The sequence below is a fragment of the Chlamydotis macqueenii genome, chromosome 1 (assembly GCF_036417535.1).
Source record: "Chlamydotis macqueenii isolate bChlMac1 chromosome 1, bChlMac1.mat, whole genome shotgun sequence".
Lineage (NCBI taxonomy): Eukaryota > Metazoa > Chordata > Aves > Otidiformes > Otididae > Chlamydotis > Chlamydotis macqueenii.
Genome location: NC_141556.1, coordinates 78,944,340 through 79,088,518, shown reverse-complemented (window position 1 = coordinate 79,088,518; position 144,179 = coordinate 78,944,340). Strand labels below are relative to the sequence as shown.

Here is a 144,179-nt window from a genome sequence, read left to right as displayed (position 1 = left end):
CAAAAGGAAATAAGGATCAGATGGCTACATGAGTTACATCTGTTTTTGAAAGGGCAACCCTATATGAAGTGGAGAAGGATTATGAGTGTTTCAGGTCTTTTGATACAGAAATCCCAAGTGTATGCCTAATTTAGCACTCTAGCTTTCCTATGATTAAGTTAGATTGATATCAATGAAGATAAATACTTTTTTTTCCCTAGTAATAAGCTAATAGATATAAGAAATATGATGTCTAATGGAAACAATGTGTAAGGGCCACAACTGATATGTCAAATATTGATACTTTTATTTTTTTTTTACTAACAAGATGCGGCCAGTCAGCTATCACATTAGTCAGCTTACCTCTATATTGCATCCTTCCATAATATGACTTAAGTAAGTGGATTTAAGTTTCCCAGTACCTCTGAAAAGCAGGAAAATCAAATGATAGATTAGGCCCAAGTGGCCTATCAATTTATGCTTGAACACATGGCCGCACCAAAACCAGAGAATCATGGTAGCAAGAGTCATCAGCAACCTGTCACGGATTAATTTTGTAGGAGAGGAGATATGTGATCAAAGGCTGCAGAATTGATCCCCCTCAGCCCCCCACCTCCAGGGATCCAGCACAGCTGGGTCAGACCGCATCCCTCCAGGAAACTGGGGGGGTCAGGAGCTGGGAAAAGGAGGCAAATCTGTGCATATTGAATGGGAAAACCTAAAAAAGAATGGCCTGTACAAAACTGTGTTTAAATAAGTAGGAAAGGAAAGACAAGACAGATGGCTTATGAGATGGATGATATTTTAACTTTAGGCTCGTCTTTCAAATTCAGCCTGTGCTGTTGAAACTTGTTACCAGGGTTTATCTTTTATATTTAGGCTACTTCCTAATAACTAGGTGGCCACTTTAGAGGATCATTACTGCCTTTCATCAGTACTACAGTCTCAAAATGGGAATAGTGGCAGGTATTTTCAGAAGATACTAGCCTGATTGAGATACTCTAATTACATTGAATAGCCCAGAAGCTCCCACTAAGTTCAAAAGTAACGCTTCATGCCAGGGGAAGAATTTGGCCCTTGCTGTTCTTGATAAACAGGCTGAGTAATTCACAGTTTCAATCTCATTCATAACCAGTACAGATGGTTTATCTGGAAGGAAGGGTGAAAATGCCGTCTTCCATTGACTGCAAGTAACACAAATGGACACATCTAATTGGCATGTTATTGCTCTACAGTCCTTTCTAGATCTGGTGTAAGCACTTTCATATCTTATGACAGTTTGGGGCTGATGCTTCATGTTCTTCTAAAATGTCAAGTTATATTAGATCAGTAATCTCATGTAATACGGTACAAGACACTGTTACTAATGAATATGGTATAGAAATATTTTCAGTTGTTCTTTTTCCCTGGAAACATGCCTGGCTCTTAGCTTTCTAAAAAATAATCTGTGCTGAGACATTGTGAGGTGGAAGGGAGAATAAGAACAACAATTATCCAAAAAGGTTAAGAAACTTCAATGACTTGCAAAAACATATCTTTAGGGATTTGCAGCCTACTCAGGAAATTTTGCATGTTGAATTACCACACTACTCCAAGTATGTATTTTAATTGCTGGGTGAAGTGCATACATGTAAGCCAAACTGTTGAAAGAGCAGCTGCAGTAGTGTTACCACAATGATATGCAAACCACAAATCCTGTTGTTGAAATAGATTATTCATAAACTGCTTCTATGACATCCTCTGTCTGTGAAGTTACTTGGGCTTTGGGGAAAAAAAAAAAAAAAAAAAAAAGAGCATCTGATGTTCTGTTTTACCTTTTCAGCATTAACTCACTGACATTAAACTGCGATATTTATTACACTTGTGGTTTTAACATTTTAAATCTGTACATATTTCCTATCCATTTATAGCCATGGTGTAGGGATGATGCTGTACAAAAGCCGTCACCTCACTGATATTGTCATGAGCCGAGCATGCAATCGCCTTTCAGGAGGAGCCTCAGTGAACCACAGAGGATCTGACCCTGTTTCACAAAATAATTTAGGTTGGAAGAGACCTCAGTCCAACCTCCTGCTCAGTGCAGGGATAACTATGAAGTCAGACCAGGTTGCTCAGCGCTTCACTCAACTGAGTCTTGAAAGCCTCCGAGCGTGGAGGCTGCACTGCCTCTCTATCCAGCCTCTTCCATTGCTTGACTTGAAAAAGTGGGGAGTTTTTTTTGTATCCAGCATGAACACCTCTTCATAAGTTCATAAGTTTCAACTTATGTCCTTCATCTCTCATCTTCCTACCATCCACCACTGTGAACAGCCTGACTCCATCTTCTTAATAACTTCCTTGTGGGTAGTATAGGGCCCTCAGTTCCCCCTGAAGCCATCTCTTCTCCAGGCTGAACAAGTCTGGTTCCCTGAGGGTCTCCTCATCAGACAAGTGCTCTAGCCCAGGCCATCCTGGTGGTCCTCCACTGAACTCGCTTCCTTTTATTGATGCCTTTCTTATACCGGGAGGGCTGGGTAAAACTCTATTTTAAGTGCAGTCTAACAAATGCTGAGTAAAGGAAGATGGTAACTTCCCTCAGCCTATTGACTGTGCTCCTGTTGATACAGCCAAGGATGCTGTTAGCCGTCGTCACTGCCAGGGCACAGTGCTGGTTCATGCTTAGCTTGCCATTTGCCAAGACCCCCAGGGCCATTCTTGCAGAGCTGCTCCCCAGCCCCCAGCCTGTATCACTGCAGGGGGAGTCTTCCCTCCCAAGTGCAGGATGTCGCATTTGTTCCTCAACATTCCTCCAGCCTGTCTAGGTCGCTCTGAATGGCAGCACTGTCCTCAGATGTATCAGTTGCTCCCTCCAGTTTGGTGTCATCTGCAAACTTCATAAACACGCACGTCACCACCTCCCCCAGGTCATTGCTGAACAGGATTGGTCCCAGGAGAGACCCCTGTGCTGCTCCGCTTGTTGCTGACCTCCTGCTACAGTCTGACCCGTTATTCACTACCCTCTGAGCCTGACCACCCAAACATTTTTAATGCATCTATTTGCCCACTCATGTAGACCATAAAGTCGTAACTTGGGTATGACAATGTTGTGGAGGACAATGCTGAAACACCTTGCCAAAGTGACATCCAGCCCTTCTCCACAAATCCAGTGATTTTGTCTTGGAAGTCAAGGTCAGTCAGGTATGATTTATCTGCTTGGTACTGTCTCTTCTCTGCACTTTTCAAAAAGAAAGGCAATTCAGCATGCTTACTATCAAGAACTTCATACCTTCTCACAAAGCTGTAATTTTACCATCACAGAATTTAAAATACGCAATGATTTGTAAGTAAAATACACCTCACAGCTCCAGAGAGGGCCACCAGCAGAGAAGCAATGACTAATGCCTATAACTAAGATCATGGCCTCAGCATGCTTAAGAACCAAGCACCGTGGAAATCAGTAGCTACGTACAGACTAATAAATTCAGTGCCTGAGCTGTTCGTGTGCCCTGGGACAGAACTGACAGTGCTGCTAGCACGTTCACTGGCACTGCTTGGTGTAGGCCAACTGAAACTCTTCCAAATAATTCCTGGCCACAATTTGACAGCTGAAACATCCCAAGGACTGCTCCCAATAGGCAATTTGCAAGCGAACATCCTGTTTTAGGGACCAGGAGTTTACTAATGTAAATGCCGGCTGTTCCAGGCCAGCTGGCCCCTGAGCCTGGGACATTCCCTGAACATGTTTAATCAACTGTTATATGCTGAGCCACTGCAAGTTTTTGTCCCAGTTCAACTGGTTCACATGTGACTGTCCTGATTAATGTGTGCCTCTTTCACATGTGAAGATTTAAGAACTAAGAATCAGTTGCATAATATATCACTTTTTTTTGAAGGCTCATGCTAATACAACCAAACCATTTATTCTCCCATGTGCATTTATGAAGGTGAAAAATACTCCACAAATAATTCTCCAAGTAAGCTTGTACAGCAGCTGGTGTGACACTGTTTTATCACAAGCATGAATAAGCACCATCATGTAGCATTTCTTTCCTTATCTGAACAGCATCACTAAACTGATAACAGCCACGTCCATTCAGAGAGTGAAATTCCTCCCTCATATATGAATGTGATGCTCCCACAATGCAGTGAAATAATATGTCAGAGAACTGGCTGCTAAGACAGAGAAAAGTGACTTTCACCAGTCAGAGCAGGGTAATTTTTCAGAGGCACAAGCGACACCCAGCTCCCATTAAGCATCAATGCAATTAGCCATCCATCCCCACGCAATGCCCTGCAAGCTCTAGAAAGGGGGATTCTGCATTCCTGCTAAGATAAAACTCTCCCACTAACTCCCATCTGGCTCACTCACTAACTCTCAGGTGGACGTGTCTAATGCAGGGCTTAGCATATTGTCCACCTCCAGGGGCGTTCTTGTTTACGTATTCACTGGCTCCTGCAGCTGACCGGCACACAGTCATACACCGACATCCCAAGTATCTTCAGCAGATGAGTACTCCTCCCCAGGAGATAGAAGAGCAGGGAAAAGCTTGGAGCTGAAACCTACCTTTAGGAATAATGGAAGCGTAATATCCAAGACGGTGAGAGAAAGCCACAATGAGATCAGGGTTTTTGTATTGCATTAGTTTTGTTGATAGCTAAACAGCTCCGCAGATGTGCTGAACCATGAAACACATAAACATGCAAGAGGAAAGACGTATATTGTCAGTAAACTTTATGTAAATGTAGCACAAATATGAAAACATCAGTAATGGGATATGGCTTAAATGAAAACATAGTCGGTTTTCTGCGGACAGATGGTTTGCTGTAACACAAGACTTTTGTATTAAATTAGTAGTTTTTAATTACACCAATGAAACTTCTCTTTTGACAGGACTGGTGAAATCTTTTCTGTATCAAGACAGGAGGAAGAGGAGAGAACTACTGGCTTTCAGTCATAACTTTGTGTGCCACTAGGAGCTCTGCGGTGAAATCATAGTGTGCAGAGATCTTCACACCACCCCTGCACAGGAGAGGACCATCATGGGCAGCAGCAGAACCCAGCTGTGCCCACAGAGACACCGCATCCTGCGGGAATGAGCCAGTTTGTTGTGCGTGGTTATCTTCTCACCATTCACTTTCTCTGCCAGTTCAGCCTACCGAAGCAATCAGGATCACAATTAAAAAAGGTCATAGCACTTTGTTCCAGTGTAGATATGCCGTAGGCCTACAAATTGGACTAGGCTGTTATCAGTCAAACACAGATCTCCTAAGTACATAACACTTACCTCTGTCTGTATTCAATAAGTCCTCCAAATCTATCTGCCTGGTTGTCAGCTTACAATGATGACTCACTGATTACGTTAAGGAAACATGAGAGGCCTCCATCGGTTCATGAACAACTAGAAAACAGCAACTGACTACGAAGATGTTTTCCATCTTTCTCTTTTTTTTTGCAATGTATCAGTCAGGTTTGCATTATGGTGCCTGCTTCCATGACAGAAAGCTCAGACTGGGAAGTGTCTGTCTTCTAGGTTTTTAATCAGTCTCCTTGTAATCCCAGATGTGCCAGCACAGTTTTTGCAGCCTTCATGATGGACAAAACCGCATGTGTTGAAGGAGGGCTGAGGCTTCTCTTGAGTTTAGCCTTGTCAGAAAAGCTTTTGGGGCTAGGGAGGATACTGATGTTATATTAAGATAAATGGTTTTGTACAAAGATAGCAGTGGTTGCATCTATTCTCAGGAAACTAAGCACTTTCTGGGGTCTGTGACTCCCAGGTTGCAGCTACCCTTCAGAGGGAGAGTGCAGGATGAAGCGCAAGGGGAAAGTTGATCATCTGGACACAGGACAAAAAATAATCTCTCTCTGCATTAACTATGGTGCAGCTTTTAGGCCAGTAATGCAAAAGCCCAGAAGAGGAATAGAATAATGAACACCTAATTAACATGGCCAAAATGAAACTTCAACTCAGTTATCTGTAGATGTTCCCACATCCTTAACATAAAAGCTGTTTGAAAACAGGACATCCATTCACACATACATATATATCCAAGAAAGATGTCACCTATCCTGAATTTTATTTGTATTTATATCCGCTGTACATATTTTGCTGGAGTTACAATAGATTCATTCTTCTGGCTGCTCAAACTATACTGACTTTACTTTGCATTGGCAAAGCACAGGCTAAAAAACAAGCCTAGGAGAAAGCATCAAATTCTATTCCTTAAGTTTTGTCATGATATCATTTAAAATAACCTTTGTGAGTTTTTAAATTTAATTTAATTTGTATGTTTGTATATATATTTATTTGCAAATGCTTACAGAAAAACAGGGAGCAGAAGTATATTTGTCCTTTTATCATCTACAAAGAGAGTTTAGATCGTGAGATCATCTGTCAACATCTATCCCATAAATGTTTAAATATGGACAGATGAGAGTGGCATTGATTATCTGGTTCCTTTATTCTGTAGGTTGGAAACTAGATGAATAGTGGTTTACCAGAAGCATGAACCCAGGCAGTAAGCTGACAGTTGCATCCAGTCAATGGAGAGCTGGAAAACTGTCTTTGTGCTTAGTCAGCAGGTAGCGGGGACATTAGGCAATGGTTTTGCTGGATGCAGTATCCTTCCCTTTCTATCCTGAACAGTTGCATTGTCATCCTTGTATAAACTGTGCAAATTTTTTGTGTGCTTTCAGTTCTCTGAATTTTTAAAACTGTTGTATAAATGGCAATTAATAAAAAAATAAAGGAGCACAAAAACAGGACGGCATCATCCACATATAAACCTAGAAACCAAGATGTGCAAGTAAAAGTATTCAGACTTTGTCTATGAAGGCAACAACTTAAACCGTCTTGCTCATTCTCTGTTTGCCCATCTGGAATAAAATGTTTGAGGACAAAGAAATTGGAAATTTCATCTGTAGAGACATTTTAAGTACAGAACCTCTAATAATCCAGAAAATAATCCAGTTTTCCCTTTATAAAAATATGCTTTCACATATGCTCCACCTTCTTGAGCTCCATCTATATAATAGTTTTTACCACATCAGAAAATAATTTTTAAATGCTTATTAAAAAAAGAGTAGTTTTAACTAATACATTTGTTCTGGCCGCCACAGAAAGAGCAATTTTTCTGTTAGTACTTCCCCTGCATTCCCCCCTCCACCCCCAAAACCCGCAGTGAGATCATTGTATGTTTAAGTGTGGTGTAGCCTATAAAGCACAGACACAGAACAAGCAAAGGCAAAGAAAAAAGGGAGCAAGGAACTGTTTGAAGAGAGGGAGATCATAAAATCATTGGCTCTGCAGCTTAAAGATGTAGCAACAGGTTTTGCTGTAGCAACCCAAAGCTCCAGGGAGACGTGGAGTACCTGAAGGTATGTGTGGACCGATGGTGATTACTAGTCACTTTTATGTTCCTGAAAAGGACATAGCACAGGAGCACTACCACAAAGCTGATGTGGTTGGAAAAGGTATCATGATTTTGTATAAATATGCTAAATAAGTATTTATTAAATAACTACTTATGGTATTCATTATATTTATTATTATTAAAGTATTTTCAGTCCTAAGTGCTTACAAAAATCACAGGCTTTTCTAGAAGGAAAGATTATATTAGTAACTTTGAGATTATTTAAAAAATAGGAGAGAGAGTTTTGGGATCTTCTTTACTGTCTTTTTCAGATGCTAGATTTCACATACCCAACTTTCTTCTGTCATCAACAATAGTTAAGTGATGAAAGCTGCAATTCTGCTTTCAGAAAAGGTTTCTTTCACAGGAGATGCAGAAAATCATGAAGTGTAAGACCATCAGGATCAACGACACTGAGTATTTTTGGTTGCTTTTTTCAAGTGTTCTTTTTAGGGTTTTCATTTTTTTATTGTTTTTTATTTTAGCCAGCTGTAATGTCTCTCCTCTAAAATGTTCCCCAAATGCATGTCATTGTTTCTGCCTTTCTATATTCTTAACCAGACAACTGATCTGGCTCTCATTGGGTTTTGCCAAGCAGGGGGAAGTGCCTCTGACTACCAGTCTCTCTAGAAGCCAGTTTGCACTAGGTAACTTCTAAATTCAGGGGACAGTTGACTTGAAGAGAGTTATGTGGGAATTGTATGATTACATACAAATAATATGAGGGGAAGAAAGCCCACAAATCTGCTTCTCTGCAGTCATAATTTTGTTGAAAGTCAACCAAGGGCACAATTCTGAATTGCCATCTGTCTTCGTTACTGCCTCTGCACCAGAAGCAGATAAAGTACTGCCTGCTGCAGAGAATATACAGTGAAAGGTTTAATTCTACTAATACTACTACTAATAATAAATAATTTATGCTACTGTCATGCAAACCAAAAGAGGCTAAAACCAGAGCAGCATGTGGCAATCATGCTACTTGAAGTTTGGCTTGTTCATGCAGTCACAAAGGCTAAAAACCAGAGGCTGAGCTGTGTCATGGCCCACATGTCAGTGGACCACCCCAGCCACCAAATCTACTGCAGAGCATCTTCACCTACTGCTGCTTTTAGCTGTTAACATATCCCCAGAAGGGTGCAATAGGTGAGATAATTTTACCTGCTCAGAATAAACAATATTTTGGTGTGCATGAAGTTACACACTCATTGGCAGAAGCTTGCAATAAGTCTTGGGTAATGAACTAAATGATAATTGCTATGTATAAAGGATTTTTTTTTTTAAATAAAACCTGCATTTCAAAAAGTAAATGTAATACTAGGTGCTTAAAGTTAAGCATCCTTTAAGAAGGAAGTAATCATGGCTTCAGTTTTCCTGCTCGTAAAATGGGGGTAATGTTACATAGCCATTTTCTAAATTACTACAGGATGTTTAGATGGGAGTCTCTACATTAGGGCATGATAGTGCTATTTTCAATCTCTCTCCGCACAATATTAAGTGCAATGCTTCCAAAAACACACCCTGTCTACACTGCCGCATAGTCAAGTCTGATTTTAAAAAAAAATAAAGGAGAGTGAGTGATCAAGCACACATTACAGCTGTGCCACTGGGTCAGTAAGTGAGAAGTTAAAATAAGAAGTTCATTCAATAAAATATTGATTCTGGAAACAGATTACAGGAAATCATACCGTACCACTAACTTAATTTATGAGTATTTATATTGCAGGAATTATACCAATATATCAAACACAATGCCTTCAACCTTAGTTCAAAAGAGAATTTTATCTCTAAGCTTTAACAACAGGGCTGAAAATAATTCAGATTATATGGGCAGCATTTTAGCAGCCCATTTTCATCTTCTTTAAAAGCAACACTCTAATGCATGATGGTTAAGGATCAAGTTGGGATTATGTGGAGAATGTTAAACATATACCAAATAATACATCTGTTTTGAATAAAAGATGTTGCATAGAGTTCCAGTTTATTTTTTTCAACTCTTTGCTGTACGTGTTGTAGCTGCTAAGTGAAACCACGCATCAGATAAATACATCACTTCAGCAACAGATTGCTAATCAATTGTCTGACATGTTCTGAAATATTGGGGTTAAAAATACTTAGAGGCAAAGGCTTTTCTAGTCTGAAAAAAAATGTTTCATATGTTCTTGTGGTTTGTTGTTCCAGCTCTGATCTTCTAGGAGTCCTACCATTGTCTCTAGGCTGGTGCTTGATCATTTCCTCCATGGTGGGAAAGCAGCAGATCTTATCCCATGTCCTCTGCCCGTTTACACAAGCTAGTTTGACTCCAGTCATATTTGCTGACCTGTCAGTCTCTCACCAGCAAACAGGTTGCTCCCAATAAGAGAACCACTAATATACTCTGTTTGATTGCTGTATCTTACGACTTGAGTATTGTTTTGAAGCAACCAACTTTTCAGAAAATTCACAGAGAAATTCTGATAGTCAGATTATTATTTATTTTTAAATCTTCAATTGGAATAGGAAACTGAAGACTTTCCGTAACATACAATTTTTCAAAATTACTGTGCTTGACTCACTAATAATTTCATTTCAATAATGTCAAAACATTACACTGTAACATATTGATGTTAAATACCTACATTATCAAATCTGTATGATAACAATATCAATAACTAGCATGACTAGTTCCTAATATTCAAACAAAAATACTTTCAATACTTTAATGCTTCCATTGAAACAAACATTTAGCACTGTCCCTGGCCTTGACAGAGGGCAACCAAAGAAGCCCCCATGTAGCAGCAGAGGGCTGCTCGCCATGGGAGACCATCTCCTCCTCTGCTCTCTTTCCTCCATCAGCTGACCTTTGTGACCTGCTACCTGCCTCCCTCGGCACATCCATGAGGAAGTGCAGACCTTCATCTGAGGAACAAATTTGACAAATATGCATCACAGCCCAGTGCATGCTTCTTTTGCAGGAAGAGAGGCCCTCTCTATAACATCTGAGAAGGCTGCCACTGGGCCAGTGGCCAAGACCTTCCCGAGGACAGGGTGGGCTACTGATAGAGCTCTGACACCACTCACACCGTCTCACACCCTCAGTGAGATCCTAGCAGCAATGGTCTGTGGGCTGGTGGTGCTGCGTTTGGTGGGACTGAGTGGATCCCATGCTGCTTGCCCAGCACACTGCATGAGCAGCAACTACGTCTCCCACAATCTTCTCTCTCAGATGACTCCTGTGCAAGAGTAGCCCAGTGCAGACCCTGAAGAGCTCCTCTGTCTCATGAGCCTCCCTGGCCACTTCCCACCCAGCACCATTGTAAGCCCTCGTGATGCCTGTCCAGTGTACCTCCACTCTGTGCCCCCAAGACAGTTGTACAAGCTCATACGCTTCTCACTCCCTTTCCCAGCAAACAGATCACAAAGTAGCTGCCCCTCTCTCTATCGCAAGAGGCTACCCCTCTTACCATCACATGACTGGTGAGGAGTCCCGGTTGGCCAGCTTGTACTCCAGGCTACAAGCAACTTGGTTCACTAGGGACATAAGTTGGAGATTTCTTCATGGAGCAGTAAAGATGGGCATACTCATGGGGTTACCAGACCTACATCACTTCCCAGTATGAGGGAAAATGGATATGTGTGAACACTGCATGTGCTAGGCTGCAGCCACTCTTTTGTTTCCTCCAGAACCTCTTATTGAATTTCTGGCAGCATTCCTCCTCTTTTCTTATTCTTGACACCTGTTTGCAGCCTCACCTCCTTGTCTTCACAGGAGCTCTCTGTTAGCCTCCTCATGGGGCAGAGGAGGAGAGCATTTAGTTTGTTTCCTAATGAGGAAAAAAAACCAGTAGAAACAGCTGCCCTAGAAAGGCATAGAGTCTAAAGTCCCTGATACTTACCCTGAGTACTCATCCAGCCTCTAACTGACTCCACTCAGGAATTAGAGATATTTTCTATGTATTGAGTATTTTAAACTCTATTTGCTGCCCTCTGCTTCTCATATTGCAGGAAAGCGTGAACAATCAATCCCTCTTCAGCTTCTTCACTCCACGCACTCCTATTGTGTTCAGTGACCTCTTTTCCATGCTGAAGTGCTTCGAACCATTGATTTTGGTCAAAGAGCATCGCAGCCACGTTTCTCTGTCTGCCACTACTGCAACCCATCCAAGCCTTCTCACATTCATCTCAGGAAGAAAGAGTAACCAAACAAGTCAACATACACTAAAGGGTCCTGGAGCTGCCGGCTCACAGGAACTCAATCGTTCCTACATCAACAGGTATCAGAGACAGAAAGCTTAGTAAAAACAGAATCATCACCTGTCACCCAGACTGATCCTGGGCTGACCTTCAAATTTTTCCTGACTGGTGTAATTCTCTGTGGTTTTATGATAACCTAAGGCAGATGCATGTGATGACAGAAGGAATACTTTGAACCTGATATACTGCTGGGTTATGGTTTTGTGCAGGCCTTTTGCTGTGACTGTGAAGCAGGCAGGGAGAGTTCTTACTCACTGTAGTATCTGCTAAGCACCAGGGCTGTTTACAGTCCCACTGGGATCCAGCTGAAGACCCAGCTCCTTTCTACTATGTGGTGCAATCCTCCTAGGACATAAAAAAGCTGCCAGTGCAAGGGCATAAATGCTCAGTGTTTCTGAGGAAAAAAAAAACAACCCTAGTCACATCAGCAGATGTTTCTGCAGCCAGTGAAAAATAGCACACACAAGAAATGTAACTTCCAGGGGAAAAATTGTTGGCTTATGGAGCGGGAAGTTTTCAAAAGGAGCTCTTGCTCTTGCAGTCTGAAGGGCACCTACTACCAGCCCTGCCAATGGCTTTTGCTGTGTTCTCAGCATGCTGTTCTCAATATCTTTATCTCCTCTTTGTTCTCATGCAAAGTACATCTCAACTACTGACCTAAGTAAGCTTCAGACTAGGATCTGTCTACAGTCACTGTCACTGTGACTGTTAAATCAGTGCAGCCACGACAGATTTCTGTTTTATTCAGACCCTGACTAACGTCATCGTGTGAGCAAAACTTTCTAAGGTAGGCCTGGTCCTAAAAGGAGCATCTCCAACACCGATCTAAAAAGCTCAGTTACCTCTGCATGTATCAATAAGCTTGCTTACTACAAAAAAAAAGAATTTATGTCCTCCAAAAAAAGGAGGTGGGAAGACTGATGATGCTGATGGGTCACAGGAAGAGGCAGAACTGCTTCACTGCTTTTTCTATAGTAGCAGCCTTTGATTGATGCGCTGACAAGGTAACTGGTGAAGCTTCTTACTGCCGGTACATGGAAGATGTGGAATCATGCTGCACATTAGATAAGAATCAGCTTCAGCTTTGAAAAGCAGAGAAAAAATACCCACTTTTTTCAGAACATGTAGGACCACTGCCATGCAAAGCCATTTTTAAAAATGTGTTTAGTTAATTTGTTTAATTGCTGGGCTTACAGATGTCCTACTTTCAATTCTAGTACAGGGATGGGAAAGTTATACAAAATTAATATGCATTTAGAAATGAATCAACACATTGAATATTAATGCCAGATTATCTGTTTACTTGTTGATATTTAGTATCTTTTTGCTATAGGACCACATGCACCTTGCCAGGAAAAGAGAAAAAAAAAAACCTCTTTGTATGAAGCTCCTTGGAAAGATGACATAACTGGAGATATTACACTGTTTAATAAACAGCTCTGAGTAGGAAACAAAGTGACATGAAATAGTTTTTCTTCATGTGCCTCTTGGTAGAAGTGACAGCTTGTTCTTCTCATAGCTGCAGGTGGGTTACTTCAGTATTTCATTCTGAAAATCCACAGTATATCCAGCATACCTCACTACAGAGAGTCAGGTAGAAAGATTAGTCAACAAAAAAGACAAAAAGAATAAGCAAGTAATGTGTCATTCCCATGTTCATGTCAGGCTCATACTACTTCACCCACCTCTGTTTTGCACTGCTGTCACCAAGTGCATCTTCCACTATCCTCAAACACCTTACAGATATTTCTTTCTGATTCACTTAATTTAAAAACAAAGCAATCTCCACTGAGAGAAATGCTGTAGCTTGTGTGACAGATACCTTGAACGAGGACCAGTCAGACATCTTAAGTCATGTGCCAAATAAGTAAATAGTGCCAATACAATATTAATACTGGTCATTTTATAAATTAGGAAAATGAAAAAGATCTTGAAACATTAAATGAGACTCTTAATATTAAGACAGTGTATTACATGTCTTTGATTACTAAATATGCGCATTAACCTAATGATTGTTATTTTAAGTGAAAAATCATTAAATGTACAGGATATATAGAGTATAGTTTAAAAAGTCACATCCCTGTAAAAGCCTATATTTTGCATTTCCTGACTTAAAAAAAAACAGTTGAAAACTCAATACCTTCATAAAATCTGCAATACGGTTCTTTCATAATAACTCAGTGTTATGTAAAGTTAAAACTTGCTGCCAAGCATTAAGGTTGACAAGTTAATGCTGACTTGCAGATAACCATTATCATATTAGAGATTTTTTTTTTTCTGGATAATAACTTATTCACTGAAAATGCAGTTTTCACAAATCAAAGCAATCTTTAATGTCAAATCTGGCAAGCGCATCTGAACATTTTTTTTCAGTGATGAAAATCCTTTGGCTCTGTTAATTCAGTAGATGAAGGGCGTTCAAGAGCATGACCCCAAAGGGCAAAGGTTAAGGCATTTGCCTCTGAGTTGGGATATCTGTTTTGCAGTTTCTGTTCCAAATTCACTAAAGAGATTTGACCACTTTGTCTTTTAGTTCTCCAGGTATCTACTCATGGGCTACTAGTAAAAGGAGATGGGAAAGGAGGAATAACGAAAATTACCATCTGCTCCTATTTACCCACATATCTCTCTCTCTCTTTACTTTCATTAAAAGTGGCCAGAAAAACTTTGTATAAGAAAGACAGCTATGTTAATATGCCATTACTAAAATGTTTGGGTTTGGCTCTACCTGAACCAATGTTTAAAACCTCAGCATGGCTGCTGAAACCAAAACATCATTTATTCACCTGGTTTTGTAAATCAGTACCTTTAGTAATGCATTTTCCAGGTCTCTCTTCCATTAGAAAAACCTCTCTTGCAGAACTCTGCCACATCCAGAGAAACAGAAAGTGATAAAACACAGCCAAGATGCAAAAATCCCATTGTATGCACATGCAGGGACGGGAAGCAGCAACAATATTAACGATCAATAACTAAGAGAATTAATGGAATCTAGCTTTTACCATGAAGCACAGGCTGCAGGCACTGTAGCCAACGTATTCATTGCATAGAAAAGCAGATTTTTATCTGTTAGGATGCTTCATTTCTGTATGTAATACCAAAAAAAAAAACCAAACCAACAATACAGTCAGCATCTGAACTGCCTGAGCTGGGTACACGGTGATCGATGGGATTCTGACCACCCGCCATTGCTGACATCAGCCTCTCTGAGCGCTCCTTCCTCGGCTGCATTTAGAATTAATCCCAGATGATCCAGATTAGGGGGAGCTGAAACTCAGATTAGATACTACTCCCATTTAAATTATAAACCCAAGAAAATTATCTTAGTATATTTTAGAGGCTTCTAAAACAGGCCAAGTCCATTTAACCGACTAAAGAAAAGTAAAGGAATCACAAGTAACAAAGAAGGGACCAAGCTTGGAATCTGTTTTTCTGGCGTTTGTGGACACCTTAGTCATTTCACTATTTTCTTTTGTTTTACAAATTTTCTGGTTTAGACCTTTTAAGAAAAAGCTGTCTTTAGGATGTAAAGAAAAAAAAATCTTCTCAAGAATCAGTAATATTCTCCAGGGGTTGTTTTAGGCAATTCTAATTTTACAGTTTCCTCTTCACATTGGATAAGGGTCTTGGATAGTGTCAGAGATTTGGTATGTGCACAAGATCTTGGCCCTGGAACAGTAAGTTGTCATAGCTACTTTGGATGGTTTCTAAACATGACCAAATCCTCCCCAGGATGCTTCCCAAGTTTAAAGGGCTCTTCTGCAAAAGCTAGTTCCCCGTATTTCAAAGCAATTATCACTGTTTTTCCTGTATGTGTCTGTGTAGCTGATGTAAAGAAAAGCAGTCACTAAATCAATGACAAGGCAAGTTTAAAAAGAAATAACTAAATAACTAAATAAAAGAAGTCTGAGATTGCTTAAGAGCAGGGTTCCTCATATTTAAACATCACATTTTCATGATCTGCAGGGGACTTCTCTTTAAAAAACAAGAGTTTGCAAGGCTTTGTGTGTAACAGTTTTTCAGGTAGGGAGTTTGTCGTTCTTTTAAAAATATACTTTTTAAAAAAAATTGTAAAATAGGAAAAGCGTGGGAGAGAGAGACTACAAACCAACTAAGAGAAAGCTCATCTTTTGAAAATAGGAGGAAATGGTCCAATTCTTTGATGTAGACTGTAAAATAAATCCTGGGTTGGTCACAGCAGTATAAAACAGGAATAAATTCATCAACACCAGAGGAGCTGAGCTGGAAATATACCAAAACAGCTGAGAGCAAAGCTAGGCCTTTTAAGTTTACATTATGTTCAGCTCTCCTGTAACTTAAGTAGAATCATAAATCAGCAGCTCATCGTCTCTGGAAGTATACAGAAAACTAAGTCATTTTCTTCTGGGCTGAAAGATGGAAGAATGGTTTAATTACCTCTAGCTTCAAAGTAATAATCTTGATTTAAATATATGGTTATACTTTAGAATATAATATTATAAACCCTCTGACGCAGGAGAAAGCAACATTTTCCAAATTGCATTTTACCCTGTATCTTCAGGTGAGTCTCCATTCTTCTCCATTTTCCATACAAGAGGTGAGAACAGAATAAATTGTGAACTTGAACTGTAAAAAGAAGAACAGGTATTGCTGATTTCAAAGGTAACTACAGTGTAGATTCATAGCAGAGAAGAAACAAAGGGAAATCTAGTAAGTGGAAGTTGGTTTGGAACAAACTCTTCTTCAAGAACTATTGCCATAAAATACTACTATTGAAATAAAAAAAAAAAAAAAAAAACCAACCCCCCAAAAAAACCAACCAGACACACAAAAAAGAAGAGAAAGTCAACCAAAAACCAGCTTAGTAGGTCAGGTCTGCTTTGAGTAGGAGGTTGGACCAGATGACCTCCAAGTCCCTTCCAACCTAAATCTTTCCATGAGTCTAAACAAACTGAAATTTTTCTTGTGAAAAAATATGTTCAAGAGATTAAAAGATATTTAGAAATTTATCTTGATCGGATAGGTAGTTACTACTATAGCAAAACTTACAAATAGTCACTTATAAATAGCAAAAATATTACTTCCTCAATAATACAAAAAATAATGACTGTATGGTTTGATCATTCAAGTAAAGTCTGGTCAGAGAAAAATATAATGTATGACTCTTTTAACATTTTCCCTAAGCTTTCCCACGGATGAAACACAACTTTTTGGTTGTGTATATCACTGCTTCTCTCTCAATTGTAGTCCTCTTGCTGCGTTCCAAAAGACCCAAGGAAGCACTGTTGTTGAAAACAAAATTTTATGAATGTTATACAGTAAAGGCCTCTTGGAAAATGTTACAGTGTATAACTTCTAGGAAATTTAGTCTTAATGTGGGATATGCATCACTCATGAACAGGGCACTTAATTTTTATTGCCTTGTTGGTTAAGTTAATTATGTTATAACTGCTAGCAATTTTTCATCAAAACAGGAGGCTGTTTTACCGTGGTTTTTTCCTTTTGCTCCACTGGAAAGTATCACAAATGTGGACAGGGAAGCATTGTTAAATGGTGGTATTTGTGCTCATAAATTCGACCTAAAATAAAGTTGCTGTAAAACAACAATAAAATGCAATATAATGCTGACATTAAGGTAAAGGAGTGGAAATTGCCACAGTGAAGTAATGAAAAGAGGGATATCTTAGCAGCTTTAGCTTCAGATGTATATTAGGTGAAAAACAAGTAATATGTAAAGGTTTTTGTACTGATTTGCCTGTTGCGCTTGTGTTGCTTGACAGCGCTTCAGGGCTCCAGTTGCAGATACGAATGTGGTTAGGTGAGGTACGAAATAAAAGCAACAACAAAAGAGTCACGGAGACTCTGCTGATGCCAGTGCATGTGTACAGGCCCAGTCTTGCATTGCTTCCCTACCCGAAAACCACATTGAGATTCCTACTTCCATCCTGCTCAATCCAATGTCTACAGAGAGAATCTCTTTTTCTTTCAAGGAAAATATTAAGAGTCAAAATAGACTACCTCACACTAATTTGAACAATAAATACAATATTTCTTCCTAATGCAGTTGGAGCATGCCCAAAAAGTTCTGTTGGTAAAAACCTGGTCTTTTTTGTGCTTGCATTTATGTGCAGTTCTATAATCCTATGAGCTACTTTGGTATTCATCATACCCATCTCTGCCATTGACTTAAAGAGGTTTGAGCTTCTGCTGATAGTTACCCTTGAACAGCTAGGACCACTTTTGACCCATAACACGTGAACCAGTGATCTATACAGTACGTCTACGGTCCTAAGAGCTATCTGGTTAAGATATTCTTCAAGATCAGGCCCAAAGCACAAGGACAGGTTACTCAACTGCTATTAAATGTACAAGAACCATTAAAGAAGTATTATCTGTTTCCTCTGCTTTCATCATGGCTTTGCAGGTACTATTTCTTTTTTCCTCTGTAAAAGGCCAGAGTTTAAACCCTCTGACAGAAAAATCTCTTTCCTTCATACGGTTTTATAGCTTGAAATTTTTTGGTTTTAGTTTCCCTTGTAGTACACCTTTAAACATTTCTAGGACATACAGTTCTTACAAGGAACAGATGATATTTCCTGAGGCAATGAAAGCGCAGAGACAATGAAAGTCTCCTCCCTCACCAAGATGTATACTGCCCTCTCTCTCTTTTCTTCTTTGGGTTTTTGGGGGAGGGTTTTTGGATATTTTTCCCCCCTTTCTCTGCCTTTGCTAATCATCATCTACTTGGAAATACAGATTTTGAAAGAGTGGCCTGTCTTCCTTCAGATGAGGGCAGCTTATCACCAATATTTGTAATCCTGGGCCACTACACGAGATGCTGTGAAGACACCAACGATACAGGTAGTTCCTCTCCTGAAGAGCTTACAATTGAGTGTCTGCAACAGACCAAAACTGGACACAACACGTGCACACACACAAAAATAAAAAAAAAAAAAAAAAGAAAGAAAGAAAAGAGACACCTGTAGTGGTATTTGGCAAGAGATCAAGTGAATTGTCACTTGGACAGTACTCCTCTGTTAAAAGACTTGAACGACCACATGGACGCTGTTCAGTTGTGCTTACCCAGCCAAACTAATCCCAGGGGAAAACAAACAAACAAACAACTAATTCATGGAAATTGTGTTTCCCTCAAAGTGTCCCTGGGTGAGCAGACAGGGTGCTGGACAGGAGAGCACAACAACTTGGGAGCAGAGAGATTCCGTTTTGAACCCTGAAGCCCCTGTATATAGAATCATAGAAATGTTAGGGTTGGAAGGGACATCTAAAGGCCATCTAGTCCAACCCCCCTGCAAGGAGCAGGGACATCTCAACCAGATCAGGTTGCTCAGAGCTCGGTCCAGCCTGGCCTTGAATGTTTCCAGGGATGGGGCATCAAAGAAACCTCCTTGACCTTCCCAGAATATGGTATTTTGAGGGCTTTTTGTGCCAGTGTTCTTTCACTTAAACCTTTTTAAAGCCACCGCCAAGGAGGGAAGACGATTCAAAGAGGAGAACTTGGTGTCCTCTGATGTCCCACAGGTGGAAGACTTAGCATGGCTGGAGAAGGTTGCTTTCCACTTCCACGTCCCTCCTCCCTCTTCTTACCCCTGCCTTGCCGCGTAGTGCTGCTATACTCCTGAAATAGCTGGATCTGAGACGAACTGTGACCAAACTCTATGCTACACTCCGGTAAAGCTAAGCTAAAAGGCCTGATGAGGAAATGCTGCTGGGAAACATCTGTGCTTTGTTTTATGCAACAGAAGAGTTAAAATTATTTTCATAAATACCATAATGTATAAAAGCTGTGAACACCCAACTGTAGTGTCAGACTTTCAAATTATATAAATCTATTTGTCTCTCATATTAGTAAACGTTATTTGAACAGAAATAGCACATTGTAACAGCCTAACAAGAAGCAGTCTTTCTGATGACATTTGAAACTTCTTTGCTCCACTGTATGGAAATATTTAAGACTTAAAAGATTTATATTACAACATAGCATTTAATATGGCTCAGTCCTGTTCCCAGTAAAGTCAAAGAGGATTTTTACCGTCAGCCTCAGTGGAAAAGGCATAAGGGCCAAGAGGCATTTTAATATTATTTTTTCTTTCCTATTTTGTTCTAGGAGTCAATAAGTTTCCCCAAAGCGCCTTCAAAAAAAAAAAAACCAAACAAATAAACAAAAAAAAAACCCAACAACTTCCGAGCTAGTTATCAAGCATCAGTCACTGTCATGGCCAGACATTAACGTCCATGAAGTGTTACCTCTGCACAGGTAACAGTGAGTGGGCTCTGAATAGCAGAGTCCCACTACGCACAGCACATTGGGCACAGAGAAACACAGTGTATTTCTGAGGTTATTATTGGAAAGCTTCCCTTGCCTTTTAGAATCCTTTCTCACAATATCCAACACACTGCTTTATTTGCTCTGAGACAAAAATTCTCACCTTACACACACACTTCAGAAATAAAACTCAGCATGAACAAATCATGTAATCAAATCAGATCCTTTGAAGGGATTTGAGTTTGAGTAAACTCAGCAGCTTTTGATCCATTTTTTTGATTGACAGATGCCAAATTAAATGAAATAAATGAAGAAATAGTCCCATAATTTTTTTTAATCCATGTTTTAATTTAAATATTGCAAGGACAAACATAATTTCTCTTCAACAGAGTTTTTCCAGCAGCCTCCAGAATTAAAATGTTATTCTTTGTTGGTTTTTATGGTTTATGCTGGGTTTTTAAAATAATTTTTTAAATCATGCATTTTGCATTTCTATTGAGCCTTAAGTGATATATGAAGAGCAAAAGAATATTTAGCTTATTGAAAAAAGTTTACAGGAATCTTGGGAATGACACATCCTAATATTTAGTTTATTCTTTCTTCTGCTGCTTTTTTTTTTTATTTGAGGGCGTTGTTTTGCCTCTCCTCTCTTTTAGATATTCCTCTGCTACAGTGTCCTAAGTATTAATGCAATAGCAGAAGGTTTTCTCTAAAGTATCCTCCACTGTATTTCTTAGTGGTGTAGTTTCCAAAAAGCTTGTTTGACATCCCTTAAAATATCAACTGCCTCAGGACACCAGTCCTCGCAAAGTGAACAATTGTAACTGCCTATCTGCCCCTCTTTTTAACTGCATCCACTAGATTTATCTGACCACAGACATTTATCTCGAACAACTGGTTTTCACATCTAAAAGCTGAAATAAATTTTTAAAAAATCCACAAGAACTAAAAATAATTACATTTCTCAGTAAGCTGTATAGTTTCATATATTTAAAGACAACTAAAGAAAAACTAAACTTGCGATGAAGCCACTGAGCTGAGACAAAAGTGATTTTTATTTTAGTTGCTGGTTTGATCAAAGATTTTTGTAGAAACTTACACATTGGCTAGTATTAGATGAATCTTCTTCTAAATATCAGATGGGAATAATAATAATAATAACAACAAAAATATTCCTTTTTGTTCTGATCATTTATTTTTAATTATAAGCTCTGTTGGAAACTACCTACTGTGCATATGTCCAGAGCCCACATTGATGGATTCTTGATCTAGTTTGGTATTGCTAAATGTAGCACAATTATATTGGTCATGAAAAAAAACATGTTTATGTGCTTCCTAGCAGTTATGTAAAAAAAAAAAAGTCCAAGCATTTTTTAATGTGGTAGTATGCATCGTATTAGAATGGGAGTTACTCGGTATCAACATTCAGGCCTGTGTCTTATTTTCTCTTTAATATCTAAGTAATGAGTAGTTTCTGAAAGACTTGCCATCGTAGTTTTCAGCTGAGCACATTTCCATGAGTAAGAGGAAGGTGTACAGGATAAGCAGCTAAATTGCTTCCTAAATATTCAAGCGAGAATGCATTATTGAGGGGTCAGCTGCTCATCAGAATCTGGAGTATGATATTTGGAAACAGACTGCTATAATAAATAATTAAAGTAATAATAAAGATTTGCCCACCTGCTTTTTGTTATAAATTCTATTCAGTACTTTTAAAATATATCTACATATATACACACATACATACCATGTATGAGTAAAAGAAGTTACACTGAAAAAAACCCTTCCAGATTGCCTTCCTGACTTTTTTTTTTTTCAGCGAATAATCAACCTACACTGCCAGGAAAACTGTGTCTCGGTGGGTGAGCAACAACACTTATACATGTGGTTAAGCACCAGAAATGCTCATGGTGAAGTTTAGGGTTTATAATCCCCTGTTACTGGTGAAGTCTTCTATCATTTCCCGAAGTATTTGCTGTTTGGGCCGAGGTTACTTATTCTCGCACTACTCTTCGAACTGTGGCAAACTCCTCTAGTGTGATCCTTCCCTCCCAGCGGTGTAAAAGCAGGGAGGTACTCAGCACAGGACACACTGCAACCGTGAAGGTTCTGCATAGGCCGGCCTCTGTGTTTGAAAAGTAAAGAGGTAAGAACAGCAGCAGACGCAGCCGTGAAGGCACAGAAACACATCAGGCACAAATACGATGTACTTGCAACGTGCCCCTGTGATGATTGCCATGGGAAACCTGACTCCAAATTTCCTTATGCCTCAGTTTAAAAAAAAAAAATTTTGACCGTGTGGCATTAATATGCACCCTTTGGGCACAAAGCTAAACACTACAGGTGTCAAAGCGAAATGATTTCCAGTGTTTTGCTCGCTTCTTTTCCGCTGGTGTCGTGCTTCGGCGTTGTTCTGTTTGAGGAGCCCTGAGTGACCCTTTAAGCTTAAACACAGCCAGACAAACTTTTATCCCAGACAATTATGAGGGAAAACACGGTAATGTCACGCAAACGTGATCCAGTGACTTAATTAGAACCAAGTTAGCAGAGACGGAGAGAAGCCGTAAATCTCCTGAGACTTCTAAGGGCGGGGGGGTGCTGAAGCCCTTGCAGTGCTGGGAAAGGGCAATACAAGGGCGGCAAAAAAAAAAAAAAAAAAGGGGGGGGGGGGGGAGAAAATAACATAAAAAGCCGTGCATTTTAGAGGGGAAAAAAAGTTAGAATAATGCTGTACATTTTTAAAGGAAAAGGTTAAAAAAGGCACTAGGGAGAGAGCCCAAAGAGTTAATTTCCAGCAGCTCCGGAAAGCAGCAGCCCGCAGCCTGGAAAGGCTCCCGGCGCCCTCTGGTGCGAGGCGGCAGCAGCAGTGGAAATTTCCTCTGGAAACCAGCTTTGTCTCAAAGTTCAAGGCAGATTAAAATGACCCTTAAACGTGCCGACGGGACGAGGGGTGATTTCCCCCGAGCGACGAAGCGGGACAAGGAGAGCGGCTTAGTTTGGGGGTGATGGGGAAGGGAAGGGGAAAGGTTGCTTTATTTTTATTATTGTTGTTATTATTATTATTATTATTATTATTATTATTATTATTATTATTTTGTCTTGATTTTTTTCTTTTCCTTATTTCTGCTCCGGAGTCTCAAGTTGAGCCGGCTGCGATATGAAGAAAGGAGCCTTGAAAACCGGGCGGTGAATGAAAACATCGCAGGCTGCTCGCAATAATGGTTGCAGCGTGACAAACATCTTAAAAAAAACAAAAAAACCAAAAAAAAAACAGAACAACAAACCAAACCATGCTCCTGTTTCCCTCCGGTCTGCAGTTTCCAAGGGAAGGCTAGCCTAAACGAGCATGGAGGAGAAATGTCTTCTTCCTACATGACTTTAATACTAAGCGGGAAGAGTCTCTAAAAAAAAATTAAAAAAAAAAATGGCAGTCTTGATTTCAAGCAGTTTTTCCTTAAATCTGAACATACTGCACTCGACATCCTTGTTTTAATTGCTAGGACACCGAGGAGTCCTTTCTGCTGTCAGGCTGCGAATCCAGATTTTTTTTTTTACGTCCTTATAATAAATAACAACAAGTAATGTGTAGCCACTTTTGATAAACAAAACGCACAAACACACACACACATAAACGAAAAGGGGCTGACAGCTCAAAACGGGAGAGCAAACAGCAGAGTTATTGCTTTAGGTACCTGCTGGGGAAATACGCTCTGGGTTTAACCCCTAAAAAAAAAAAGGGGAGGAGAGGAATTGGGGTGGGGGGAGGGGAATGCAGCTTCCCAGCTCATCTTTACCAGCTGTTTCGCCTTCATTCCTGACACCTCCCAAACTCCAAACTGGCCCGTCTTCCAGCAAGTGCATCCTCCATCACTCCAGGAGACCTGGCAAAAAGCAGGTACCACTTTTTAGCGGGGGCGTGGACCTGCAGCCAGGCCACCCCTACCCGCGAAGATGCGTGGGCGATGGTCCACGCCAACACCTGTTTACAGCGATGATGTTAACAGGGTTTTTTTTTAGCTCGTCTTTGCCCGCATCTTTTCTTCTCGGCATCCTTTCGACGGGGGCAGCAGGCGCTGGGGTTTCTCCCTCTCAGCTAAGGATAAATTTACCTTAAAAAAAAAATCCTTAAGGAGTCTTTTACAAAAAAAAAAAAAAAAAAGGGGGGGGGGGATTTGGGGTTTGTTTGTTTGTTTGTTTGTTTAAAAGGAGGGGGTTTAAATAAGTGCTTTCACCTCCCTCCCTGGCAACGCTTGAGAAAGTTTGGGGAAAGAAGCGGCAGGTCCCTGACGGCCGCTCTGCTTTGTGCATACCGACCGAAACACATTTCCTTGGGGGCGGGGAAATTATAAAACTAAGCACAATTTATTTAATAAAAATCAGCAGATTTCTGTTGTCACGGTGCGGGAGAGGTTCCCCGAACCTGTTTTGTAGACACACAGACGCATGCGACTCCTCCACCCCGAACTCCCCATCGAAGCGCTTTGAAAGGGAAAAAAAGAGGGGTTCTTTTTTTTTTTTAATTAAAATTTTGCAGCCAGCCGTAAGTCCAAGCAAACTGTTGCCGAATATATGTAGGAAGGGTCATGTGCAGGCGGATTTGTCCTATTAATAGGACACAGGAAGAGCCGGGGGAGCAAACGCCTGAAGACAACGTGGGTTGTTATTACGGGTAACAGATTAAGGACAGAAGCTGGAAATCAGTGCTTCGTGGATGCTCAAACGCGTCGTTATTTCCCCTCAAAATAATATTTTAGAAGAAGCTCTCCCGGCTTTTCTGCTGCAAGGACCCTGGATTATTTGGAAGCAGTAGTAAAATGGGGGGCGGAAAAAAAAATGAATACAGACGACAGCTCCCTATTGGGAAGATAATCAACTTTATAGATTGTAAACCTTCAGCTATGAAGGGCTGCTTTGCCGTGATTAGTCTGAAATAATAAATATATAAATTCAGGAACTGATTATAAGACCACATCGGAGCTTATCTGGGAAGGACTGGAAAGTAACAGAGCATTCCCGAAAACTGTCAGTACCTTCCAGGGAAGCCTGTTGATGCTGAAGAATTGACAGTTGGCGGGAAAAAAAAAAAAAAAATAAGTAAGGCGGGGGGAGAAACCGCCGTCCTCGTGCTTAGAAGGCAACACGCGACACGATTCTAAAAACCCCGATCTCCTAATTGTTATTTTTGTTGTTAAAATATTGGCTGAAACCGTGGATGTTAAAGATCTCTTAGTAACACCACTTACGGACGTAGGGAACATTTAAAATACGACCTTGACAATTTAAGAAGTTAGCATTTTAGGTAAGAAGACTACTATAGCTATTCATTTTCCCTATTGAAAAATAATTGATTTTTAAAATTAATTATTTTCACAATAGGGAATTCACAAAACAAGATTTCAGTATTTTTGCTTGTAGGTTTTTTTTTTACGGGGCTTTTATTGGTTTTGGTTTTGTTGGTTTTTTTTATTATTATTATCCACTTTGTGTCCATGTTTATTACCAGAATTTCCAGAAGGGGAAAAAAAAAAAAAAAGGTGACGAGGACGGCCTGGCTATAATTATCTAAAGCAGCGAAAGACAACACGTCTATTGACTTCCGTGGGAACAGAGTGGGGCCCGACAAGAATCACCGCCGGGTGTCCCCTGTGCGGGAGCCAGGTTTCTTTTCCTTTCTCCCTTCAGCCTCGCCAGAAGAGCCGGACCCCCGCCTCAGGACGTGTTATCCCGTTCTCCCACGCGTGTGCAGTGGCGGCAGGGCTGGAAGCCGCCCGCCCCTTCCCAGGGAAGAGCTATGAATTTGGGCAGGAGGGGCAGCGCTGCTCGTTGCCCCGTTCCGAAAGCTCCCCGGCGTCTCTCCCCCACCCCTGCCCTGCGGGAGAGGGAAGCGGACACGCGTGCAGCTGCCCGCTGTCGGCGGGTACTGCCTCAGCTTGCGGGGAGCCGGAGCAGGACCTGCGGACAGCGAGACCGACGGACAGAGGTGTTCGTGGGCTCCCACCGGCGTGCTGGCTCAAGCCAGCTTTCTCAAGAAGCGAATATTCCCCACGCAGCAAAAAACAAACCAGGGGCTTTTCGAATATTCCTTCCACGGAGCAGCGAAGGGGGCTTGAACCGAATTATCAACTACTCTGAAACATTCTGCTTGCATTCACGTTTCAAATAAATTATTTGATTGGTGTCCCATTAACTATCTTACTGGCCCATGTTATTTAAGCACCGATGCTCCATGACAACTATTATGTATTTGAAACTTCATTGCAACTTCCAGTCACTCTCCGTGTACCGTGGGTACAACGTGCACTAACAGAAGAAAGCCAGAGGGCTCTCAAATAGAAAATCACATCTCGCAAGCCCCACATCTCGCAAGACGAACACTGCACTTCGGCTCCTGCTTCCATTTTCAAGACAAACACAAGTATTTTCCCACTCGCTAGGCACTCCCTATTCCTCTGTTGGTCTCCCTGGAAGGCGCCCGGGTGCTGAAGCTGTAGGAGAAAACAGGCCCGCTACCAATAAAGGCCTAACGGTGGGTTTGAACAGCCGAATTTTCAGCACCGGCATCAGGCTTCATTGCAACCCCCGGTTCACGGCTACCACGCTCCAAAGATTACGCAGACAGATGGGAGCCCTGTACAAATAGCCTGCGAAAGTGAAAGCCAAAAAAAAAAACCAAAAAAAACCCCAAAACAAAACCCACAACTTCAACAACAAAAAAAAAACCAGAAAACAAAAAACCCAAACCAAAACAACAAACACACACACACAAAAAAAAACCACGCCAAAACCCCCAAACCTCGAAACCAAGACTATCGTAAACGAAAAATGATTTTAGGGGATGTTAGCACAGTGGCAGCCACATTTCAGAGCACGACCGGTGTTTTCCCTCTGGAAACATGGCCAGTCCATCCCGACTGCCGTCCTCCTAATAACACGGGCGGTGTTCGGCTCGTCTCTAAATCCCCGTAGCACCGGCACCGACCCTTGCAGCCCAAGGACCACCGGTTGATAACCCTGTAGCAAAACCTTCGCGGAAGGAGAACCGAGCGATGCCGCCCGACACTCATGATTTCTTTTTGTCCGGTTCTGGCCTTTGCCACCGATCAGATTTTTCCCTTGAGGCGGGGGCATAAAAAAAAAAAAACAAAAACAAACAACCCCTCAGTCCCCTAAAATGTAACGGTGCTGTGTCGGAACCCCTGGCTGTCAGGCTCCAGAGCCGGCGGGACGGACGGAGCCCACGGCGGAGCGGGGAAGCCAGGGCAGGAGCAGGGTGACACGGGCAGGGCTGCAGGATCGGGCCCGCGGGCTTCGCTCCCCGGCCGTTAAATTAAGCAACAGAAACGGTTAAAAGAATTACCGCAGACCTAAAAAATCAAAACATTGGTGAGATCTCAGCAAAGCAGAGAAAAAAAATTTAAAAACCACAAACAAAACCCCCCAAAATAAAGGGTGAGGGCGGGCGGCCAGTAGCACGGCACGCCGTGTTCCCAGTGACCGAACTGTTGCTCGGATTTTTCCTCCACGACGCTCCCACCGCGGAGGGAATGAACCTTTTTTTTTTTTTTTTCACTGCAACGTCCCTTATATTTTTTTTCACGAGGCAGCAGTCCCGTATCTCGGCGCTAGGCCTTGTCCTAAAACAGCTCGGTGTTCAATAAAGGGTATGCCCGAAATTGAGGTATCCCGATGGACATTTATTTTATAAAATAATAATAACAAAAAAAAAAAAAAAAAGCCCCGCATCTTTAAATAGAATGGGAACAAATTAGACCCGAGGTAACGCAAAGTCAGTAACAGAAGCAGCTCTTCTGGCCAGGGGTTCATTGTCTTTATGTCTGGTTTATACAGCGCTCGGTAAAATGGATTAAACAGAACGATGCCCCGGTGCGATAAACCACCGTGACAAAACGCCGCCGTACCATTCTCCACTCGATACCTCCCGATCACGTCACAGTGGTACATCCCCCGGTTATTACCTCCGCTCATGGCTAACGGCGGCGGGGGCTGGCTGCCGGAATTAACATGCACAACCTGAGCCGGGGAAAGTTTTACATCCCGGGACTGACCTTCCTCTTCACGAACAGCGAAAAATGCGGAGTTCGGGAGGCGCACCGATGAACCGTGTTATTATTATTTTTTTTTCAAATAACCGGTGTGATTATTTTTAAAGAATTGGTACGATTTCAGCAACCTCGCCTTTAAAATGACACTTCCAGGGGCCTGCATATCACGTGTTTAATTGCTCGGGAGGCAAAGGGCAGACAGGGACACGCTGGATGTCCCCGTTTGGGTATGTTCATAGAATGAAGGCAGCAGGAAACGGGAGGAGACCAGGAGCGGGGAGAGACGGTCGCCCCTCACAAGCCGCACGCAGACATCCTCGCCATTTTAGTGGGTCTCCGCCAAGGCCCCGGTTCCTGCGCGTTCGGCAGGACGGCGGAGGAGAGGGTTACACCGAACAGAAATCACAGCATCGATTTGGGGACCGCGAAGAAGCCGAGCCCGGGGGCCGAGGCGATCTCCCCGCGCTGCCCCCCGCCCGGCTGGGGAGCGGAGCGGGGGCACAGCCCTGCCCCGGGAGGCCGAAAAGTTGGTTTTGTTTTTTTTTAAAAAAGTAATAATAAGGGAGGAGAACTGCAAGCCCTTCGAGTCTTTATTTCCAGGCAGGGCCCTGCAAAAAAATACGCCTGTCACCCAGCCCCGGCGGAGGCGGGGGGACACGAAAATAAAGATGTCTGCGTGCTGCCGCTGCGTCCTCCCCCCTGCTATGGCGGCAGGGGGGGCTGGGGGGGGCTCCGCCTGGCGAGCCCGGGGTACGCGGCCGGCACCCGGCGGGCCCGGCCGCCCTCCTGCAGCACCCCCGGGCCGTGACAGCCCGCACGCTCCCTTCGCCGGCCCGGAGGGGAAGGGCGGGCTCGGGGCGGCCGCCTTCTGCCACTGCGTGCGTGCGGCCGGGGGAGGCGGGGGGGAAGACAAGGACAGCGGCCTCCGGGCGGCCCCGCTCCCCGGCACGCACAGCGCGGGGGCGGGGGCCAGGGACAGCGAGGGAAGCCCAGAGCGGCAAAGGGCGGAGAGAGAAAATGGAGGACGGGGAAGGCGGGATCCGGGCCGGCTGCCACCGGGGCCGGGCCGAGGCGAGGCGGCTGCGTCAGCGCTCCGCAGCTGCACGGCGGCAGGCGGGGGGCCGGAGGAGGGGGGGGCTCGCAGCGGGGAGCCGAGCGAGAGGAGCGGCGCGGCGATTCTTCTCCGCTTCCAAAGGCGGCCCGTGGGCCGGGCGGGCGGCGGAGCCACCCGAGCTTCTCGCCACGCAGTGCCGGGGGCGGGGAGGGGGGTTGGGAGTGTCGGGGTAACGGCAGGACACGAGTGGGTGGCCCCCCCCCCCCGGCGTGGCGCCGCACCGCGGCGACTCTCCGCAACCGATGCTCAGTCAGAACCCGCTGGGGACGGGGTGACACGCCCCAGCCGTACCGAGGGCGAGCCGCCCGCTCCAGCTCGGCCCCTCACGGAGGGTCCCGGGCCGGCGGGGGGAAGGACGAAACCGGTTCCTTTCCAGAAGGTTCTCCCCGCGCGCTGACTGATGGGCCGGCACTGCCTGCGGCGAGCGGAGGGCGCCCTCTGCTGGCCGCCCAGGGAGCACGCCGCCCTCCCGCCGCCGGGGTCGCCTGACGGGGTGGGGGGACCCCGAGCTCCGGGCCGGGATCGGCCCTCGGGGCCACCGGGCAAGCAGAGGGAGGCGGTTGCAGTTAAATGTGGAAAATTTAGGGGAAAATTAGTAATTTAAGGGGAAATAAAATAAGCTGGTTTGGCATCCCGCAATATGTACTCCCCCCCCCACCTGCTGTTTGTATAATTTCTGTCTGGATTTTGTCACATTTCTTTTATTTACAACCTGAGTGTTTTAAGGCAAAGTGCTGAGTTGCCGAGTAAAACGAAAAAGTTGAGCTGAACGCAGCTGATGAGCACAACGTAGATTTTTTTTTTCATTCATTTTTTTTTAAGAGCACGTGCCCATTTTATCCCCAGTTTGTGGCATTAAATGGCTCTGAATATCAGATGGCAAATACCAAGAATGTAAATCCAGCTTGTCTAATCCAGAGTTTAAAATATTCTTGTGATGTCACAAAACGATGGCTTATGAAATCTTTTCATTTAATTAGGAAGCACTAAGAGGATTTCTGCCAGGAAAAAAAAAAAAAGTGATGAAGCTCAGTTTGAATTATTTATGTGCTGTGAACTATCATGATTGCTGCTGAAGCTTTTCAGGCACAAAAACGTAGGCTTTGCTCGCTTTTCATTTTTAGGCCCTAATTCTTTAATTATTCAGGCATGCAAATTCCTGTAAGCGAAGATTAATTATGCAGGTAATCAAGGCTTTATTCTAAGTTTACTTTTAAGAACTAAAGATTAGCTGATGCTACGTGCAGCGTTGCTTGTCACCATGTTCATGCACTGAAATTGAGGTACGATAATGGTCTGGGATGTTGTAGAAGGGAAGAGGGGTGTGGATGAATTCGTGCCTCCTGTAAGCTGAGGAACGCAATCCATGGCAGCGCCACTGTGGTCAGCTGGCACGATGCACTGTCCTGCAAGAGAGAAGGATGTCCTCCATCAGGATCGAGTGCTCGTTGTCCCCTTCCTTTTGCAGCGGTGCGTACAAAAAGATGTACCACAGTGAGGGCCCCAGAGACTGTTCTGGATTGGGAAGAGTGAGCTCGGAGCGAGAGGCAGGAGGAAGAACCTTAATTCCACCATTTTGTAAAGCTGAGCTGTCTTCCGTCAGGATCTGTCTCCTCTGGAAAGGCGCTGCATTCATTATGCAGTGTCACGGCGCTTTGTTTTGCTGCCCCCTTCCCACTTGCTTCGCCAGTGCTCAGACACTGACATGGCGCTGAGTATCTTGGTTTGGGTGCCAATGTGCACAAATCTAGCGGTGGCAGACTGTCACGCAGAGACGCTCAACTTCTATACATAAACATTGCTCTCTGTCACTTCATAAATGATGCTGTCAGAAGTGCCACAAAATAACACAAAGAGTGAGCACTGTTTGCATCTCAAAAAATGTTTGCAGCTGTGATCATACTTCGATACTTCAATTAGTAATCCCTTATGTAAAGTGGACAGTTGTATAGTTTCCGTATACAGAAGTGTCATGGTGCCTTTAGTATGATTTATTCCAGTAGAACTATAATTCATTATGAATGACCTTCTCCTGGCCCTTCGGACTGATATATTTTAATGCAGAGCTTGGCTTAAGTCCCTGAAAATGGCAAGGCTTGGGGTCGGGAGCAGTGGAGCCCTGGCAGGCTGCCACCTTCCTGTGCCGGATCGCCCAAAGGGCCATCTTGTGTCAGGCGGCGGGGAGGTGGCCGGCACCTGTTTTGGGGGTTGCTTGCAAGCTGTCGATCACTTTGGTGCTTCTGGCTTTAAGGTATGATGAGTTATAAAGTCAAGATGTCTGGATTGTACAGCTTAAACATGGGTCCCTTCAATCAGTTAAAGAAATAAAGCCATATCCCACAAAATGCCTTGCTGGAATTGGAGAAAGGGAGTCATTGTATGCCTCTCTCAGAAGAGCTGGATCTGAAGAGTTAAGGAGTAACGTTGCTTTATTCTAAGGAGAAGAAAATTAGGTTTATTTTAAATGCTAGTAGATTATTTTTAAAAACATTAGGACAAGAGCTAGAGGTCTGTGGAACGGGCAACCAGAGTCCTTTGGAGGCCTTGTGGGGCTTTCGTCTTCCTCCCCTCCAGAATTCCCTCTCCACTCCAATTGTTTGAGGCACCCTCTGGGCAGCAGGGAGGGGTCCACACCATTAAACAGCGATTTTATTTCAGGCGGACAGAAATATGCTACAGCGTCTGTTTCACGCACACACAGCAACTAGCAAAACCTTTTACCTTCTTCCTACCAAAGTAGTTTCCTCGAGCCTCCCTCAACAGCTATTCCTTAAAGCAGGAAAAGGAAAACCCAAACCCAAGCCACCTTTCCCCCACCAACTCATCTGCTGGTGCATATCCAAAAGGAGAAACAAACCTCTTACTTTCATAGAAGTTTGTTTTTTTTTTCAAAACTCACTGATGGGACTGGTGATTAAGCAGCATTTATAGTGTGGCCGTTCTGACAATGTTGGAAGGAAAAGACAGCACAGGGGATACCGGTACAGCAGGGAAAAAGTCTACACATTTTATAAGTGGTCACATTCAGTTAGATGAACATCGTAATGCAATTAATTATATAGAAAATAGAATCACAGAATAATTAGGGTTGGAAAGGACCTTTAAAGGCCATGTAGTCCAACCCTCCTGCAAGGAGCAGGGACATCTTCAACTAGATCAGGTTGCTCAGAGCCCCGTCCAACCTGGCCTTGAAGTATTGAAAGGCCAAAAAATAGATTAAATGATTAAAAGAAATAATTACTAGAGAATCTGCACACTTGCACCTTCTGGTGACATTTAATTGAGAGTAATGGAATTATGGCATTTTATTTACTTCACTGTAACAGTAAGGTATCATATATTGCCCTGCTTTTAGGACAGCTTACAGGTAGTTTACAGGATGCTCACACTCAGGAATCGCAAGCCATAGGGCTGCACGCTGTGCTGTAGTTCCGTCAACATCACAGTGCAAATCCCTTTGTAGATACTGTAATATTGGTGTGACTTCTGAAGAAACTTCCTGCCTAGGGACAAAAGAGGGTGGGGGGATCAGACATCTCCTCCCTGATGTCGCATTCAGTTTCTCAAAGCATTGTTTCTCCTGCCCAAGGGGTGGAAGCCACATCCAGCTTGGGGTGGCTGGAAGAAGAAAGGCCAAGGAGCGAATCTTCAATTGTATGGAGTGAACAGCAACAGATGGAGAAGTAGGAGACAAATGAATTTTTCCTTCCCTTCCCTTTCTGGATCTGTCTCTGGATTTAATTATCCAGTGATTTTGTAGCTGTCGACTGATGGATGTGCAGTCTACCAGTGCCTGCTGGCTAATCCACTTTGGGGCTGTATTAGATTGGTTGAAGAATGATTGAATTAGAATAATATTCTGCTGTAACATAAAACAATGCTGGGAGAATGAGGAAGTCTATGGAAACAGCATTATTGGTATCAACAGAAGAAACTGAGCTTCAGTTTCTAGGGGGTAAATCTGAGTTTCAGTTACATTAATGCAGAAAGAGTTGGGCTTGTTCTTATGAGATTGAGAATTACATGAAAGAAAAAATGAAAGACAGAAAAAATTAGCAAAAAATCATAGAATATATGGTCTTGTGGTTTGGTAGGAAACCAAATAGAAGATAGTAAATTTGGTTTGTGTGGTCAGTAGCATGTTGTAAACCCTGATGCAGAACATAGAGAGTGGTAAAACAATAACAACTGGAGGAAGAGAAATGGAAAGTTGTAGACCTATCAAAAGAAATACAAGTGAGCTCCATTAAATGGGGACTTGAGGTTTAGATAGCTGGAGATGTGTCTTATGCCATGAGAATTCTCTCTGTATGTGAAGTTTTTATTCTATTACTTAAATGAAAAAAAAAAAACAAAGAAAAAACCATCATCAATACCCAGAATGGCACATAAACCGGAGTGTGCTTTGACACTGTATATCCGTTCTCACGCTCTTACCTCTGAGTCATGGTTTACTTTTAGAGCAGTGATTTGGAGTTGAGCCCTGAGTAAAATGAGGGATACTCTGTATATCTTAAGGCCGAAGGAAACTTGTTTAGGATATTTTTTATTAATATTTTGTGCTTAGTGTAACAAACACATGGTGTGAAAATTGTTTCTGCAACAACGGTATGCCTTTATCATCCTGAATTTTTTCCTCTTAGACATAGCTATGTACCAGTATGGCCATTATTTTGGTTGAATTGAATCTGACTCTTCCAATTTCTCTATGTGGAGAAAAGAAATATTTTTTTTCATATAGACTGTTTGCATACTGAGAAATAGAACAAGAACAGGTACAGGTACAGGAACAGAATGAATAGAATAGAATAGAATAGAACAGAACAGAACAGAACAGAATATTTCAGTTGGAAGGGTCCTACAATCATCTAGTCCAACTACCTGACTGCTTCAGATCTGACCAAAAGTTAAAGCTTATTATTAAGGGCGTTGTCCAAATGCCTCTTAAACACTGACAGGCGTGGGGCATCGACCACCTCTCTAGGAAGACTGTTGGAAACTTCAGTGCTCTTAGGAAAGATAGGTAAGTCATTATTTTAATATTCAGTGTTTCTGAAGGGAGTACAAGTGGCCACTGAAAGCACAGGTCTTGTACTTCCACAAGATTCCCTGAACAAGCCAAGAGTGATTCAGGACATATCAGTATATCTCACAAGATAACAGATGGTGTCTTCGACAAGATAAGCCTGATCTTCTTGCTTGTTTCTGTCCCTGGGAGGAAATGGTAGTTTTTCCCTGTTTCATCCATATCAGTAGTCAAAGAGAGAAAGAAAGGAGGGGCTCTTAGGTGAGAACACCACCAGCAATATTGCCTATAAAGGAGCAACAACAGATGCTGTCACTAGGATCTACAGATGATTTCTTCAGAAGTGTCTTCATTACAAATTGTGCAAGAGTGGCCAATACCCTACCCTTTATGTACAAAACTGTTAACAATCTTGTCAGTAATAACGTCAAAACATCCCTGTTGCTTTTTGCAAGTCGTGAAGACAAATGTCTGGCTCATGTTTTTGGCATTTCCCATTCAGCAAGCCTGGCTTGAACATCCACAGAAGGTGGTATATTTATATCCTTTGCCTTTGTTTTTACTTACTTTGTATCAGCGAAATCTTCTGTGATCCATTTAGCTTTTGCATCGCTAATAACAGCACCGCTGTCTTTTGTAGCACTATGAGCAGTGAACAAAGCACGAAGAGAAGGAATTAGCGTGAATGTCCCCATCTCCTTGCTGAGGCAGGAGGTGCAGTGATGGAAATGAGTCACACAAAGTCATTCAGAAGACCAGTGACTCAGCGAAGACTAGCGCTAGGCATGTCAAATTCAGTGTACCCAAATTTCCTTAATGTTCTGACAAACTAGATGAACAATGACTAGCTGAAGGAACCTGTGACAAAGAATTAAAAGGCAGAAGGGGTGAACTTGCCAACTGTTCAATTTCCATGGGTAAGGTTTGCATTATTTCACTATGTTATGAGCAGGATGCCTTGGCAGACAAACAATGTAACACACTTAAAATAACTGGAACTGAGTTGATCTGTCAGCATCTACAAGGAAGACCATCAGAAAAGCCACATCACTTTGAAGGAGAGGTAACAGATTCTAATTTCAAAGAGCTATAGCCATGGAAATCGTTAGCAGAAATAGGGTCTTGTGGATTCCATAACTACTACATATGCTGTGGGATTACACTTTTGAACCCACCTCTCATTTTTATTTTCAAAATGTAATTGTTGCGGTACACACAAATTCTTAGAAATACAAAAAAAAAAAAAAAAGAAGCTGTATTTCCTATATATTTTTAATACAATGGTTCATTTTACCAAAGTGCTTCTCTCTCATATGGTTCCAAAATCTTTCCTTCCCTCCTATTCCAGTTAACACATCTCTTCTCTTTTCGCTGTCAGTTGACTCTCTTCTGCATACCAGTATAATCTTATATCATTGTTCTTTCCCTTACATTTTCTGTTCTCTTACAGTCTTTTTTTTTGTCAATGTGTATATATGTATAATAGCCACCCTTAACGGCCTTTGAATACTTATTGTCTTATATCCAGTTCTTCCGGAGCATATACTTATGCTACATATAGAGAACAGATTGCTCTGCATTATGACACCAAAAAGTAAGATTTATTAATAGGACAACCTCTAGAAGAGCTGACACAATACAGTTCTAAGAAGTGACAGGCAATTAAGATTTGTTTTCCACATTACAAAGGAAAAGTGCCCATACAACTACAGGAAAGTTGCTCTAGAAAATTGCATTTTTAGATTTTTTTTAATTGCCAAAAGTAAATAGACACCTACAGCTGTCAGCCAAAAGAGGGGGTTTCACCCTTACCTTCTTGCTTCATTGATTGTGAGAGACATTGTCTGTGGACAAAATGGGACAGTGCTTTTAGAATCAAAACAAGTTATGACTTTGAAGTCAGAGAAGAAGTCCAAGAAGGAAAAAGAGAGGGGAAAAAATCAAGTAAGGAGATTTAGCCAAGAGACTGTGTTTGGTAAAAGCAATAAATACATTATCAGTTTACAATTCATAGAGACTCAGTAGACAATAGCGTAACAATCAACTGTTTTATGAAAGATCCTTGTTATACCAATCAAAGAGCAAAAGGCAAAAGACTGTATTAGCTCCAGCATGCACACAAACAAGCCCATAATGATTCTGTGAATAAAGCTTTATGTCTCTTTAGAGGGAATAATTTACTCGGCATAAAACTCTTCTGCATCCAGACACCCTGCAGACAAAATGTGAAGTGGTGAGGAATGTCCCACAGAGTGGGACTAGATTTCAGGGCTCTACTCTGAAATTGGAAGGATGTTGGGGACTAATCATGCAAGGCTGGTAATCAGCAAATCTGTGCTGTGGTGCCAGCTTGGGGAGGAGGAAGATGTCTAATAGATTAATGGAGGAAACAAGAGGCAGTCTAGCAGTGAGGATTCCTAGATTCTTGACAGCATCTGCTCTCTAACTAGACCAGACAATAGACAGCCATTACAAATAGGAAGAATTATCATTGGCTTATATGCGTTGTCATATATACAGACCATATCAAGACCTTTCCTGGTGTGAATTACTTTACATTTATATTAATGCTTTTTCTTTGCTTAGGACCCTACAAGTGAACATAGGTACTCTACAGATACACTTTTTTTTTAATATAAAAAATTTCCATGGACAGGTGATATTGCTCCACTGTTTCCTATTAGCACAGATAGCATTAATTCTTAATGTTTACATAATAATATCACGTAAAGGTCACAAAGTTAGTCTCCAGTTTGCTAACCCTTGTATGAAGACGTAGAAAAAAGGCATTATCTGCACCCAAAGGAGACTGGAAGAATTTCATTTATACCCTGATGTGAAACCTGACCATCCTGCAGGAACTGTCTATACTTTCTCCAAAGATGTCCCAATTCTTCACTTTCCCGGAGGCACAGGTACAGGTGCACAGGTACAAGCACGGTGGTACCTATACGTATTTCCCCCCTTCTTTTAGAAAAGCAGAAAGATAAATTGATTCTAGAAACCACAGAGAATCGAAGTCTTTAAATAACTGATTTCTGCTCTATGCTTTCCCTGTTTTGCCATCATGGATGGTGTCACAGGAGCCCAGCATCTGCCAGGCCAGTGTCCTGCAAGATTTGTTTTGCATGCTTCCTTAGGTAACCTGTCCTCACACTTTGCAGCTTTCAGGGAGAACTTCGTATGGGGTGGTGGTGGTGGGGAGACAGGGACTATGGTGGCCACACAATAATGTTAGATAATGCAGGAGTGCAGGTGTCACGCCAGGAAGGCATAATGGGGAAGCTACTGCCCTTTTGGACCCTTGCTCAGTAAGTCTGTGCTTAGTTTGGAAATAATTTTTTTTAACATCTTTTATAATGCGTATAAGGTATGGTAGGGCTGCATCCAAAAAAAATGCTGAGAACCTTCAGGTCCAATGAAGGTGACGAAAGAGTAGAGGCAGTCAACACCACCTAAGACTTAGACTCTGCTCTCTACAGAAATCTTGTACTGAGATTAATCAGGCACTGGATTCAAGCAAAGAGTTAAATCTGAAAACTAAAGTATGCACTTTTAAACATCTCATAAATTGCTTATAACTGCACAAAATACCGCAGGGTGCATGTGAGCACCCCCACATGAAGCTGAATTGCAGCCAGATAAAATATCCTGCAGCTTTTGCTAATAATCCTGATGAAAGAGAGGCTTATTGTAATAGAAAGAAAATGTAGGAAAGATTTGTAGATAAGTGATCGTTATAATTCAGTGACCTGGGGGAGGACATGACACAAGCAATATTATTTGATGAATTGTTGAAAACTATAAAGGGAAGAGTGGCAAACCTTTCTAGCTTGTTTCCAAAGTCTGGCCATTTCTGTAAAACTAAGTTAATACATCCAGTACAATTACACCGTAGAACTGCAGCGTGACAACACAGCTAGGTTAGTTAAAACCCAATACACAGAGGCAAAGATTGAAGTATCAGTGTAAAAGGGACAAACTGCTGCAAAACAGACACAAGGGTGAGCATAGTGAACTTAGCCGGGCACAGCTTTATTAAAATACTCACTAGATGTCATCCTCACCTGAAAACTTCTTTAGTGGGGCAGTTTTTTTTTTAGATTTCAGACACTAGCAATAGATTGAACTCTTCAGAAGTAGGCCAATGACTGGGCATCTATCTCAGCACTGTCATTACTGTAGTTTTATATCAAATGCAGTCTCTCCTAGGCAAGAGCAGTAGATGGTCCTTGATGATGGCTGGGTGGAAGAGACAGGAAGCTAAACAAACCAGTGATCTCATGTTTAGGTTGGCAACATTAGCATTATCAATTCTGTGCTTTCAAAACTAATGCCTGGACTCTTCCTTCCCTCACTCCCACTATTAGATTTACTTTAAAAGTCAGGATAATTTTTGAAATAGCAATTTTAGAACCTTTTCTTCGAAGGCCACAGTTTCTAGGAGGAGGTGGGGAAAAAGTCTATTTAGGAGTTTTTCTTGGCATCTCACAGGTATGGGGAAAAAAATCCAGAGGTTCTCATGTCATCTGTTGTTTGAAAACATCAAGCATTGGAAGGCATGTGAATAACTTTTGAAATCTGGCAACGATGTACTGTCAGGTATATATGAATATGGATCATCAGAGTCATTTTTAAAAACAACATACACAAAATTGAGAGATCATACTTTTATTCCAAATAGGAGAGCACCCATTAATACAGATTTATCCCCAAAATGTAAGCAGTGTACAATAAAACAAATTAATAATTTCACTATGAATACGGCCTATAACATCCTGTATTTTTATGCAGAGATGGTTATCAAGCCTTTTAATGACTTAGGAAAAAATAAGTTTAAAAGCTCAATTACAAGTTATAAAATACGACCCAAACATACGGCTGCTGTTATGAAATTTCTTACTGATTGTCGATATCTGTTTAATATTTTCTTAATATGAGAGGAAAATAGGATGCTATTATATTGTTTTCTGCACTTACTGTTCGCCTTTCAGGGTGTTTCCCTAGCAGGAGCCTGCACCAGATAGCTGGAGCTGTTACAGAAAGAGACAGATGTGCACTTTAAATCTAGACTGAGATTTCTGGGATATGCACTTTAGAAATCAGAAAGAAAAGAAGGCAGGTTTTTATATGGTTATTTGTAATTAGTGAAATGACAAGGTTTTTGTTTCTTAAATGCAGTGATGATTTACTGGTCTGGTGGCAATCCCACAGAGGCATGTGTTTCTTCTGATGACAAAAATGCATTTAACGGTTTATCTGAGAGATTATGAGTAATACCTTTGAAAGCAACAAGATGAACCACTAAAGAGGATTCACATGATTCAGTTGTACCACCAGTGATACATTGATAAATGAAAAAAAGAGGTAAGCTCATCTATGTTGTAGTCAAGCTGATGTGAAGTGAGTAATCTCCACACTGCTCAAATTAGGAATGAGTAAATTCTCTATCACTCTCTAACAATGAGGCAGGGGCATGGGTGGATGGAGATGAGACAGAGAAGGTGGAAACCTCACTATACCTTAGAGCTCCAAATGTTGATGTCTGACTCAGCTGGAGGAGAGTGGTACACCATTGTACCATTTTATTTATCACTAATGCTTTTTCTCCCCTGTATTTCTCCTGGTTCTTTTTTTTTTTTAATGAGTATTCCTACTATATACCTTTGATGATTCTTACCAAGATGCCTCAGCTTCTTACAATGAAAAGTACCTCTGCAGAGGGTTACCTGAAGAAGCAATCAAAAGGACCTGCAACTCTAGACTCACAATCTAGTCACACGTAATAGGGATGAAGCTAACATCAAATGACGGGACAGCGGCAGTGGCGGAAAGGCTATAGTAGGGCCTGGTAGAGTCTTCTGTTTGGTAATTAAAGGGTAAGAATGTTTCTCTCGTATTTCTGCAAGGAAGCAATCTCCTCTTAGCTTTGGTAGAAGAGTGCCACGCTCCCTGTCTACAACCTCATCTCATAATTTGGCACTGTGGCTGTGGCTCCTCTACTGGCTTTACCTACACTGGGATGCTGCTCCAGTGACAAGCACCCTGTGTGTCTCCCTCTGTCTGAACCAAGGTAAAGATGCTGTTTGCCTTAGCAAGATTTCAAGGTTTGATCCTGGGATGCAAATAATAATTTCTAAGTTGTATTTGAACTCTACAATTATGCCATTTCACTGGGACAAAACATTAGGCCAAATACACAGACTAGGTATGGCTTCAGTCTTCCCAGGCTGAGTATCAATGCTTACTGGTTTGCAACTCAAAGAAACCAAAAATCATTTTGCATAAGATGGCGTAAAGTTACAAGAGAAGATCAGCTAGGAAAAAAGACTCTCTCCTATAGAGTCCTTAACAACGTGTAACTTCCCCTTTAATATTATAAATGAACTATAGGCAGGAAGAAAAGCTGAAGATATCATTCAGATATCATAAAATTATTCAGCCACCTAGCTGTAGAAAATATGATTTTAAGATGTAAGAGTAATCTAAAATCACGGTAGTATCTTTTGTACCCATTATTTGAAAAAGCAGATAACTAAAAAGATGGTTTTTGAAAAAAGAACCCGGGCAGTTCCGAGAATATGATTAGAAAACATGACTGGAGCATATAAATCACAACAAAAATTACTTCTGCGTCCTGATTTTCCTTTGTTGCATTTTAGGTAGTTTTTGACTTAGAGGCCTGTAATGTCTCCTAGAAAAAGAGAAGAGAAGGGATTCCTCTTTAAATAACACAAAAACCACAGTAGAAGATCGTACTGATTACAGATTAAATTACAGGACTAAAATTATTTTATCGTGATTCCAGTATAAACCTTGCTGAACTCAGTATTTGGTTTGCATTCCTTTGGGCTGCCTTTGTAAGGCTACCTTAGGCAAAGAGCAGACTTGGGTTCAATGAGTTTGTCTGACTAATACATTACCTGAAGCAGGGAATGAAAGTTGTTCACAGAGTTTCAAAACCTAAAGTTTGAAACCTTAAGTCTCTGAATTGCTGACCTAATGAGAAATGTGTAAAGACTCCTTTTATTAGGGGTTGGGTTTTTTTTTTTTTTTGTGAGGACCAGTAAGAGCAATTGTTACTGCAGGATTAGGATGAAGTAGTTTACTTCATGAAATACTCCCTAGAGACAACAGCTTTGGGTGTTCCTCTCAACTCCTGGATACAACCTACATCTCCTTTGGTCCGGTTAGATGCTTTCTGAAACTCTTTCAAAGTAAGTTGGGAAAGTTTATTTTATATCTCACCAGGATTTATGAAGGAGAATAGAATTTTTGCAGCACAGTGCCTTAAAGCAGAGTCACAGAATCATAAGCATCATGGCTAAAAGGGACCTTGGTGCTTGTAGCCTGTCGTAGGGTCCTGTACTACCTGTACTACTAAACAATCTCTGTAGATGTTTACCTAACCTGATCTCAAATCTCAGGAAGATTTTTCTTAATTCTTAAACTAATTTTGTCTAAATACTGCTCAGATCCTTTTATCTCCTCTGTCTGTGGACAACAGTTTCTTACTTTGCCATCTTTGCAATGTGTTTTCACACACTTGAAGACTGTTATCCTCTCTCTGCTCGGTCCATATTTCTGTAAAATAAACAAACACAGCTGATTCAATTTTTCTTCATGGATCAGGTCTTCTACACATCTTCCTGTTGTTTACTTCTGGGTCACCTCCAGTTGATCTATATCCTTCCTGAAGTGTGCTGTGCTGCCCAGAAGACACAGTTCATCCTTCAGTCCAGGCTTTCTACTGCTGCAAAGAGTAAAAGGATTAGTTCACATACAACATGTACATACCACATGCCATTTTATTCAGAGTATTTAACTTTTTTTTTCAATTATATGATACTGCTGACATGTTCCATTTTATCTGCTGAACCTTCTTCTGCAGAGAATCTTTCAAACTAACTTTGTCAATGGAGTAAGAAGCCAGTTCATGAAGAATAGAAGAAAGGATCTAAAATTATATTAATTCCAGTGCAACAAAGCCAATAAATATCCATTTAGAAAGAGAGGAGTTAATGAGAAAGTCTGTTAGTTCCACTTCATGCTTCTCCCTAGACACGTGTGATGTATCTAATTATACATTTCTGCTGTTTGAACGCCTCTCAGCTTTGATAAAACAAAAAGTAAACAAATATTTTCAAACTAGGATTAACCTGAAAATGTGAAACACATGAAGCAACTGACATGGACACCTGTGTTAATTATTAATCTAATTTGGTGTCTGTTAAACTGAAGAAACATTAGCAGGCTTAGGAATTACAGGAAGACAGGTACCCTGAGAGGCAGATCATATTCCAGATAATGAGACATAAAAGAGAAGAAAGAAAAAGAGGGAGAGAACAAGGAATGGAAAACAGGGAAGGAACTGAGTTGAAAGCCCGTAGTAACCAAAGGTATGGACAAATCCAAGTGAGAGAACAACTAAAAGTAGCAATGGGAAGTTTAGTTACTGTGTAAGACCAGGTTCAAACCTTGACCTTGGTGCAAACTTTTTAATGCCATTAATTGGTGCTGTGCTGGACACCTCACCAGATATATGTTCCAAGAGCATAATCACTTATCAGATGAGTTCCATGCCCTTCTGCTGAATCAAAGCTCAAAGACCAGATGACCGAGAACAGGACTCGGCATCAAAAGCTCACTGAATGACATCCTGAGCCTTAAAAAAGGCTCTAGAGGCAGATGGTGGGTATGGTAGTCTCTCAGGAAGAATGGACATCTTAGACCTAGGAAGCAGTTGAGTAAATGAAGGAGAGCAATTTAAGAAAAGACTTAATGTGCAGAGGCCTGGTAACATACAGACAAAATATTAAAGACGAGTAGTAAGTGCATATACTTAAAACATACCTTTGTTAAGAACATGTAAATTGTACATAAGATCCTGGTCAGATAACTCTCAGATAAAGATAACTCTCTTTATATGCTTTTTATTTTCATTTTTCTCTTTTTAGTTCTTTTCCTCTCTTTCTTTTTCAACCACATATATTCTGTATATACAATTTTCCCTGAGAAACATTTCCGTGCTTTTATTTTCTTGGTGTTAGATTGGGGGGGGGGGCTTCATCTACAAGTGCGTGGAGCAACAGTGCCAGACAGTGGCTGGCTGGGATAAATGCAGCTGGATTGTCCCTGTAGTTAAGCCTTCGGGAGCTGTAACAATCAAACCAGTTACCTGTGATTGATCTGAGCGGTATAGAAAGGAGAGAAAGGCATGTAAAGAAGCCTGCCACAGAGGAATTATCCCTGTTGTCTGCATTCCCCAGAAATTTCACGGGATTTGTTCTGATTTTGAACACTGTGCTTGGAAATAAGCTCTAGGGAAGATAGTGCAAGATGTGACTGACAGTTTAAAATTCCTTTTGCCTTCTGCGCTGCTCATGCTTCCATTTCCAGAGCCTTACAAGTGCGCTGATTAGAGCTCCAGAGGGCTTTTCCCTCCTCATACTGTGAGGATTGCTCCTCCTGCTGGGACAGAGTTCCCTGTCTGTAGGGCCCTACCAGCAGTAGCAGCTCAGGTCAGACTAACAGCACTGTGTCCCTTGTGGCACAGCACGGGTGATGTGCAGTCCGGAATAAAATGACACCCATGCCTCAGCCAGTGAATCTCATTCCTGTCATCTCCCTTTTTTTAAGCTATTGATACCCAAGTTACCAAAGTCACCCTTGAGTACCCCTTACCTATGTTGACTAAGCTGTCAGATAAATTCACAGCCTTGCTGGTGACTTCTGAAGGTCACTTGCGTTCTCCTCCTGAGGTGCAGGAAAAGCCTCTTCAGTTGAAAGAGTGGAGGTAAAATGCATTTGTGATGGATTGTGAAAGCCGAAGTCCAACGGGCCTTTGAACTCTTTTACCACAGGAGCCATTTTATCAAAAGGCTGTGGGAAGGTATGGGGGCCAGGCAGCAGTAGGTTATAGATGATCTTTCCTTCTGCAGGTTTAGAGGAGTGAATGTCAAATTTTGTCAGCAGAAGGTCAATAGGTATAAAAATTAATTACTGAATTTTTAATCAACTAGATCACCTGCCACGCCTATTATTTTGGATGAGCAATAAATAATGACTGTGCACTAGAAGAGCATTCAGCAAATGGTTTCAATCCACATATACCAATGCTTTTATTTATTAATATTACCTTACTTTTTGGAAGTCTTTTAGCATTACTAAGGTGGTATTTCTTTAATGTAGTCCAATGAGCTTTACATATTTTGCCTATAAAGTAACTATGTGAATTTCTGAATGCTAATGTGAGAATCAATTAGCTGAAGATAACAGTGGAGTAAGGGTCAAAAACACAAAAAGATTTTGCCCTGAAAATGATGCTATCTCCAAGCTAGTTTAGACACAATCGAGTTTAGTGTCTTTTGCTGAAACTTCTTGGCTTTGCATAGAAAAAGGCTTACTAGTTCAAAGCAGCAAGCAGGACATACTGGCCTGAAGTCATTGAGGAGATGGAGTCAAGCTGAACAGTAGTCCTACTTCCATGGGTTTTCTGAGGAAAAAGACAAACAAACCTGCATAAGCAATCTTTAAAGAAATAATGTTGCTGAGCCCCTCGCTCTTTCTTAATCTCCCTGACCCAACAAAAGTCTAATTCCTGCACGCGAACCAGCACAGCCCCACAGCAAGAGGGAGCATGCCACTCGACTCTGGTTTGAGACCCACACCCGGGTCTGTGGACGGGTGGGGTGGGGGTTTTGTGCGGAGGAAAGGAAGCCCGCAGCCCACACCCGAGTTTTGCGCTCTTAAAGGCAGCGGCCGCGGCGGGGTTGGCCTGCTCGGCCTGGGGCGGAGGGCAGAGGCCGAGAGTCGGGAAGGGTGCCTTGTGAGCCCAGCATGGCCCAGCTGGAACGGGCAGACCCCGCCCCCGCCACCTCCGTCCCGGGCCCTCCTCGCCTCGGCACAGCCCGGTCGGCGCCGCGGCCTGCGGCCCCTGGGTGGCGGTGTTACCCCGCGGGACGCGGCCGCGCCCGGGCCGGCCCTGCTCTCCGCGCCAGGCCGCCGCGCCGGCCTTGGCGGGGCCGGGGGCAAGGGCTCCCTGCCGCTGCCGCCGCCGCCGCCTCCTCGGCCTGCCGCTCTCCCCGGGCCCAGCTCGGCCGCCGCGGCTCCTTCCGCCCGGGCCGGAGGGGAAGGGCGGCCTCTGCTACTCCCGCCCCGGCCGCCGGCAGCGGCCGCTCTGCGCCCCGCGGGAGTCCGGGACTTTCGGAGGGGAGGATATGGCCTTCAAAGAGCTTAAAAAAACAGAAAAAAAAAAAAAGAGAGGAGGGGGCTGCATCCTGAGCTCCCTCTGGGTGTCGGTTAAAGAGTTTGGAGGGCAGCTGTGGGTAAAGCTACGAGGCTCTTGGAGAAATGGTTTTGCAAACGGGAAACATGGCCTCGTCTTACCTAAAGATCCTTGGAAAAAAAAAACCCCAAACGGTGGGGATGCAGAAGAAAAGTGGTGCTGGGTCAGGGGAAGGAAAGACTAAAGGATATTTAAATACAAGGGGGAAAGCGTGAAAGGAAACCTTGGCGTTTTAAACGGAGAAATCTCTCGTCGTCAAGAGTTAGGAAGAAGGTGGCAGAGGCGGTCTGGAGAAGGGGCGGCTGCCCTGCGAGAGCCGGAGCGCTGATTATTAAAGAATAAACCCCCGTGAGGAATGCGGGGAGGAAAGGCCGGGCGGTGGGGTGGGCAGGCGGGGCCGCCTCCCTCCGCCCCACGGCAGAGTCCGGCTCCCCCCTTGCTGGGGACCGGCCTGGGGTCCCTGCGCGACGGACGACCCTGCCTGCGGGGGCTGGGCGGGTGGGGAGGCAAGGTGCGGGCAGGCGCTGGCCGTGGGAGCCGTCGGAAAGCGCCCTGCCATTTCGCGCTGCATCTCTTCAACCACCCCGGCTGGGCTTTAACACAATCCTTTGTTTTCGCCGGCGGGTGGGCGCTTTACGGCGAAATTTCTGCGTTCAGCCGCTTTGGCTCGCCTGTCACTGCCTGCTTCCCTTTCAGCCCTTACTGGTGCGTGTTTAGCCGGTTCCCTTTGAGAGACGCCTAGAGCTATCGGTGCTTACTGCTACTACGCGTATATAAACGTGTGTGCATCAGTGGGCATAGGTGCGCGGATTCACCCCTGTCTGCAAAATTCACCACAGCCCTGTAAACTCCTGTGTGAGTCCTGCCGAAGCGTGCATGTGCATGCAGCTATACGCCTCCAGACAGGCACACGTTGGGTCCTAGACCGGAATGGACAATCCCACAGAACGCGGGAATAAACCGAGCAGCTCAGCAATCAGTGAGGAAAAAAAAAAAAGGAAAGGAAAAGCAGAGAGAAAAGACGGGCAGAGAGAAAGAGAGAAAAAACAGACAAGAAAGAAAAGACAAAAAGAAAAAGGAAGCCTTGCTTGACTGTTAAGTGTCCGAACACAAAGTGAGTTTTTGTCTAAGCGATTAATCTCCCAAGGAGCAGAAAACTGAGTATCCTAAACTCCTAAAAGCTGAGTGTATCTGCTTCTTAAAGGAGGAATAACGTTTTCTTACTGTGGAAATAAAATTAAATGTGGTGAAAGGCGTTTGTGAACAGCAGGGTCTGATGGACAAATAGTCTGGACACGCAAACATGCACACACATCACCTTTTAGGATACAGAGCCGTAAGCAAACGAGGGTGAACTTCTGCCTTTATTTGATTAGAAAGGAAAAAAAAAAAAAAGAGAAGAAAAAAAAGTTTTAACAGTCTCTTTTGCGAAGTCCACGCATTACAAATCCAGCCGTGTTAGAGGAAATGAAAAAATGCTTTGGTTTGAGAGGACGAGTCCTCTGTTTCCCTTATTGGGTACGTTTCATGTGTTTTTCCCCAACACGCCGGCTTAAGGACGTGCCTTCTGCGACACTAACACGCACAGCTCGCACACGCACGCAGACAGATAAGATGTGTGTTAGATCCTGACATATACGGGGTGGGGGGAAGAGCAGGAGAGGGAGAGAGAGAGAGGAGAGGAGAGAGAGAGAGAGATCCTCCTACCTGGAGCCACAGATTGCAAGATACGTGGTGTTACCTGGGGAAGTCAGAACAAGTAAAAACACATTGAACTTCGGGGCTCTATGAGGCAGTTGATCAAGATCAGTGCTGCTTGCTCATTTTCTCCCTCAGACTGTCTGTCCTGGGTTTTTGTTTTACCGTTTCGAGCAGCTCTTTTTATTTTTTCCTCCCTCTTTAGCTTTAATATCGGAGCCAGTTTCGGTCACCATGGCTCTGGGAAGAGCCGCTTATCTGCGCGGTGTTGATTTTTTGCAGTTCGGCCGGCTCCGCTCCCGGGTAGCTTCAGCAATGCTTTTGACTGGGATTTAATCGACAAGATCAGTTCGACTTTTTGTGCAATTTTTTATGGCTCAGTCCATTCTCTAGATCATGCACAGAAACTTTCGGAAGTGGATTTTCTACGTGTTTCTATGCTTTGGAGTCATCTATGTCAAATTAGGGTAAGTCCTCGTGCACGACAAATCTCCTCGGCTTTGGGTCACGTTTTTACAGAGTGGTGAACAAAATTTTGCAAAGGAAAAGGGAGGGGGGGGGAAGAGAAAAATCCATTATTTCTCGCTCCCCGGGTGTCACAACGATGGCAGCCCCCAGAAGCCCGCCGGTGCCCTCTCCCCGGTGCCGGGGCAGCGCGGAGGGCGATGACCGGTTGCGGGGCCGCCCGGTCACTGGGCGCTGCCCGGAGGCAACCGGCCGCGGGTGGCGACGGATCCTTCTATTTTGTACTGCTTAAGCAAACTTAAATATTATCTCTGGCGTACAGTACCTTCAGGGAAAAAAAAGAAAAAAAAAAGAAAAAAAAAAAAAGGCAGCCTGACGGAGTTGGCTCAGCCGCTGCTGCTAGGACAATAGAGCGGAGCTTAAGTATTAAACAGGCGAAAGGGGCGGGAGGAGGGGAATCCCTGCTCTGAACCTGCGCTCAGGGATTTGTTTTATGCAGGCCTAGACACAAATTCGCGTTTCTATCCATCACACGGACGTGTTGAAATCGACTTGACAACCGGTCGGGCTGCCTCCGCTCCCAGGCGCCCGGGAAGCCCGGGCGAGCTCCGCCGACGGGACCGGCTCGGGGGCCGGCGGGACCGGCTGGCAGTGGGGGCTCCCGGGGAGCCCCCCGGTTCGCTCCGCCGTGTTTGGTCACCGCCAGCGGGGCCGCTCTGTTGTTTCAGTTGCCGAATTTCGCCCCCTCTTCCCCTCCAGACCTGTGTGCCCTTATTAATATTGCTCGTCGCAGTAGGCTGACTTGAGTTGAATTTCCACATTCCTGAGCCCCAGCCGAGTCCTTACCTGTCGAGCTACAAACTCTTTAAAGATCCTGTCTTTGCATAGCTGCGGGATTTTTTTTTTTAATGATCAAGAATGCATAAGGTGAGTTGCGATCCAAAAAAACGCTTGGTTCCCACCTTGAAATCAATACGAGGAAGAGCTGGGAGCAGAGGGGGGGGAAGGTAAAGGGCAGCCCTCAAAGGCAGGAGAGCGGGGTAATTCTCCGGAGGAATGGGGAGGCCGGCCGGTAGCACGGCGCAGCACCCCGTCCCGTCCCGCAGTGGGGCAGCGACAAGCGGGCCGGGGCTGTCCCCGCCGCGGAGGAGGGGGCTGGAAGGGAGGAGGAAGGGAATCGGCAAGAGGGGAGCACGCCGGGGCCGAGGATTAAGGTTACGCCGGGGGCCGGGAGGAGGATTACATCGGGCTCCTCCGGGGTGAGAAGGCAAGCGGCGGTGCCCGAGCAGGGTGGGTGCCCCCACACCGGGAGCTCCCCCTGCCCGCCCCCTCCCGCAGCTGCGGACAACAAGGGCAGAGCCCCGGCGAAACCTGGGAGTCCCCAGCAGGTTGCTGGGCTGGCACCAGCATCCCAGCGTGCGTTTGCTTATTTGTTTGCTTTTGGCAGGGCTCTCGGCCCGCCCCCGCCCCAGCCGCAGGTGCCACAGGGCTGCCCCGCAGGCGACCCGCGGAGGATGCGCAGGGGCGGAGAGGGCGCGGGGGACCCCCTCCGCCCTTACCCCCTGCTCCGCCCCGCCGAGGAGCCCGCGTCCGGCCCTGCCCCGGCCGGCCCCCATGTCCCAGGGGGTAGCCCCAAATCCGTCCGGCAGGAGATGGGAAGCTGTTTTGGGTGCTCTGCTCTAAATACCTGCGCCGCCCTCTGTGGTAGCTGTGGTGTCCTCCAGGCTCAGATTGACAGGGGTTTAGGTGAGAAATGAGGCATTTGGTGAGGCTGTGTATCCAAAAATGAAGCAATGACGCCCCACCAGCCACCCCCCAACTGCTTCCCTAGCTAGAGGACTTCGCGCAGCAGATCCTGCTCAGAGAGGCAAGGGAGCTCAGAGAAAACGCTTTGCAAAATAAGGGTAAGGATCCTGCTACTCGCTTTCACTGCGGTTTTATTTTTAAAGGGAACAGAAGGTTGGGCACATGTTACAGTTTGGAAGGCAGATCTCTTTTCGAAATCGGTTGTGGCTGTTTTAGAAGAGGATTCAGAGCAAAAAATAGCAAGAATGCTGTTGGGCTGAGCCTGGAAGCAAAACTGAGTGGACAGCAGGAACAGCAAAAGCCCTTACAGAAACCCCATCAGATCCATCACCATGGCTCTAAGGCGATGAGGATACTTCACTTTCTCTGAACAATGGGAGAGAAATTTACTCTGAGATCCAGGGCTACTTCTAGGCTAGGCATGTGGGGTGCAATTATTTCCTCTTTCATCAGCCACTGGAAGTACCATTTTGTTGAAACCATATCCTTTGAGTGTAATGATACCTTTTCTAGTGAGCTCTTTGCGTAGAAAAAAAAAAGGGGGAGAGATGAAGTGAGATAAAACGTAGTTTGTCTCCCAGTGCCTTAGGTTTATTTTGCAGCGTGAAGGAGAGAGCCATTGTGCCAGCGACAGCAAAGAGGTTATACTCGACAGGCTTTTATTTATTTTTTTTTCCTTTGCTGCGGAGCACGTGTTCATGTCGTAATAAAACGTGCTAAAAGCTCCGCTTTGAGCGGCAAACGTGAGACCGAATGGAGAGAAAATAACGCGATGCCTAAGTGTTGACCCAGCTGTTGGATGGGGCGGTGGGGGTTCCCTAAAGAAGCCTCTATGTCCAGGCAGGAGGAGAAAGTAAGATCCCGCTCAGGTAGTTTGCCCTCTCAGGAAATTCCTGTTGTTCCCATTTCTATTTCCTACCCCCGAGTTTGCCCGAGAGAGAGGCGTGAGGTGAAGCATCCCTTGATATTTCTGTCGATGACGTTTCCGTCCAGGCAGCGAAGCGTAAAGCATCTTGCAACCCTGCTGACTCCACGTATCCCCTGGCGAAAATAGATCGCATCAAATATTGACCCCGGCTAGCAGCAGGGTTGAAGCAGAAATGTTTCCTGCGAAGATCGCAGAGCACCTGGCTCCGGTTTAATTAAGAAATACGTCGGAAGTTAAAAATCACAGCTGTACCACAGATGCAATTCACAGCGGATGCTCTGGGGATGAGCGATGTGACTTTCGGAATAAGGGAGCCGCGGGCAGTGGCTTTAGGGGCAAAACCCACCCTTTATCTTTCCTGGAGGGAAAGAAGGGGGGCAGCACCAAAGGCAGCGGATAGGACCCCCCGCAAGCCCCCCGCGGAGAGGAGGTCAAGGTGCGGTTCGAGGGATGTAAGCGGCGGGAGCTGGGAGCCCAAGGGGGCAGCGAAAGGCGCCGGTACCTTTCGGGGCGGGGGGGAGGGGGAAGGGAAGGCGGCGGGGACCCTTCCTCCGTGCCCCTGCGGGCAAAGCCGAGCGGAGCTGGGGGCGCCGGGGACCCCGGCCCACTCTGGGGAGGCCGGAGCCCCCTCGGGACTCCCGGGGATGCTGCGGAGAGGAACAGGGCAGTCAATTTCGCTCCTTGTCCCTACGGCGGAGCTCGCCCTGGCTTTGTGGCGTTTGTAGCAAACGCCAACGAAATCCCGCTCCCCTCGCCCATCGCCGGGGCTGGCCGGCGGCGGGGAGCCCGGGGACCTGGCCCGGCACCCCCGGCCCCGGGGACAGGGCAGCGGCTGGGGCGCAGCCTCGACGGCTCTTGCACCGGACACTCAGCAGGTTTGGCGAAAGAAGGAAAATGCAGCTGGGAACAAACAGATAAAAGAAAAAAAAAAAAGAGGAAATACTTTATTCGTGCCTACTCTGCTTCACCTGTCCGAGTGTGGTGTCGACAACCGTTTCAATGCCATTCTGCCTCCGTTTTGTCCAAAATCCACGTGTTTGTGGAAGAAAGAACCACAGATGCTGAAATGCCCATATTAGGTGTTCCCGACAATACCGTCTCCTCCGGTGCCACGTCATTTTATTGAACGAAGGGCATATATTTGGCTTCAATCAACAAAACAAGTGCGCTTCTCGCTACTCCCGCTGACATACGTATAGAAACCACTTGGATGGAATTTAACAGGTTATTCTTATCATCATCATCATTAATTTTTCGACGTAATGATCGGCCCGTGGTTTTAGAATAAAATGTAACTTCCCGAAAAGAAACGGCGCGATTTGCTTTCTTTTCTTCAAATTTCCTTCCCCTACACAGCTAAGCTGTGGATAAAACCAGCTTGGATCCGAAAATTGTGGAGTTGGTAAAACTGCTTCATTTCAGCTGGACTGGGTCAAATTCTGCCAGCACCAGTTCGAAGTTTTCCAGCGCCAGCCTTTACTTTTCATTTTTACAATTCACTTGTTTGTTTGGTTGGTTTTGTTTTGTTTCCCCCCTTTCTTTCCTCCAGGCACATATTTAAAAGCAGACGCACATTTAACAAAATGTATATGTATATCCAAAGACGAACAAATGCTAGAAATAAAACGTCAAAAGTCGCTGCCCCGTCTCCTAGTTCAGGTTCAGCACAGCTGCCCCAGCCACAGCCTGTGTGTCTGAGGAGAGTGGGCATCACAGGAGATCTATACATCTATATGTACATCTATATGTACATATATACATACACACACATGTCTATATATATACACGTCTCTCTGGATATATATACACATATGCATACGCAGACACACACTTACAGAAGTACAAATACGACGATTTTAGAATCTTAAAGAATTTTAAATAAGACCGTTCTGGGACGTAAATAATCGTTGAAAGGCTTGAGCTTCTGCCCCTGGTTAATCGAGATTAGCCTTTCCCGAAAGGAGGTTGACTGTCTCAGCGTCTGCACCGGACTTGTAGGTGAAAGGGGTTGAATGAGACCAAACCCTGAGAAGATTTGCATCGCGTATTGGGCTGCAGCCGACGTTTGGACACCGATGCTGCAATTCCCGTTCCGTCTGCAGGAATATTTCGTTGTGTCACGGAGGTGGCCGCACCCCTGTGCGGGGACTGGTGAACCGGAGGATGGGTGCGCCCAGGCTATGCGGGAGAGCTCTTGGCCAGGAAAGCTCCTGCGGTCGTTAGGCAATGAACCCGAGAGGAGCGGTTACGAACCCCAGGGACCGAGGAGGCTTCGGAGCCCGCTTCTTGCACGTATCGGCTGCGGTTGTGCTGAATTATCTGCGGTGCACGTTTCTCTTTCGGGGTTTGTTTTCAAGCCCAAACGCCGGTAGCCGCAGCGCTCATCTTTCCACAATCTCTCCCACCACTAAAACTAATTTTATTTATTTATTTATTTTCCCCTCCGAAAAACAAGGACAAACGCCCGACGAAGCCAAGAGGGAGACTGACTGTCTGCTGCCCGGTTGGGGCTACGCGGGACGAAGGGCTCCCGCCCGCCGGAGCGGGGAAGGGTCGAGCATCCATCCCCTCGCCCCAGGGCGCGGAGGTGCCGAGGGCGGGCAGGAGCCGCCCGGTTGGGGGGGAAGGCAAGGGAGAGGCAACTAACCTGTCGGAAAGGTCTCTTCGGGCTGGTATCCTCTCGGGAAGGAGAGAGGGCGAGGGAAGAGGGGAGATGCCGGCTCTTCCTGTGGGACCAGCAAGGTAGGGGTGCGGGACCCCCGGCGCTCGCCCCCCGGCACCGGCTGTTTCACACCGGCCCTTTCCTTCCCCTTCCCTCCCGCGAAACCCGACCTCACCAGGAAGCTGCGAGCGTGCGTGTCTTTATTTCTCACTCAGGCGGACTACGGCAACATATACCTCCCTTCCTCTCTATTTTTTTTTTTTTTGAAAGATCCCCCTGAAACCCGAGCTGAATTTCCAATGCCGGGGACAACGAGAGCCAAACCTACGCCGAGGCTGGGGGGAGTGGGGAGGTGGCGGAACCCTTTGGGGGAACCAGGGCGGCCGCCCCTGAGAAAGGAATTAAACCCAGAGCGGAGCTGGGAGCTGCCAGCTCCTTGGGGATCACTCCCGGGTCGAGCTGAAAGGGTGCAGAGGCAGGGAGAGCTTTAAAAATGCCTCCAGCGAAGCGAGAGGGCTCGGCCGGGGAGCGCGGATTCATTGCAGCCCGGGCTAGATCAGTGTCTCTCCCATTGTCATCCTCCCCTTTAAAAAAAAAAAAAAAAAAAAAAAAAAAGAGAGAGAGAGAGAGAAAGGGAGAGAAAAAAGTAGGCGGATTGCAGGGACTGACTGCCCAATGGCAGCCCCGAGTCTCAGGAGAGTTACAGAGAGAGGGAGAGAGAGAGAGAGAGGCACTTTCTGCCATCCAAATCCCTTAAACCATCCTCATTCCAACACGAGAACCCACTGTAACAACTTCCAACCACTGAGACATGACAGGCAGGAGCCCAGAGGCAGCAGCAGCAGCGAGAGCAGCAGCAGCAGCACACACTCTGCACAGGGAGCAGCATTAGCACCAGGGGAATACTAGACCCAACAATACAAACAAACAAACAAACAAACAGACAAAGCCCCCCCAAGCCCAAGGGACTGGATTCCAACTCAGATTCAAGCCACAGCTGACACCAAAAAGGGTGGGGAATTACGACCAGGGGGGGCCAGAAAGGAATAACCAAGGAAGCGAACTCCACGAGTGTAAACGGGATTCAGCCATGATCCTTTTTTCATCTCGCAGTGTGTTACTCTCAGTGTATTACCCTCAGATTTTCCTCATCCTTACCAGTGGGAGTTACCTGTAAGTGATCCAGATTTTTTTTTTTTTTTCCTCCTCCTTCCTCTCTCTCTCAAAATACTGTTTGAAATGACCCCGCTAGCGGCTACCTAGGGGCAATGCGCAAAGCGAGCAGAGGGGAGCCGGGAGAAGCCAGCGCGGGCGGCAGCTCCCTGCAAGTGCGCGGTGGCGGTGAGGATGATGATGGTGAGGATGGTGACGGTGGCGGTGAGGATGGTGACGGTGGCGGTGAGGATGGTGACGGTGGCGGTAGCGGCGGAGGTGCCGGCGCTGCTGCTCGGAGCCCGCCGCGGGAAGCTCCGCACCGCCAGGTAAAACTCCGGGGGCTGCCCCGCCGGCGGGGCCCGGGGTCCGGACCCGGGGGTGCCCGCAGAGGGGTCGGCCCACCTCGGAGAACGGGGGCGCGGAGAGGAGAGGCCAGCATCTCCCCTGGGGTCCCCGGCTCCTCCTCCTGCCAAACCGGAGACGGGCATCCCTTCGCGCTCGCCGGGGGATGCGCGTTTCTGCGCGGAGATGCCGAGGAACGGGGCGGCGGGGAATGGAGGTTGGGAGGGGGGGCTGCGGCAGCCCAGGGAGAGCCCCCCCGGCCGCGGAGGCCCTTGCTGGCCGGCTGCTTCGGCTCCGGAGGGATCTCCAGTCCCGCAGTTAGAGCCGGCTCCAGGACCTTTTCCTTGTGAGGAAGGGGGTGGAGGTAGGGGTGGGGGAAATGAGAGTCGGTGGGTGGGACTGCAAGGAGTTTCGGTCTCTCTCTCTTTCTCTTTTTTTTTTTTTTTTTTAATATCTATATCTGTATCGAACGTTGCGGTGGATGGGGAGCGGCTGGGCTCAGTTCGGGTGGGCTGCGCCGTGGCCCCGTCCGTCCCTCTCGCAGGTCTCTGTCCCCGCCGGGCGCCGTTTTCGGGGGTCGGGGGCGGCGGGGCGGGGTCCCGGCGCCGGACTGCCACCGTGTCGAGGGGAGCCGGGCTCGGCCGGGGCCGCCGGGGAGCTGTCAAGGGCTCCCGCTCTTCCCGGCGAGACCCGACCACGCTTTGGGGAGGCCGTGGGGAGAGGAGGGGACTGGAGGGCGGCAGGTCCCCCGGCCGGTGGACCCGGGTTAAAATCGGGAGCCTTCTCTTTCCCTTGAGCATCCTCCACGCGCCGGTGTGCGGCGTGCCCCTCCGAGCCGAGAATCGGGCCCGGGGGAGCTCCGGGAGGAGCAGCGGGCGGTTCGGGTCCGGCCCGGGGCTCCCTTCGGTTCGGGGCGGGGGAGGGGAGGTGTCTCTGGTGGGTGATGGGGGAAACCCACTTCGGCATCCCCAGCCTTGCCTTCGGGGTCCGAGTGGATTCCCCTCCTCTCCCACCCCCGTGCCGAGCTCAGACCTTCTTGCGCCCCAGTGGGTGCAAAATTTGAGCCCCTACCCCTGAACTGTATGTAGAGTTATATATCTGTACATCCTTCTTTTTTTTTTTTTTTTTTTTTCTTCCCTCTCTATGCATGCACGGCAGCACATGCACACGATCAAACACCTGTGCGTGTGTTCCTCTGCGTGCGCGCGTGTTTTCTGTGGGCTGTGGAAAAAAAAAACCAGAACCCACCGCTCTGGAAGGGAAAGTAGGAATAAACACACCCGTAAAAAGAAACTAAACGCCTAATTCTGCGCTCTCAGTTCTTAACGAAATGCACATGCCTTGGCTACCGATTTTTAAAGGCGCTTCATCTACGGAAGCGCGTTAGGTTTAATTCGCTTGGATGCTATCGATTAAACCAAATAGCCAGAGCTGCCTCTTTCTGTTCACAGGCGGGACGTGTCTGCTGGTAGGTGATCAATAGCTCGTAAAAAAAAAAAAATGCAGTGCTGTCATTTTTTTTTTTAAAGAAAAGGAGGAAGGAGTTGTAATAAATAAATAAAGACACCCTTTTAATATAAGCGTAGCCATATTTTTCTCAAACCCGTAGGAAATTACTATCCTACAAACTTTTCCTTCTATAAATAGTTCAAATCTTGAAACAAAAGTTTTAAACCGCACACCAGATGCTGGGATGCTAGCGGTTTCCCTTGCTGTGTGACATAATTATAAGGTCCGAAAGCAAAAGCTATAGAAGTATAATAATAATACTAAGGCGACTGCTGAGGGGAAATACAAGGGAAGCAATGCCTGCTTTATTTAGAGCCAGCTGCTCGGGGATCTTTTGAGCGCTGCCCCGCGATGAGGAGCAGTCGGTGCGGACGCACAAGGCTCCCTCGCCTGTTCCCCCGGGGCCGGCCTCGATTTGTCCCCCGGGGCCGGCCCCAGTTCGTCACCCGGGCGGCGGGTCACCGGGAGCCGGACCCGCGGGGGCTATTGCAGTCCAGCAAAGCAGAAGGGAAAGGGATCAGGAGGTGAAACCCGACAAAGCGCGGCCCCCAAACCGACGGGCAGCTCCCTCCCTCCCTCCATCCATCACTCCAGAGGGATGCAGCCGGCTGCCTCCCTGGGGAGATGCTCCCGCCCTCACCCCCGTAACCCCCGCTTTTGCAGTGTCGTGTCCCCCCCTCCAGCCTCCTCGCCCCCCGTACGCGGGGAGAGCCGATCGCGCTGCGGTGCTTTGCCTCCCTCCCGTCCGAAAGCTAAAAAGCAAGCGGAGTTTCTTTCCGTGCCTAATGGAGAGTAGCCCAGCGAAGTTGTGGTGTTTATCTTGTGGGGAACTATCCTTCTCTGGCTTACTAATGGTAGCTTTTGAAGATTAAAGCACAGTAGAGCCTGTTCGAGCATTATCTTCTGGTGCCTGGTTCTGCTCTCTGGAGGGGAGGATGCTTCCCAAGCTGCTATTTTAGCGTGCTCTCATGCACCATCAGTGCTTACGCTAATTTTGCCCGGGATCTCTATAGTCTTTCGGCTGTGGGAACAACTCCTGGGCCTCAGAGCTGCTGGTCCTTCGGGGATAAAGATGAACCTACCAGGGGCAAACTGAGTGCAGGGTGTTCGTGCTCTGTCTCTCTGCGTGAGTTGGGGCGGGAAGACCCGGTGCAGCTCGTTTTGTTTTGCTAGAAAAGCCGTAAAGCAAAAATCCCACCACAATGAAATGGAATTTTTAGGATGCAAAAGGCAACGAGGAAATGAAATTTTATTTCCAGAATGAAAAAGGCACCAGGGCCTCCGTGTTTTGTCTGTGCTAGCCAGGAGGAAAGCTAAGTTAGAGTTTAAAGAATTTGAAGAACCATCTCCTTTATAAAATTGATTTCTGTATTGTGAGTATGCTATCTGATAAAGTAATCTTCTTCGGTGTGCTTCCCTACTAACTTTTGGCCCTCTGAGACACCATAAACATTTTTACAACCAGAAGCAATTAGTGTCTGACTTTTCGAAAAAAAAAACTGACTGCAGCCAGAGCAGCTGATAGTAGGATGATTGATGCATTTTAATGCTCAGGACATATTTTGATAATCCAATTACATATTTAAAGTATAAAACTGACATTTAATAATATCAATGTAATTAGTATAAATGTCTACAAAACAGGATTATATATAATACTGTCTGGCACCGTTTCTTGCAGTGCATGTCTGAGTGCGCATGTGTCTGTACACATATACATATTTAGCTTCTTCTAAAGAAGATACTGCTAGTCTAAATTTCCATTTGCATACTCCTTTCACTGTTCATCTTCTTTAGAGTTGGATGCATTCACCAGCAACATGAGAGTGGGCCCTTAAGAAGCTTATTTCAGGGATTATCTGCTGGTACATAGACAGAGTTAATTCAGTTATTTGCTATAAAGTGATTGGGAATAATTCGTAAAAGAGAGTGTGTGTATGTAGTATCAGCAGCATGAATCTTCAGAGTGGCTATGTATTCTAACACCATAATACAGCAAACAATTCATATTAGTTGGTAGATATTACTGTCTGGCTAGGAAATGTAGAGAGAGAAAAATCCTTTGCATGTTTTGCATCTGTTCTGCTGATGCTCCGACGTCCTTACAATTCCGCATCCTTTACAATAGGGCTTCTCCGCACTCAGGGGAGGCAGATTAGGAGGAACGCATATTTGTAATATGCTGACAGGAAAGTCTTCACGCCTAAGCCCTAAAGACGAGGACTGCTGGAGACAGCCTGTGAAGCTTGTCTCTTAGCCTGTGTGGTGTGGGAGGGAGCTACGCAAGCAGAACAGCCACCCTACTCTCTGGTGCAAACCCTTTAAGCGGACGGCGGGCACGGCTTCCCCATTAATATCAACCAGCGTGACTGATGCTCCCATATTAGCTGATACCGTCAGGGCTGCACAATCTGGCCCACTCTTCCCATCTCAGTTAGATCAGGGCTGTATTGACCTCTGTGATAAAACTGGCTGTTATGAGAACAGGATTGTCCCTGGCACCACTGGACAGTGGTGTAAATCTGTAATTTCTTTGCTTTTGCACCTTGTGCATCTTATAATTGAGACCATGCACTCTTTAGGGCAAGCTCGCTCTCTTGACTTCTATTTGTGCAGGGTCTTGTGCCTGAGGAGAGCTCTGTTGAGATCCTTAGATACTCCTTCTACTGTAATAATAGTCATCTACAGGAGGATTTGGAAAAGGACTTCAACTTTACCATCCCCTAGAGAGGTGTTGGCTTAGAGACAGAGCAGGGGAACCTTCAAAGGGTATGGACTATTTTCAGGACCACCTAAAGCTAATGCTTTTGCTCCGCAGAAACAAGAAAGATAAAGAATATTTGCATGCTGGGCTACCGAAATCATAATGAGCTTGACTTGCCTGCCTGATACAGGCTATTTCCATATACTGAAGCTGCCACACAAAGATGTGGACTGATTGTGATATGACCTGTTGGTAGCTCTAGAAGATAAAGTCCATAATTTCTCTGAGAGACACAGACTAAAATTCCCTGTCTAAAACAGCAGAGCTCTGGTAAATCTGTGACTGGCCGCCCCTCTCCCTGCCATGGTCTAGGCCAAGCACCTGAGTTCTGAATATCCTTGAATCCAAATGCATTTAGATGTAGGCACCTGTCTCAATCCTTTGTGGCAAGCAAGTTTTGAGAATTAGATGACTAGCACGCCTTAAAATTGAAAAAAAGTAATGACTGAAGTAATTATAAGGAAAGGTGGCAACATCTGGAATTTGGAGGATGACAGCGTGGAGTTATTACACGTGCCTCATTACTAACATAATATAATGAGCACATATAAAGCAACATGAAATATTCAGATGAGTAGGTAAGATTAAATGCAGATATGCTTGCATATTAACCAAAGAACAAGGCTAATCCCTCAGAAGACAATCTTTCAAAGGAGGTGTTAAAAAGCTAAACAAAGCGAGCTGCAATTAGAGAAAAACAAAGCGAGCTGCAGTTAGACTGACAGACACATTTTATGCAATGGAAAAAATGCACCATGTGTACCTGGCAATATGGCATGCTAAAGGTAGAACGGTGCCAAGTGTTTTCTCAGTGCATGGGACCGCATAATTTGGACTGAAATACTGTCAGAGAGATTCCTAACCCCCAAAATACAGTTTAACCCTCTACTCCTCCCAAGTTACCACAAGCAACTGAAAGCTGGGACCAGCTATAGATCAAAGGAGTTCTGCAGACATGCTGACACCACGCGTTACAGAACTGGTTGATGTTGCAAGCCCGATTTCTTCAGCCCATGCATAGCCTTTGCACATCATTTTACCCTTGATGGACTCTCACCGGTGTATTTCATGCGTGCTGGCAAAGCACCTCTACCTGCTAACTACCTGACAGATGGCTTTTTGCAACTCCAGGTTCACCTGTCTGCTTGATTCTTCTCATTAGTTTTGCTCTTTCCTCCTTGATGCTGCTCCTGTGCAGCACTACCCCAACCTGCCCCAGGAATATAACTTATAATGCATTACAGTAACGCTCTACGTGGAAGAGTTGTATGGGAACCAGCAAGGCCTCTAGTCATGAGAGCCATGACGAAAATATCTCTGCACAAAAGCAAAATCTCCATGACTTCTGGGTTCTGGGATTGTGCCGTGGACATGTGAATACCCTGGCAATGAGCTAAACAAACTTGTTACCAAAAGCATCAGGTTTACAAGCCCAGAATTACTCAGGAGGCTAAGAAAGACCACGAGCTCAGGCACAGGAGTGCTCTGGAAGAAAAGCCAAGGAAGGCAGGTTCCTGGAGAATGTCTTTCAGTCCTTTAGGGGTTGTTAGCACTCTCTCCTTCTCTTTTACTCTCCCTTCAATCGTCCCCAAAAGGTAAAAGGATGCATTTTCCCTTCATTGAGGAGAGCTGCATAGGACTTGCTAGCTACTTCTTGTCAAGGCAACTCCTAGGTATTTGCTTTTGCTGTAACACATACACGAGGAGCACTGCAAATACTTCAGCTAGATCAAATGTGAAGAAATTCTAGATAGAGAGACTTAAAGTATTTTGGCAGTAGGTTTTTCTGTCCATATGCAATCTATTTCTATGACTTCTCTCTTCTATTACTGCCTAAGCGTTGTTAGGACAAACCTTCAGATAAAGCACTGAGTTGTCTTTTCCACGCTTTCCTCTCAGGTTTTCTTTCTAAACAGCAGTTTTCCTGACAGTGCGATGGAGCTGAAAGTTAGCTGCCTTCTTCTGTTCTAATGGAGCATAGGCAGCTTTTCTGAAGTTAAGACAGTTAAGGCCAAATAGTTGCTCTTTCTTCCACTAGGATCTGACAGCCAGATGATTATCACCTATTAATTATTTTACAGCAAATCATACCTTCTTTAGAAAATCTGAAGACAAGCTAAATTACAGAGTTATTGTATCTTTTTCTGGAAATAATTTTAATAGTGCATACAGTTTGTACCCACGTTGTAGTTACAGTTTTGAACATTTATTTTCTTTTCAGCCTATGCTTGTGGATCAGATTTCCCTCGTGGCAGGAACCCACAAAGGATAAAATTCACGTTTATGCAAAAATCCCACTTAATCATCATGGTGACATAGTCTTTGTTCCAGCTCTTTGTCCAAGGTCAAATTTCACCCTGAGTTCCTAAGTAATAAGAAAAAAAGGACATCCAGTGGTATAGCAAGTGTGCAAATGAAGGCAAAAGCTAGCCTCAGATGTTTAACACGTGGCAGAAGAATTTTCCCCTGTAAAGTGGTACCAAGTCCACTGATCACCATCCACTGGGACACTGTGTCTCCCAAATTTTTTATTTGAAGTAGAGCCACTCTGTTGCTAATCAGTAGCACCACTTTCAAAACTGCTTGAACTCCAGGGACTTTACTGGCAGATTTGTAGTGCAAAGATAGTGCTGATGAGTTGTACCTTCCACCTGCACGTACCTGGACTGCACAACGAAGTCATTAAAAAATATTTTCTTCTGAGTGGCCATCACTATAGATCTCTGCGGCATTTTGGGAAGCTCTTATATCTTGTCTTTCCAACCCTTGTCTTTTCAACCTTTGTCTTTACAACCCAAGGTTTCTCTCCCCTGGGGTTACATCCACAGCTCAGCAAGTTAGTAAAGCAGGAGCAACTCTGCCACAGTCAACGGAGTGACTCCGGTGCAAGCGAGAGGAGAACCAAACAAAAAGTCAGCACAAGCCTTGTTCTTCCAGTATCCATTTGAGTATAGCCTTGGCACCAGCTGCCATATTACGCAATTTAAAGGGAATGTGGCTGTATTTCCCAAGAACATACAGCAAGAGCAATATTAATAGGAGGCCATGTCAGACAAAACCCAAAATCAGTTCTATGTGCTATTGAAAGAATCATTATGGCCTCTGGTGCCAGTAAGAGCTGACACAAAAACAAAACATTATTTATTTTTTGAGGGGAGAAGCACTTCAAAAGCGCTGCGGCATTGGCTCGTCATGTGCAAGGCATTGTGGGGCAGCCCAGCTTTCAAAGCTGGAAGTAAGCATAAGCCATAAAGATACAAACCACTGTCTGCCTGCAAGTAGGGCCTGGAGAACAATTTGAGGTGTATTTAATTTAAAATTGTTTAAGTGCTGCAGTACTGGGGCTGGATATTGTATCCACCCTCCTAGTCTGGCTGAAGTGAGACATAATTATGAAATGTGACTACTATTTAATAATAGTTTCTTTCATTCAAGGATTGTAAGTGAATTAATCCTCCCAGTATTCAAGTGAACTGGGCAAGGATCATTTCACTCACTGCTGGGGTGGAATGCAGCAGCTGCTACATAGTGCCCAGCAGAGCTGTTTGGACATGCAGGACCAGCACTGGTCCCAACATCCCCAGCAGCAAGGCAAGAAAGCATCTGAAAAAGCCCAAGTGCATCTCTAATTGATCTGGACACTTGCCAGGGCAGCGAGACAGCCCCTCTAAAGAGGGGCTCACCATGCTTTCCCATGGTGAGTTTTGCTCTGCGGTTAAGATGGCAAGGTCCGAGACTGGACCGATGCCTGAGATGCTGAATAGCAGTATCCTGACTTCTGCCTGCCTCAGTTTCCCACAGCTTTAATAGGACAATAACAACTCTGGCACAGCTTGAAGGTAGGGGAGGGGCAGGAGAGCGAAAGCTGCCACAGCACTTTGAAAATGGAAAATGTGGCCTAAGTGCCCCATCGTTACTTTCAGTGACTCTTTTCCCATCACAAGCAGTGCAGGTGGTATGACTGCTTCTCATCTGAAACATGCCGTCACTATCATCTTACTTCACCACCATGTCCAGTGCAGCCTCGGGAAGAGAGCAGAGGGGAAGCACCATTTACCAAAGTCGCGAGCATCGTTTCTGACAATGCCGCCTCCTTCCATGGAAGCCAGCCAGCCACCCATGGGCACAGCCGAGCAAGGCTTGGCTGAGGAGAGCTGCTGGCCTTGTGGTGCGAGGTGGCTGGAGGAAGGCTGGGTAGCAGGCAGGACATGGTTAAAGGAGTGCTGAGGAGAATGGCAGCATCTCTCATGACTCCTTTGGCTGCTCGCCAGGGAACCATGTGACTCCTTGGTTAAAAGAGTCCTCTCAACCATGAGACACTTTTTTTTCCCTTCTGGTTGTACCTTTTCTTTTCTGAACTTAAAAGAAAACAAAACGTACCCACAAAACTTTCCACATTAAAGTTGTATTGTAGTCCGATGACTCAGGGTGAGAAATTCAAGGGGAATGAAGAGGAAGGGGAACATTTCTGAATCAGACCTGTTGTGCTGAGCCTTAAAGAAGAGGATTTTGCTGGATGGAGAACAGCACTGCTGTACAGGACAATGAGCAAGGAGCAAAGGACGAGGCTTAAGTCTGTTCCTACTGCTGTGGGCTACAGCTAAGTCTGTTAGGGTAGCCTCAAACCCAGTGGACTTCGATGCTATCAAAAGGGCCAAGGGTGGGAGTGCAAAATAACCATGGCTTCATCTGATTCATAGTAAATTCCTTTTTCTCCACTCCCATGGCCTTAAGGGTACACCATCTAGCTTTACAGTTCAGGGTTGTTTTCTTTTATTGGCAACTCTCATCGCAGTATCTGAGCACTGCCCATGACAATTAGATTGGCATGTCCCTAGTAGACTTCCTGGAGTCTTTTGCTCTTTGCCCTTCTCCACCTTTGGGGAGATCTGCCCAGGGTAGGTGCTCCTGAGGGGAGGGATGGGGTCAGGTTATTGTTGTTAACGTCACTCTGGTTATATTGTAAAAGGTATATCAAAGAGGAAGTTCTTGCACTATGACCTAAAGGTCATCAGACTCTGGATTAGTCTAATCTCTGAAAGTTTGTTCCCCAGACAGATCCTTTCGACCGAGAGTAACTTACCTCTGGGCTCAGAGCTTTGTCTTGTGTTTTACGATCTTCACCCTTCCAGAGGAGCTCAACGGGCCTGGCAGAGGCAGAGGTTTGGTCTGTCTTCTCTTGCTGGGCCATGATCCACTAATTCCTGTGTGCAGGTTAGGCTTTGCACCTTGAATTGGGAATGAAAGAGAATACGAGAGGTGAGAAGGACTTTGCATGCAGAAGCAGTACGCACAGTGTAACCTCACCTGGACACACGCTATCTACTTTTAAGTTAGCATGCTCTTTCCATGGTCAGAGCACTTTGAAAGTCACAGAGCCTGTGTCTCACTTTGGCTTCTTTCTCTTTTGAGACAAAAGGGCAAAAACTTTTCAAAATCGCCAACAGGGCAATTTTTTCAGGCTCATCCATCTCTTTGGGTCTCTTGTAGGCTGTGCTGAGTGGTTGGAAAAGCTGTGGCTGCAGAGAAGTAAATTTAGGGATGTCCATTAACACAATGCAAGTGTGCTGAGGGTGTGAGGGGTGCAGGAGAGGATTTAGAAAAAACAGCTTGTTCTGTTGTAACTGCCAAATGCAGACGTGCTTCTGAGCAGAACCAAGGCATCATCTCGGTGTAAATACTCAATTTTAAGGAATGCACTTCAGACAAGCACGAATGCCTGCCCCCGTATGCTCCTCTCCTCTCCCCACCCCAACTATGCAGTATGCCAAAGCCAGCTCCTCAGCAACAAGACTTGGCAGGTGGCACCTGATGAGATAATCGTGCCCCTGGGACATTCGGAAGCATAAGGTGCAGCCAGGTGCTCCTAATCTGTCCATGGGTGTGATTTTCTGTGGTAACCACACCCTCAAGTGTTGTCTTACTGCAATTAGGAAATTTGTTCAGTTTAGGTGAAGTACTTCTATTAGGGTGCTCTTCACATCTAACATGTGTTGGCATGGCAGGAGCATGTGGACGTCCAGGGTCAGGCAATGCACTGTGCTGAGTGGTGTTCCTGCAGCTGACAGGGAAGAGATCCTACTTCTCACCACTTTGCTCTCTGTTTATTTCTGAACCTGGACCTTCCCTTTGCAAAGAGCCACTAATCTGAACATTAATTCTAGCGCAAATAAAACCAAATGGAAATGGCTCCCTGGGACAAGACACTCCATTTCATATGTGTCACAGACAAGGACTGTAGGTATGGAAGCTAGGTGTTAAATCAGTCTGCTAGTGAAAAATACCAGTCAGATACTCATGCTGGTTCTTACCTTCTTATTAAAAACTTGGTGTGATAAGGTCCAACAGACAATGAGGTGCTCTGGCTCTGTGATACAGAGGTGATCAGGAAAGGAGGGCCTCCAGCTGCTTGCAGAATTCGTTCCTCTTGTCTTTATTTGGGCAGAGCTGTCATTGCTTGCCATGTCTCCTGCAACACTCTTAAGAGGTATAAAATGAAAGAACATGGAAGTGGAAAGTGATGCCAAGGTCTTGGTGTGACTTTGGGGAAGCCTTTCCTGCCTGCATGTTGTGGCTCCTCTTCCAGCCTTTGCCTGCTTGGGCTGCAAGCGGGGGAAGATCTTTCTGTGCCTTTACACAGGGAAGCATGTGCAAAACTTGTGCTATTTGCCCATCACTCAGCCAGCCTAGGTGCTGCCTGGTTTAAAGTTTAAGTTTAAATTTTGGCACCATCCAAACATTGCCTGAATAACTGCAGGACTTAGCTCACAGTATTTTGTTAGGACATTGCTGTTTGTTGGAAAGAAATGGTAAAATCCGTCAACTAACTAAGGAAGATCTTCTACGTCAGGTAAAGATAAATCAGAGAGACCGGTGTATTTTTCTTCTCCAAAAATGAAAAACACTTTCAGTGCTAAAAGAAGTCCTGCTTTTTTTTCATATTGCACAGATACATTTTTTTTAAGGTGTATCAGATCTTTGCTTACATGATGGTTGCCATTGTATACCTCATTAGAAATCAGCTTTAGCTTTCTGACAATAGCTGGCACGGGTTATACTCACTCTAAGACATCTTGTGAGATAATTAAAGCGATGACTGACAACATAGCACAGCAAAAGGAATGTTTCTCAAAAGTAGAGCCGCTTTACAGGTTGCTTGTATGCAACATTTTGTAGAACTACTCTGACTTTGAGGAATTCCTCAGAAATGAACCTGGCACCGTATTTTTTGAGAGCAAATCCTGAAATTCTCTCCATTTCTCACTCCTTTTAAAATTCATGTTTAAATGCATGTACATGAATATACTGCTTATGAAGGGTGCCTGAATCACAGCCCTGGAAAATGAATTCCTCTCCTTACCCACAAAACCAGTACAGCACAAGCAGAGGGTGTGTGAGCTTCCCCACTCCACCCCATCCTTGTGTCTCATCCATGACCTAGAGGGGCAACCTCTAGCTAGGCATAAGCGGGTGGCTCACTCTCTGTACTTATTTAATCCTTGGCCAACCTGCTAAGGCTGCCAATAAGGGTGCCAATTGTGGTGGTGGTTTCTGTGATGTGGACAGTCATCCACTGGGAACTGGATTAAGACCATCAACTCATTTCAAATACTCTAGGCCACAAAGCATCTGCCAAACGGTAACCATTTTTTTTGGTCACTACTGACTTGGGTCATGTTTGGATCAGCGATGAAAGGCTCCATATCCCAATACCAGTCCCCTGAGCCATACAGTTTCCCGGAATATTTTTTTTAAAGAAGGAAAACATTATTTATTGTCCTAGATTCTACTTTGATCTGCTGATTTTTAGTGCACGCATTGGCCCTTCAAGGTGCATACTTTTCCCTCCACTTGATTGTAGAGGGTTCAGATGTTGGCAAAGATTTTGGAAGATGGCAGGTGGCAGAACCATGCGGTGTGATACAAAATGAGCTCTCAGAGATAGCGGTTACACACTCTGGCACTTCAGTTGGCATTATATTTGGATCTAAAACTGATCTTACATCTCGAAACTTATCACACAGTCCCTCAGCAGGGAAACTGCCATTAGATTGAAGAAGACCACAATGCTTCCTTTGCTCTTGTTCTTTCAGAGATACCTAGATATCCGTGTGAGATCTGTGTCATCAAGTAGCTTTGCTGGTAGCTCTTCCAGTAGCTAATTATATTGTCAGTGGTCCTTTCTGAACCCACCACAAACTTCCGTGTATGCCCACCAGCACCCCACGTTGTTGGGGTGTTGCCTTATTTCCCAGATGCCACAGAACTGTGGGAGGCAGACACTCAGTCGTTTGGCTCAAATCACGCAGCCCAGCAGGGCAGGGAACTGGAGTGGAGTTTTCCTAATCTCTCTCCAAATCTTTAGTGGTCCTTCTCTTCAGGACACCTGAGAGCAGAGTGAGGGCCAGCTGAAATTCTTAGTTTGGCTGGCAATGAATAATATTGCTTTCTGTGGCTGTGTCTCTTGCCCAGAAAAGACCCAGTCTCAGGGAATGCCTAGGATGAGAAGCAAGTTGGCAGCATGCTGAAGGAATGTCTTTCTGACCTTTCTTGGATAACATAAAGCTGTGCAATATTGCCACCAGCTCTCCCTTGAGCTGAAGCAAATCCTAAGAGGTGACTGGGTTTTTCTTTCCTGGGGCTAATTTACATTTACGCTACCACGAAGACACTGCTTTGCTTGCATTGGTTCCTAAGAATAGTGAGTCACCTACCTTCTTCTTCTCTATTACATGTGGAAGCACGCTGTGATATCAGAGGAGTGACTGTTAAGGTGATAGAAAGTTCTGAGCAGATTCTTTACAGATATGGATGTTAAGAAGCAACAGATAGAGGAGAAAATTATGGTATTGAGTTGATGATTTTGTGAGGCTGTGGAAGAATCTGCTTTCTATCACACATGAAAAGTGTCAGGAACATCTTACCAGTAGGTATTTCACAGTGGTTTATTTGCATTAGACTGTGAAACATATATTTTGGATTTCCTTTTATTTTGTTTAAAATAATAAACAAAAAATTATTTTATTCAATATATCCTTCCACTGTGAAAAATTGTTTCTGTTAAGAGAAATAGAGGAAGATGGAAAAAGGAGGGAAAAAATAATGTTTGAAAGATTATATGCAGTCATATAGATATGTATAGAAATCACAATTCTTTAATTGTTAAAAAAATAAATGTGTCACTACAACACTCTCTTTCTTTTTTCAAGTTTTGCTGCATAATAGGAGCCCTATTATGTATAGTTTCTCTTTCTAGAATAGAAGCTTCCCTTTCAATATCAGCTGAGGCTTAAATTTAAGAAAACAAGTGGAGAAATGTAAGCATACTGGCTTAAAAGAGCTTGTAGTTACACACATATACGTAAGCAGACCATGTCCCATATGTAGAAAACACAGGACATATACAGTGCCTAGCACCCTTGTATGTTCCCTGAGCACAAGGGGATGCCAACACATGCTTAACTCTTTCCTAAACCAAGTTCTAAATTCAGGTGACAGTTTTAGTTTTTCACCAGCAAATCTGGGAAAAGTGAGCTGAAAACATACAGTGTCAGAGTGTCACTGAAATCTCAGCTTGGGACTTTGAGTCTACATAAGTCCGATTTTTTCCTTTCAGTCTGCTGGCTGTGCACGAGGACCAAACTTACTGTCTCAGGAGTTTTGAGATGAAGGGTGATGAGGAGTGATGGGTAGCAAGGGAGGGACAGCCAGGGCAGGGCTTGCATGTTCCTCAGAGAGAAGGGAATGGAGAAATGTGGGGTGGAAAACCCAACGAGAAGAGGAGTGAGCGAACTAGGAAGAGAAAAGGGGAAAGGAGCCCAGTAGTTGGAAGGAAGAACTTGAGAAGTCAGGGAGGTGTGGAAAACAGAAAAGATGGAACTGGAGAATGAAACAGGCTTAAGGATGATTGCCAGAGAGGGATGCAGTTCTTGGGATGTTCAGCGTTAAGCCGAATCATTGTTCAACTCGTCTTGTTGGTCCAAGTCATAGCCCCATCAGCTGGTCAGAAATTTAATGACCTGAGAGCAGCTTTTTTTTAGCAACTCAGCATGAGGACCACAGCCTGGAGAGGAGCACAGCCTGGGACCAGGAGGCAAGTGCAGAGTTAGGAAGTATGATCAGAAAGCGTGCGTGGAACAGTTCAGGAAACCGGCCTCAGCCCAGAGACACCCGCCGTGCTGCTGAGGCTTGTTTGTCCCTGGAAAGGATGTGACTGACCGTCACTGGCCAGGAAGAGATACAACAAAGGATAGAGCACAAGTCCTAGCTGGCTGATTTCAGCTAGCAGAGGATAGTCCTCTCTTTGAGGAGGGGGCAAGGGGAGAGGTGCAGGAGAAAGAATGTAAAAGAGGTAGGAGACAAAGAACAATTTGTGTCAATAAGAGAATTTGGCTTTGGAAGAAGATTTTCTGCATGGCTGCTTGACATAAATTGTGCTTAGCTCTACAGTTGCAGGATTTTGGAGTCTGATGAGGCTCTTGAACTCCTAAGGACAGTTTTACTATTTAGCATCCCAATGCACTACCATCCACGAAACCTAAAGCCTTATGCAGGTGCACTTTTAAGTTTAGAGATTCAGAAATGCGGTATTTCTAATGGTTAAAAAGGACATGGATGAAAGGTTCTCTTTACAAGACTTCATTTGTGAGTACTGGGGTACTGAGAGTCCACAACTGGAATGGGTAATGGCAATACATAATATTACAGTTCTTCAGTCACAGCAAATGCTGCGAAATACTGGTGTGCAAGGCTGAACTGCAACAGTCACTGCTGAGGGAGATGCTCAGCTTTTCCTTCCTCTAGAGCATGAATTTGTTTCAAATGCCAGGCTTTCAGGGGGTATAGCATTGTCTGTGTGCAGCCAAACCATGAAGAATTTTCTTCTCAAATTAAATTCAGCTCTTTTCTTCCCATCTCTAGAGCTAGCTCTTTTCAATGTTTCAGCTGACTGAGATCCAGTTTTGAAAATATATATAGGAGATACTACTTGGCACAGAGTACAGACCCGGCCTTTTATAGCATTCATGCACTACCAGGGTCTAGTTTACTACTTTGTAAAGTATTTTTGGAATATATCTTTGTTTATATAAAACTAAGTCTGGTACCACGCATATGTCACATCTCTCTATGTTTTTCTGTTGTTTTCTTCATGGATACAAATATATATAAAGGCTTTATAAGACATAGAAAGACTCTGGAGAAAGTCCTTTATGACTGACTATGAGTGGTTTTGCAATCTTCTTTTTAGCTTTATTTAGAGTTCTCTTTCCAAAGTTCCACACAGTTTTAGCTAAAAATACTGCCTCATACACACATATATGATATCAATCTATGTCTCACAAGCCTGATTCTCAAAGTTTCACTCAGCAGTTTTCACTAAGGACATATCTGTGTAGACCTAAGACAAGACAAATGTTAATGTAAACTGGCTGTTGTATCTCATCCTTCTGAGGAGCTCAAATTAAACTCCTTGAGATGAACAGAGCAAGATTGTCATCTGAAGTAAACTATCTTATCAGAACTAACCTCAGTCTCGCTATGAAGGTTTCCGTTTTGTCATATAACCATAGAGCTGTATTTTTCTTTTTCTCCCTCTCCTCTATTCCCTCCATTTTTTTTTTCCTAAAAGGAAATGATTAAGGAAGGAGATAACTGATAGAGAAACACATGAAATGGAAAAGAGGCTCAGAAGCCACCTATAATCCCCATCGGTGGATTCTGCTCTTTGGAATAAACCTCAAGTCACACACTTTCCCTGAGATGTGAACCCAAAAATATGCTTCCCAGGGACCAGGAAGCACCTGGCAAATACCTGGAGAGAGACTCGCTCACACGTTCAGCATCACACGCTGGCATACACATCCAGTCACCCAGGCAGAAGAGTAAATGCTAGCTCCAGTGCTTCCAAGTTGAGAACACATATCTGGGCAAACATAGGTTATTATAACTCTGGACAGCAAACCACAAAGGCATTCAAAGAATCACCACCACAACATTTTACAGAATATTATTACAACTGTCACCAGCAGTTCTGTCAGAAATCTGAAAATTGCAAAGGACAAAATTTAACTACTGAGGAGCAGGGAATTATCAAAAATTGTCTGGCAGTATGCTGGTACGTTTCAGACCAGATAGAAAAATGCTCGACTTTGCTGCTAACCATTCTGTAGAGCACAGAGGGAAAAACTAATACCAGAACAATACTCAGCTGCACCTCTTCCTTTAAGATCCTACATGCATTCTCATTAGTATTTTCATGTCTGCTTGCTCTCCTCCTCCGTATTGAACCACCTCTGGAGCTGGACTAGCTCCAAGGACTAACTCAAACACTGTTTTTCATCAAGATCTCCAGTCTCGCTAGAGCTGTGAATTTGGAAACAAGTTTGAATTTTACAAGAGAGAAAATAAATGGAGCTGTGCTCTTCTGGCCTTTACCTGCACCAGCAAAATGTGTCACAGTAACATTGCAGTTAAATTATACCTCTGAAGTCACGTAAGACATCTGGTTGGGCATGACACTTTGTCCTGTTAAAATACTTATTTTGTGCATTTATATATTCTCATATAAAATACATGGCATTTTGTGTTGCTCCAGATTTTAATTATGCAGTATTAATCCTTTCCCCATACGTCCTTAATGCAAGAGGTTGTCAGAGGAGAAGTAGAGATTTGGACACAAGGATCTGTGAGTTTTTGCTTCTGGAGCTTTGGAAGCTTCCACAGGAAGGGCTCTTGGTGGCTTGAACCCTTGAGATATCTTCTAGACTGGAGGTGAAGCAGGGCTGTTATGCAAAGGTGAGGAGCTTAAATTACTTCTTTAAGTCCCACAGCCAACAATGGCTCTGAGGAACCTTCTCCATGCTACATGCCTTTTAGCTGCTGCTTTAACCAGAACTGATCCACACATTGCCTAAAAGCTTTTGGTTCCATTATTAGGACTGAAATGGTTAAGCACACTACTTGCTGTTTTCACCAGATTTCGGGAAAAGCAGATTTGTAGCATGAACTGTGCAGCTCACATTTCTCTCAGAGCTATTGTTTAAGGTTCCTTACAGACTGTGGGGAGCAGCAAGATTACAGTAGTTTGTATGCTGAAAGGCTAATGAACTTGTTAAGAAAATACTCAGGATCAGAATGGTGGTGCAGCTTCCAAATAGCGAGCGGGGACATGTTAATGCAATTTGCCCCAATTACCGGCTGTGCGAAAGCCTGACAGTATATGTGCAAAGTGTTGCTGGGTGTGTGTAAACTTCTGCCAGCAAAGCCTCATTGCCTGTGTCATCATGTATTCAGGAGATGGTTTTCCTGAAGCCCTACACATGGCACAAGCAGGCCCTGTGGGTGCTCCTCCGTGCTGGGATGTGATTGCAGCCAGAGAGCGCCCAGAGTGATGCCTGGCAGTGCCCGTCTTCTATGTTCTTGTGTGATGCCCTGTAGAGAAAGGAGATTTATCCTAGAAATACCTGAGAGAGTTATAAAACATATTATTTTTACCACTGGTCATGCCCGTCTCTCTCTAAAGCCAGCCCCTAAGAGTTCAGGGACTTGTCTGTAATACAGCACCAGCATCGTGGAGTTGTGGAAGTGTCCAGTTGTGCAAAATCCCTTCAGCTGGCACTGCCCTAACGACTTGGCATTGGTGTACGTCTGGAAACCAAAGTTCAGCATCATGTCCTCTCACTTTGGTCCCGATGATGGATGGGATATTTTGTTATCTAGTGTAGTTACTTGCAACCAGGAGAAAACACAATTGTATTTTTTTTTAAGTGTAAAAATCCTCCTACTTTACAGGCCACAGGGTGAATAAGAACATGTCATAACAGGAGTGCTTTTTAGGCAACCTGAGGCCACTATCTACATAAAAGCACGGATTGCCCCAGTCCATAAGTATGATTGTAAAAGGCCTAGAAACGGACAGAAGACAATTCCTAGCTCCTCAGTGGTATAGCACACTCCTTTCCAGCGGTAATGACTTGTAAGTTATTACACATGAAGCCTGTCGATCATCCAAGGCTGACTGTTGCACCTCTGACGTAGGAAATACCGATTCTGGAGGAAATATGTTTGTTTATGTGCTAGTGGTTTTATAACTGCTGCTTAGGTTTGGAGCTTCAGAAGTGGCTCCATCCAGCCTGGGTTAATGGACTGCGAGTACGAGAGGTGCAGGATAAGTAATGTAGGAGGCATTTCCGCAGCTTACCAGCCGATATCACCACAGTGTAAGTGATATCAATGTATGTGCTGAACAAAGCAATCTGTTGTATTGGGTTCCAGCCTCGCTCAGTTCAGCAAGAGGCTGACGTTTTGTGGCCTAATTTCACCAAAGTACTTAAGCCTGGGAGTATCCCACTGGCTCTGCTTCGAACTCAGTGGGAACATATGCGTGTTTAAAACTTTCCACACTCTTTTAAGAGCATGTCTAAAGCCCATGCCCTGTGTGCTCCATGGGATGAACACCGAAAGGCTGAGTGTCATCAGCAGCCACTGATGACGTGTGTGCTTTGGTCACAGCACGCTCCCTTGGGTGGGCAGTTGCTTCACCAAACTGTTTTCAGTTACATTTTTTTCCCTGACCAGGATTGTTTAGTTTGTCCCTTTGCTCACAGACCTTTGCTTGGACAGTTTGCGCCACTTTTTAAGAGCTGCCTTTAACACTGGACTTCCGACAGACCTCTTTGGGAAATCTGCCTGCAATCATCTAAATCGAAAGGGACAAATCTGCATATGGAGCATGCTGAATGTGTAACGTCATGTTAGACGCCTAAAGGAGATATGAGCTCTTTAGGAAATCAGACTGCTCCTGTGCTGGAAATTTAGCTTTCAACTCCTTGGAAAATATGGGTGCTGGACAGATTTCCTTTAATTATCTGTCTCTGCTGTCATCTCTAGCACTGTTAAAAGCTTACTGAAGGTAATCACCTTCCCTGAAAGCCTGGAGTACATTCATTCACTCACACATGTGTGTTATTGTCTGTACATCTAGCGTTTTCTGGCTATACATACAGCACTGGCTCCCTTCCCCCATGCCTCTGCACCCCCAGCTGCCCCACCACCCCATAAACAGAGATGTGGCACAACCCTTTGTTTTTGGTCTTCTCCAACTCTGCTCTAGGGACAGTTACTCCTCCCCTAGCATGGTCTTTCCTGTTTGTTACCATTCTAATGTGCACTATTTATTTGTTTTTAATTTGGATCTCTGCTCTACAGTTGCCTGTAGAAAGTAGTTTCTAGCAGAGCCAATCACCAGCACCAGTGGAGTTCATCATCTACCCCTTGTCCCCTTGTCTAGCAGGGAAGGAAAGGGAAAACGTGTCCACAGGCAAGGTCCTGCGCAGGACAGGAATAATGAGCGCTGATACTGAGCCTAGTTTCCTATATACATATTGATAGTGAGGAGAATAATTTTTTTGGAGTCCCCAGAGACTCTTGTAGACTTAAGTGGACTTTGGCTCAGGCCACCTTAGTTTGATATAATTATTTGCTTTAATGGAGTGAGTCAAGTTACTCCAGTTCCCTCCCAGTTTGAGATGCAGCTGATTGAAGGGGAGGGTGTGGAGGTTGCAGTGGGAGGGAGAAAGAGGGAATAGCCTCCTTTGAAAGCAAATAAATGCTACCACTTCTACTATTTGCATGAAAGTCAAAAGCTAAGCCATAAGTGGCAGTGCAAGTCTGAGATTGCTCGACAGCCCTGTTATTCAAATGTAGAATGCTGTATGAAGCAGATATAGAAGAGCTTAGTGTAAGAAAAGGCTCTTATCTTCACTTGTTAAACCGCTCATGTGTTATGACAAGTCATCCCCAGCCTCACAAACGAAGATTAGTGCACCACCAGCAGCGTTAAAAAGTGTAGATACCAGAAACTGTAACAGTGGACCCAAATGGCCCCTGATCTTTGGAGAACTGACACCTCAATCCAGTCGTAACTCAGACCCCTTTCTCACGAAACATCCGAAACCAACCTGTCACGTACCGATGAACATGCAAAGTACTCTTTTTGAGACGAGAACTGACTTCCCAGTCCAATTAATCTAGAGAAAAGACTCCTGCTGTTTTCAATAAGCTTTGGATCAAGCCTAGGAGTGGTTGATAACGCACCTCGAGCATTAACGTGTGTCCCAGAAGGATGGCAGATATCATAGCTTCTGCTCATATTTGGTAGCTCCTGTTAAAGTCAAGGCATACCAGACTGGCTCCTCAGAGATGACTCGTTGCGGAGTGGCAGAAAATTGGCCTTGGTGTTAATATCCAGAGCTGTTTTCAAAGTCAACTGGAATACATATTTGTGTGTAGGATTTTTCCTTTGAAAAATTAAATATGCGGAAACCGCAATTGCTCCATGATAAGATGTAAACAAAGAGAAGAACAAAAGGATCTGCGAAAGGCAGTGGCGTGTTGCAATCCATTTGAATGTTTATCTGCAGCAACATGCCGAGGTGGATTCATACAACCCAATTTAGGCAATGAGGAGAGGCTCTCAAGTTAGGAGTCTGGTCTCCCTGGGTGCCTCCTGTAGTTAATGGAGAAACAGGCAGGTCCATGGGGTAATTCAATTTCCATTCTGAATCATCCTGGGAGGTGGCTGCCTCTTTCCTTGATGGCAGAGGGAACATGGGGCGCCTGATTGCCTAACTCAGGCACCTCTGACAGCACTGTGAGTGGCACAGAAAACGGGGCGCAGTGAAGAAGACCACCAAACATCTTTGTCTAATTCCCGTTAAAATGAATTAGAGCTAGCCTGGCTGCCTGGATGATTAGATGCAAGAGAGTTAGAAGGGAGCAAATGGGATGGATGCTAAAGAGGCAGAGGACCAAACTCTGCTCTGTGCCCATGATTCCATGATACCCATGGGTCACAAGTAGTGTAAGGAAAAATGCAGCACTGGCAGTCCTTGTGCTGCATGGATTTTTGAATTGATGAATTCTGTAAAAGCTGTAAAAGCCTCCCTTAGGCTGCTGGACAGAGTAGAGTGATGGCACTGATAGACAGCAACATTTCTTGGAAGGTGGGATAGTGAAGACCCACTTACACCAACACACAACCGTTCCTGAAGAAAAGCAACTTCTCAGCCTTTGTTACGGGTTATCAGCAGCACGGTCAATGTATGATTGAGGAGGAGTCAGAGCAAACTTGTTTTCTAGTTCAGGTAAGGGGTTCAGCAGCAGTTTGAGGAGAGGTAACACAATCTCTAGAGCTGCCAAAGTGTGCCTGGGACTTCCAGGCAGCAAGAGTGAGTCACAGGGAGGGACGGAAAGAGAGGGAAAGAGAAGCGAGCTCAAATCTGGGAAGGTGGAGAGTGTGGGTGGAAGGCAAGTATCATGAAAGAGCAGAGGGCTCCTGTGTGAGGCAATTGAATCCTACAGATACTAACAGTTATCATAAATACCGAAGAGGTTTCAGCAACCACAAACTCTCAGAAAGTAGTAAATGAAAACTGTTTCTTGTGGTTAGAAGGACCAGAGGAGATGATGTGAGTGGGGAAAAAAGAGATAACAGGACTGTGAACGCAAGGGAAGGCATATTGCAGAGTATGACATAATGGAATATGGATTAGCAGTAATTGTGGGGCATGAACAACAAGATGAGATGATTAGCTTTTCCAGAAAGATACTGTGCTGCTTTTCCCAGTAATCTCTTATTAAAAGGGTGCTACAATGCCTGAACAATACAAGAAAAACCCTTCTTATTCTAGTGGCTTTTCTTTCCATAACTCCATAAGTTTTGCACAAAAACCATTGCAAAATACTTTTTTTTTTTAAAGTGGTGCTTCATTTCAGTTTTATGAGTCTTGCTTGCTTTGGTTTTCAGTTTTCAGATGGCACTGAATGCACTGGAGGGTGAAGGAAACGATGTGTTACAACAACCTTCCTACATAGCTTTTTGATTTTAATAACAAAAAGGCATTATGAAAAAAAATGATAGCAATGTATCTTTGAAGTTAAGGCAGCAGTACAATGCCTAGAAAAACACAGTTTTCTTTGACTCTTTTAGAGTGTTTTAAAACAAAGCCTAAATTTGAACATTCCCAACATGCAGAAGTGATTTTTTTTTTTTCCTTTTCATTTTCTAGAGGACAGATTGCAGTGAATTTCAAATAGAATTTTCCATGCTGGACTCTAAGCTTTCTCAGGTTCCCATCTACATGCTAAGTGGAGCACTATTCAGAATGGATGTCAGAGTGAGAAACTAGGCCACAGCTAACTTAGGACTATACGTACAACCCAAGGCAGGGAAGGAGAATTTTTGTCTGAAACTGTAGAAGGGATAGTTAGGCATTTAATTTGGTGTTGAAACTTTTCCTGTTCTGTGACTGCCTCAGTAATTTCAGACAAGATAATTCTGAAGACTCCTAGAAAGAGGCTGCAGAAAAGGATACTGCCCTGACCTTCATGACTGTTTCTCTCATGAACTCTAGAATGCTTTTGAATGGGAATTTGCAATTAGTATCAGAGTTGTGTCCATATTTGGCATTTGAAAGCTCTGATTTCAGGTTAAAATTTCAGTTTAGTGTTATTTCTTTTTTTTTTTCCTGAGAACTGCCAATGGATCCTGAGTGTGACTGCTGCCTAAGTGTGCATTAATATGTGGTCTTTAATTCACAGTCACATTTTTCTACAGGATCCCTGCCTCTGGAGTGCACACCCTGGGGCATTTACTTAGAGTGACTTTGGGTTTGTATGCTTTCCTCCATGGGCTATGATAGAGCACTGACTGTCCAGGCAAGGAGGAGTGGGAGGATCCTATATGTCAAGCATTTGAGTGTTGCTGTCGAGATCTACGTCTTGTGCCTTCTCCTGGCCTGGCTGCCTGTGTATTGCTAGCTGAATAATTTAAACTTTTTCTTTTTTTTTTAAAAAAAAAGTTAGTAGTAGCTGTTCCCTATATTTGATTGCTTGATTAAGGTTCCCAGGATGTGATTTGCTGAAGTGGGGAGCAATCCCAGCTGCAGCAGAAGTCAGAAGGATCACTTTCAGTCAAAAAAAATATTTTGAAGGTTGATGGTCTGAGAATTGTCAGACTGAACTCCTTGGATGGGTGAATACTTCATAGCTAAATCTTGCTAAATTTCTAAGGTGGGAGGAATCATGTCTTCTCTCCTCAAAGGGGTATTATGAAATGATTTTTCGTAATTCTCTCACACATTGTATTGATCACACTATACAAAAGCCAAGGTCAAACTCAGAATTCATCAATAAAATGGAGTTTGCAGTGCTAGTAAATCCTGGGGTGTACACAGTGAACAAGGAGAAAGCAAGACAGAGCAATTCCTCATCAAGGGAGTGCATCCACCCTGAGCCCTAAGTGGAGGAGAGGATCCTGTGGAAAAAAAAGGTTGTGTTGCTGTTGAACTGGAGGCTTTATCACTGTGCACACACAGAAGACACATGAATTAAAGTTCCACTGTCGGTCCTCGTTATTGCATTTCCTAACTTGCAAGTGCTTGCCCTCATAACCTTAAAATGTTAGTGTAGAGTTTCTTTCTATCAGTTATGTATGTTTATAGTGGTTTACATGGGAAGACTGATAGAATGAACTAGGACATGAAACTCTGATGTAAATTGTCTTTTTTCTTTTTTTTTTTTTTCTTTCATTTTAGGCAACAGTTCCCTCTGTACTTGATTTTGTGAGGCTTCCTCTATGACATATCATAATATATTGGCTCACTCACTTTTACATTAACAAGTTAATTGAAGCCTGTTAAATCCTAGAATGTAACAGTTTGAGATTTTAGAGGCATTCCCCAATTTCATCCCTCATATTATTCTGACGACTTTGGTATTTGGCTTATTGCACCCCTTTCATTTTGGAAGGTTAATCCTGCTAGCCTCACTTACAATGAAGAGATACATCGACTTGGCCTATTACACTGGACTCCTTTGTGTCAACAACTCAGTAAACGAAGAGACATATTTGGATGCCTTTGCAGGGCAAAAAAAAGGAACTACTTTGTGTCTTGCCAAAGGAACAGAAGCATTCCCAGGGCAAATTAAAACTTTGCCACATAGCTGATGGAAAAACGCTAAGTGATACTTTCACATGGCAGTTTGCTGGAGACTGCACCCTGCTTATAAGCTCTTGGTTAAATCCATCCTGGCTCTTAAACTGTAGGTTTTATTAAAACAAGGTGTATTTCTAGATAAAGACCTTAGAACACACTGTAATTTCTATGGCTGATTAAACTTCGCAAAGGAAGGAAAGCAAGGTGAATGGCTGGGTGTGTGTGAGCATAGGTGTGTGTGTACGTGTGTGCGGGTATCTGTAGCAAAGGTGGAGTTAACTATTATTTGAAAGAGAAGATCAACCCTAGCAACTTCTGCATTTGCTTTGGGTTTTTTTAAAGAAAAATACCTGTAAAAAGTGTAGCCTGTAAACCAGCTTGGCTGCGTTAGGCCAGGATAAATAAAGAAGTGTGGTAGTAGAAGCAGGATATTGTGGAATACATCAGAACAGAAGAGTGGTCGCCTGAGGCTGACTGAAGCTCATGGAACAGAGATCTCCCAGCTTCATGGTGATCAGCCCAAATTCCGTCTAGAGCAGCCCAGTTGGAAGATATTATCACACCATGGCAACTGAGTTGAGGAGAAAATGGATGTTGTGGCTTGACAGCAGCTCCCCCGTGGTTCCCACCAGGCCACTTCTGTAACTAGCACCTCTATTCCCATTGTTAGCTCCAAGGCCAAGAGGCAGGCATGGAAAGGTGAGAGTTCTCCCTCTGAGAGGCCCCTAGGTTCTGGCTAAACTTGTGGAGTGAGCACTGTAGTGCCCTCCGGCCTTTGAACACCCAAAGAGAGTGGGCAGCTGTGAAGAGCTTAAGCAATGGGAAGCGATAAGTTATATTTACTGTCTCACCATTTGACTACCCAGAGGAAGAGCAGCAAGACTGGATAATGAAGAAAGAGAAAGCAACTATATCTTATGATGCTACGGTCAGCATCATAGGGCAGAACTAAATTTCATACTGCAGAGATTTCAGTTTTCCTTTTGGCTGTCATTTGCTCTCATGTGACAAATGTTAGTGTCCGAATCAATGACTGGAAGACGAAAACAGAATCATTCAGATTTTTATGACAGTAAATGTTACAGCAGGAGTCACTAGAGCAAACAGCTAAGAAGAGTGATGGACTGTTCACCTTGGGAATCACTCACATAAAGTTTGGATCCTTTCTGTGATTCAGCTCTGAGTTTCTCAGATGAGTAATTCCTGTGACCTCTCTAGAGATCAAAAGAGGATTTGGGTGACACTAAAAGTTTTAGATGGCAGCAGGCAACCAGTTGGTTCCTCCAAGGTGGAGGAGTGAGAGGCAGTGCAGGTATGGGCACGCCGTGGTTGCACTAGCCAAAGCACAGCACAGTAACTTCAGTTTGCTGGTAGGAGCTCAGCTCCTTCAGACCAAGGGGGATGTGTAGCAAGCAAGGAGGTAAAGGACAGTGAGGCAGAGAAGAGGTATGTTATTGCTAAGTGAGGAGTCAACATAGTCAGTGTTTATAAATTCACCAAACTTCTACTGTATTTATACTTGGGCTGCATCTATGATAAGAATTTGAGATATAATATATTCAATATATCCTCCTTGTCTTTAGTAGGAGATTACTGATACACAAACTAATATTAACATCTTAGGCATGTAACTAACATGTTAGCTAATGTTAGTCTGTTTAACATAGCTGCAATTGAAAATGGTCCTTGAGATGGTGTTGATGAGCCACCTGAAGGAGACATTTAAGTTTTTCTGTACCTACACTCATGTACCTTCTCTGGAGCTGGGAAACATTGACATATGTTTGGCAAGAGTGAAGAGGATGGTTTATTTTAGAATTACTACTTTGGCAACAACATCTGCTCAGCTACGAAAAAAAACCTATGGACAACTAGGAAGACAAAACAAAATCCCAAACCAACATCTTTCTTCCATGCAAATGAGTAACAGCAATGACAGTAAAAATGATCAGGATCATTTGAAAGAGTTTGAAAAGGATAGTTTGGATGGCAGAGGGAAGCACTAAAAATGATGGTACTTTCTAATTTTTTAGTGCCTCCCTTCTTTGCTGTCAGCTTGTTTGTTACTGGTAGTACCTATGTGAAAATCAGCTGCTATATACCTTCTAATTAGTTTTTCAACTAAATTAATACCTAGCACTGGGTCCTTACCGTGGAAGAGGTTACAAGAATGGGCAAGTCACCATCCTGGCCCACATATTATCTAGGAAGTTAAAACAGATGAATGCAAGGAAACAAGAAAGAAGCACGAGGCAATGAAGTGGCTTGTCCAAAGATACACAGCATATCAGAGCCAAGACTCAGACCAGATCTTGTTATTTTGATCCAGTGTCCAAGCCACCAAAGAAGTGGCTCTCCATCTCTCATCTGTGGACCTCCTGGAAGAATGGGTAAGCCAGGAGAGCAAGTGTAGGCTGGCTTTTCAGGTTCAGGAGACTCTTGATATCCTGCACTTATCTGATGCATCCCTCACGCAACCTGACTCAGGCTGTGAACATGGGAAGAGAGCAGGTGTGAACAGAGCAGTGTGAGACCTGAGTTAGGTTGCCCGATTTTCTGTGAGGCTGTGACTCCAGAGGACAAGCTCTCAGATTTCCATTTAAAATCCTGAACATATGGGATGATCTGACCTATCATCTCCCCGATTTGAAATTATAGTGCTAAGATCTCTCATTCAGAAAGTCAATAGGAAGGTAAATGTGGTAAAATACTGCACTAAGTATGTGCCCCGGAGGGAAGCTTCCCATGCCATTTAGAAGCTGTAAGCCTCTAAAATGTGGATGATATTGAAGCAGACAACTAAAACGAGCAAACTTAATCGACTGTCCAGGAACTGCTTGGTTTTGATCCTATCTAAAAGTGTGCATCTATTGGAAACCATAGCTAACAATTTTCTACAGACTCCCCTGTGGGGTTTTAATTTTCTTTTTACATTGTACTGTAATATTTGGAATAATTCAACCTCAAAAGGGAAGGGGTGACTCTGCAAGTTTCAATAAGCCCTGAGGAGTTGAGTAAGAATTTGCTTGGCAAAGATACTGCATGTGAAAATTTTTACTAAGTTAAGATGGTAGGGAGCCATATTCTTCTCTAGCTTTTCCATTAAAGTTAATTAAAAGGTTTGTGAAGAAAAAGATGTTTTGGATTAATTGTCACATTCAAATTCAAAGCAAACAGGCTTTTTGCATAGTTCTGTGCCTCAGTATTCACATTTCTAACAGTACCACTTCTCATCTACTGCTATTGCTAGGAATTGTCAATCCCTGATTTTTTAAGACCCTAGGCTTTTCTTTATTTCACACAGGGCATGTTTGAGTGCTGGATTGCACTGACAGCTGATGCCAATTAAGAAAAAATAATGGAAACTAGCGCATTGTAGCAAGGATAAGTGTAGAGTTGCTGCAGCAGCACTTAATTCCTTGATAAAGTTGCTGTACAGAAATCATGGAGGTCCAACTTCAATTCCTGGCTGCAATAATGCACAAGATCTTCGCAGAGATCTACTTCTTCATGTTTTCTTTTTAGTTGTCTATACCAGTGTCAGATTACAATTTGGCTGCTTTCTACACGACTTTCTTTATGACTTAACACAGGCCAGGACAGCTGTAAGCTGGCAAGTCAAGAACTTGCAATCAAACCCAAGGATCTCAGCCACTAGGAAGACAGTCTGTCAATAAGAAAAAAATAAAAGCCACCCAACAGTTTACTATGCTTCAGAGTAAGGGATATTTAATTCTATCCCCTCTAGCTTGAAGTAACAACAGTTTGAAAATACTAGCTTACCCTGCTTAGCTTGGGTACCACTAGCAGCGCAGCGTGATGCTTGGCGTGGACTAGCAACCCTACCAAGCATAGCTTCTTCAGATCAGACTGTGGTCCCTTCTGCCTTCTTCACATTACTTGGTCTTTTGCATAGAACTTTCCATGCTGCTGTCACAGCTCTGACCACATTATGGACATAAGTGACACTAACAATGGAGGGTGGCAGGTTTGGTCTATGAGGTCTATGAGGTCTTTTTCTCCCAAGATTTCAATTTTTTTTTTTCTTGTCTTTGCTATCTCATTCCTGAAAGTTATTAGCATTTCAGTCAGGTCTTGCTGGAGACTTCAGTCAGTAAAAGTGACTTTAGTGAGTCAGTATTTTAGGAACTTATACCACAAACTATTTTATTTCTTTTTTTTGGTTTACATTTTCCTTCTGAGTCACTATTTTTTTTTTTCCATGGGAAACATTTCTTATTCTTGATGAACTGTTATCCATGTTAGAGTTTTATGCAGTGATATTATATAGAGATGGAAGGTACGCTGGGCTGAAAATTTGGCAGAACTGAGAATAATCCCTTCACTGAGAAACTGACTCAATGTTTATGACTTTCACTGAAGTAGCACAAGGGTGTTTTAAGCTAAATAACCAGACTGGCTAGAGGACTGATCATGACATTTATGGTTCAAAAAGCTATAGTATAAAAATGATTATAATGTCAAGCTTCCTGTTTGAAGTTTCCAGTTCCATGTGAATCATGTTTTCCTCTATGACCAAAACAAAAAAGGAGATCATTCTCATTTGTGCAGTGTGGATTCATTCATTGCTGTTTCTAGAAAGCCCTGAGATCCTCAAAGTAAACAATTTAAGTTCAAAAGTAGCAAGACAAAAATAGTAAGACTATTACTAGTAGTAATACCGTAAACCAGCTCTTTTGCCACCTACAATTCCTCCGCTGTAGCTTATGGCCAAAATCCATCCTGGAATCTCTTCAATTCTCCAGTCAGAGAGCATCCTAACAAGCACACAAAACTGTACACATTTTCTTTCTGAGGTAGAGATCTATACTTTGTATGCATTGTATATAACTTAGTCATGAATACAGGATATTTCTATCACTTCTGTAGGAGTCCCAAAACAGTTGAACGCCTCTGACATGTGTGCTTGATTCTACATTCACAGCATTGTCCTACTGGGCCATAGAGTTAAATACCAAACCATGCCTAAATTCCTAGCTTGAATCACTCAATTCGGAACTGGAAAATATCGCCCATTCAGCAGGAAACGGTATCACGTTTACTCAGCAGTAATCAGCAGTTTTCTTGCTCCCAGATTTACCAGAAAAAAGCTAGGATGGTTTTTGTGCCAATCAAATGCAGAAAAACTGTTTAAGCAGAAAGAGAAGAATACAATGTATAGTTAATACTTACAGGAATTTTACATAGGCAAGTATTATCTGATTTTCCATCAGTTCTCTAACTCCAAAAAATGCTAGAGGATTTTTAACACCACAAGAGATCAAGCCCTCTGTTTCATCTCTGGGAGGCAACATCAAACTGTAGGACATGCGTCATCATCTATCACCATCTATTTTCACTGTGAGTTAGGCATTTGGTATCTCCAGAGGAACTGGATTTTGGGTTAGCATGAAATCGCATTGTTTTGTTCTATGACAAAGATGCTGATTCTTGTTAGCTTTTGGGAGTTGGTTTGTGGTGTTTGGATTGTATTATCAGGATCATGCACCATATGTGTTAGTTATCAGATCCTTCATGAAGCTATTGTTTTCCAAACACTAAACACAAAACCCCAAAGGGGTGATTTTCTTACTCTTGTACTTCCATAAGATAGAAAGAATGCTGTGGATTTTTTTTTTCTTTCTGGGTGACAGGAAATTTTGAAGCATAACAAACGATGCTTAGGAGAGGTCTCAAGTATACTTTAAGACATGGCATTAAGGTATTATTTTGTAATACCTTTTTTTTTGTGAAAGCATTCAAAACATTTTCTTTATTAAACTGAATGAATATGTATGGTGTTCACCCACTGCAACTAGTTTTTTCTTTAAAATAAAGATTATTACAGCATTCTGTAAGTACTTTTTAGAACACACCAGAAGTCCCTGGATGTCTGTGGGGTGGGCTTCCCCACACAGAAAGGCAGTTTGTGTCTCATGGTCAAATCTTCAAAATAAGCAAGATTTCTGTTGACCCTCCAAATGGGTGGCCAACTCATCACAAAGAATTGTCTGTCAACTGAGTAGATTTGTGACAGGGGTGAGTGGTCCTAGTTACGGACTGAACCCATGACCTCCTAATCCTATCTCATGTGTAGTGCCTACTAGACTGTTCAATGGTCATTAGACCTGGGTGAACAATTTGGACAAAAAAAATTGAGCCATTCTGGGGATTAAAGATCCAAAGAAACCAAAATCCAGCTCTCAAAGTTACTTCGGGCTTTCAGCTTCCATGTAATTTTGTATTACAGTGATGTCTTTCCCATGGTACCTGTTTGTTTTGCCATGACAGTAAACTTTCATTCTGGATCCTAAAGGCTACGCTAGGAAAGCTTGAGGATCTGGTACAAGTCTGTTGTGTGTGAGCTAGAGAAACTGGAGTTTAAGGATTCACTTTGATGGAATAATGCAATGGTAATCCAATAAAATAAGGCACTTTGATTTTTACTAGGATGGAAAGCTCAGAAGTTGAATAAAAATGTAAATGGTGGCTTACTCCTAGAGCTGTTTATTTAAAGTGATACTGGATAGAAAGTTTTATACTACATTCCTTAGAAAATGTATGAATTATCACAAATTCCAAATCATCTAATGATTCGGACTCTTAATCTTAACTCTTAGGGCCCCTTGAGCATACAGGTTGGCCTAGAAATTAAACAAAGGGAGACTGCGTTTCTGCCTGCAACTGAAGCACACTTTTTCACCAACACACGTCATTCCTTACAACAAAAAATTCTTTGACTTTTTTTTGAGAAGAGAGAAGGACACAGTAAGGCTGGAAGTGATGCCTCCTCATTTCTCTTAACCAGTTCACAAATCTCTGGTTAGAGAAATTCTCCTGTGCAGTTGTTGCGATTCTCAGAAGTGCAATGAAACCAAAACGCGTCAAGCCCACTTTGGCTATCGCTTACTAGGAAAGTAGTTTCCTCTGCTGTAATTCTACTCAATAGTGCACCAAAACTCAGTTTAGATTTGTTCAGACTGTGTACCAGTGGGAGCCAACATATACAATATTTCTAAGACTGTTAAAAGAGATGTTTTTAAAACATGACCTTTTGTATTTCAAGTATTCAGTGAGGATATTTTTACTTGCAGAGTTTACCCTGTCTCAGACACTAAAAGCTTTAATGTAAATTTCAAGCCTAATCTATGCAAATTGTGTTTCTACACTTTTTGCCATACTTCCCCTCCATCTGCCCTGCGTTTGCAGAGTCAGATGCTGCAACTCCCCTTATTTGCAACTCAAAGGAGTGCTGATAACTGGACGCTAATTGCACAACTGCCACTGTTCCACTAATGAGGGAGTGAGACATAAGTTTAAGGAGTCAAAATATTTTTGCAGCGCCCATTTGGCACAGCTGCAAGATAGCCTTAACCCTGGGTCCGTGCGGCAACTGAAGAAATCAGAAGCAATGGAAACTCACTGTAAAATGAACACTAAATGGTAATTTTACTACAGGTCTCAACTCTGCTTCTCTCCTCCCTCCATGTGTACCTTTTCTTCAGACATGGCAGTGTTTTGCTTCATTTTCCTCCTATACTGCTATGAAGGATACAAAGGAAGACCTCAGTGTTGAGCCAGTATTGCTTTTGATACACTCAATATATTAAGTTTCACTCTCAATATGATACCAACAATTTCTCAAATCAGCTCATTCCCCCTCAGCTACAACTATCCTAGAGCATGGTGGTTATTCTAACACAGGCAGTTGGGAAGCCTTAGTATTGCAGATGGCCTGAGGTCTCTGGTCCTTAATTAAGTCAGTGGAGTTGGTTATCCCCTTGCATAGGGCAGCTCACCACTGGACAGAACCTAAGAGAGGCAGCACTCCTGCTTTTTGCGCTACGTGCCTTTTCAGACTGTAGTATGAAGGAAGGAGGGACACTTTGGGGTTTGGTTTGGGATGTAATGTTGGTGAGCAAGGAAGGGTAAGAGCGTGATATAGAAGATACTGATCACAGCTGCATTGCAGTATCACCCGAATTAGAGATAAGCCCAGGATCAGTGGGTAGCATCCAGAATGGCACTAAACGTGTGTGACAGGAAAACCAATTGTCTTATTATTGTATCCCTGTGAGGAGAGGGGAGTGTATTTCCTTCAGTGCCAGTCATATTTAGTTTAGCAGCTTCTTGTGCAGAAAAACACGGACCATAGGAAGGAACATTGAAGAGAGAAATAGAAATGATCAGAGGTCTCATGCCTGAGAGGAAATGTTGAATGAGGACTGTTTTGCTCCATAGAAGATTTATAAAAAATGTAAAAGATGTTGCAAGACCTCTGGGGACAAAATATTCTCTGTTACCATAGGGCATCAGAGAAGAAGCATTGAGCTTTAATGATAGAAATGTAGGGAAAATAAAATTAGAGTGTTTTCATAAATAGTACTAAGTATCTGTCGGGGAGAGAACTGTGTAGCTGATCCTGCCTCAGGGAAGGTGGATGGACTGCTGTCTCCTTAAGGTCACTTTCTGTCCTCTTTACTCCCTTCTGTTAATACTGTGCCTTCCCATCACCATCCAGACAGAAGTGATTACCGCACTGCTTTCTCACAAAACTCTCTCCGGGGAATGCAGCTCATTCATTCTCCCACATTTGTGGTCTTGTAATATCCTAATGGGAGCCTTTCAATGTAAGCATACAGTGGCCAGCCCTGCACACTGCTGTGTGTGCATATGCCAGTCCAACAGGGAGATCTGGGACGTGTTTACAGATCCTTTGATGCACGTGTTCTGCTGGTATGCTTAAAGATGTGAGCTTTGTTTTGCCAGGATTGGCTTAATGCCACATACAAAGGGATGTCATGTCATTTGGGTACCCGCTGGGAGAAACTAAGAATGCAGGTTGCAGATTTCACATCTTAGAGCATGTCCATGATTATCCTTGGCTATAATCACAACCATTTTTAACTAACCTCAACTTCTGAGTAGTGGGTAAGTGCCATAGGGCTTGATATTTAATTTGCAAGATTTTAGGAAAATGTAATAGTTTAAAGCCTTAATTATAGTCTCTGATATTATTGTTAGTTTAAGTTTTTGTCCTCTAGAATGGTTAAATGTAATTCAGACAGAAAGGTTACACTTCTCTATCAATTTCTACTGCTCTTAAGGGTGAAAAAGTTTAAAATATCAGTGGCAAAAGGGTGACAGGATTGGGAAAAAAGCAGAATAAGTATTTGTTAGCAGTGGAGGAAGAATTATCTAAGAGTGCGAGGCTAGCGGAAGATGAAGACTAGAGTGTGACTCAGATGTAGCTGTTAAGCCATTCTTAACCTGCTCCGGGTGCTTGCTGACTGACAGTGCGTGTGCCACACCATCTGCCTATATACCCTATAGATTTAATGTGCTTCATTTTTATGTAGCTGTTTTAGTACCACCTCTGCCGGCTCAGCTGTGAATCTCAAACGTTTATTATCACTTACTTCTTTAAATATGTTCACTCTTTGGATTACCTAGCTATAAAGGGCTTTCCTCAAATTGTTAGATTTAGAAAGAGAACCGGGGGAAGAACGCATGTAAGATGTCTGTAGCCAACAGCATCTTCAGTTTGAAGGCAGGAAGAAGGGGGTCAATGGGGTCAATATACCTCCTTAACAAAAATGCAGGTTAATGCTTGCATATGTATGTTTCTCTGTGTGTGTGTGTGATCTTTTGAGAGAAGGTTTTAGAAGGAGAAGTATTTCATCCAGCCGCTTTCACAAGCTTATAGCGATTTGCAAAAAGCCAAGTACACACCCAACGCGGACCACTGGGATAATAACACAGATGCATGATTTATATGGCTGCCTACCAAATTTTGAAACTCCCTCTGGAGAAACAACTCAAAATGGCTTTTGCTAATCCTTCTGAACACCTGGAATAAGCTCAACAAGACAGGGAACTAGAAAAGTTGCTGTGTGGTTTACCATGGCTCTTACATCAGTCAAAATTTAGATGTTCAAATAAGCAGCTGAAAGAAACCTTGGAAATTCATGGATCACCCTGTTGGATGTTGCATTGTTTTGTGCCAGTGTTGACAGCTCAGATTATGAACCACAGTGTTTCTGTTCACAGAAAGCCCACATGCTGAACATAATAATGTTTTGAATGTTTGGAAATCTACATAGGAAACATAGTTTTTGTATTTTACAGTTTCACAGGGGGTTCTCCCTTTTTTTTTTCCCCTCAAGGTTTTCCCAGGATGCAGCCATTTTATAGTAACGTCCCACTTCTGTGTGCAGATGTGAAGATCTGATGAGTCTCGTAGTATACTCATAACCAAACCCTCTTTCCTTCTCTCACTAACGTGAATAACCTCACGTACACAAACTGCCTTGCAACTTCAATGGGATAATTCATGCAAGGAAGTTAAGCATAAATTATCTATCCAATGGATCAGAATTTCTCTTTGCGTGATTATCAACAGCCAGTGGGAGTTTCACTGGGTGCAAGGAATGCAGGCCTGCTCCATAAAAACAGCAAGGAGTTTCGCTTACAGTTAGTTATTGTAGTGCAGAAAGGCTGCAAATAATTTTGTCACTGGGAAATAAAGGTCACCAAACAAACTATGAAAATAAAAGGTGAGATTAGTTAATCCACTAATAATCTATTAAAAATATTTTTGCAAGGGCAATTCAGTTTGGTATTTGTTAAAAAATATGCTGCATTTTTTAAATTTTATTTTTAGAAAAATATCTATGAAAAATATACAAAAACTACCGAACACAGCATTTATGCACTCTGTACTTCTTATCTATGCTCCTTAGTGCAAAGCTTTTACCTCTTCAATTAATTTTGAGATTTGGTGTTTACTATGAAGTCTTTGTGTAGGGATGTATTCTGTTATATTTACTTACACCAACTTGCAGCCTAATAGCAAATTTCCTGCTGAAGGAAAAAGGACTACACAACCAGGAAAGTGTGAAGGGTGTCAACTATGCATCTAGCATTTTGAAATCTGTGATAGATCTCTTGTTTTTAGTATCCTGGATCTATCAGTGTTTTTCTCTTAACTGAGCTGTTGTTGTGGTTTTGTTTGGGGGGGGGGGGGGGCCTAAGCTGGTAGCTTCTGTAGGAAACTGCTAGAAGTTGCTCCCCTTTGTTCAGTGGACTCGGCCGGGCTTAGGGCGGACCCGCTGCTGGCCAAGGCCGAACCGATTGGTAGCAGAATGTCCCGTGATAACGCCGCTGCGATAACGTATTTAAGAAGGGGAAAACAGAGAAAAAAAAGAAGAGGAGAAGATGTGAAGCAGCTGAGCAGGGGGCAGAGGTGCAGAGAGGGAGGCGCAGGCCTCATGGGCCTTGCAGGCCTCACCCTCTGGCCTCTTGCCAGGCGGCCGACTGGGCCCAACTCGGCCCGGCCCGGATGCAGGAAGTGGAGAGGAGATGAGCTGGATGATGTGAAGAGATTCTGAGAGGCATCTGCCAGCCTATTGTGAAGAACTTTTCTTGTGAGAGGAACGGCTGCAGACACCAAGGTCAGTGAAGAAGGAAGGGGAGGAGTAGCGCGGCTCCTGGCCAAGATTCCCCTGCAGCCTGTGGTGACGACCATGGTGGAGCAGGTTGTTTCCTTGCAGCCCATGGAGGTCCATGGAGGAGCACAAATCCACTTGGAGCCCGTGAAGGACCCCACATCGGGGGAGGTGGATGTCTGAAGGCGGCTGTGGCCCGTGGAGGGCCTGCTGGGACAGCCATTCTGGAGGGACTGCACCCCGTGGAAGAAATGACCCACGCCGGAGCAGTTTCATGAAGGACTGTGGCGTATGGGTGGGACCCCACAACGGAGCACGGGAGGAATGTGAGGAGTTCTTCCCCCAACCATGAAGCAGCGGCGTAAAATAACGCATGATGAACTGACCGTGACCCCCATTCCCTCTTCCCCCCTGTGCCGCTCGGGGCGAGGAAGGTAGTAGAGATAATGTTAAGCTCGGGAAAAGGGAGGGGTGGGGGAGGTTATCTCATTCTCTGTCTCGTTATCCTGCTGTTTTTAGTAATAAATGAATAGTTTTCCCCAAGTCGAGTCTGTTTTGCCCGTAAGGGTAACTTTAAGGATTTTCTCCCTGTCCTTATCTCAAACCTCGAGCCGTTTTTCCTTATATTATCTCTCCCTATTCTCTTGGAGGGTGGGGGGAGTGAGAGAGAGACTGCGTAGTCTGGTCCCGATCAGGGCTGAACTACTACAGCTGTGCAGGCTGAGGGGGACTTTCAGGGCACCTCTGTTTGAGGAGCGTGCTTACGTCACAGCCAGCCCAGTGAGCTCATTTAAAACTACCTGTCTAGCCATAGCACGACCTCCCGTTTGCCAAACCTGTCCCGGGAGCAGGACAAGGACCCAGGCAAACAGCCCGTGCTGATCTCAGGTCTATGGTGGTTACACCGGAACTTCTGCCAGGTCCCCTAAAGCCCCTCTGGATATGTCTGGATGAGGCTGAGCTCATGGCAGGGCAATGGTGGAGGTTGGCTGTGCAACTACTCTGCATCTCCAACACCAAGGACAGGAGAGACACTGTACCCACCATGTTGCCTAAAATCGAAGAGATGCTGCTCTGCTGCTTCCATTAGCTTGTGTCCATGTAATTTTCTATGGACTCTCTTTCTGGTTGTGCCAACCTGCCACTGGGTAATGTGACATAGCATTTTCCTCTCTGGCAGCAACATGAGAGTACTAACCACAGAATGGGTGTGGGGCCTCTAAATCAATAGAAAAATATTTGAAGAGACAAAATATCTTGATTCTGAAAGTGGATCACCCAGGAGAAAACGTAATTAGTTGCTCTGAAAAAGGGCAAAGAATACCTGTCTTTATGCCAGACCTGGAGAGGTCAATGGTTTCTGCTTCTGGCTCTTTGTGTTTCTTTCCTGTTTTTTCCCATATCTTGGAAACAATGAAATGTGTTCACTATAGATGAATGTACACTGACTAGGGTAATTTGAGGGAAAGGTAAAAGTGGGATATTGAGGAGGAAAAAGTCTAGAGCTCAAGGCTTTGCAACCAAATTAGGAGTATGTCAAGGAGCCAAAAATCTGCCTGGTATACCTGGGTGCTGTCAAGAATGCATCTAGTCCTCACACTAGCTTCCTTACCCTCCTGCACACCTGTGCCGGAGAGACAACCCTTCCCCTGGTCATGTGTCATCCCAAAGTTTCCTCAATTGTAGAGAAAAAACAAGAGAAGACCTTACGCTTTTCATCCTCTGTGCTGGCAGGCAACAGTCTTGCCTTAAATGGGGGAATTAGAGCAGATGGGAACAACAAATGCTGCCCCTGGTTTGAGCAATGCACCCGTTCCAGATGTAGAAACAGGCCAGTAAGTAAACCTGACAGCATCAAGTGTGTGGATTTTTGGTTTTAATTTTGTTTGCAAATGTTTTTTAATTTCATATCCTGATATCTCATGACCTTAGCAAAGATTTACCACCATGAAAATAGTGGTGAGGAAAGGAAGATAGTAAATAAATGATGACTCAGAGTATATAGGTGTATTAAATGTACAAAATTTTAATTTCACTGGCAAAGTGAATTTCTGTTTTTTTTTTTTTTTTTTTTTCTCTTCTGCTGCTAATTCAAGACCAGTCACACAGCTTGATTTGTGGTCATATATCTGTGCACAAATAGCAACCTCCAGTGGTCATTTAGTCCAAATTGCATATTGTGTGTGGCGTCAATATGGCTTCTCCACCTTCTTCACTTAAAAGGACCTCTGAGAGTACTTTGTATGGCTTTTTATGTGTAGCTTAAAGCCACATGTACACTTTTATCCTCATGATTAATAGCCACTGCAGTATTGTCTTAAAATTAACACAAAAGACTAAATTTTCCAACATAACAGCTCATTAGTAGACTTTCAGAATTTCTTCTCATTGACTGCTTAGATCTTGGCTAACAAAAATGACTTCCTAGCTGAACCACCACAGAAGTAAAGCCAGATTATTTCCTTTTGGGAAGCAGATATCTTCCTTTCTTGTAGACCCACTATTGCATGCTTTCCTCTTTCAATTTTTGTGTCGTATCCGTGGAAGCCCTGTGCATGCAAAGCCAAAAAATTAAGATATATCGTATACTTAAATGTAAAATGGAAAATATAACAAATCATATATTTAAAAAAAAAACACCAACAGTCTATCTTTAAAATTTTAAACCCACAATGCATACCTGCTATTAACTGAATGACATTCTAGAGTGAGCTAACCAAAGAATATATGCTTCTATGCATGGGAACTGTTCTATCACAGTTACAGAGTCACACCATGACTGTGGCACAGCTTCATCAGTTCTCACAAATTTAGCAGGGTATGGTCTTGCCAAGTCTTGGTCTTTGCCTGAAGGACTTCATCTTTCTCTTTCCCTTTTAACCTTTTCACAGGAGAGAGCAGGCTGCTGAACTTTGGACAAAGCCAAAATATGCACTCCAGTTACGCTTAATTAGGGCTTGGAATTGATAAAGTTTGGAAAATTCCCGTAGCTATGCATATGTCGTGTGTGATGGAGAGAGTTTATTCATTCTTAGTTGCTGTATGAAAAACATAACAGAAGTATGGATTTTACATCTTGAAGTGTGACATTTTTAGTTCTCCATAATATTGAATTGGTTTTGTGTAGACACAGAAAATCTGCAACTTATCTCTTCCAGCCGTTTTGGTATTTCGAAGTTGTATTTCCCTGCAATATCCCACCACAGTTATTCTGCAAGGTAATTTTGCTTTCCATTGTGGTGGATCACTATTCAGCAAACAGCTCTGTAACTTTCTGTTAGATATATCAGCATGACTCTTTCCAGTGCTAAAGGAAAACAGAAATGGTGTGGAAGGCAAATAATAGTGCTAGACATCAGTACAACTCTAAGTGCTCAGCATGCATCTTGGTATGCAGGAATGGACATTTTTGTTACTGGTGGTGGAAGTTGCTTGGTGCTTTGCAGGGCATAACACAGGTGTGTGGATGTTTGCAGAATAGAAATGGTAGGCCCTGTTAACTGTGTTTATATAGCCGTAAGAAAAAAAATTGTATGAAACAGGTGTTTCAGTTTGATCTCTAAACCTCACAAGGTCCTGGGTTTTTAAAAGGAATCAAATAATTTTATATCAACACCATTTTCATTAAACTCACTCAGATAATTCCAATTATGCCATGTGTGTCACCACTCTCATCACCGGCAAAACCAAAGCGGGAATATTCCAGCCTTTCACAAATTGCCCCATGCATGCCAGGAGAGCTGTTGCCTTCCTGCAGCTTCCAACACAGACCTATCAGTTTACTCTGGTTTAGCAAACCAAACACTTCTTGAAACCCAAATTGGTTTGGAATCAATGTTTCCCACACTTCAGATATTTTTACTTCCTATTTTACTTTTATTGATTTTTATATATACAAGATGTGAATGGTTTCCATCACATAAAAATGTGTCCCTAGGATAATGTGATTGGAGACAAGAAAGAAAAACCTTGTTATATAGTAGTTTGCCATGCAAATTCAGAATGCCTGCTGATGGACAGTCAATGTCCAATGTAAATGTAAATGTCCGATTTGCCAGTGTGATCTATGCAATAGGATATATGAGACATGAGAGACATTTCTGTTTTCTGTGGGTCTTCCCTTGATGTAAAAAAATTAAGTACAGGTAAACTAGAGATTTAACAGCTCTTCAAGATATCCTGTTATATATCAAGTGTTGCCTCACTGGCTGATGAATAAAAATTATTACAGCGGACCAGCCATGCACCAAATAAGCTATGAGTCAACTTCCAATCAGATTGTATTGTCATTTTGGGGATAATTCTGAGGAGATATCATGCCAGAAATAGCCCTGAATCTTAGATGCTTTTGTTGTCTCTTGCTCTGCCATGACCAATAAGAATTAGCAAAAGGCTGGTACCAAGCACTGATGGGATCTGTGACAGCTGGTGAGTCAGAGAGTCAAATTTTGTCTCCAGACACTCCCAGCCCTCCTACCCTGCCATAATGCTATTTAGACGAGGCTCCTGTGCCTTCAGTTGCAGCTTCTTGCAGGAGGAATCCAAAGCGAGTACCACTCCCCAGCTATTGTCCATTTTGGGCTCAGGAGAACGGGTAATCCTATGATTTTGCACAGCAACTAAAGAAGACACAGTGGAAGGTACAAACCCTTCTTGTAGACGAAGGGGCTCTGATGAGTAATGGGGCTTTTACCATCGTCATTTTGTCTCACAATTTTCACACCTGCACTGCTGCTTCTGGTAGCCAGTCTAAGCTTTACCTTTGTAAACACTAGAAACTTGTGGGGTAAATGCCACATCAGCAGGGTTTGCATAAAAGTGTCATCTCCAAGAAGTTGAAAATGTGCGGGCCCTGAGGGCACCCCTTGTCAGAGCCAGTGCTTGCTGCTGTGGTGCAGCCTGTGAGCATGGGTCCCCAGGGCAGCATGCAGGCCACCGCCACACTGATGCTATGACCTAGGGACAACTCTCTGCTGGGCAATGTCTCCCTTCCTTCCTCCTGAAGCCTAATCATTTGCGACCGCCTTCATAGCAGCCAGCCTGTGCCTCCTAGCTGGCAAGCAGGGCAGGGCGTGAATTCAAGGCTTTGCTGATGCTTCCCCCATCACTACCACATACAGGGATGGGTACCTTGTTCCCACTCCTCTCTAAAGCAGGCGTTTATCCTGAAGCATGCTCTGCCCTTGTGTGAGTCATCCCTCAAGTTTCCCTACCCCATCACTTTAATTCTTGACTATGCCAACAATCACACTGTATAATCTAGTGGGCTCATTTTTTTGGGTGACCTCCTCAGATAAACCTCTGCCTTTCATTTAATGGTAGCGAACACGTTGCTGTCCATGGCCCCTAGGTCCAAAGGCTTGATGTGGAGCTCCAGTAGAGACGGATGCACCGCAGGACAGTACCGCGCAGCCCTATTTGATTTCCATTTCAATAACAGATACGCTGAACAATGATTTCTCAAAGCCAGCAGTGGAACACAAAATTGAAAGCCTAAATGTATGCAGATGGCATTCAGAGCCTGGGACGCTCCTGCCAATTTCTGCAGCTGATGCACGCTCAAAATATTTACTTAGGAATTCTTAATTAAGTAAACCATTCGGTAGTGGTGTAGTGTTTCAGATGAGTTGCAGTGTCACCACAAAATATCTCAGTGGTTCCTTCTAACAAAGAATCTATTATGGGGATTTTTATCAGAGATCGTGGGGTAAGTTTTCGGTACAGTGTGCCAAGGTTTAAGCTGTGCAGCTCCTCTGCTGTTAATGGGTTTCGTGCAGCTTAATCCCTCTATTGCTTGCTGAAAATGAACCCCCTGCCCAACGGTAGCTTCAGGTGAATATTGAATAACAAAGTTAAGGGTGAAACTACGGTGACCCTATCGGTGCCCATTCAAAGGGCTTGCAGTAAGGCTGACTCGGCGGCTCGAGGGGAAACGTGCGCTGTGCTGCTGTGCAGCCAGGAATACAAATGAGCAAGGGTGTTGGAGAAGGTGTAGCTCCTGAAGCAACCCCTGGCCTGCAATAAAATGTTATTTGCCCAGGGAACAAGGACTGCTAGAGAATAATTTTTAGGGAAAGTTTTTTTTTAATCAGTAAATTAAAATCAACTTGGTTAAGTGCTTCATTTGTATGAAATATGTTGCTGGTTTAATCTCTCTATTTTGCATAAAATTTTGTTATATATTTGTCAGAACTGGATTTTAAGCTCCTTGAAGAAATCTCAGTACACATCTGTGCCTGTAGAGGAGCTTGGGGACAACTCTGAAAACTGGTTAGTTATTGCTGTTTATCTATATGTAGACAGTTCTATTTTATAAATTTTTCAAAATTCAGATTCCTCTAACAACAGTAAAAATTAGAATTTTCCTTATGTAGGGCATGTGATTGTACTGCTGTCCATTATAAGGATTTACTTTATATATTTTTCACTTCTGCAAAGACTCAAAGACCCTCTATAAACTACAGTTTAGGTGATGACCTTCCTATATGTGAAATTCATCTGAAGTTGCAAGAACACAATAACATTTGAAATCAATGAAATGACTAATATGCTCAAGTTAAGCAAAGGTGTATGTTTGCAAATATAAAATAGAGACTCAAGAATGCAAATTCTCAATGATGAGTACATTTCTCTTCTGACAAGCAATACTGCATGAAATTTTATGTTCTTAAAACTCACATGATTTTAGGCTTCAGTGTTTAATTTCTAAAGTATTTTCAAAGACCTTTACTTACATGAATTGCTTGGAATAGATAATAATTGTCATGATTGTGATCTTTCAATTTTTCCGCATAACTTTGTGAAAAGGAAAGCTGTACTTGTTTAGGTCCTGGAGAGAAGACACAACTATAATAGGAGATAAATTTTGAGGGAGAATTTTCGTTTTTTGTAACAGTAGCCATCTCTCTTTGCATAATTAAACAAGTGTTATTTCAGAAAATAGGCTAAAACTTGTCTCCCACCGCCATTAACTTGGACTTGTTGTGACTACAATCGTAGTTATTTTTTCAGAGAATGAACAACTTGATGTTTCAGGATTCTGATGCAGAAACTAGGCCTTCCAAAACATCACTACCCAGATTTAGTTTGCTGAAAGTTTGAACTGCAAGGTCCTATCCAAGCCCAGATCAGTGGTTTTTTTTTTTTTTAAATTTCGATGTAGCTCTATTTATAACTGATCAGTTTTGGTCCTGATGTTTCCCTTGGATTAATGACCAGGTGATGAAGAAAGCTGAAGACTCTATATGCCAGCCACTACTACTAATTGCGTAGGAAATGTGACGTTATTCCACTAGCACTGTTTGTTTGGATAACCCATGTGGATGATGTTTAATTGGATAACTCATGTGGATGACCCAACATAAAACTTCGAAGCGTGCGCAGGCTGTCGTGACGTGGGATGGTTACAATTACTGTAAACTGCACCAGAAATCTTAACAAAACGCTGCACTCAGGATTTCCTTGTGATAAGAATCAAGGAAGTTTGCACCGCAGAGAAAGCTTAGATGGAAGAAGATGCCAAAATGTGGTGTGGGGATCTGCCTTTTAACAGTTATGAAGTGAAATATTCTCCATCTAGTAAAAACAAAGAAAAGTAGCCTTCAACCTGCCAAGGGGCAGGAGTATGGCACAACCCTCCTGAATGTGTGACAGACACACAAACTGAGGGATGCCACAAAAAATAGCGAGTGGAAGCTTGAAATGCTGTTGGGTGCATTTCTTTAATACAAATAAAGTTTTCCGAAACCTCAGTTTCATGATTCAGCATTTCTTTTGGCACTGAAATTAGAGTAACAATTTAAAAGTAGGCTAAACAAGTATGAGGCAACATGCTGGTAAGGTCAGGCCAGGGAGGGGGAAGTCCCTGGAAGTAATAATAAAAAAACTAAGACCCCCTCCACTGCCAATAATTGCAGTTTAATTCTTGTAATGAGCAATGTCTTAAAGCATTTTACAAACACATAATAATTAGGCAGATCTGGGGCAGATATGATCTTGCTTATTTTCTGGATGAATAAACTGACCTACTGTATTAAAATACTTTGACCAAGGCCTGCTGCAAAAACAACGGGAGACCAAAGAATACACTCTTTAACCTAATTATGAGACAGTAGCAAAGTCTATGGAGGAAGCAACTAAACTGAAAATTATACATGGGGTAGATACTATAGCCAACTCTTTCTTGCTTTCCTTTGTTTTTAAAGTCATAAGGTTTTGCTGCTCAACTTGAGATAATAGTTAATGGAAACTGTGGGGGCTCAACACATTTTAAAAATTATGAAAATTATCTCATAGCTTTGATCAGTATTTTAAAATTTTATTTAAAAAATCATATAATATACAAATATTTTTATATATAATTTTTATCAGTAAGTTGGTTGCGTGGCCTCAGTAAGTCAATGACCATTGGGCATCCAGGGGAACAGAACTGCATGTCTTGTGCACATGTGTTGAGCATCACCTTACATTTTGAATGCTTGTGCATGTCTGTTTCTTAGGACCCAACCCGAGATTCCTTCAGGATAAGGTTTTCTTAGAAGGATCAGTGTCTGAAGCAGCTCCTGCTGCAAGGGAAATGGATTACCAGAGAGGAAGATCTTGGAGCATACTTGGGCACCTGCTCTGTTCCAGAGAATGAGGCAAAGCCAGGTGGAGGGGGTGGGGTAAGGATGGGGCACAGCCTGAGATGCACCTGGAAAACTGCTGCATATGCTGAGCCGAGGAGGTGTTGCTTCCAGGGAGCCTTGGCTGTTGCTGTGCTCTGAAGAATGACCCACTGCCTGTGCGTCCTGGCTGATCTGAGTTCCCTTCAGCCTCCCTCTCCTTGAGGAGAACTATGGACTAAGCTATAATGGCAGAGTCCTCTGTCCCTCTAGCATCTTCAGGTTATTTACTCTGTACAAGATACCTTTCACTTGTCAGATTTGGATCCTAACATGATTTGGGAAAGAGTTCTGGGATTTCAGAGTCATCAAAGCGTATGTGTTTCTGACTATAACACATCAGCTATAAATGAAAAAATACTTTTCTTTGCATTTTACTGCAACTTTTTCACAATGTACATCCTACTTGATGTGGAAAGTCACTGAAGTCAGAGAGATAAAAGCTCCATGAGCTATAAAAGAAAGCAAGACTTTTACTTTCCTTGCCCGATTTTTAAAAAATGAAATATTGATACTTTCCTCTGTGATTTTCATTAACTTTTGGAGCCATAAGTTAATATATAAAGTGCCATTGTAAAGGTCAAAGAATCTTACTATCTCTACATAAAACCCATAATATTTTTTTTGAAGATCATCGTATCTCTTGGAAAGTCCTAATTTAAAGACATCTTAATTTAAATATTTTGTTAATTTGTTGAAGTAGAGGTGGGCCAGAAGCAAAACCTTAGCTCAACACTTGCATGAATCTTGGGGACTCGCTGGATGCTCCAACTTTGTTGCTCACTACCCAGAGGAACACGAATTAAAGCTGCAGGTCTGAGCACTGCTGCTCCAGACACTGTGAGTGGTCAGAGCCAGAACTATCTTTTGTTCTTATTTTTGTTTAATAGGTAGTACCACACGGCATGCATGCCCTGTGTTTGCAATACCTTGTCTCTATATCTACAAAACTCCCCCAAGCCAGAAATAAAAAAATACAATTGGCGAATTTCTCATGGATTGTTAACTTTGGAAAAGATGCGCAAATACCTATTAAAGGCAGAGTGAATCATCATGGAATTTCCATTCCACAGTAAAAGCGGTATTTCATTTTGGCCGGGGAAGAGCTCTCCATTTCATCCTTTTTGTTCTGACTTTACCGCAGTTTATTTGAATGGCAAAATGAATACTCTGTTTTTGTTGAAATGCAACATTTATGTAATTTTGCGATGAAGTTGATAAATTCCTAGAAAATTATTCAAATTTTTCTACTCAACATTTTCCAAAAGGAGCATTTCCAGCAAGGAATTTTTAACACTTAGAAGAAAGGCTTAAGTCAGTGTTCAAGACGGAGAGGAAGGTAATAGGGAAGTTAGTCTGCATCTTGTTACTAACCTATTTATACATGTTGTTATTGTGAAACTCCAGTTAAACCCAAGGTGCAGCATGATCTGGGCAAGCATCTTTACATTACAGAGGCAATGAACAACTGCATTTGATGGGAAAATCAAATTACCCATATGCTTGCATACCAGGCTGGGACAAGTTAAAGAGGAGAGAGGGTTTGTGGAGATACTTCCTTGCAGGTGTCAAGAAGCAGTGATGCTCTTGGCACCCCAATTTGCCAGCTGAGGAGCAGGACAGCCAGCTGGGCAGCATGGTAGGGGCTTTTCCAGGCTTTCATTGCATAGCTGTCTCAGGGTCCATCACACCATTCTGAGCAAGGCTTGTTTTGCTAACACAGCTGTGCTGCTCTCTTTGCTCCTGCTGACTTGTCCAGAGCCAGCTGAAGCGTCCCGACATGGGCCTGGCTGGTACTCAGTAGAAGCGACTTGAGGCATCACTGAACGTGTACCTATGTCTTATTTTTCAAAATATTACCACTTAAAATGTAGCCTATAAAGATGGTGAAAAATGAACCTGTAAAGATGTTGAAAAGTGAGTTGAAAAATGAAAAATAAATGTACTAAAGCAAAAACATATGACAGGTGCAAGTTATATACAAACTTTATAATGAATTCTGAAAATACACTGGAAGAATGAGAACTAGTTTGGATGGCATATATTAAGGATCATGATATTTGCCAGGTCTAAAAGTACAGTTATGCTGATGAACTTTCATTAATCACTCAATACCCTGAGTGTAATACTGGACAAGAGGGTTGGTAGTGTGAAGTCATTCTCTAAATTGTGCTCAACGGTTTCAAATGAGGGGTGATGAACTGGCTGCAGTAACTAAAATGCTAAGCCTGAATCTACATAGGCCGTTCAAAACAAACAAGAACTCCAAAGGTTCATGGACAATTAATTATCACTTTTTTTTACTTTTAAATATATCTTGCTTTCTACATCTCATCACCTGATGGTTGTGTGTAGGACTGGAAACAAAAGTGCCAAACTTTGATTTGTTTGTAGTGTCTGGCACAAATCGGATCAGGAATTACTGCAAGATTTCCAACCTCATTTGCCAGAGAGAGGGGTTGGGATAAGTCTGCGTAATTATAGGAAGCCAGCTTCCAGCCCTTCCCCTTTTGCCCAGCACCTTCCCTGCCACATGGCAGCACATGGCAAAAGCAATTAATTGCCTCAATTTGGTTATAATGTTTCTTTCTGCTTTTTCTTCTTCAGAGCTTTGTCATCCGTGGTGGCTTTAGGAGCTAATATCATCTGCAACAAAATCCCAGGCCTGGCCCCTCGGCAGCGAGCGATCTGCCAGAGCCGCCCTGATGCCATCATTGTGATTGGGGAAGGGGCACAAATGGGAATCAATGAGTGCCAGTACCAGTTTCGGTACGGGAGGTGGAACTGCTCCGCGCTGGGAGAGAAAACAGTCTTTGGACAAGAGCTTCGAGTAGGTAAGGGTGTCTCTAATACGGTGCTGAAGTGATATGCTGGGGCTGTTTTTCTTTTAGCTTTCTCAATGTGGTCCTGCAAAGATTTATATCCCTCTGGTTAGAATTGAGCAGTGATGCTCCCAGACCTGTGATCTGCATGTTTGCACTTGTTGAGAAGTAACTGACAAGAGACAGGAGATCTCTAGATGAAATCATTCATATCTGTGCAACTTCATACCCAGCAACAACTGAGATGCCTGTGCAGGCATCCGAGGACGAAGCCATTACACTCTGTGAAAAAATATTTCCAATTGTCATCCTGTTAGAAGTTGCCATGATAACCATGGTGCATGTTATGACCAATCAAAAGGGAACTAAAATCAGCTCCAAAAAAACCTCCGCAAACTTCCCAAAGACTTAAGTAATGGGAGAGTCTTAGTTAATGGATGGAAGTGCAGTGCATACGATGCTGGCCTTCCAATATATGGCAGCGATACATATCCATTTTAGTGTTGCTATCATATTATAAAGAAAATACAGCAAGTGATTTGAGGCAGGAAACCTATTCAAAGAAAATAATACAGGACCTTGGCCTGACAAACTGTTAGCTGGCAGAAGTTAAATTGATCACGTTCCATTTACCCTATGTCTGATATTACTTCATAGGGGAGATTATGCAAATTTTTTCCAGTGCTGAGATCATTATTTTCCTCATCACCCAGCTGAGTATCCTTAGCCTATTCTTGACCTTCCCTCTCTCCTCCAAGGGCTGCCTATTTACCATCCTCCATACTCTCTGCTGCTCAGTGTTGGGATAACATGCTGTGGTGTGTAGCTCTCACAAGGGCCATTCAACTTCTCCGTGGGGTTGTAGCCTCTTCTTCTTGTGTCCAATTCTTCTGTGGGTGATACCTTTTTCTCGAATTCAGTGGTTTGAGAGATTCTTGTGTCTCCAACACAACTGAATGTGGTCAGACATAAGATCTCATCAAAACTGTGAAAAAAGGCATAACATTTCATCCCATCTGTGCAAAGAGGAAACTACTTACACAGTGCTTTGGTTGTTACTGGAGATCAAGGCTTTGGGATTTTTTTTCCAACACTTTTGTGACATGGACTCCAAAAGCTGAGATATGCGTAACTCAATGACAGAACTGAATATTTTTTCAAAGAACATGCAAGTCTGAGATTCTGGCTGAGGTCTGGGCTTTTTAAGGGCACAGTGGCCCAGCTGTAAAGTGTTGTAATTGAATAAATCCATTGGCATCAGAGAAACTGACTTACACCCGTAGACAGTCTGTCATATTCTGTGAGCATTACTCTGCACCAAACCACAGAAGTGGAGAGGGCTAAATCTAATGTTAAAAAGACCCAGTAAACCAAATTAATGGCAAAAGAAAAATCTGAACTTTTTGAACTTCAGAAAAAATTTTGGTAGAATTTGGCTTTGATACTGAAAAGCTGGTGGTAAGGAATTTGCTCATCAATGTCACCTCCCATATTTATCCTAAGATATTTCTAATTCTGTTTAGATAATACTTCTTGCCTAACTTTTGTTTCTTAAAAAGAGTGTAAGTGGAAGGTATTAAACATCCTCAGGACACTATACACAGGAAATACCCTAACGGTTGACTTTTACCTTCAACTTTAAGTAAACCAGAAAAACATCTAGTCACTTGTCTTGACTATTAGAAGCACAGATCTGGTCCTCCTTCATTGTTCTTACTCTTGTTTGTCTTAAGTTGATGTCCAAAATGATGTTTTGATCTGCCAAAGCTTGCAGGCATGCTCTTAGACAAGTAAGTCGTCTTAACTTCTGTGAGATCACTTATGTCCTTGAAAAGGCACATGCTGGAGTGTTGTACGAGAGTCAGTGTCATCACTAAGCTTCCTGATGAAAAGGCTTTCCATTTTTGCTTTCCTCTTCAAGCTAGGAACCTTGTGACACCTCATCAGGTCTGTCCTACTACTCATGCATATTAATCTTCTTCACCACTGAGAGACTCTTTTCATCCTCAGAAACCTTGCAAGTAAGCGCAGTCCAAATGCCAAAAGAGGACTACAAGTTGTGCTTGTGCTTTCATTCTGAATGTTTCTACACAAAATAAGAGATACAGGGGAGAAAAATTGTTTGGCATTGGGATGGACCAGCTATCAGGTTGGCCAGACTACATAATGTTTGAAAAAAACAGGATTTTCTTGAGCAACAGTTCAGGTCATATTTGCCAAAATGTTCACCAGATTTTTGACCTCTTCACCGAACCTGGGTGGTTTCTTTCGACTCTGAAATGACTGATATGGAATTTGGTGGGTTATTTTATGGCTTAACCCAAACACAGAAGAAACTTGGCAGTTGCAGCTGAGTTCTGCTTTGACATTTGTTGGGTGTGAAACCACACAAACTGTAACGGATGGAGAAGGTTTACATGACCCCTGCCAGCTGAGCCAGATGAGTTCCATGCAGGTCTATAAAGGATCCCATAATCCACATGTCTTTATTTGTTTTATTAGTGGAGTAGCACCCAGAGACAGTGTGGTCAGTATTTAGGAAAGGATGGGGTTTAGGTAGGTGTTATTACACTAGTGAGGGGGAAAAAATAAAAGAAAATTACAAAGCTAAAAAAAAATACTTTAAAGATACGAAATACTTGTGAGCATAAATATTCACATGTGTAGCAAAACACATCCGTGTCTTGACACATACAGAAACACTAAACCAGACATTTGATTCTGTCTGAACAGACTGAAGAGAGGATTAAGACTAAAAAAATCTTATGTAATTAAGTACTTCACCCCAAAGGAAAGCTCATCTAGCTTTTTCACAGAACCACTTAGGGAAATGAACAATCAAGGCAAATCATTCAGGTCATAGGGAGGAGAGGGCGAGTAAGCTATGATAGCGTGATATTAAGTGCTCTCTATCTGTATGGGAAAGAGATGACAGACTCCTTAGCCACTAGGCCAAGGCTCTACCACGGACCAGCACTGGCAAGTGCAGACTTAGGGTTATTCATCCTCCCTCCCAAATTCAAAGTAAAGCCCCAGAGTCACCTAACACGAGGTTTCTCCCACAACTGTGCATCTGTTGCCAACAACTCTTGGGTGTCATTGTGCTCCAACTATGCATGTCTTCCTGGGGCAAGCATGCAGAAGCTAGAAGGCATGACACAGGAGCAAATGTCCACCCTCGTGACTTCTAGGGATCTTACTGTGCAAGGGGAATGTCCAGTAAGTCAGTTAAGCTGGAACGATGCTGAGCTCTTTTTTCGAAGAGCTACCTCAGTGTCTGAGGGCTGTACCACCTTTATAATACATGGGAGTCTGTATTAAAAACAATTGAAATAGTTCATAGGACAGAATAACAACTGTAGAAATTATGTTAGGCATGGGGCATTCATGTTGGTGTGAAAGATTTATAGCAGCCAGAGATAAAAAGTGACGGAGAGATCCGAATTAGTAGCATGAACAAAGGATGTGGCATGGGGTGAATTAGCCAAGCATTGTGTACAGATTTTTTTGGTGTATTTATAGCTGGGAACTTTTCCATAGTCATGTCATTTCCAGAGAAAAGTTACTACTACATTCACTTTACTCATATCAGCCCTGTACATGTATTTGTCACCTTCCTGCACTCATCTCTAGTTTTCCTGCCAGCTTGTCACATAAAGTAATCTTATGCACTCTCCACTCATTCCTTTTGCTGTAAGCCTCTGTAGCATATTACCTCTTTAAAGATTCCCTTTTAAACAAATGGATTCAAAATTAATTGGTTAATGATATATCAGTTGTTATTATTGATAACCATTGTAGAAAGATAATTGTTCTTCTAACTTTTTGAAGGCAAGGACTCTGATTTGGAAGAGTAAAGCCTCTGGTCCTATCAGGTTATTGATGCAAAAGAGCTCCAGCACTAGGGACTGGTCTCTTTTCCCCCAAATAATCGTTGTAGCAATCTGTCATGTAGGTACCTGTAAAAGTTACAGATCATTAATGAGAGTTGGAAGCAAATATTTCCATGCAAAAAAAGTAAGCAGTGCAGCCTCTGAAGCATAGAGTCAGAATCAAGAAGAGGAGTGAAACCTACTGTTGTTCTTTGACAGTGGATTATTCTGGCTAATTATTTGTGCACCGACCATTTCCACTGGAATTCTCCAAACTGAAGTGCTTGTAAACAGACTGCTTTTACCAGTGCTAAATCCAGGGCAAAAAAAAAAGAGGTGTTTTGAAAAATATAACTGTCAAGATATCAAATGTAATTTGTAGATGTCTTCTTTGCCAGTCTCATGATGTGGAAAATTATAATGATTTAGTAGTATGCAGTTGGTTGTGTCATGGATTCCATAATTTGGCAAATCATTGAACTGGACACCTGACAGAGAGGAATCAATGAATAGGCCAAAAAAAAAAGGAAGTTCTGAAGGTTTTTTTAAAAAAAATCTCTGACCTTTTGTGTTGATCCATAGTTTTCTGGCATGTTCAAAGGATGCATCTGAAGTGAGGTTAAAGCCCTGCTTGCTGTGGGAGGTTTAGGAGAAGAACATCTTAAGAAGTTTCCTGTTGCTACACATTTGCCCAACTTTTGATCCACTCTCCAGGCAGAAAGGGGGAGGGATGGGAGAGAAAACTACAGTTTTAAAGAGTAACAAAATCTCTGCATGGATTTTGTTAATTCATAGATGAAGAAGACTTTACAAGTTATTTCGAGAAACACAATCAGAAAATAAAGTTGAATGTCATGGTTATAAACAAGCAGGCACTCGTACACATGCACACATAAACCGCTAAGAAGAAAGCTTAATTTCAAACAGAAGACTAAGAAAGGGAGAGGAACATCTTCTGAAGGAAAGATACTCATTAAAAAAGTGATTCTTTCTATATCTGTACTGGACACAGGTGACTAAGTCCACATTGGATCCCAGTGTTTTAGCTGGAGGCCTGAAAGAACATGGGAATTGGGCATGAAAGATATGTAAGTGATGGCGTCATGGAGAAATGGTTGGCATCTTATCGTACATGCTGAGGGGATGTCAGTCAGTACATTATTCTTGGTTCAGACCATATATAGGCTTAATTAAATTTGGATTCAGACTCACATATGAATACAGTCATTTTTATTCTGGGCTACGATGGTGGTTTAACTGAGATGGCAAATGTTCATAAAAACTTCCTACCAAAAATGGGAGGAGTAGAGAGGCTCATTATTCTCCAAAAATGGAAATTCGCATCCAAGCAGATACATTAATCTAGGACAGTAGTGTCTAGTATGGTATGAGTTGGCCCACTTGGAAAGCTTGACTTTCAGTACGAGCAGAAAACTTCCAATACATGAAGACAGGCGGCATCCTTAGGAATGCTTTACAACTGTACTTGTGCTTTAATGCTACCAGCAAATCAATAAAGGGAACTATAAATGAATCCAGATAGTCTGCCTAAAGTAAGTATATTTCTATCTCACTTTTTGCCTTTCTTGCCTCCTACCATTTCTTTCTCTGTTACTTTATGTTTGCATTTTCCAATTTTTTACTCAATTTATGTTGTTAATTATGTATTTATTAATGCTTAGCAATATTCATATATCAGGTTGACTGTATGTTTATTATTCTAACATCTGTGTGTTTATTATGGGAAAATCTATCTTTACGGACTTGCATTATATCCAATAAAAACAATATGGGGGAAAGAAAGGAATCGTACAGCTGGAAACAATTTGGAGGGGGAAAATGAGTTGGAATTAGATTATTTTAAATATGAGACAGAGCAGGGTACGCACTTCACCAACGGAAAGTCAGTAATTATCTTTGTCATAGCAGTAGGTGCTATGATTGGTTTAGGCATTTGTCAGTTATTGTGAACCTCAATTGCACAGTGGCTTTTGGACCTACTGTGGAAAAATTCTTGGGTTTTTGTTGTTTTCGTATGGCATGGTCTCAGACAACATTGTCCTTTAAGCATTCAAACAACTGATCAGAAAGAAACTTATTTTCAGTAATTTGAACTGGATGTCTGTGCTGGTGCTAGGTAAAGACATTTTGGTGTGAGAGGTGGCTTTTCAGGGTATTGGCATCAGCTTTCAACTTCTAGTGCAAGAGACTGCCTAGGATGCCAGGAGAGAGGTGCACAGGATGCATTCAATCAGTTGAAATCTGTACTAAGACTGTCTACGACTTCCAGAAGACTGCATAGGACCAATACAAATTGGGTCTTTTTTACTTAGATGGCTACCTTGGAGTAACTGCCGATGTCCATTTCACAAAACATCATCTGGAGCCATTGCATTTGCAAGTGTGATTTAGTTAAACTATAAATAACATGGCAAATTTAACAAGCTGTGGCTTATGCAAGGATGGTTTTTAATAGAAGTACAGTGGCGTATAACAAGATGTGTAGCTCTTGCTTATTTAGAGAGAGAGTTTTCTCATTAATAAGCTGAATTAAAAAAAACCAACAAACGAAGCCATGTCTAGCGAATGATGAACCATAGCAGCTGGATAACTAACAGGCAGGGAGGAAGAGGCAGCTGGTAAAGAGGGAAAAAATCCTCAAAATCTGAGGATGTCCTCAGTGTGCTAATTTTGCATGAAAGATTAATAAAACTACAAACACTCATGGCAAAACCTTCTCTTAAAACTACTCAAACAGTGCATTTCTTTTCACAACTGACATGTTGTTGCTGGAAGTAGAGACAAAAACACCCTTAACCTTAAGGATATCCAGTATATTTGTTCTAGCTTATTAGATACATATTATTGCAGAAAGATTTCAGTTATGTCGGTGACTATCCCACAAAGGTAGAAAGGCCATGCTGGCACAGACCTGGGCTATTCCACCTAAAATCTCATGCACTTACATTAGTTACCCTCCAGACAGTAAGGTAAGTACTGGAAGGCATGCAAGGTGCCTTACACGGACAGCTCTTCCAGTGCAATTCATTTTGTTGGAAAGCTAAACAGTGGCAAAAAAAAAAAAAAAAGCTGTGATATCTAGTTGTTGCAAGGTAAAGTAAGTGAGAGGGCTATTTTAGTTTGCATTATCAGCTTTGGAGGAAATTAAAGAATTGATTCAAACAGCTCATACTTTCTGGCTGTAGAAGGGTGGATAAGCTTTTTACTATCACAAGTAGCAAAGCAAGACAGTAACCCAAACCAGAATAAGAAAATAAACCTCCCAGCTGGCAGCAGCTGAGGTTAGGAAGGATTGGTAAAAAAGTTATGAAACGACTACTGTGCTAAGAATTTATATTATTTTAACTGAGGAGACAGCCTATTTTGAGAGTTGTAAGTTCAGACTCTTCTTCATTTTAGTAGGTTTCTGTCACTTGGAGGTTTTTAGAAAAATAAAAATGTCTTTCTATTCTAAGGAAGTGCAGTTGTTTTAAAGAAACATCCTATTTTGAGAGGACGGAAGATTTCTAGCATATTTAATCAATTTGAAAATTTGTGGATGATAATTCCTCTGAGCTTTAAAAAATTTCCTTAGATGCCAGAGCTTCATAATGATCTGGTGAGGCTTAATTAATGTTTTCAAAACACATTGCAAATCATAGATGAAAAGATAAATATGAATGGACAGTACCATTTGTAAATTATGAGGTGATAGTAATAAATGTTGTTTGACTTTTTCTAGGAAAAATGTTGCTTTGCTATATTAATTTTATCATCTCTCTTTTCTTCCTATAAAAGAAATCTCTAGCATATATAATCTCTAGCATATAATATTTTCCAACCACGAATAGACAAATCTTTATATTTCCCAATTTATGTTCTCTGCTTCCTACTCTTTTTGTAAGATATTACTGTCTAGCTACAAGTGTAGCTCAATTGTATTTTCTTGTCCTTCAAGGATCATGAGTTTGAAAAAAGATGTAAGTTCCTTTAAATTAAAATGTTATTGTTGCCATTTAAATATTTACCTCTTTAGCAGCAGGCTTGCTTTAAAAGGCAGACATCCTTGTTCCAAACATAGCACTAATATGTTAATACAATTACTTCATGAACTCTGCATGGCTTGCAGCTGGATGAGAAATGGTAGAGACTGACCTGAAGGAAATCCGGAATTTCCATCCTGAGGGAAGTGCTAACTTTTTAAACTTCTGCTTTGTTCCATTTTCACATATAAAAATGAAGGTTTTCTTGGAACGGATGTTTTTCTGTTAGACATTTTCAAACTAAAATATGCTGATATACCTGCCTCTGAACAACTCCTTTTTGGTTTATTAGTACACTTAACTTTAAATTAATTAAGTGCATTGATGTAAATTGATGCAGGGAACTGTGACTGGAGAGACTCTAGTCTCTGTATCTCATGAGCTGTGCTCTCGCATGCCTCTGTATGTATTCTAAGCTATATGGTTCCATAACGCATTGCACAGCTTGATAGGAGATGTCACATAGCATGACACGCTGCCTTCCTGTGGCCTTAAACCGCAGGTTAAAAAAAGGCCATTATGCTCCCAAAAAAACCCAGACTGATGCAGGGATGCAGTTTAATACTTTACTTCAATGATTCAAAACGAAATGGACCTGTTTTTTATTAAATGGAATAGCTCCATTTAAGTGTCGGTATGGAAAAGACAAATTTTTTGGGAAAGGGGTGGGTACTTGTGGTTTTTGGCATTCTGTGATCATACTAATAAATATGTAATTAGCTGTAGTGGAAAAGGGTACCGTTATGTATAATGTGGCTTCACAGGCAGAGTCTATAATGACCTGTAACTCTCACCATCTCCTCTTTAGCATTGGCTGGAACAAAAATCCTCCTTTTCTCTTGCTTTTAACTTTGTCTTTAGCTACTCAGGATAAAATTTTCCATCTTACTTTACTGGTCTGCCTTGGGATAAGTGAGTCAGATGTCCTGTGGAAAAGATAGTATGCAAATTCTAGGCTACTATTTAATTGAATACTGTACCATAATTTGGAGACAACAGGACTAGATTTGCATAGCAGCATTAAGTTTGGTGTTTCCTTACTTCCAAGTGCCTTAATTTTTTTTTTTTAATGTCACTTTGTAATAAAATTTCTGGCTACACATGATCCACAGCATGCTGACTCAATTAGTTACTTCCAGTGTCCCGGTCCTGTTAGTCAATGACTTACAACTTAATGCACACTTAAAACAGGAAGGCAAATAACATTTAAATAAGTTAAATAAAGTAGTGCTGGGCTTAATCCAAAATGACAAGGGCCAAATTCTGATCCTATTGCAGTCAGTAGAAATTTTGCCACTGCTTTCACCAGAGCCAGGATTTTACAGCCACTAAAAAGGCTCCTGGCTTTGGGGTACAAGCAGAAGTTCAAATTGGAGCTGAATTTCATAGCAGGGACTCAGTGGAAAACCTAATTAGTTAAATGGAAATCAATCATACAACATTTGATTTTTTTTAAGTACAGAGCAACTTTGCAAACAGGCAGGTGCTGCCAAGTCTTGCGACTGCAAAGCAAGTTCTGTACATAACATGACAGGTAGCGTGGGACAGCAGCTGACCTGCCAGTACGCGATCCTGTAATAACTTGGGGTTCTAGCGACTTTGGAGATTCCTTGAGCTTTACTACTGCGGTTAACTATGTTGTCAAAATCTCTTCCCTAGAATTACAGATGATAGGTTTGGTCATCTAGTTCAACCTCTAGATCAAGCAGGACAGGCTAAACATAACATTAGACTTCAGAGTTACATGTGTAGCAGCATCCCTCCCTTTCCTCCTCTGTTCTTTGGGATACGTTTTGTTTGGTAAATCATCTGTTTCTAAATTGAAAAGTTTGAAATGCAGAGAGAAGCATTTACAAACATTACAAAAACCAGCACATTTGTTGATCTGTTCGTTTTGGTGTGCAAACAAATGTTTTAGCATTCGGGCTTAGATCGCTGATCCGTGCAGTTTGCTGTCTTGCCTCTAGTCACAAGCAATTTCTTTTTTCTAATGAAGTATCTGGCATATTCAAAAGTACTATGTCTGGCAAATATCTTATTTTCTAATTGACAAAATTTCCTTCCTGGGTATCATGCATGACTTTTTAGCATTGGATTAAATTACCCGTGACTGTAGTTTATTTCTTACTGACATATTGTATCCCCATTACTGTGAAGTATAATATTATTGTTACTGATTTAAGTGTCAAATTAAAATGAAAGAAATAAAGCCAGCAAGAAAGAGAACTATAAAATCTATCACTTGGAGGCTTGAAAAAATGAATCTAGCATGGTAGTGCTAAGGTGGCTGTTCTCTCAGGATTTAAACTGGCCAACAACTTTAGTCGTGCTCTATTTACCTGATGTGTGCTTAACTTTAAACCCTCTGTTTTATGTCCTATTAAAGTAAAAGAGGGTTTGAAAGTGTTTAGCTTTAAATGCATGTCCAAGTGTTTTGCAGAGTACGGAAGTCATAGTGAAAGCCAGCATACAAGATCAAGCTGATGATGGATCTTTCAGCTAGTAAAAACTGTTGCACCTATCCAGTGTTGATCAGATTTGACCTTAGGATTTAAGTGGATCTAGGAGACAACTTTTAGCCCCAACTGTAATCTGTTGCAGTCTATAATGCTGTCTCTACTGCAGAGATTCAAGCTCTGATTTCTGGAACCATGAAAGAAAAATGATTCCTAATGCTTAACTAGTGTCCCTGTAAAATGTGGGCTTGGATTGCTGAAGAGTCTTTAAGTAGTCTGCTCTCACTTCAGAAGCTCACTGCTGCACTGGGAGAAGACACTTCTATCTCAAGATAGAATCTCAACAGACATGAACTGAATTGCTGTAGACTGGAAAGTCTGTTCAAGTTACTAAACCAAACAAAGTTTACTCATGGATCATGATTTATTTATACCTATTCATTCATTTCTTCATGACAAGATGGAAACCTGTTTTCTGTCTGACTCAGCCTGCACCCATCCTGTTCAGAATAGATCTCCATGCAATGTCCCATCTGATAGGGTTGATGCAACCTTGCAGTTTCTGAGGGGAATAGCACAAGAGATAGCAGTGGTTTCTGGCTCTGTTGCTGAACTAAAGGACTTTAGACATTAGAGGCAGAAAAAGAGGGACTCCCTTCCTCACTTCTTTCCTTTGTCCCAGTTTCATACCACATAGCTCGAGGCATTTGTATGAGATGTCTAAGATAGGAACCTAGTCAGCCTGTATTCTTTCTATGGTCAAAGAAGAGAGAGAAGTACTTCTAGAGGGCCATTTGGACCTTAATTTGACTGCATGACCTTTCAGAGATCCCTGTTGACTATCCTAGGAGCTTAGACTCCCTAATTAGATATCAAGCTTGTTAATATGTAATTTTGGTTTGTCTATGAAATTTTTCCTCCTCTCCATGTATGTTTCTCATGGAAGCATGTGGTCCTCTCATAAAGTCACACCTACTTGCCTGACATAGCAGACATGGAAATCTGATCTTCATGTAAAGTCCTAGCTACTCTTGGTACTTATTCACCAGTAGTACCTGCAAAAAATTGTCTCAGCTGATGACTTTCAGACAGATACTGGCAGGAAAAAAAAAAAAAAAAGGCTGCAACCACAGATATAACTCCACAATTGCTATTTGGAAATTTAAGAATAAGTGGGAGTCCAAAATTACCGCCAGATGGTGCACCTATTTAGCAAGTGACAGAGACATGTACCACAAGAAAGGGTAGCCACAGCTTCCAGCAACCCATCAAGTTGCTTCCCCTGCTGTTTATTCTCAGCTGTGATATAAATCGAATGTGTCTGAGGCAAGGACCTGCCCATCATACTATTCTGTTACATTTAATATGGAGTATGTTTTTAATCTCCATGATGGAAGCCTTTCAGCTGCTTGGCTAGGGACATGAGGAAGTGGGAAAGAGTGTAGCAGATGTATGAATGTATGTAAAGGCAGAAGAAAAGGAAAAGAGATGGACTGGTAGGAGAAAAAATTGGTAATGGCAAGTGGCAGAGCAGGCTGCAACATGAGAAGTGGTCAGCACAGAGCATCTGTGCATTGCTGTTTCTTTAAGCTAGGCTAGTTCTGGCTACTAATGGTAGGTAGTTGGGAGAAGGTTGAGGTCAGGGCATTTCTGAAGGGTAGTCTTGATGTATAAGCCGGTACTTTGGAAACTGCCAAGGTCAGTATCTCAGGTGAAAACACATGGGATATTTTATTAACTGTATAGCAAAGCTGATGAACTTTCCTAAACAGTGAAGTGGGTTTTTACTCTCTAACTGCTTCTCATTCCTAGGCATGGAGTACTCATTCCTGAGTACTCCATACTCAGAGAAAGATTAGTACAAGACGATAAGCATATATTTTCTGCTGTATTTCTCACAATGTCACAAGACTATGTGATTATTTTAACTAGATTTTCTATAAATCAATACATTATCATGTGTAGGACATGTGTAGGTCTCTCTTCCCGGTCTACTCTTCTTCTTGCTCTAGAGAAAATTCTAAAGTAATATTAGGTTCCTGGCAATCCTTTTTAATGAACATTACAAAACTGATGCAAAAATATTGTGAAAATATTGTGAAGGAAAGAAAATATTGTGAGTGTCTCTTTCCTTTACATAGGTGTGTCTTTTATGGCTTTCTATTTTTTTTGGTATGTTTTAAAGGATACTGTAAATAGAATTTAATATATTGTTAGAGAGTGATTAATTAGAAAGTTTGTTCTTTTAATTGCAACTTGACCAACAAAGAAATATCTGAACTGAGAATTTCCTCTGAGCAAAAAGTGAAAACACTTGAATATTCTTTAACCGAAGAAGTACTCTTTCAGAATGGATAAAATAATTTTTCATTCTCTTTGTCCAAGCTGAGAGGAAGGGGTCGCCTCAAGAAGCTCAAGACAATTCTCTTCCTATCATTTTCCACATACCCTGTGGCTCCTAGTTCAATGTGAGAACTATCATTTTATGGTTAAAGCATGGACCAGGACATAATGGACTTGGACTCTGTTCCCAGCTGTGCCATATACTTTTCTTGTGACCTTGGGCAAGTCACTCCATACCTCGCTGTCTGCAGACTAAAGATGACTAATTCCAAGATGACTAATTCCTGTGTGGAACTGAATGGCTTAATTAATGTGGACTAACTTCCACGTAAACATTTGTGAAGTACTCCGGGATCCTCAAACAATAAAGGTTGCTGTTAAAGTCTTCTAGTCAAAACAGGAGCAAAGGACAGAAATGTTGTGAAGGGATTTGGTCTTCTAGAAAACAACTCCAGGTCTGAAAAAAAGACCATACTGAAAGATCTCAATAGAATAGGCCTGGTAAGATTATTAGCTGAGTTTGCATAAGAAGGAAGTTTGGAAACTTCAGGTAGTTGTCTACGGAGAGCCTGAACTCAAATTTCGCAAAGACAAAATGCTTATATGGTCAGTACTTACATGTAACATAAAAGAGAGTATAAAGCCCACAGGGAGAGTAACTGCTGGTGACTTACTGTACGCTCGCTGTATGTGGGCTGTGATTCTTTGAGTAAATCTTCCTGTACAGGACCCTCTTTTCTAGCTACTGGTGCCCAGTGACATTCTGACACCAGCGATGGGGCTTGAACACGTTCTCCCTCCTTCCCTTTCTTCTTCTCCTCGCTGTCTCCCATTTTCTTTTACTTTGGCATTTCAGTAATGCTGGAACCAAGTTCCCTTTGCTTTTGTTTGCTTTTCCTTTGTCCGTTGACCAACCATGTTGCTTTATTACAGACACTGTAGTATTAACTACAGTATAAACAGAAGCTCTTAGCAGAAGAGCTAGCTGGGATTTCCCTGCCCTCTTACACAACCAAAGTTTCTGCAGCACCACTTTCTTGTTTGTTTTCAGGGATTAGTGGCAATATTCCACATACTGCTGACATAATGAGGCATAAGCTTTGCTCAGAGAAAGCAAGACACTGATTTTTAAAAGACCCCTACTAGCGATGGGCATGGAAAGTTTGAAAGACAGCAGACTACCATCAAGTCTGAATATCAGTAACATTGCTGATGGGTTTTTACACAGCATGAAGTATTTCCGTGAATATTACTCAAAGTTAAATTCAAAGTGTCTGCAAGGAATATCACATATAGCAGCATGTGCCTACTGTCAGTTTGCGTTAGCCAGAGGAACATTACATCATGTGACAGACAAAAACACAACTTGGTACCATATAGCCTAATCCAAGACTTTTCACGTGAAACATTTGTTTTGTTTTGGTTTTAAGACATTTGCCTTTCTAACTGGTCTGTTTTAATTAGAGCTCAACCTGAACCACAAACGATAGATTTGAACTTTCCCAGAGTTCAGTGGTGTTCAGATTTGGCTTTTGGTTTGGCCCATCATGAAGACAGGGGTCAGCTTCAAAGTTCAGTTCTGGAAATGGGCTGCTACAAAGTGGGGAGCTGAAAAGATTATTTAATGAGACCCACGTTTTAAGGGTGGATTTGCAGTAGAGACACTTGCTAGTGTTTTCTAAACATCCTTTTAAGTACGCAGTATCTCAAAGACTGATGGCAATACCAATCTATCTATTTAAATACTCTTGTATTTATACTGCAAAAAGGGAATTGTCCCTGCTTTCTTGGTCACAAACCTGGATTGTGGTCTGAAGATGGAGTACCTTAAAAATGTACAGATTTTGCTTCTGATCTTTGTTTAAAACTCATCCTTCAGTTCTAGGGTATTGCAATTAAAAAAACTGGAAGCTCTTTGTGGGCTAGAAATTTGATCTTTTTATCTTCATAAAATTTAGGTTTTTTTTCAGTGGAACTTGCAAGGCCAACATCCGTCCATTTGTCAAACTCTTGCAGGCGTGGATTAGGATCTTAGGGTGAGCTTGCTCACTACCTGGCAAAACACAAGCTTAGCACAACACAAATAATAAATAGCAGCCACTAGTCTATGAGGTAAGGTAACCTGACTGGTAGGGTTAGCTGGACAGGTTCAGATTAAACACTGATTCTGTATCTTTCATGAGCCCTGAGAAGATTTGTATAATTCTTCCTTGTTTATGTGAATCTTGTCACTTCCCAACTCCTATCAGAACCAGAAACTCTAGAGCTGAAAAAAAAAGACTTTGCTCTTGTGATGCTTCCAGACTCATTTTGCAAACCAGAGAGGTTTGGACCAGAATCTAAACTTTGTGTATTTATCCAAAACCCTCTGAGCTCTTTACTCTTTTAAATCTCTTTCATATGTGTGATTTGTGCTGTGTCTTGTTCACTGGAGTTACAAACTTGACTACCAGGCAAAGACTCTTTAAACACCAAGAAGGGCAGACATTGTTACTTGAACATAGCTCCCAGAAAGATTGTCAGGCAAGTTAAATCTATCAGAAATGTGAATGCAGCCACACAAGAACTGTAAAAGCATTTGGAAAATATTTAAGCAAATTAGCAAGCAACTTTCAACCCAGCCCTTTCACCAGAACTTTCTCATTTGCTTTCCACAAAATCTGAGCTCTAACAGGGGACATCAATGACTTATGGGGTTACTGCCCAGCTGTTTGTCCTATGCCTGGGAGACGCAATCTCAGCAGTGAAATTAGCAGAGCAGGACACAGGCTCCTACTGATGATCTGCAAACTCAGCCTCTCCTTACAACCATCAAGGAAGGGCTGGTTTGGGCTGAACTGTAAGCTAAAGCCAACGATGCACAGTCCTTCTACTACCATGGGAGATATCAAGAAAGTGGCAACATGCTAAACAGCCACATCAAGACTCACCATGTCTCACCTGTCAAACCCTACCTTGCCAAGAATGCACCAGAGAAACACATTAAAGCCCTCACACCTAAAGGATGAGTGGTGAGTCACCAGTTACTGTTCATGTTATAGATTTGCCTGTGAAATTTGACTTACTGAGTTAGTTCTCTAAGGTATCCTGCCAGGCATCAGGAACCATGACAGGAATTTACATGAGCAACAGATTTGTAGGATAACCTTAATGAATGATATGCAGAATTACCCTCCAGGAGACAATCCAACAGCAATTCCCAGCAAATACAACAAGAATCTGTTTGGTATATCCCTGTGCAGAATTTTGCAGGAAAAGACAACATTCTGGTGCACTATTTGATACATTTTTTTTCCTTTTTTTTTTTTTTTTTTTGTCAAGAGTAGGAAATAGTCTTTTGTCTATGTCTACACAGTTTTGAAGACTATCTTGAGGCCACCTTGAAGAGCCTGGACAAGATGAAAGCATGACAACTTCTGGGCGTGGGAAGTGCTGTTCTAGGCACAGAGCAGTTTTTTCTCCATGACCAGAAGTCTGAAATGCTTTTCAGAGCCTTGAGTCTGGTTGTTGTAGTTTCTGAGGCTGGGCAGTACTTTCTCCATATTAGAATCATAGAATCATAGGATGATTAGAGTTGGAAGGGACCATCAAAAGTCATCTAGTTCAACACCCCTGCAAGGAACAGGGACATCCCCGACTAGATCAGGTTGCTCAGGGCCTCATCCAGCCTGGCCTTGAATGTTTCCAGGGATGGGGCTTCCACCACCTCTCTGGGCAACTTGTTCCAGTGTTCTACAATTTGCATTGTAAAAATTTTTTTCCTAATATCTAATCTAAATCTACCTCCCTCCATTTTAAAACCATTACCCCTTGTCCTATCACAACAGGCCCTACTGAACAGCCTCTCCCCATCTTTCTTGTAGGCCCCCTTGAGGTACTGGAAGACCGCTATTAGGTCTCCTCGGAGCCTTCTCTTCTCCAGGCTGAACAGCCCCAACTCTCTCAGCCTGTCCTCATAGGAAAGGTGCTCCAGCCCTCTTATCATCTTCATGGCCCTCCTCTGGACCTTCTCCAACTGGTCCATGTCCTTCTTATGTGGGGGGCTCCAGAACTGGACACAGTATTCCAGATGGGGTCTCAACCAGGGCAGAGTAGAGGGGGAGAATCACCTCCCTCGACCTGCTGGCCACGCTCCTCTTGATGCAGCCCAGGATGCGGTTGGCCTTCTGGGCCACAAGAGCGCATTGCCTGCTCATGTTGAGCTTCTCATCCACCAGCACTCCCAAGTCCTTTTCCTCAGGGCTGCTCTCGATCCATTATCCGCTCAGCCTGTATTTGTGCCTGGGATTGCCACGACCCAGGTGCAAGACCTTGCACTTGGCCTGGTTGAACTTCATGAGGTTGGCACGGGCCCACCTCTCCAGCCTGTCAAGGTCCCTCTGGATGGCATCCCTCCCTTCCAGCGTGCCGACGGCACCACACAACTTGGTGTCATTGACGAACTTGCTGAGGGTGCACTCTATCCCACTGTCCATGTCGCCGACAAAGATGTTGAACAGGGCCGGGCCCAACGAGGGATGCCACTCGTGACTGGTCACCACATGGACGTTGAGCCGTTGACCACCACTCTCTGAGTGGGGCCATCCAGCCAACTCCTTATCTGCCAGGTGGTTCGTCCATCAAACCCATGCCTCTCTGGTTTAGAGAGAAGGATATCGTGCGGGACAGTGTCAAAAAGTGTCATCAAATAGTGTCATCACTATTACTACAAAAAGGTGGGCAGATTGAGGTATTTCTAGATGTCATTATTTCATAATTATTTGACATAATACTCCTCTTGTATTGTTGTTGCAGTGAAAGATACAACATGATGGATGATTACGCCATTTTATGATGTACCTTTGGATTTAGATTGGAAATCTGAAAAATAATTTAAATAAATGTTTATTTAATAGATCCTGTCTAGACCAAGTATATGCCTAGTGTATATGGTTCATTTTAATAAAAGATACTACTGCTCTTCATAAAGCTTATTTTACAAATATCATGACTAAGTAGAATTAGTACTTTATTTTACATAAAATCATCCTAGTTCCGTACTTGCTAGAATTGAGTTAAATGATACTCTGAAAAACCTAGAAAAATACACTAGAAGAAGTTATATTATGTTCAGTAGAATATCTTTATCCTAATCAGTGAAACCAACAAAGTAAGCTTCTGGCTTTTAATGTAGAGAAATATTTTTCCCCAGTCAGAATGTAAAGCAGGATAATGGACTGATAGTGGAATATTTTAAGGGTGGGATCTCCTTTTCTAAAACCACCATATAGTCTCAGCAATTACACTTAGATGTCTGCTGCCAGCATAGTTGGAAAGGCTCGCTGTGCAGGGAAATCTGGCTTAACTCTCTGATGGGATGAGTTTAGACTCTCTCCCTTTCTTTGCATTTTCTACTCCAGTTTTGGGGCTTACCCATGCAGCTTGATAGCTTGTGGAAGTCTTGCTTTTTTAGTGGCTAACTATCTCAGTGCTTGGTAAGGCTGGATTCCTATACCAGCCACATCGACAACACTAGGTGGAAGAACATTTAAAAGACAGGTTTTAGAGCCAATGTCCCTTTGCAGATTTAGCTCTAGGTGCCTAGCTCTTGCCCTATAGATGGATTAATTTTGTATACTGTAAGCAGCAGCATCTAATCTGAAAACAGTACCTCATCCCTGCAAAATGTCTTGGGCTAGGCTTGCTTGCTACTGCTCTTGCTTTGTATGTGTTTCCAAAAGGGAGTTTCTAGATTAATACATACATCTATCAAACAATTGTGTTGGCTCACATAAGAAGTGAGGACAAGAAAAAAGTCTATGATGACAAACAGAAGAAGTTAGCTTTTAAGATCCTGCTTAAAGTTGCATGTCTTACTTGTAGTCAAGAAATGTCATCAATTCCAAATGAGGACATGAAAACATTTAGCATGTCTCTGAAGCAGAAGGAAATGTAACCTCAGCAAAGCTTTTAGCAAGACTGTTAAATTGGTTATTTTTTTTCAAATTAAAAGTAAAGGAAGGATGTGGATCTAGTGCTATGCCAGTATGGCATGTGAAGAGGTGTGAATGCAGAATGTTAGAAGTGGACTCTAAGTAACGTGTACTTCTCTGGCAGGCATGGCGATGCTGAGCATTGCTGTGTCCAAATCCCTTTACGGCTCTGGCAGCAGATAACCAGTTCAATACTATGCTAAAGCAGTATGTGGAGGAGCAGAACAGAGAAGTCCCAGTCCCTGGAGCTCCTGCTTCTTTCTTGGAGCTCTCCTGTCCCACTATGCACCTGCATGGACATCCTCCTTGAAAACAGGGTTGAATTTGTGTTTCAGGTGTCAGTTTAGAAGTTTACAAATTCCTCTGTGGCCTCCCCACAAAGAGAATCCAAGAACAGGACAGCTTGTTCTCTGTAGAGAAGGACCTGTAGGTCCTTCTGCCATATGGATAAATGTCTTAACTTCCTTGTGCCCCTGTGAAAGAGAGGTAGTAGCATCTCTCTTTGCCATCTCTAGCTGAAAGATGCAGCTTCTTAAGGCAAGGACTGCCTCTTGCATGAACAGATTTGTGTCTAACACCAATTTCAGCTGGGTGTCAGCTGGTATATCTGTAATTCAATTATTATGGCAAAGTGGTACTGGCCCACTAATAGGCTCTGCACGATACATTGAGGTAATATTTGTGATTTAAGTAAACCGCCTAAGAAATTCTGAAGCAAGAGCTGAAATTTCATCTGCAACATTGTCCTGATTTTTGCTGGGATAGAGTTAATTTTCTTTCCAGTAGCTGCTGTGTTTTGAATTTAGGATGAGATTTGGTATGTGAAGAATATTGATAATACATTGGTGTTATTAGTTGATGCTAAGAGATCAAGGAGTTTTTCCAGCTACTTACTAATGTCGGGTGCAAGAAGCTGGGAGGGGAATAGCCAGTACAGCTGACCCAAACTGGCCAAAGGGGGATACTCCATACCACAGATGTCATGCTCAGTATATAAGTAGGGGCTGGCCAGTGGGAAAAATTCCAGCAATTGCTATTCTGAGATCACTGCTCTGAATTGTTCTGGGATTGCTCTTGGTTCTGCTCTGTGATCGCTCCTCAGGGACTGGCTGGGTGTCAGTTGGTGGGTGGCAAGTGGTTGCATCACTTGTTTTTCTTGGGGTTTGTTTCTCTCTCTTTTTGTTGTTGTATTTTCATTACATTTGTTATTAATATTAAGAATATTAATATTTTTATAATAATATTTTTATTTCAATCATTAAACTGCTCTTATGCCAATCCATGAGTCTCCTTACTTTTCCCCTTCTGATTCTCAACCCTATCCCACTGTGGAGGTGGGGGCAGGGGGGGAGCTGGTGAGCAAGCGGCTGTGTGGTACTTAGTTGCTGACTGGGGTTAAACCATGACAAACGTGCACAGACATTTGCACCCACAGACACCCACCCTCAGACACTCTGGCATGCCAAGGTGTAGGAACTTAGTGCTTACAACTACTCATAATTCAGTGAACCCTTTAAAAGGTGTTATTATTTAACATGTTTCTACAGCACAGCACAGGTGTGCACAGTGATTTACAAAAGAATACAGACATGACCACTGCCCTTAGGGATTTGTAATCTAGGTTAAAAGTGACATAAAATAATACAGGAAAAGATTACTTCATGCAAATGGCAGTGCAGATTTATTTTTAAAGAGATATTCTTCAACACAGTATAGTTATGTCAGGCCACTGAAATGATTGAAATGAGTGAATTAAAATACTGACCCAGCAGAGAATCCACTGAGAATGTCTGATTCTACAAGGCAATGAATTCTTAATATTCATGAGCATGGTAGTAGGGATGACAGTATTTGTGAAATTGGGTCCATAGCAAAGTCAAATAGAATCACAGAATCATAGAATAATTTAGGTTGGAAGGATCCTCTAATGACAGCCAAGGAGAACATCCATTCTGAACTGTCTTCACTCACTAATGGCCTGTGCAATCCACAGACATTAAAATCACAGTGAATAAAGTGGTTTCGTAGCAACCCACCCTGCTGTTGTATCATACTAAATTGAGCATGAAGTTGACTTGAAAACAAATTTACTTTTAAAAATGTGGTAGTACTGTCCTTCATTTTCCTGATAGGTTCAGAGTGGAGGATTTTTTTTTCGCTGTCTCTCTCTTTTTTTTTTTTAATGATGTGATGAGGATATTTTCTGTTTCTTAAATCAGAGTTACAACATTTCCCTTGCTGAGTACCACACAGGTATCTAAGAAACCTTTAACAAGCCATACTGTAGTGCAAGAACATTATCAGGAGTAAACAAAAAAAAACCCAACAAAAAACCCAAATAGCTATAGATTCCCTTCCTCTTTTCTTAAATGTTGTTTTTATTTCTCCCTGTGAAATGTCCTTAAAAAAGAGACAATAATGCATTGACAAATCCTACACATAAGAACTGTTATAATGAATAAACTGATGTGATTGGATTGTAACAACATCTGATTCCTCATCACCCCATTTAATAAAAGGCTGTTAGCATACTCTAGGACCTAGTTTCTCTGAGACGCCCTCAGGAGTCCGTGCTTTCTGACAAGGGGTGTAAAGACCTTTTTAAAACCACAGTACGCTGCAAGATGTCTCCAGTTGAGCTTTCACATATTACAATATATCAAGCTACTAGTCATCGTTGAAAAGAAAAAGCACCAAACATTCAGCAGGGAATCATTAAGTCCCACAACAGGACATCAGTAGGTCCAGAGGAGAACACAGGCAGGAGGCAATCTCTCTGCTCCAACTATTGCTTCCCACATACTGCTGTGACAGTATTAGCAGTAGCATTGTGAAAACACAGCTGGCTGTGACACTGCACAGGCTTTTCTCAATGGTACAGTCTATCTGGCAACTACCCCCTCATGCTTTTTGCACTGTGTATTTCTCAAGCCGTGCTCTTGTGCATTCTTTAAATGAGTGCTTAGCACCATGTTCTGATTAAACCTTGACAGAAACAAGCAGTGGTGCTTTTGGATCAAACTTAATTTCCTTTTTTTTTCTGTAAGAATGATATACAGATTGTTTGTTAGGACTGAGTCAGAAAGAAATATTTGCTACAACAAATATAGTTTTACAGGGGAAAGCCCCAAAATTTCATATTTCTCTGTGCACTTGTAAACATCCTTTCAAAGATCACAGCTAACTTAGTAACTTCAGAGGAGCTGTCTCAGAAAAATCCACCAAGGGACATGCTGCCAAAAGACAGTCAAAAACACAACAGAATTATGCTCACTTTGGAACAGAAATGCTGACTATTGTTTACAGTTGCCAGGAGTTAACTGAATATGTTTAGGGGGTAAATTACGTAAAAAACCCATGTAAATTGTTGGAAGCCTCATTATGGAAACCACTGTGAAAAGTACCACCAAGCCTTTAGAAAATAACCATGAAATTGCAGAAATGCTTGAAAAACTGTGAAAAGCAGAAGCAGAGTAAATAGCTTTTTTTAATAGACACGCTTCCAAAAGTATATAAATAGTGACAGCAAGGAGCTGCAAAAAGGCAAGTGTGAAATAAATTTGGCTCATGTACAGCCCATTCTAAAAGGAAATTTAACAAACCCACATAAGCAACAGAAAACAATCCAGCTGACAGAGTGATTCTAGATTGCTGGTCAAAATTCTGTTACCTCCAACCATAAAAACTTAGTGAGAATCTAGGGATGAAAAATGCTGACTAAGAGAAGAATCTGTAAATAAACCATTATGTCATAGCAGTACACATTCTCGGCTTTGAAATCAGCAATGTTCTCTGTCCCCATCAAGTGTAGTCAGAAATAGACAACATGAGCAGTCGAGGAAGGAGGTGCTGAAATAATGTGCAACGCCTGCTCTAGCTCAGTCTGGATGGAGTAACACTAAACAAGACTATTGTAATTAGACTGTAGCAGAAAAAAAAAAGGTTTTAGGGAGGAAATGGGAAATTAATAAATATTCTAAAGAGAACATTACTTAACACGACCAGCAGAAGACTCTGTCAGATTTGACCTGAAAGTCCTGCTAGAGTAACAGATATTCAATCTGCATCAGCTTCATCATTCATAAGCACTTCTGAGCACAGGTGCTACACGAGGAACCTCATGAACATAGATGACTATATCTGGTTTTTTTTGACAGCAGGTTACACAGTAATCATTCAGTTGGTATTTTGTCAGTGAGTGGAAGATGAAGAAAAAAAGCTCATCCACTACTTAGTGGAGTGGACCCCAGAGGAGAGTGTAAACCAAGGATAATGTCAAGAAGGCCAGGCGCTTCTTGCATCAGCCTTCACTAAAAAGGTCAATAGTGAGCAAATGGTTACAGAACTATTAGAATCAACAGAGAAATACTATCTCGACATTAGATACGGGGAAGTATTTGTCCAGGTTGAATGCTTCCCAGTTAGCTGTCCCTCATCTCAGAACACATAATGAAGTTATTTTAGAGCTGCTAGTCCTGACAGCTATTAGCGCTGAAAACTTACGGAGAACTCTAATTAAGAACAATTGAAAAGACAAATGTATTGTCTTTGTCTAAAAGAAAAAAAAAAAAAAAAGAAAGGAATTATAGGACCAATCAGCTTAAATCCAGTAAATGAAAAAATATGGGAACAAAAACCCGTTTGTAAGCTCATAACTGAGAACAGGGAGACAAGTAACAGTCAACAAGGATCTGTCAAGAACAAATCATGTTAAAACAATCTAATTTCCTTCTTTTGCCACCCAGGGCTTCAGAGGCAGTAAAGAAGCAGTTTTTATCATATATCTTGGACTTAAGCAAAGCTTTTGACACTGCTTTATATGACTTTCTCATAAGAAAACTAAGGAAAAGGTAAACAAGTGGGTACATACTATCTGGAAATCTTACTTGGAAGGTAGTTACAAAAATGGAAGGATGTACTAATGGAATTCCTTTGTGATCTATGCTGGATCTGGTACTAGTCAGTATTATACTCTTGACTCGACTGAGGAAATAAGCTGGGCACATTGAATTTGCAGATGATGTCAGGCTGAGAGGGACTGTAAGGAAGCAGGAGAAAGTCTGGGTCAAAATTGAAAATTATCATGAAGAAATGGTCTGAAAAAGAAGAAAAAAGGAAAAAAAAGAAAAAAAAAAGAAAGTGGACACAAATCAGAAAGACAAATCCATGGGGATCTATATGTGGGAATAATCAGTTGCACAAATATGAGATGGAAAACATCTGGTGTGATAGCAGCTGCACAGAAGATGACTGCAAACTGAGTAAGAGTCAAAAATGTCCTGCTGCTGTGAAAACACCATGCTGGCATGAGTAAACAGGCGTGTAGCATGTGAGACATATGAAGTACTCCTTCTGTTCAAGCCCCGAGCAGGCGAAGCCTCAGCTGGAGCACCCAGTTGCATCTCTGGCACTGCACCGCAAGGCACAGGTTAGTTGGCTGGGAGAGCAGGGGAATGATCAGAGCTCCTGAAACTGTTCTCCAAGGACTGATGATGGAACATGTCTAGAAAGGAGTGGAAGTCTTTAAATATTTAAAGGCTGCTGCTAGAAGAAGGGAGTAATCAATTCTTAGCATCTGTAGAGAAAGAAGCAGTAGGTTTGCATTCAAAAAGACAGTCTTAGGCTAATATTAGTAAAACATGTACCAACAGAGTCCTGAGGCACTGGAATAGACTCTGGAATCCCCACCACTGAAGATCTTTAAGAACAGGATAAATAAAAAGATATTATGAAGGACATCTGTGTTATTAGCCTACATTAGGGTTGAGGGATGGACTAGAGACCCTCCTGAGGTTCCTGTCAACCCTGATTTCTATGGTGTTTTTTTCTGCTTGTAGAAAGTGATTTCAGTGGTCTACAGCTCTGACACGCAGCACTGGCTATAGTAAATTAGAATGATAGAGAAATTAAACCAATCCCTGCTTTTAGATTATAAACCAAGAAGCCCCAAATGGATTACAGTGAAAATGCAAATAGAGAAAGGATCTGCTCCAGACAGTGAGAAAATTCTCACTGACTTGTATTGCCCTTGGATTGAATCCAAAAAGAAGAGTCCATACTGTTTTCATTGAGAATTGCTAATGAATGTGTTGAATAAAATACAAAATTACAAAAAACCTAAACTTGTCTGTAGAAGTCTTCATCCAACCCTACTTAAGGCGCTGTTGTCTGAGTTTAGTTTATTCATCTTGATGTGTCTATTGTCTTTTGCCCATAAACAATGACTCAGTGTGCCCTCAGCTCTCACTCGCAAAAGAAGACTTACTGAAAAGGATGGGTTTGGCCAAAAAGTAAAATTTATGTGGTGGTTCATTTATTCTATATTGTAACGTGTCATATAATCAACCTAGTGTCTCGTCTAAGTACATGAGTAAGGGTGTAGTATTTTTTCCTATTATTGTTGATCCAAGATTTAGCAAATTATTGGCTAAACGATGTATATTCTACAGTTTAATATTTCAGGTTAAACTACAGTTCTAATAGCTGACATTCAGCGGCAATCTTATTCATCCAGCTGCTGACATAAGATATTTCAGAATGATGTGTGGAATAGCAATATTCTTATCCAGTTACTCAGAAAAATTCATATCTCACGCTGAATGATCAAAATACGTATTTAGCATATATGATTCTCAGCTGATGGTGGTTACATGCTGAAAATGCGCTGCTGATCACATGCATGTTAGAGTGTAGTAAACTACAGCAACTATGGAACTTGTAATAATTTCCACATCAGACCATACTAAGTTTAGTGCTCAGTTAGCAGTCTAAAACTTAGTCAGAGATGACATCTAAATTAGAGGTAAAGCATAGGCTGCTGTACAATTCCAAAACTAGATAAATAGGCTACTCTCACCCTACCTGCCAGAAATCACTCATTTTAGGAAGCAATGATCCAATATCTGTCTGTCTGAGCAGAAACTGCCTGTATTGCTGGGTATTAACAGCTGGATATTAGCTTTTGAAATATAGCCCTCAGTTAGAATGCAAAAGAACTCGAGAAAATGGCAGTGACTTAGACATGTAGACCACAGGCAAGACTTCTCTCATGGCCTGGCAGATTGCAAGAAGTGACCTTCAGCACCTTCACAAAAGATAAAAGGCTTCATTTCAATTATTACTGGTGGTGGTCTTCCATTGGAGTTACTAGATCAGATAGTTACCAGATCAGACAGTTGTTAGATCAAATAGAGTATCATTCATGTTACTCATTAAAATATTCATTCTATGTTTTGGGAATTAAATCAGAAGTGTCTTATTTGACACCAAAGCAGACATTTCTAAGACGGAAATGAATGAATCTAAGGGTCGCACGAGAAAGTGTCTTTTCCATCAAAATAAAATCTCGACAGAACTATTCTGGTCTACATAACAAAACAATAAAAAGTTAAACAAGAACTTTTCTTCTGAAACCACAGATAGTGAGCATATATAGTGCTAAATAACTAGGTGATCAGGATATTCACTGGAGAAAGATAAATCTAGCTTCAAAGTTGAGACAAATCCCAAATATTTTGCTATTTATAATCTTTCTCCATTTCATGAACATTTCTGGAAAGACTTGTCTCTGTTTTGTTACAGAACAGGAATATTTTTGAAATCTCAGAAAATTCCATAAAATGACATTATTGTTCTCCATTTAGGTATCACAGCAATCATTACTTAAATATTTTTAGCTGCCTAACAAAGACTTGCTCAGAACTGATTCCAAGTGATGACATGCTAATGGAAAGCTTTGTGTACAGCAGACACATTATTTGAGCGCAGAGGTTCCCCTCCCTCCCCCATCAGCATTTTCTGATAGACTCTACTGATCCTAGGACTTTAGAGAACAGCTGAGGTAATGCTTACACTGAAGTTCAAGGGCAGTTTTGCAACATCCTCTAGTTAAAAAAACCTAAACCCAAAAAAACTTAATTCTTAGCAGGGCAACTTAACTTGCAAAAGGAATCTGATTTTCAAGCCAGATCTTATTTCTAAGCCCTTCTTATTTTAGAGCTGCATTGAAACAGAAGAGTAATCTCTTCAGAGAGTCAATATGGTTTGCATTTGGTATTATCCCATGACTCGAGATAATTCTATCACTGCTATGGCTCTCAAGTGGGTGAAGGAAAGATATTTTCCTCTGTTCCTGAAGGTAATCAGGGGTATAATGGGAATGAGAGGGAGCGAAAGGCAGATGAAGACGGCATATTCTTTAGTTCTACAAAACTGATTAAGGGAAGCATCATGTGAAAGCTCACGTACAGATCACAGACACAGTGGCCATGATAAAATGACTTCCCTTCCATTCTGGATACATGTGGAATACATTGAGCTTAAACATAAAACATAAGCATCCTCTCTCTTGTTAATCTCTGCGTAAATGTACTGAAGCGTAGCTCACAGCTGCTATGTTCCCTGACAGGAACATATTTCTGGTTGTTTATAAGCATTTCTACATGTGTTTCAAAGGTGTTTGAACTAAAAATTTTCCTGGGTCTGATTTGGCACTCTCATTTTTTTCTCATCCTGAAGAGGAAGGAAAATGTATCTATACATACAATTTCTATTATATCTCATATTTTCAATCTTTCAATTTATAGATTAAGAATAGTTTGCTTTGAAAGAAAGAAATTGTGCAAGTCAGCAGGATACCTTTTAAAACATGGGTCTCAGCTTTGACTTCAGCTGGCGGGTGAAGAAAAGAGGAGTGAATATTGATATGCGTTTTTAGAGAACACATTAGGAATTAGAACAGAGGTTCCCAAACTTTTTTGGATTGCTATCAACCCTCAGAATTTCTTGCGGACCACCAGACATCATTATCATCAAACTTTTAATTGAAAACACTATTAAAAACAGTGTTTAATATGGCTCTGCGGATTAGCTGCGAACCCTTTACCATGGCCTCCTGGACCACCAGTGTTCTCCAGACCACGGTTTGGGAACCACTGAACTAGACTACACACATTGTACACCCCAACAAAACACTTCTGTGTCTGAAAGCAAAGTCAGTCCTTCTATTGTGCGATGTACTCAAATAATACGTAAGTCAGTTTAACCTTCCTGGTACTTGAAGAACACAGCACTCTTTTATTTTTCTCTTACCTTAAGTTTCTTTTTTATTGCTTTGGAGAAACTAGCAAATGGTGCCAAAAAACAGTTTATGATTGTTTCTCATAGGATCTTTCTCGTATCCAGCAACGGTGTAACCTTTCAGGAAGATATCTATGAAAATAAGAAATACAAGACATAAAAACCTCCACATTGTGCACTGATCATTCCAGAATACTTATGATGTCTGTGAATCCTAAAATAAAAAATTTAAAATAGCTTCTAAGCTTTTTGTTGTTTTTTTTTTCTCCTCTGGAAAATTTGTTAGTTTTTTCCTTCCCAAATCCATTAATGATGTTAAAGCTCTGTGTGTGGTCATTAAAGCATTTCAGCAACTTTCTGCAAATTCTTTACAGTTTTTCTTTGGCTGCAGTATTACAAGATTGTCTGTTTATCACCAGATAAACACACAGAGGAAAACGATGATAGTGCTGAGAAGGGAACTTGTAGGGAACCACTATAAATATGAACAGCAAAGCACCAAGGGCCATAATCTAGCCCTACATTAACTCAGTGACAGAGTGCGGACTCACATGAGAGCAGGAACGAGCTGTAGCATCCCTTTCGGTCGTTCTGCCTCTGTATCTCCTTGCTTATGTGTATCCTACGGGCCACTTAGCCAACCAGTGTCTAGTAAAGAAAGGGGATTTATTTGCCTCTCTTCATATACTCAATATCAACAGCTATAACATGGAATTGAGAATGAGAAACTTTGGCAACTAGTGGGATAGTAGACAAAAAAACCCCCAATTTTTCTCTAAAAAGATTTTTTTTTCTAGACAAGACTGTGCTTCCATGACAGTATCTCACTTGTTTTGGAGAGGAAACAATGCTGCCACAGCATTTCCATACCCCTTGTATGCTCAATAGCCAAAGTAGAGGCAGAGTAGGGGTGGAAAAGGGTTGTTAAAGCAAAACTAATACACAAGAGAAGTCAGTAAAGGACAGGGGCAGCCTCTGCTTTACCTTGAAAGAAAACAAAACCTACCCATCTCTTGTCTCTATAGGCTTCTCTTGCAGTACATTACACTCAGCATCACTAACCCAGTGCTACCGGAGCACTTATAAATGTGGATTAATAATCTTTCCTGTTTATGTCCTAGCCCTCTTGCACATCTGAAAGGGGCTGGTGTTTCTTACATTGTCTGAACACTTTTCTTTTCCCATGCAATGCCAACAGTTAGAGGTAACTATTGTTTTCCATTGAGCATTGCTGCCAGTGACTCACTTATTATTCGTCTGATATAGATAAAGTTCAGCATGCAAACCTGACTAGACAGTATGAAGACAAATCGTGTAGCCTCTCCTCACTGCTGTCCAACTGTCTAGACTTTCCCAATTCTCCTGTGGTGAAGGGGGTTAGGTGGGACTGTCATATGGCTGGTGCTTACCTGGGGTAATACGCCCCAGTTGAACAAAGCATTTTGAACATGTATGTAATTCTGTAAGAATGAGAGTCAGCCACCGGAAGTAATGCCCTCCTCATGTTCCTGCCTGACCCCGTTGCTGTAGATAATGTGTGTACTTTCTTTAGTAAGTGCTGTCTTTCTGCCAACCCATCAGCTTTTGGCTTCTCTCCACAGGAAGCAGGGAAGCTGCGTTCACCTATGCCATTACTGCTGCCGGGGTTGCACACGCTGTCACGGCCGCCTGCAGCCAGGGCAACCTCAGCAATTGTGGCTGTGACCGAGAGAAACAGGGCTACTACAACCAGGAGGAGGGCTGGAAGTGGGGAGGCTGCTCTGCGGATATCAGATACGGCATTGAGTTCTCCCGGAGGTTTGTTGATGCCCGAGAAATCAAAAAGAATGCACGGAGGCTGATGAACTTGCACAACAATGAGGCTGGAAGAAAGGTATTCCAGAAAGGATGAGGGATGGGGAAGTGTGTGCGCTGGAGGATGGGGGGAGGCTGGCTTGGTGGCAGGAGGCATTCCCTGAGAACTTATTCCTCTCTCTGCTGTTATCCCGCACCCACATCAAGTTACCTGATGGCATCTAATGTTTGCATTTTGTTGCTGTTTCTTTTTATTCAGAGCTGGCCACGTAATATAGGTGGTCCTCTAAATGTTTCTGCTTTCTAAGCCTTCTTCCCAGTCCCACTGATAACAAAGAGGACTTTGCTGGAGCTGTTTGGCATAATGATAAATCTTTGCTTTTCATCTCCTTTGTAAAAATCCAGCAAGAGATGTCAGGGCTTGTGATGGGACAGGACTGAGTTTCTTCATTGCTGAACTCCCACAGCACTTGCAGCTATTTTTTCCATCCAAAACCAAAGCACTTTTCTTTGACTAAATTTTTTACACTGAGGGTGGTGGAACACTGGAAGAGGTTGCCCAGAGAGGTGGTGGATGCCCCATCCCTGGAAACATTCAAGGCCAGGCTGGATGAGGCTCTGAGCAACCTGATCTGGTTGGAGATGTCCCTGCTTCTTGCAGGAGGGTTGGACTAGATGACCTTTAAAGGTCCCTTCCAACCCAAACCACTCTGTGATTCTATGATTCTATTCTTTGACTACAGCTCTAATGAAATACAGACGCAAATGCACGACTGTCCATTTCTCACAGGCAGGCTACAAACATCTGCGTAAGTGTCACTTAAGAAAGAAGAAGAAGCAGTTTTATGTCTACGACCATGATTGAGTTGCTTGTAATGGAAATGATAAACATCATGGAGATACATCGATTTATGTCCATTGAATAACAAGCCTCATAGCTCTCAAAGCTTGCCCTTTAAAAAGTATAACAAATCTTTCTGCATAATATATACCTACCTCGGGAGAGATTTTACTATACCCTTCAAAGTGTTTTCCCCCAGGTAAAAAAAGCTGCTTCTACCCTCCAATGTTATAGGAGACTCCAAGATACCACTCCTCCACACCTAGCCCCCAAAGTTAGACTGAAATTTTCTCCTCTAAAACAGTAGATGCATTATGATCCCTGCCTAACCAACAATCAACCGTGGTGGGCACTGTGCCACCTCCATGGAGATGCTGATGCACGTCCAGTTTTGAACATGTTAGAGTCTAGATATGAAAGAGGGGCAAACAAGCAAAAGCGAATGTATAGATGGAGAATAGTGAAGTCCCTTGCCCAAGGACAGTAAGCAGCTCAATATTTGAGCCAGGCACTGATCCCAGGTCCCCCAGTTCTAAATATAGTCCAGTAACCACTATACCACATTGCTGATTCTTATTAAGAAAATTATATTTTTACTCTTCATCAGAATTTCATAAGCAGGGGGACATAAGCAAACCAAATAAGTGTAAGTTTTTACAGATAGTTCTGGTAGCAGCATCCACGCAAATGCATTTCTTTTAACATTTCTAAAAACTTCTTCTTTTTTTTGCATATGTTCTTGCAAAAACAAATTATAACACTCAGTTTCATGTTTTTGAGAAAGGAATAAATTGCAAATACTGAAAACATAGTTGTTTTTTTTTTCCCCAAGTACACTTTTATAAATAGTATTTTGGGATTTACCCACTTTTTTGTTGTTGGCAGTTCTCAGTAGTTATTTGTACCCATGTATTTTCATTGTTATCATTAATGCATCATATTGCTTTCAAAAGCTAAGGGTGACTGAAAGGATTTGGTGCAGCTTTTTGTTTTTGTTTTTAAGTACAATCCATGAAATCCTGAGGAATGCATTCATATAAAAGATGGTTTGGGGGTCATGTTTAGAAATTATGTTGGTGTTATGACATACATTCCCATGAGATGTATATGCAAAGTTGTACTGTATATAATACTTAGTGATTTTGGTTCATCTGAGATCATCTGCTATTTGTATAAATTAGACATTCTGAATTTGAGACTGACTTAAGGTTAGAACAAAACTCTGGAAACAAAAATACGTTTTCTTTGTTTTCTGAGTTGGACGTTTAAGAAAGCAGTCAGAATTTTGTGCAATTTCAGTGTGAAATCACAAGTCCCTTCTGAGAATCCAGGCAAACTTGAAATCTGACCTACATCCACCTGAAATTTGGCAGTTTTGAGGATTCTGAGTAAACTTGGATTGTGAGCCTGAGACAAAATCCAAAACCAAGAAATTTTACTTATGTGTGGATGTCATTCTGACATACTCCACATGGTCCTTATTCACACTCAAGTCAGAAATACTGCACTTCTATCTGGACACTTGGTGAATCACAACACTGAACCTCTCACCTCACTGAACTGACCTCTGTCTTCCTCTCCCCTTCCAAAATCTCACAACACTACTGGGAAAAGCTCCTACCTCTCTGAGCAAGACTCTGGCAGTACCATCCTGCTGATTTGCATGAAGCTTGTCTTAGCGTTTGCAAAATTTGGAGCCAAGTTTCTGGTTCATGACTGCTATTATTAAGGACCAAAGTAAGGGTATTTTTCCCTTATAATGAAAAGGAATAAAAGGTAAGAAGATGACCACTGGCAACTCAGATTATTTTTTAATGCTAGGTTGCTTCAGAAGTTCTCAAATCTTTTCAACATTAGGGTGGGAATGCCAAGACAGCAAAGGAGGCATATGCTTTTGTACCTTCCTACAGAGATTCTGTCAATCATTAAAATATTTCTCACTTACAGTTCCATCTTATCCAACAACTTGACTATATGAACATTGGTCCATTTCCCAAGGTCTTAGATTTCACAGCACTCTCACTATTAAAAAACACCCCACATTTCCATCTATAATGGTGAGGCTCACAGTTCTTATTCAGTCCTGGCTTAGTTCATGCTGATTTGGCTTTTTAGGTTAGACAGGTTAGAACAACAATATTTAGCCAATAAATCTGCTATCTTCATTTTAGTCTTCTCTTTAAATCCCGGAGCCTCCTAATACAAAAACAGGAGGAAAAAAAGAATGCCAAGACCTCTCAATCCCACATACGCTTATTTCCAACTTACTCTGAAGTCACTGGGAGGCCCCTGATGACCTCACTGGACCTCTACCAGGTTCCCAGACAATCATTGCTAGGATCATTAGCCAGGAGTCTGATCAGCAGTTTTTGCCCCCAGAGCAGTTATTCGGATGCTCTCTTATACCTTCACATGGAATTTTTCATGGCCCAGGGCAGGAATTTTGCCCATCCTCAATCTTTCCCAGCACTTCTCCCTGACGTGCCTGGGAGTCAGAGGCGTGGCAGTGACTATAATGTTTTGTTCTCATAGGGATGTTCTCAAAAGCTGGCCTGCTGGTATTTCAGCGTTGTTAAAAATAGAGTCCTGAGGAATTTCTCTTTGAGGAAAAAAATAGCATGCTGTATAAATAATTGCATAAACTTTGCAAACAGATGGGGAGAAATAATTCTGGGGGCTCTTAAACTTGAGTCTGGGGCTGAGCTGCTCAGCACAACACCCTGATAATGTACCTCCTTGAAAACAGATTATATTTAGGCTTTTCAGGGAATTTCTGATGACTCTGGAAAGAATGAACCCCCTAATTACTCCACATTGCATCCCCTAATTGCTTTGCATTGCATTTCTAAGAATTATTTCCTCTAATGCAAATTTATGATGTTTCTAGTAAATTTGTAATGAATACTAGCAGTGACAAAATAATAAACTTGCCATTGGTGCCATTTGGAAGAAATAAATGCTTAGTGAATCCTGGTGACGTGAGATGCTACTGATGGAAGATTTATGCTTTGCGGCAAAACAGCGCCATGCTGTGTAAAAGAGGGAAGTAGCTAACTTCAGCATCGGCTTTTAAATGGCTGCCATGATTCAGGATGGAAAGTACAAGTGTGGTAAATGAAAACAAGACCCCAAAGGAAGACTTGTGTAAGGCAAGTGTTACTGAAAAACTGGCTTGTTGCAAATCTGAATGATTACAGAGAGATCTGTGGGCAAAACTTTGATAGAGTAATGAAAAATTAAATACCAACAAAACCAAGTAAGCTTTGATGCTGTTTTATGAGACAGCTTTCCACCATGTATTTTTAGGAACAAGTATCTTTATTCTGGGATAAATGAACTTAGAAAGAGTAACATCTGGGAATGTACACCATTAATCTTAACTTTTTGTTGAAAGCTTCAAAACAATGACCGGCTCTCATGGGGAATCTCAATTACAAAAATGGGTTTTTCTGTTTTTTTTTTTTTTTGTTTTTAAGGGGGCAGCTAAAAGAACAAGCTGACAAATTGGTAGCAGATCAGAGCTTTTACCAAAAAGAATAAAAATAAATGTTTCTAACAGTTTATCAATCAATTAGGCTCTTACGATAGACAATGACTGTGGTTATGTGGAGAAGAAGCTGGCCTATTTCTTCCCCTTCCAGAAACACACCCGCCACACTGACTGCCAGCAGCTCAGCCTGGTACCATCACAATATTTATTCCTTTGTAATGTCAATGGGTTTTTCTTGTTATTTTTTTTGGGATGCCTGGAAGATTAAAACATCTTATTTTACATTTGAAACAATAAGAGTGTGGGGACAAAAAAAAAAAAAATTCAGACCTTCTTTAGGAGAGATTATTCTATTACTTGGGACAACATTTCCATCTCAGTCATGGCTCATTCTCAGAGTTCCTGGCGCCACAGGACTGTGGTACTGGGAAGGGGTTTTTTGCTGACATGCTTTGGCAGTGGAATAGCTAGTGAGGTGATTGGTTGGTCACCATTCATATTATATATACACAGACTCACACACACATATACATGTAGGGTATGTGTACAAAATTATGCAGATTTATACATATTTATGTGTTTTCTGCACATAAAATATGTTAGAAGGTGTTAGCTTACCTCACACCACATGAAATATTTAAATTAATAAGCTCACTTCTTAAAGATACACAGCACGCACTAAGACATTGCAAGCTACCCTCACTGACACCAAAGAGGACATAAAAACTAGAAGCAATCCCTAGAAGAAGACTCTGGACGAAACACACTGAAGTCACAGCGGAGGCTGAATCCTAGTTTCAAAACTGAAACCCAACTTATTTTCTGCTCCTATAAGCCTCAAATATTCTTCAAAAGGTGACTTTGTTTCCTATGTCATTTCATTGATTTAAAGAATGTGACTTTCCAGGTTTTACAGCCCCAAGTCCATCATTTGCTGAAAGTTTCTTTCTCTAAAAGAGACAAACTATTTCTCTGCACATCCCTTGTGAGAACACTTATGAAAGAAAAGCTTTCGATAGTTGTACTTCACAGCATACTTTCCACTTTCCCACTTAAATTGATTTGCAGACAGATATAAATCCAATTTCAAAAAGTTTGGTGTTACAGCTTGGGTGGGTTGGATGGATAACTAATGCTTATCCATATGTCCTGAATATGCAAGCTTTGGCTCAAAATCTCATGAGGATAGTTCTCCTGCTTCCAGTTGGGCTGGATTTACTAGCCTATTTTTTTTTCTTCCAGAAACACACCCTTAACATTGACTGCCAGAAGCTACATCTGGTACGATCCTACTTTTTGAACATTTTGCTTTAAAATTAGAGGGGGGGAATAGCCAAATATTTTAGGACTTGCTAAATGGTTTTATTCTAGAAATATGCATGCCCATGCATACCATGCAATGTATGCAAGACACATATCATCTATCTAGTAAAATCTTACTGCACCCTTTCAAACCTGACATCCTTATACAGTAATGAAATATTTTTAACCGTTTAAGACTGTATTTAAAATTTTACCTTCAAGCTTTACAGCAAATCCCATAGATGTGGGAATGAAATTGTGCAATTGCACTTGGTTTGGGAATGATTTAAAGACTGCTTCTCAAGATTTTTGCAATATATCACTGTAAAAATAAAAGTCAGAAAGTTTTAACCAATTGTAGCACTTTATTGCTGAAACTTAGATGCTATTTTCTCTTCTAGAAGATAGAGAAGAGGCACAGATGGGCTATGCTCTATAGCCCTTCCTCATAATAGTAGGGACTTTCATCTGATGCGCAGCAGGTATCAAAATCCCAGGCTTATTTTCCTGCTAGCCAAGAGCAGAACTCGAGAAAAGAGAGCAGTGGACCACCTTCAGTTTTTTTAATGCATTCAGTGGGAATACTATTGGAGTGTGTGCCTTACCTAGAGAGGCAGGTGAAGGGCAGTAGGAGGTGAATTGACACCTCTCAATATACCAGAGGGTCTCCAGTCCTGCTGAGCTCTGGCCAGTGCCAGGGAAAAGCCATCTCACGCTGTGGTGGGATACTGACCCACTGCAAAGCGTGCGTCCATCAAACTAAACAATAAGAAAAATAGTGATGTGACAAGAGAGGGAGTAAGCTCAGTAATTCAGTTCCTCATCTCCCATCCCACAGAGTATAAATACTGTTTCAGTGCTTGATGAAGCAGCCTCACAGAGGAGCAGAAAGAAAAATAGGCAGCTGAAGCAACCATATTCCTCTCCCACTGGCACCAGATCTTCTCTTCACAGGGCTGGGCACAACCCAAGGGGACATGACACAGACTGCTCAATTTTGGGCTCTATGATCTGCTATTAATGAAGAATATTTTGGGGACATTTGTATTAGAGGAGTAGCATTTCATACTCATAATGTTAGTTACGCCCTTGGCTACCTGAGTTTAAAAGCCAAACCTAAACAAACCCAACTTTGTTTCCCAGACAGGTCCATGATATCAACATTTTGTCATCAGTGGTGGACCCTAGGCTGCACTGAGACTAAGGTTAGGCAGTGCCCACACACCACCGGCTTGCGTGGCCGGAGCCACTCTAGTATCAAAGGGATGGTGACATCTTATGTATGACAAAGATCCATTTCTTTTGGTACTGGTATTACCCAAAACAAAAGTTGATCACTTGCATATTTGATGGGGGGAAACTCCTAAAGTCTTCTATTTCTTTTTGATACTGCAGTCAAAAAGTAATGTGGATTTTGTTACATTCAACATCTGGTCCAAAAATGTGCATTTCCACTAAGGAAAACACAAACCAGAAAAGGCAGGCCAAAACAAACACACACAAAATGTTACTATTGTTTTTACATATTTTATCCAGATAGGATTTTTAATATGTAGAGAAACTGTATCTGATGTTATGCAGTTGGGTCTAGATATGGAACTTGAAAAAACAAATTTCTTTTCATGCATATCATTTTGTTTTACTTCAGTCTTTGCAAGTCTTTTTCTACTTAACTGGCAGTGGACAACCCTCAAATTGCGTTTTCAGTGTATGATTTATATAGGTATAAAAATATGTGGGATAAGAAAGTTTTAACATTATATTTCACAATTCATTTAACAAAGTAGCAGTAGTTAGAAAATTTTACTTGGCAAGATGATAGTGGGGTGGGAGTAGGCCCGTATGTGGAAAAGGGACCTAAGGAATGTTCCTACAATTAGTCTGAGGTAGCACAGTCCAACGATGGGAATTTGCTTTGGGAGGTAGATCTCGCAGTAAACCATTCAGGATTAGATAGGAAGCACTGACATATGACAAATGAAACTCCTGAGAGAGTGTCGTACAAGCTAATGATTTTCAATCTTTAATTAGGCACCCAGCTTGCCATAATGTATTAGATTGGAGTAAATAAATACCTTCAAGGCTCAGGGTCAAAACTTTGATGGGAGTTTTGCTGAGGAATACTGAGCTGGAGGGACATTTAGGAAGAAAAATGTGAATTGCTCTTCCTTCACAGCATTGAGTGAACAGGGTCAAATCCAGCCAACTTTGCCAGGTCCAGTGCAGCGTAAAGCTGCTTGAGATACCACATAGCAAGGTGTGGCTTGTTAGACTGTAAGCTGCAAAGCAGCAGCACCAGGGCATATGTGGGGACCTCTGTACAGCACCTCATAGGTCTTTACAGACATACCTCTGGGACAGATGGAGCGTGCTGGCTTGTCAGCAAAGAGGAACACTCTACAGCATCTGGGTGGAGAGAGGGAAAAAAAAAAAAAAAAACCTTCCCTAGAATCTGCTTAGCTTGGGCCTTGTATTCCCTGACCTCCAAGTTTTTGGGCACAATTCTATACCCACAGCTGACTGTGGGCACACAAATTATAGCATTCAGGAATTTAACTACCTGATGATTGGGCCTGTGCACAGTGTTGTAACCCCAAGCATTCCACATTCATGAGAGAAGCCTCCAAAAAAATAAAAAAACCTGCAAGATTGGCTTCAGGATCATGAATTAATACTTTCTGAAACTTTGCTTTTTTGAGGCTGCGTGGCTTGCATTTGCAAGTTCTTCTACCATCATAAACAGTGGGAACCTTTGAAAAAATACAGCAATGAAATCAGATTTCTGTACAGCAAAATGACTCATGAAACTGGATCTTCAGAAAGACGACAACAGAAAGAAGAAATCAAGATTTAAGACAGAGTTGCTGGAGATTGTACTACAGAGGGTGCCAGGCAGTGCTGTATGTAAATGGCAGCATGTCCACCAAAGGCACACACGCAGGCAAACACACACACACATCCATATACAAATATACATATATAAAGGTATCACCTAGGACACCAGAATTAGTGACATCTTTGTCTTTCAGTAGCAATGACACTTTCTGTTGTAGCAGGGAAGCACATCAATGGCAGAGACAGAGGCTCCAATGTCCAGAGTGTCAAGCCCACACAAGAAAAAGGAGCCCCACAAGCTTCACCTTCTCCCACTCTGAGCAAGTTACTGACTCGACCTTTTCAACCAAAAACCACAAAACACGTGCAGAACCTGACAAAATGTGTACTAAACTGCAAGCCTGCTCTTCACCAAAACTTACTACTTAAGGGAGAAGAGAAGCAGATCCATGCCATGGGTAATATTTTCCTGGAAGTCCTTAGATCCTATAGTGTTTTGTGGTGGAGGAGCATAGAAGGTTGCCTCCATCCATCTTTTGTCATGGATTTTGCTGCAGTGCTTGTGGTATGTTGATCAGTGGTTGAAAGACAGAGATGTGGAAACAGGCTAGTTAAAAAAAAAAATGTATTTCAGCAATATCAAGCAAAACCTGTAAGCAATTTATATGTGTGTGTGTGTGTGTATGTTTATATGCATATATACATGCACATCTAGGTAGCGATAGGTTATTTTAACTGAGATTTGTGGAATGGGATTGGAATCTTGTTTGGAGGTCTTTGAAAAATCACATCCTTCTGCATAGGTGTGAAGTAGAGACAGAGGAATCTTGAAAGACCTGGAGTATTTCATAGGGCATTCCTCTACTTACTGCTACTGAAATGCAGCCCCCACAGCAGAAGGCATCAAGTTTTCCAGCTTCTTTTTTTTTTTTCTATAGGGAAGACAGGAAGGTGATACAGCTTGTCAGAGAGCAGTGGCCTTTCCAGTGTCCCCAAAAAACAGCTCATCATAGCCTTGCTGATTTTCTTTATAGAGTAGTTTCAGCTATAGTAGCTCCTTCCCTAATCAAGTAAACCTTCCTGAAAAAAACCCATGTTTTCTGCCTCTGAAAGGCTAACTTGACCTTGACCTGGGAAAAGCCTGTGGTTCCAGAAGGTCCAAGGTATTTCTGAATAGGATGCTCAGCTATCTTGTACTTGCTACTGTATGTAGGCAAGAGAGAATCAAAACCGAATATTCTCTTTAATATTGAAACCCCAGAAATTTGGGAAAAAACAAAACATGCAATTTAAGTGAAACTCGAACAACTCAGGAGGGTGCCCTCTATTTGCAGGGATAACCAGATCTGTACAGCTTTTATTTTAAGGCCAGTTTCTTAAGCAGTAAGCATTTTTTACTTCCCTTCTACTTCATTATGCCATTTCGGCCCTTTTATCCTTTGCCCATTTCAGTCATGTTCTGGGATCTGCAACGAAACCACTACAGGAGATGGTCTGCACCATCAGTAATGCTTTAAGACAAGCTCGGTAGCTCATATTTCTTTGTTAGCATCCCATTGCGAGGGGGAAAGATCAGTTTGCTTTGTTGTTGGGCCTTGATTTTCATAAGCTAATGATGACTGTGGGTGTAATTGTGGTTGAGCTTAAGTGGTAGCGTGAGGGCAGAAAAACAGAGAGGCGCTTCCGTGAGGCTGGTTTCCCCTCCACTGCGCACATGGAGCGGGCGGGCATCTGCTTGCCTTCCCCTGGGCATATGCCCCTGCCTTGGGAAGGAGAGATGTGCCAGCCATGGTGCGGCTTGGCTTCAGCAGAGGCCAGAGGTTGGGAGCGGAGCATGAGCCTGAGTGCCGCCCAGCTTGAGTTGCTTATAGGGACCATCAGATGCTGGATTAACCTCCTCCAGGTTAACCTCCTCTAGCAATGGCAATAATAAATACTCCCACTTCTCTTTGGCTCACAGCTCAGCAGGACCCTTAGTGGATTTTATTTCCTCTAATATTGCGCAATCATTGCCCTGGTGCAAAAAATGTATTTGTGGCTGAACATTTGCTTGATATTCGGGCTAGATACTGCAAGGAGTGCTACTTTTAAAGGGACTGGTGTGCTCCGTGGAACAGTTAATAGGTATGCTGGTATTACCACTGCCTGTGTAGGCAAAATTTTTAATTATGCAGTGAACTTGAATGCTTATTCAGTCACACAGTATACATTGTTCTGTAATACTAAAATTGGTAAAAATTTTTGATACTGTAGTCAAAAAGTAATGTGGATAAAAACATTCTTTGAACATTACTTAAAAAAATTAAGATTAAATATTCAGAATCTTGAAACATTTCCCCCCCCCCCTATTTTCAAAATGAAAATGGTTTGGAATTTTTTTTTAAGTCATTGGAGTCCCATTAATTACTTTGTCTCTAAAGACTCAAAGTAATGTCTTCTGAAATTTAAATAAATATTCTCCAATATTTGGGAACAGAATGCAAGTGTTTTCTAATAAAATGACAAAATGCTGTGTTTCTGCCCAAGTGCCATGTAAAACAAAATGTGTTACAAGCATTCTGCTTGGAGGTGAGAAGGTTTATGATTCCACCAGCAGCAATGAATATTCATATGAACAAAACAGACTGAGATTTAGGCAAGCCTGCAATACCATTTTCCTGCAGTAACAATACGCCACTGTCTGTACACATAGGTTCTTGAAGAGAGAATGAAATTGGAGTGCAAGTGCCACGGAGTCTCAGGTTCCTGTACAACTAAGACCTGCTGGACCACGCTTCCTAAATTCAGAGAGATTGGATATATCTTGAAAGAGAAATACAACGCTGCAGTGCAAGTGGAGGTGGTACGAGCCAGTAGACTCAGACAGCCAACCTTCCTGAAGATCAAGCAAATTAAGAGTTACCAGAAACCCATGGAAACGGATTTAGTGTATATAGAGAAATCACCCAACTACTGTGAGGAAGATGCTTCCACAGGGAGCGTCGGTACCCAGGGACGACTCTGCAACCGTACCTCTCCCAATGCGGATGGGTGCGACATGATGTGCTGCGGAAGAGGGTACAACACACACCAGTACACCAAGGTGTGGCAATGCAATTGCAAATTCCACTGGTGCTGCTTTGTGAAGTGCAACACATGTAGCGAGCGGACAGAGGTGTTCACCTGCAAATAATGGCGTCTCATGCGAACGAACAGAACAAATCACCACAAGTGAAGAAAGCGGAGTACAACAAACGATGACAGCATCATTTTGCACATCTAACCTTCTTTGGGAAAAAAAACCAAACAACCAAGGAACACCACAACAAGCAATCCCTCCCCACTACTTACACTTCTAAGGATGGTGCATTTTGGCTGGCTGGCTGTTGTAACTGCTTTGGAAACAAGGGCAACAGGATTAAGGTGATGTTGACAACCACATGATACTTTCTCTCTCTCTTTTTTTTTTTTTAACTGCCATCTGGGTGTTGTAGAGTTCTTCTAGTAAGTGTTTTAAGTTATGCATATCAGAGAAGCTGATTGCGTTGCAGCTCCCATGAAATTTAAAAGAAAAAGACACTTTCTCCTATTTTACAACAACAAAAACATCAAGCTCTGTGCAAATAAAGACTTTTTTTTTAAGGAAGTGATATCTTCACTGACTAGAACACAGCAGTCTTGCTGCAAAACCCTAAATTTCTAAGAAAGTAGGTAGAGAGAAAACAACTGGTAGGGAGATAAAATCTATGGCGGAAATACTCCACTGTCAGTTTGGAAAAAACTAACATTCACAAAAATACATCAGCTGCCAGTAACACTGGAACTCTTTGAATGAACATTAAAAATAATTATTTATGTTTTTAATAGTATCAAAAAATTCTAAGCACTAACGGGTAGCTATGTCTTAATTCTGTACTAAATGTAAACTTACTGGAACTCTGACTTTATGACTTTTGTATTTGGTTCTCCCTGAGTTTTTCAATGCTACTGATCTGTTGTCACTCCACTATTAGAGAGTTCAATTACTGTAGGCCTTAAGCAATTACCAGAACTGAGCAAAAAGATCATGCAAAACTGTGGTTACAAATGCTTGATAAAGACTTTTCCCACTTGCCTCCTGAAAAGAATGACTCTTTTTAGACTCAGGCTTGAGGCGTGGAGCACCTGCCCTCAGCTCCTCATAGGGAGTTTTAGGATACAAAGACATGCTTCAACAAAGATCAAAGGTTTCGCTTTGCCGTCAAATGCATTGGCAGGATCTTCCAAGCACTGCATTTTGCCTTTAGCAGTCGAAAGTTGATATTACCAATAGTTTTAAATAACTTATGCTCAGTATGAACAGAGAAGTTAATAAAAATATGGTAGCTGAGCTCTAAGTTGCTGCAACCTGTGAGCTGTTGTGGCTTCATGAGCATGAGAAAGCTAAAATTTTGGTTAGTCTGTGTCATCATTATTCTAAGGCTGGCAATAACGTACCCCTTGGTTTATAGATGAATGTTAAGAAAGAAGCTGGCTTTTTACACCAACACTCAATATAATTCACACACCTTTTCCCTACGAGAGAT

General features: G+C 42.4%; 1 protein-coding gene and 1 long non-coding RNA gene across 3 annotated transcripts; one reads left to right on the top strand and one right to left on the bottom strand.

The window, feature by feature from the left end:
* Positions 1-12,876: 12,876 nt before the first annotated feature.
* LOC147602153 (uncharacterized) lies at positions 12,877-23,780 on the bottom strand. Its single transcript, XR_015259066.1, has 4 exons — positions 23,656-23,780; positions 16,126-16,203; positions 14,405-14,462; positions 12,877-13,178 (listed from the first exon to the last, which is right to left on the bottom strand). It is a non-coding gene; the product is annotated as an uncharacterized LOC147602153 (long non-coding RNA).
* Positions 23,781-47,445: 23,665 nt separating this feature from the next.
* On the top strand, positions 47,446-142,807 carry WNT7B (Wnt family member 7B). 2 transcript variants are annotated; one of them, XM_086752849.1, is made up of 4 exons: positions 47,446-47,516; positions 101,395-101,621; positions 130,975-131,246; positions 142,328-142,807. In XM_086752849.1, the coding sequence occupies exons 1-4, from the start codon at positions 47,446-47,448 to the stop codon at positions 142,805-142,807; spliced, it is 1,050 nt and encodes a 349-aa protein (XP_086608975.1). The 2 variants fall into 2 exon arrangements, with proteins under 2 accessions (XP_086608975.1, XP_086608892.1); XM_086752766.1 differs by lacking the exon at positions 47,446-47,516 and adding an exon at positions 54,001-54,083.
* The last annotated feature ends 1,372 nt before the right edge of the window (positions 142,808-144,179 follow it).

Excerpts from the sequence above, each read along its gene's own strand:
- WNT7B (XM_086752766.1), top strand. The coding sequence starts at position 54,001 with ATGATCCTTTTTTCATCTCGCAGTGTGTTACTCTCAGTGTATTACCCT. Across the intron at positions 101,622-130,974 it reads TGGACAAGAGCTTCGAGTAG|GAAGCAGGGAAGCTGCGTTC; the intron begins GTAAGGGTGTCT and ends TTCTCTCCACAG. Across the intron at positions 131,247-142,327 it reads ACAATGAGGCTGGAAGAAAG|GTTCTTGAAGAGAGAATGAA; the intron begins GTATTCCAGAAA and ends CTGTACACATAG.